Source organism: Eriocheir sinensis, chromosome 8, assembly GCF_024679095.1.
Source record: "Eriocheir sinensis breed Jianghai 21 chromosome 8, ASM2467909v1, whole genome shotgun sequence".
Classification (NCBI taxonomy): domain Eukaryota; kingdom Metazoa; phylum Arthropoda; class Malacostraca; order Decapoda; family Varunidae; genus Eriocheir; species Eriocheir sinensis.
Window position 1 is genome coordinate 1,147,996 of NC_066516.1, and position 104,131 is coordinate 1,252,126.

Here is a 104,131-nt window from a genome sequence, read left to right on the forward strand (position 1 = left end):
GCGGTCGAAGCGCAGCTCTCGGTCCAAGTCCACTCCGAGGATCCTGACGTAATCCTGGAGCGGGAGGGTGACGGGGCCAAACATCACCCTTCCTTCGACAGCTTGTGTGGCTGCCGGGGACCGAGAGATCACCATCGCCTGAGTCTTCTCAGGAGCAAAGTTCACCTGCCAGCGCTCCCCCCACTCCCGTATCAAGCGTAGTTGCTGGTTGACCTCAGCAACCGCTTGCTGGCTTTCTTGGCGAGGGTAGGAGAGGGAGAGCGTGCAGTCGTCAGCGTATGCAGAGACTGCTGGCAGACTCCTGAGAAGGTCGTCGATGTACAGATTCCGGAGGACAGGTCCCAGCACAGATCCCTGAGGGACTGAGGCACCCACTGGGAGGTCCTTGGACTGCTGGCCGCCGACGACGACGTGGAGGCTTCTTCCTTGAAGGTAGTCGCTCATCAGCATCAGCAGGTGTCCTTGGATGCCTTTGGCACGAAGCTCTCCAGCAAGCCCGCGTGCCACACCCGGTCAAAAGCACCCGCGATGTCGAGAGCGACGACAATGGTATCCAGGCCGGTGTCTAGTGAGTCCTGCCAATCCCTGGAGAGGAGCAGCAGAAGGTCTGAAGTGGAGCGGCCAGATCTGAACCCAAACTGCTGGTCAGTGATGAGGGCGTTGTTCTCGAGGTGGCGGGTGATGGCCTCCACCACTATTCTCTCGAAGATCTTTCCAACTACAGACAGGAGGGAGATAGGCCTGTAGTTGGCAGGGTCAGATCTGGCCTGCTTTTTGTGAACCGGCACCACGCGAGCCTCCTTCCATATTGAGGGCCTGGTGTTCTCCCGGACACAGGCCCCGAACACCTCCGAGAGGGGTCCTGCTAGCTCACTGGAGCAGTGACGCAGCACATGTGGGCTAACGTTGTCAGGACCAGTGGCCTTCCTGACGTCCACCGCTCTTAGAAGGCGCTCCAGTTGCTCATGGTGTACCGCAACCTCTGTCAGAGTCTGGTTGCTTTTCTGTGGCAGTTGTGGTCTCTCTCTCTCTCTCTCTCTCTCTCTCTCTCTCTCTCTCTCTATTGTAACCTTCCTGTAACCTCACCCAGGCGCCCGAAAACCCCGTCTGCGTCCCCAGGACTCACCGCTCCTTGTGGCTGGCGTCCAACGTCTGGATGGGCTACTCACGTTACTTCCGGGTTCTTGGTCCCCTGAAGTGCGACTCCCAGGCGTGTGTGCTACCCTGTGTTCTCTCCGAGAGCGACAGCGTGCGTGAAATCCAGTCTCTGGCCACCAGTGCACTTTACTGTGGAGAAAGCAAACCCCTTCCACTTCGGCGGGCTCAGAGAAACACAATCCGCCGGTTTAACGTGGTTTATTTCCTTTGTCACAGTTCTCACACTGTTCCACCGGGGTTCGGCCACTTGTTGACCGTCGAAACCCTCTACTAAAGTCCACAAACCCAAACACCGCCAATTCCCGGCACTTTCTCCAAGGGGGTCCGTGCACCGCCACGCTACGAGCCTCATGTCTCGACCGAGGTTCAGTCGTCAGATCCCACTGCCCAGTGTTGCCACTCAGTTTAAAGAAATAGTACCAGATTGCACTAGTAAAAAGTATCAAATGAGAACAAAACGTACCAGATTGAGTATATATAACATTATTTACTGGTCTACATACCTTTAAAAATGTAAATCTATCTCCTCTTGGGTTGCTGAAGGTGTTGAACACTAACGAAGTACATGGCAGCACAAATATGTTACGACTTACGACACTATTAATTTTATTTCCAAAATGCATAGAACAAAAATACTATCTCCCTAATTAGTACCAGATCTAGTGGAAGTCGTACTTTGTACACCCACAAGTACCAAATCTGGTACGTTCGTACCGAAATCGGCAACACTGCCACTGCCTGCTGGCGTCCCCCAAGGCTAAAGTGCCCAAGGCCCTCGTGCGCGCCCCAATCACAGGCCTTCCCGCTCGATGACGTCACTTCCTGGCGGGAACCTCAGGCAGCCGTAACATCATATATATATATATATATATATATATATATATATATATATATATATATATATATATATATATATATATATATATATATATATATATATATATATATATATATATATATATATATATATATATATATATATATATATATATATATATATATATATATATATATATATATATATATATATATATATATATATATATATCGTGTGTGTGTGTGTGTGTGTGTATTGGGTTGGGTTGGGTCGCTAATCCCGAGGTTCGAGGGAGAGCCTGCGGCCTTGACCTCCGTGCTGCTGTCCACCTACCAACCCCCACGCTCGTCATCAAACAAACTTTGACGTAGTGCACTGCACCTCCCACTTCCCTAGCCAGCCAATCCCACATATTTAGGTGGAGTCAGTAGGAGGATAGCAACGGACTATACACATGACACCCAACCACACCACACCATAGCACACATCATGCCCAGTCACACCACATGACACCCAGCCATACCACACCACACATCACACCCTATCACACCACACCTCACATCACCACACTTCATATCACACCCATCACATCACACCCAACCACACCATCACACCCAGCCACACCACACCACACAGCACACCCAGCCACACATCACATCACAACCAACCACACCATCCCACACATCACACCCAGCCACACTACACCACACATCACACCTAGCCATGCCACACCTCACATCACACCCACCCACACTGCACCACATATCACACCTACCCACATTACATCACACCTCACACCTCACATGGCAACCAACACATCACACCCAGCCACAACACACACCACACCTTACACGACACCCAGTCACACCACACATTACACCCAGCCATGCCACACCACACATCACACCCAGCCATATCAGAGCACACATCAGACTTAACCACACCACACCACATCACACCCAGCCGCACCATACCTCACATCACACATACCTACACAGCACCACATATCACACCTAGCCACACTACACTACACATCACACCCAGCAACACCACACCTCACATGGCAACCAATACACCACACCACACATCACACCCACCCAGGGGGTTTGGTCCCCTTTGCGAAAAACAAGAAAAGTTGATTTTTATCGCTTTATTTACATTCCATCAGCTCCCCCTAAAATATCCATTAGCCCCCGCCCCCTTTAATTATCACCACGCAATTAGCTGACCTCATTTACTCCCTGTTCGACACCGAACATGACCTAATTTCTAATTCCACCTACTCCCATTAGCTCCTCCCATTACCATTAACCCCCGCCCCCTCTAATTACCACCACGCAATTTACTGACCCAATTAACCTCCTACTCGACACCTCATATGACTTATTTCCGAATTCTAGCATCCAGATCTTCTTCCTCCTCTTGAGACCTTATACCGGAGCCATGCACGGTATCCACTGTATCGCGGAGCAAGGTCTTCTTCCTCTTCTTCTTGTGACCCATCACACAGCACCCAATCTTATGAATTGCTGTTTTCTTACCCTAAACTAGCTCGATTTCACTAGGGAAAGGTCTTATTCCTCCTCTTCTTTTGGCCTCTCAACAACACCCGAGCTTATGCGGTGCTGTTGAAAATTACGGTGTTGAAATCATGTTAGGTTTTGTTAAGGTACCATAAACTCAATAGCATTTCATAAGATGGTTTGTTGATGAGAGGCTTGAGAGGCCACAATAAGAAGAGGAAAAAGACCTTTCCCTTGAGAAATTGAGTTAGGTTAGGGTAAGGGAACAGCAATTCATAAGTTTGGGTGTTGTGTCGAAATGTATGGAAAATGTGATATTTCTGGCTTAGTTTTTACTATGAACTTTGCAAAGGGTTCCTAATCGATGCAGAAAGCGCCGACGAATCGAATGGTACCCTCAGAATTGCTCTAAGATAAAAAAATAACCGATATATTTGCATATAACTACCCGGAATCTTCGGGGATTTTTTTGATTTATAGAAAAAAAACACTTTTATTTCTTTTTTTAAGGTATCTATTTCCCAGAGGCACTTCATCTTATGTAGCAAAGGATGAGGAAGCCGTTCATGGCCTGAAATCAACGCTCCGGGCAAAATTAACGGTATTGTGGGGTAATGTGGTATGGTCTCCAATGCGAAAAACAAGAAAAGTTGATTTTTATCGCTTTACTTACATTCCATTAGCTCCCCCCAAAATTACCATTATCCCCTGCCCCATTAATTATTACCACGCAATTAACTGACCCCATTTACTCCATGTTCGACACCGAACATGACCTAATTCCTTATTCCACCTACCCCCATTAGCTCCCTCCATTACCATTAACCCCCACCCCCTCTAATTATCACCACGCAATTTACTGACCCAATTAACTCCCTACTCGACACCCCATATGACCTATTTCCGAATTCTAGCATCCAGATCTTCTTCCTCTTCTTGAGGCCTTATAACGGAGCTATGCACGGTAACCACTGCATCGCGGAGCAAGGTCTTCTTCCTCTTCTTCTTGTGACCCATCACACAACACCCAATCTTATGAATTGCTGTTTTCTTACCCTAAACTAGCTCGATTTCTCTAGGGAAAGGTCTTCTTCCTCCTCTTATTTTGATCTCTCAACAACAGCCGATCTTATGCGGTGCTGTTGAAAATTAGGGTGTTGAAATCATGTTAGGTTATGTTAAGGTATCATAAACTCATCAGCATTTCTTAAGATGGGGGTGTTGATGAAAGGCCACAAGAAGAAGAGGAAGAAGACCCTCTAGAGAAATCGATTGAGCTTAGGGTAAGGGAACAGTAATCCATAAGTTTGGATGTTGTGTCGAAATGTATGGAAAATGTGATATTTCTGGCTTAGTTTTTACTCTGAACTTTGCAAAGGGTACCTAACCGATGCAGAAAACGCAGACGAATCGATTGGTACACTCAGAATTGCTCAAAGATAAAAGCTAACCTATATATTTGCATATAACTATCAGGAATCTTCGGGGATTTTTTAGATTTACAGAAAAAACCCGCTTTTATTCCTTTTTTTTTATGTATCTATTTACCAGAGGCACTTCATCTTATGTAGTAAAGGATGAGGATGCCGTTCATTGCCTGAAATCAACGCTCCGGGCAAAATTAACGGTGTTAGGGGGTATGGTCCCCTATGCGAAAAACAAGAAAAGTTGATTTTTATCGCTTTACTTACATTCCATTAGCTCCCCCCCAATATCCATTAACCCCTGCCCCATTTAATTATCACCACGCAATTAGCTGACCCCATTTACTCCCTGTTCGACACCGAACATGACCTAATTCCTTATTCCACCTACTCCTATTAGCTCCCCCCATTACCATTAACCCCCGCCCCCTCTAACTACCACCACGCAATTTACTGACCCAACTAACCCCATACTCGACACCCCATATGACCTATTTCCGAATTCTAGCATCCAGATCTTCTTTCTCCTCTTGAGGCCTTATACCGTAGCCATGCACGGTATCCACTGCATCGCGGAGCAAGGTCTTCTTCCTCTTCTTCTTGTGACCCATCACACAACACCCAATCTTATGAATTGCTGTTTTCTTACACTAACCTTGCTCGTTTTCTCTTGGGAAAGGTCTTCTTCCTCCTCTTCTTTTGGCCTCTCAACAACACCCGATCTTATGCGGTGCTGTTGAAAATTAAGGTGTTGAAATCATGTTAGGTTATGTTAAGGTACCATAAACTCATCAGCATTTCTTAAGATGGGGTGTTGATGAAAGGCCACAAGAAGAAGAAAAAGAAGACCTTTCCCAAGAGAAGCTGAGCTAGGTTAGGGTAAGGGAACAGAAATTCATAAGTTTGGGTGTTGTGTCGAAATGATTGGAAAATGTGATATTTCTAGCTTAGTTTTTACTCTGAACTTTGTAAGGGGTACCTAATCGATGCAGAAAACGCCGACGAATGGAATGGTACTCTCAGAATTCCTCTAAGATAAAGAAATAACCGATATATTTGCATATAACTATACGGAATCTTCGGGGATTTTTTTGATTCATAGAAAAAAAAACACTTTTATTCCTTTTTTTAAGATATCTATTTCCCAGAAACACTTCATCTTATGTAGTAAAGGATGAGGAATCCGTTCATGGCCTGAAATCAACGCTCCGGGCAAAATTAACGGTGTTAGGCGATATGGTCCCCTTTGCGAAAAACAAGAAAAGTTGATTTTTATCGCTTTACTTACATTCCATTAGCTCCCCCTAAAATATCTATTAGCCCCCGCCCCCTTTAATTATCACCACGCAATTAGCTGACCCCATTTACTCCCTGTTCGACACCGAACATGACCTAATTTCACCATTAACCCCCGGCCCCTCTAATTACCACCACGCAATTTACTGACCCAATTAACCCCGTACTCGACACCGCATATGACCTATTTCCGAATTCTAGCATCCAGATCTTCTTCCTCCTCTTGAGGCCTTATAACGGAGCCATGCACGGTATCCACTGCATCGCGGAGCAAGGTCTTCTTCCTCTTCTTCTTGTGACCCATCACACAACACCCTATCTTATGAATTGCTGTTTTCTTACCCTAAACTAGTTCGATTCCTCTAGGGAAAGGTCTTCTTCCTCCTCTTCTTTTGGCCTCTCAACAACACCCGACTTTATGCGGTGCTGTTGAAAATTACGGTGTTGAAAGCATGTTAGGTTTTGTTAAGGTACCATAAACTCAATAGCATTTCATAAGATGGGGTGTTGATGAGAGGCCACAAGAAGAAGAGGAAAAAGACCTTTCCCTAGAGAAATTGAGTTAGGTTAGGGTAAGGGAACAGCAGTTCATAAGTTTGGGTGTTGTGGCGAAGTGAATGGAAAATGTGATATTTCTAGCTTAGTTTTTAATCTGAACTTTGCAAAGGGTACCTAATCGATGCAGAAAACGCCGACGAATCGAATGGTACCCTCAGAATTGCTCTAAGATAAAAAAACAACCGATATATTTGCATATAACTATCCGGAATCTTCGGGGATTTTTTTGATTTACAGAGAAATCCGCTTTTATTAATTTTTTTAGGTATCTATTTCCCTGAGGCACTTCATCTTATGTAGTAAAGGATGAGGAAGCCGTTCATGGCATGAAATCAACGCTCCGGGCAAAATTAAAGGTGTAATGGGGTATGGTCCCCTTTGCGATAAACAAGAAAAGTTGATTTTTATCGCTTTACTTACAATCCATTAGCTCTCCCTAAAATATCAATTAACCCCCGCCCCCTTTAATTATCACCACGCAATTAGCTGACCCCATTTACTCCCTGTTCGACACCGAACATGACCTAATTTCTTATTCCACCTACTCCCATTAGCTCCCCCCATTACCATTAACCCCCGCCCCCTCTAACTAACACCACGCAATTTACTGACCCAATTAACCCCCTACTCGACACCCCATATGACCTATTTCCGAATTCTAGCATCCAGATCTTCTTCCTCCTCTTGAGGCCTTATACCGGAGCCATGCACGGTATCCACTGCATCGCGGAGCAAGGTCTTCTTCCTCTTCTTGTTGTGACCCATTACACAACACCCAATCTTATGAATTGCTGTTTTCTTACCGTAAACTAGCTCGATTTCACTAGGTAAAGGTGTTCTTCCTCCTCTTTTTTTGGCCTCTCAACAACACCCGAACTTATGCGGTGCTGTTGAAAATTACGGTGTTGAAATCATGTTAGGTTTTGTTAAGGTACCATAAACTCAATAGCATTTCATAAGATGGTTTGTTGATGAGAGGCCACAATAAGAAGAGGAAAAAGACCTTTCCCTAGAGAAATTGAGTTAGGTTAGGGTAAGGGAACAGCAATTCATAAGTTTGGGTGTTGTGTCGAAATGTATGGAAAATGTGATATTTCTGGCTTAGTTTTTACTATGAACTTTGCAAAGGGTTCCTAATCGATGCAGAAAGCGCCGACGAATCGAATGGTACCCTCAGAATTGCTCTAAGATAATAATATAACCGATATATTTGCATATAACTATCCGGAATCTTCGGGGATTTTTTTGATTTATAGAAAAAAAACTTTTTTTGTTTTTTTTTAAGGTATCTATTTCCCAGAGGCACTTCATCTTATATAGCAAAGGATGAGGAAGCCGTTCATGGCTTGAAATCAACGCTTCGGGCAAAATTAACGGTATTATGGGGTATGGTCCTTTTTGCAAAAACCAAGAAAAGTTGATTTTATTCCATTAGCTCCCCCAAAAATTACCATTATCCCCTGCCCCATTTTATTATTACCACGCAATTAACTGACCCCATTTACTCCATGTTCGACACCGAAAATGACCTAATTCCTTATTCCACCTACCCCCATTAGCTCCCTCCATTACCATTAACCCCCGCCCCCTCTAAATATCACCACGCAATTTACTGACCCAATTAACTCCCTACTCGACACCCCATATGACCTATTTTCGAATTCTAGCATCCAGATCTTCTTCCTCTTCTTGAGGCCTTATAACGGAGCTATGCACGGTAACCACTGCATCGCGGAGCAAGGTCTTCTTCTTCTTCTTCTTGTGACCCATCACACAACACCCAATCTTATGAATTGCTGTTTTCTTACCCTAAACTAGCTCGAATTCTCTAGGGAAAGGTCTTCTTCCTCCTCTTATTTTGGCCTCTCAACAACACCCGATCTTATGCGGTGCTGTTGAAAATTAGGGTGTTGAAATCATGTTAGGTTATGTTAAGGTACCATAAACTCATCAGCATTTCTTAAGATGGGGGTGTTGATGAAAGGCCACAAGAAGAAGAGGAAGAAGACCCTCTAGAGAAATCGATTGAGCTTAGGGTAAGATAACAGCAATTCATAAGTTTGGATGTTGTGTCGAAATGTATGGAAAATGTGATATTTCTGGCTTAGTTTTTACTCTGAACTTTGCAAAGGGTACCTAATCGATGCAGAAAACGCCGACGAATCGAATGGTACACTCAGAATTGCTCTAAGATAAAAACTAACCTATATATTTGCATATAACTATCAGGAATCTTCGGGGATTTTTTAGATTTACAGAAAAAAACCGCTTTTATTCCTTTTTTTTAGGTATCTATTTACCAGAGGCACTTCATCTCATGTAGTAAAGGATGAGGAAGCCGTTCATGGCCTGAAATCAGCGCTCAGGGCAAAATTAACGGTGTTAGGGGGTATAGTCCCCTATGCGAAAAACAAGAAAAGTTGATTTTTATCGCTTTACTTACATTCCATTAGCTCTCCCCCCAATATCCATTAACCCCCGCCCCCTTTAATTATTACCACGCAATTAGCTGACCCCATTTACTCCCTGTTCGACACTGAACATGACCTAATTCCTTGTTCCACCTACTCCCATTAGCTCCCCCCATTACCATTAACCTCTGCCCCCTCTGAGAATAGAAAATCTCGTCATTAAACTGGTGGCATAGCAGTGGCATCCTATCCTGCGGTTCTGTTGAGTTTCCCCAAAGGGGTAACAGGTAGGATGGCCCATGCTCTCCGGGGATAAAAGAAAATGGGAGAGTTGTTTTGCAGGCAAATGAGAAAAATCCCTGCTTTTTTATCATTTATTATTACATGTACAAACAAAGAAATAGCAATAGATGTGTCAGGTGTCCCATATTCACTGGGAAAGGTGGACATGCATTACTAGGCAGCTGGTGGGGTTTGCTGGTGGGATGGAGCAAAGCAGTTCCTCGAGTCTGATAAACAAAAGGAAATCTGGCAGGTTGCATATCCACCTGAACAAGTGGATATCTCCCTTTTACTATAGCACCTGCAGGTCTGCCACATGGGGAGGTAGTGGGGCATGTGGTGGACATAGTGGTGTCCTGCCTCTCAGTGGGAGTTGGGATAGATGCCCTCTGTCCCTGTGTCGGTAGAGAGATATGTGGAGCAGGGGAGGTCCTGGTGGGCCTAGAGACTACTGCCGTGGTACCTTCAGTGAAATAAAATGAGCCACTTCGAGTCCCTTCAAATGTCCCTTTAATTTAACCCCTAAAGGACGAGTGACCAGCAGGCAGAAATTTTGGTGAGTTGCATAAAAGGATGAGTATCCCATGTGCGGACGCCTCCGTTTTCCTTTCTATCCTTTGTTTCCTCGTAACCTTCTCTATTGTTCTTCATCTGAAATACACTAATAGACAACTTTAAGCCTATATACATGCATACATTGGTCTAGAGGCTCATTCACACAGACAGTTGTGATTAATAAAGGACACTCTCTTGGATATATCTAGAGAGTTTGCTGTGTCCAGTGACAATGAATGGGATGCGGACGATCCGCAGGTCTCATCATCAGATTCTGACCTTTCTGACGATGGTACTTTGCCTGCAGGATTCACTTCAAGCCCTATGAAGCCACGAGCTCCTCGTCCAGCTGCCCCTCCCATTCATAAATTGTCTGACTCAGATGATGACGACACCCCAGTATGTAGGACTCTTCGCACCACCTCAAAATCAGGCGCTAAAAGTTGTGTAAAGTTCCAAAGCCACTGAAGTATGCATGTATGGGTGCAACCTGCCATATCGTGCCACTTCTGACCTGCCTTGATGTTGGTACAATTTGATTTTTCCATAAAAATTTACATTTTTTTTTTTTTTTGATATCTACAACTTTTGTTTAATAATAAATTTTGTCCAATGAATATGAAAAATTTTCAGTTTATCATAATTTCCAGGGTAATTACAAAAATAATCTATAAAACATTTATACCATTAGAACTGGCTTGAAATTCTGTAAAACTTTTATGAAATGAGTTTTTATGAGAAATGTCCATGAAAAACGGCTGTTTTTTGCGTTCTCCAGAGGCACCCCTTATAGATTTTTTCAAATGCCTTGAGTCCCTTTTGTCAAATGTCAGAATTCCTTTAATAATAATTATTTATTCATCATTATCCATTTAATTAATTAGTTAATTTATTTATTATTCATTTTATTTATTATAAATATATATTTATCTATTTATATTTTTTCATATTGATTTTATATTATTCAATTTTATTAATTGTAATTCATTCATTCATTCATCTTTGACACTTGCTCCTAGAAGCTCCCACCAGGGGATGGCCACGACAGAAGAGTTTCCATCTCTCTTTATTCAGACACTCCCTCCTTGCTTGCTCAAAGTTTCTCAAGGATCTTTCACCCCTCTCCCTGACATACTCCTGCACCTTATCTCTTCATTTTACTGTAGGTCGTCCTCTAACATTCCCTCACTCTATCTCACTCACATACACCATCCTGGTCATCTTACTCTCCTCCATTCGCTCCATGCGGCCAAACCACTTTAAAGTCTGTCGCTTCACTTCTTCCACCACTCCATACTTCTTCCCTTCACCCCCGTGACACATTCCAAAATGCTTGTACACACTTTCATTACTCATTCCATCCATTCTACTCACACTACATGCACTCCTCAAATAACTAATTTCCACTGCCTTCACTCTAGACCTCTGACTTTCATTCCAGGCCCACGTTTCACTTGCATATGTGAAGGTTGGTACTATTACTGTATTTCTCAAATCCCTCTTTACCTCCATGCTCACACTTCTGCCATTCATGATATGTCCCAAAGACCCTACCACCTTTCTTCCTTACAATGCCCTTTCTCTTGTCTCTCCCTCCGTACCACCATGCTTACACATAACTGATCCAAGGTGCTAAAACTCATTAACTTCCTCCATTTCTTCACCATTCAAAAATATTTTGCATTCTTTTTCACATTCAATTCCCACTCTATATGGGCATACAAAATCCACAACCTCACTTCTACTCCGCTCACAACTCATCACTTTACTTTTGTTGACATTTACTTTCAGCTTCTCCTTTTACATACACCATCAAAAACACTGACTAAAATTTGTAAGTCACTTTCATTTTCTGCAATGAGCACTGTGTCATCAGCAAATAAGATTGAATTCAGCACCCACTTCCTTCCCTCAGTAAAAATTTTTACTCCAACTTCCCCAACTTTGCCCTTCATTTCTCTCATAACACCATCCATATAAATATTGAACAACCATGGTGACATGACACACCCCTGCCTCAAGCCCACTTTTATCTCAAAATGTTCACTTGTTTCTCCACTAATTTTGACACATGCAGATGCATCCTCATAGAAAGACTTTATTGCATTAAGCAGTTTTCCTCCCACACCATATATCTTTAAAACGTCCCACAAAGCCAGCCAATCGACTCTGTCATAAGCTTTTTCTAGATCCATGAAGGCAGCGTATAGTTTTTCTCCTTTTGCTAATATTTTTCTACTACCATCTTGAAGGAAAATATCTGATCCACACATCCCCTTCCCTTTCTGAAGCCTCCTTGTTCTTCAATGATTTTCTCCTCTATAAGTCTTTGCATCCTTTCTATTATGACTTTTCCATATACCTTTCCAGGTATACTCAGCAGACTTATACCTCTATAGCTCCCACACTCCCCTCTCCTGCCCTTCCCCTTGTGAACTGGGACAGTGATGGCCTCTGTCCAGTCTGCTGGCACCCCCCCCCCCAACCCTCCAATGCCACTTCACATATCTTGACCATCCATTTAGTAACTACATCTCCTCCACACTTAACATTTCTGTTGTAATTCCATCAATTCCTGCTGCCTTTCCATTCTTTAATCTTTTTATAGCTTGATTTACTTCTTCATATGTTATACTTTCTTCTTTATATACTCCTCCTCTACCTCCACTCAAAATTACTGCTGTTACAACTGCTGGACCTCCACCTTCAAAATTCATTAAGTTTTTGAAATATTCTCTCCATCTCTCTTTCACAGCTTCCCCGTCTTTCAACATCTTTCCATTCTCATCCATAACTTCATTTATTTTACTTGGGGAGATATTTTCTGCATTTCTTTCATTCTTTACTTCTTTCCAATAAGATTTTCTGTTTCCTTTATATTTCTCACTTAGTCTTTTTCCAAAGTCTTCATCAACTCTCTTCTTACTTTATTTTATTGCTAGTTTTAATTTCATTTTGCATTCTCTATATTTCTTTTTCCTTTCCCTTTTTACTTGCTCAGCCACATTTCTTTCTTGAGTTTTCTTAAAAAGTTCCCTATTCTCTTTTACTATCCTCCTTTTCTCTTCTGTCCATCATGAATTTCCTTTTCTTTTCCCATCCCTCACCACTTTCATCCTTAATACTTTTTTTGTTGTAGTTAACATTACTTCTTTAAATGTTCCAAAACCTTTTTTAATATCTGTACTATCTTTTACACTTTCCCATTTTTCACTTATGACTTGTGACTATGGGGTATTTATTGACGAATATATTTAAAATTGGACGAGTACATTTTTTTCGCTCAGCATGGCCAGGAAAGCCTAAACTACCAGGTGGTGAGGTTTGTTTTCGTAAAATTAAGACCCCTCCCCCCCTGGAGGCTATTTTTAAATGTCCCGCGCTATTGCGTCATAGTCGCACACACGCGTCAACATATGCGGTATCATTCAATGCTTGTATATATGTAAAGGTTGGATTAGAATATTTTTTCCACCTTTTTCCACCACCACCTGCTTCGTCAGCACTTACTCCATCTCCTACATCGATCACCACCAACTGCAGAATCAGCTACATTGCCTCATGAGACATTATTGCAGCTCCGACAACAGATTATTCACAAATTTGTGAACATTGAGCCTGATTACAAGCAAAACTTTCATCACCGTGTCGCTTTCTTAGCTACAAACACTGTTCGAGAGGCAGAATTGCCCAGTACGGTTGTGGTGGAAAACCTTGACTTTCTGACACCCTCACCTTTGATTGATTAAAACTTTTCATAAAGGGGGACCAGATGCCTTATCATTCATCAGTAAGTCAACAATGTATACACAATAATGTGTGAAAGTTTCATGCCAATCAAATAAATACAAATGGCAAGACAGGGAAAAACAGAAAAAAATATTTAGGAGCCTATATCTCGAAAAGTAGTTTTTTACACTTCAAAAAAATTCACAAAATTGGTAGGTAAAATGTTTGACCGACTTTTGTTGGGTATCATTTAAAACTGCAACTAAAGGGCAAATTTTTGTTGGGAATGAATTTAAAAAAATGTCAAAAGAAAACGGGACACAGAGTGGACAAAATTATAAGTGACAAAACTTTTTATTTTTTCTCTTCAAAGACGAAACAAAAAATCAAAAATTCACTTCCAACAAAATGTAGATAGGTAAACAGTTTCTATGGTATTTCTTTCAAAGTGATTAACTGAAAAATAAAGTCTGTGAAACAAAACAAAAAAAGAAAAAACAAAAACAAAAATACGCTTTGTTTGAGTCTGTCCTAAACTTAACCCGAATTTAATGAAATTCACAGAATATCATACATTTACACCAGCAAACAACATACGAAGATTTCAAAGCTATTGGATGTACTATATGCGCAGAAGGACCCCCTTAAGGCCTCTGCCATTTCACGTTTATACTCATCTTTTATTTCTTTTTCCTGTAACTTTTCTTTCTTCAATATTTCCTTTTTTACTTCACCTTTTTTTTTAAACACCCACTTTTCCCTCAGCCTTAACCCGGTAGCAGTGACGGGCCAAATTTGTGGCTTTATCGTGTAGCAGTGACGGGCCAAATTTGTGGCTTTATCGTGTAGCAGCGACGGGCCAAATTTGTGCCATGATATAAGCCCCTTAAAATAGATGATACATAAACTGATCACAAATGCGTTGATATATACTATGAAATGGTTTGTGTGAGTTATGATTTTTTCTCATTTTTCTCGCTTAGAGGAGCCATTAAGAAACATGATCCCCGCTGCTACCGGGTTAATATTGCCAGCACTGCAAGATGATCAGAGTCATCGAACATTCCTCTTACTACCTTCGCATTACAAATATCCTTTCTAAGTCTTCCATATACTGCCACATAATCAATCAATCCTTTCTACTCTTTCCGTCTCCTCCATGTGTATCGGTGGATATTCTTGTGCTGAAAGAAAGTGTTTGCTAGGAACAGCCCCCTTTCAGCACAGATGTCCACCAGCCACTCTCCATTTTCATTCTTTCCAGGTATCCACCACATCCATCACACATTTATCACCCACTTTAGTATTCCTATCTCCCATCATAATAAGTTTCCTTTCTTTCTCAAAACTCTTCAAGCACGCATTCACTTCCTCCCAAAAATCTTCCCTTTCTCTCAGTCCTTTTTTACTTTTCACATTTACTGGTGCATAAATACACACCCATGCATACTTTACTAAACCTACTTTTCTTTTCACCCACACAATTCTTGATCCCTTCCAATCATAATCAGTCACACCATTCCACACTCTTTCAGACATCACAATAGCACATCCTTCCTTACTCCTGCCTCTATACTTCTCATCCATCCCTGTCCATACAACCCCCCCAGGCACACCCTCTACTCCCACATACACTCTCTACCATCACTCACATGTGTTTCAGTCACTCCCAACACATCCACTCTACCATTCACAAAATTTTCAATCATCACTCTCCTCTTTTCCTCACCACCTAATCCATTCACATTAATAGACACCAGTCTCATGCACTCCTTTCTCTTCTGCTGCACGCTGGCCATTGCTCCTGCCTCTAAAGCTTTTGATAAAAGTATTAGAGGCTACCAATGGGTGGCCAGTCCAATGTGGTATTATGGAGACTTGCTCCTTGTCCATGCTAAAAGGATTAAAAACAAGACAGCAGATGGTCGCTGCCCCCCTCCCTGTTGGTTCTACCCCACAGGGTATACTAATGGTGCGCACCACGTGAAGGTGAGGATGGGGTAGGCTACCCTCCCAGTCAGATGGCAGCCGTATTGCTCTCTACGCATAGGCAAAAACGCACCTCGGATAAAGCTCACTGGTTATGATACTGCCACTGCACACTGGGCACAGGTTTGTTTTGTAATTTTTAACATAGAAAGGGCACAAAATAATTTGGGCATGTTCCCAGTTTTTTTTTTTTAACAAAAAAAGGCACCTAAATAATTTGGGCATTGGTTCCCCCTTTTGTGATTTTTAACATGGAAAAATCAGACAGGACGTGAAATAGTCAAATACATGATAAATATCACATATCACTGATCATATAATACCATATAATAATCATAATTAGCATTATGTAAATGGGCAAAAGATTCCATGTGGGATGAGTGGGATACACACTTATTGTCGGCCACTAAATCACTCATTTCTTTCAAATCTATGCCGCTTTCATTCATATCAGCATGTAGTATAACTACTTAACTATGTCCTATAAGATTTTGGTAAACTTACCTTCTTGTGTTGGGTGTGAGGGCGACAAGAAGAGGAGCAACTTGATGCAAGTCCAACCACTTTTGATGCTTGGCTCAAAAGTGTGCACTATCTTCCTTTCATCCTAGTTGCTATGTGGGCTAAAGAGCTGTGACTGGCTGGAGAGTATGACAAAAGATGGTTCTATTGGCTCAGACCAGTAGATGCCATCTACATCATCGCCGAGGGGCAGGAAATGCTTGCAAATACACGTGTTTTTGTATCCCTGAATGTATAAAAAGGCATTTTGAACATGCTTTTATTAAAAAAATTCTTACAAATATAATCTTATAATTCTAAAAACAAACCACAGTTTTGAAATTTAAACTTTTAGATAAAAAATGACAAGGAAATATCAACTATAGTTTTTAGGAAAGCAGTATGATAACACATATGTAGTAATCATTGGGAGAAAAATATTGGTGCAAAGAAGTTAGACTGATGAAGTTTTCAGAAGAGGCAGAGTGAAGACCCAGAGTATGCAAGGATATGGTTAAATTATATGATAGTGATATGCTAATGAATTATTCACCATTGTCATTTACAAATAAGGAAAGTCTGCATGAACCTCAAAAAACTAGAAAGTATCTTTGTCACCTATTTCAAATTAGCAGGTGATTTGCCAAAATATGCTTAAAGAAACAAAAGCATATTTACAGTCTGAAGAGAAAGGCAATTCACTGAATTGAGACACTACTTATTCACAAAACAACTTAGTTCTTGCTGCCTCTGGCCTTGACACTAGCTATGATTACATAAAAGCCAATAGCACATCGTTAACACTAATAACATATGACATCTCACAAGTTATTAGTCAAAGGGTAGACAATGGGTTTAAAGTTAAAAAGAAGCACAACCCAGATTTTATATTGCAAATTTGTTCCATACAATCTTTGTGCCATCATACTTTCTTTCACTATATCCTGATATAGTCTAAATCTTTTCACTGCCTCTTCTGAAAAATTCTAAATATAAATTCTTTGGAGCATTAATTTCCTCCCAACACATTCAGTACATATATATTACCATAGTGTTTTCCTAACAACCTATTGTCAGTCAACTTGTATAGGGTATAGGGTAAAAGTAGGCTGAAGTAAAAATTAAATTACAAGCAGCACACTTCTCTACATACACTCTACATATACTTTAGTATCATATGATTTTGAGTAAGTTTATTGGGTCTGTACTCTGTCATAAAATTTTCCAACAAAGTCAGACAATTTTGGCCCCCTCCCTCTGTAGCTTCTCTAACTTTTGGCAGATAACATTTGCTAATAAATTCCATTACTTTAGCAAATTGCTTCATATATGTTTGTTGGAGTGTGTAACCACAAGATTGTAAGATTTTAAGTAGTAGTTCTCCTGTGATTCCTGACAAAGGCGGTTGGGAAACAATGTTGGCAAGTACCTCCCATCCAATAGCTGCTGCCTTGATGGGTGAGCCTTGTTTCTTGTTTAGTCTTGTCAACACAAATCCATACATTGTAGAGTACTTTCCCACCTGACTGTAATAAACTTCAGGCTTTTCAATATTTCCTAGGATTTCCTCATTTATCTGACTTCCTGGCATGAGCATAGGACAAGCTTTGAAGAGGTAATATAAAAATAGGTCCCACAAATCTGGATGGAAGGTAACCAGTTCTACAAGTAACCATGAATAAGCTGAGGCTCCCAGTGAGTCTTGAATTGCAACTTGCTTAACTATGTTGCTCGTTACTGAATTTTTATAACTAGCAAGTACCTCAGCTTCAGCTTTTCTTTCCCTCATTTCATTCAACAACTTTTGTAGCTTATCCCTGTTAATGCTATGGTTGTCTTTATTGAGTTGGTTGGCCAAAGATGCCTTCCGACGCACCTCCCACAGCTTGTCTTTTGATAGATTTTCATTGGCTTCTAAATAGTGCTTCACTCTCTGTTTCAAATCCAGCAATCTGGGGAAGAGTAAAAGTTTGTATTAACCATAAGTTAAACATTTTTTTTGTATTGTATTGTGTCTCGGTGCTAAAACTAGACTACTATCTCTCTTTATAATAGAGTACTGGTTGAGGCAGTCAGAATAGAAGTGACCTAATGCCAGGTATCAAGTTTTGATAAAAAAATATGCTTAAGTTTGCACATTTTCAAATGATTAGAACTTCATATTTAGTTAAGATACTGACATGATTTAAAGGGTGAAAATGTCCCTCCATGAAAGCCAATTGTTGTTAATAAGTAAACAAATCAGTAGAAAAGTAAATTATTGGTTAGGCATATAAGAACAGGGTGTGAGATCATAGAAAAAACTGTAATAGCATGTATTGTATAGAATAACAAATATCATCATTGCATGACACTCACACAAACAAATCAAAAACAGTATGATCAGCTAACTGTTCAGAAAAAAAAGTAATGATAAAAGGACACCACATGTAAGCCTCTGTTGCCAGCCAATCTTTTAGGGATGGCGATATCCAGAAAATCTTCTTAACACACCCTAATAATGGGACAAGAGGACATTAAGGGACCATCTGGTGGAATATTAAAAAAAAGAAGAAGAAATATTCCCAAAAATTATCACACGTGACGAAGTTTTACAGCAAAATTCGCAAAAATAACAAAGTTATGGCACTTTCACCTGCCCCCTCCCCAATCCAGCGACAAGTCACATTGCCATTTCTTTGGAAAAATGCTGAAATATTTCCTTATATGGTATTCACTGGCATATAGAGACATTTGGTAACCCTGTTTGCGTGTATATAAAGCCAATGAGTGACTCAGGCAGACAGCAGTCAACATACTACACAGTAAAAACTAAAGGAGAGAAAACATGGTTTGGATGGAGGTGTGAAACAGCAAAAAGAAATAGAAATAAGGCATGGAGGAATTTAAAGAAAAGACCAAATAAAAATAAGAGACATAAAAAAAGCAAGAAATGAATATGTGAAAATAAGGAGAGAGGAGGAAGCTAAATTTAATAGAAGAATAGTTTTTAAATGTAAGGAAGAACCGAAAATGTATTATAAATTCATAAACGGGAAGTTAAAAAGAAATGAAGGAGTGGAAAGGCTAAAAGAAAAAAATGTATTCTATGAAAAGGACGAAGAAACTGCAGGAATATTAAATATAATTTTTCATAAAGTGTTTACGAAAGAAACCAACTTTGACTGGGGTCTCGAAAATTGCAATGAAGGGAAACTAAATCAAGTAAAGGCTGAGAAAGGGGAACTGATACAGCTGATGAAAACCTTAGATGGAAGGATAGCTATGGGACCGGATGGAATCTCGGGTCAAGTGCTAAAAGAGTGTAGAAACAAATTATTGGAGCCACTTTATGACATAATAACATGCTCAATAAATACAGGAAAAGTGCCCTTAAAGTGGAAGAGAGCAAACATTGTGCCAATTTATAAAAGTGGAGATAAAACTGAACCACTAAATTATAGACCAGTCTCTTTGACAAGTGTAATGTGCAAGATTTGTGAAAGTATAATAAAAAAACAATGGGTTGAACATTTAGAAAAGGGAAATCGTGTCACCAACTTACTATGTTTCTACTCAAGATGTGGTGCAAGAGAGAGAAGGATGGGCTGATTGTGTATATCTCGATTTGAAAAAAGCTTTTGACAAGGTTCTGCACAAAAGGTTAATCTGGAAACTACAGCAGTGGGGAGGAATGGGCAGAAAGGTTATCGAGTGGATGAAGGATTACTTAACAGGAAGAGAAATGAGGATGGTGATTAGGGAAGAGAAATCAAACTGGGGGAGAGTAGAGAGTGGAGTTCCTCAAGGCTCAGTTCTGGCACCAATAATGTTCATAATATACATAAATGATATGCCAAAAGGTATAAAAAGTTATATGAGCCTTTTTGCAGACGATGCAAAGTTAATAAGAAGAGTGAGGATGGAGGAGGACTGTGAAGAACTGCAAAAAGACCTGGATAGAGTGCATAGATGGAGCCAGTTATGGGAGATGGAATTTAATGCAAACAAATGCCATGTTATGGAAATGGGGAAAAGTAAAAAAAGACTGAGGAAAACATACAGGATGGGAGAAGAAAACTTAAAGGTAGTACATGAAAAAAAAAGACTTGGGAGTAACAATGCAAGACACACTATCCCCAGAAAAAGCCCATAAACAAGTTATTCGGAGAAACCTACAGGATGATGCAAAATATAAGGGTATCATTCTATTTTATGGACAAAGAAATTATGAAGAGAATAATAACAACACTGTTAAGACCAAAACTTGAGTATGCTGCAGTTGTATGGTCGCCTCACAAAAAGAAGGATATCGGAAAGTTGGAAAGGATACAGAGAATTGGAACTAAAATGGTCCCAGAACTCTTGAATATGACGTATGAAGACAGATTGAAGGAGATGGACTTGACGACACTGGAACAAAGAAGGGAGAGAGGAGATCTGATCACGCTGTATAAGTTGATAAATAAGTTTGATGAGGTGGATAGAGTTGATCTCTTCTCTACTGTGAGAACACAGGGGCTGAGAGGACATGGAAAGAAACTTAATAAAGGAACCTGTTTGAGTGACTTGAAAAAGTATAGTTTTCCACATAGAAGTGTTAACACATGGAACAGCTTGCGGGAAGAGGTGGTGGAGGCGAGCAGTGTCCAACAAATGAAGGAAAGGCTGGATGAATGTAAATATGGAGACGGGACTATTAGAGCTTAGCTCGGGCCCAGTAGACTACAAATAGGTAAATATGTTCAAAACAGATCCAGACATCATACAGCCCATGGAGGTAGGAGAGGAAATGAAGCAAGTTGCTTACAAAGAAAAGAAAGCCAAGGAAAAACTCAAGTCCAGCAAGGATTATGACCCAGGAGGACATTAGAAAATCTGGTGACAATGTGGGAGGTTGTGCCTCCTGATACCCTCACCTTTGAGCAAATACCTGCAAAAAGGGGGACCAAGTTCACAAGCTAAATTCTTTAAAATGCCATGTGAATACTATATATTATTTCACAATGACTCCATTATTGAAATTGATATACATGATTGATGTTGGTTTACAGAGAAGCAAAAATCTTGCTGGAGCAGAGGGGGAAGTAGTTGACTGCATTTTCTTGCCAATATCTCGGTTTTGCCTTTTGTTCTTCTCTTTACTTTAACTGCGAAACCATTAAACTGCTTCTGATGGAGTTTTTGAATTTGAAAGAGGGATAAATGCACGGGATTTGTGTTACAAAGATTTTACGATCGAGGCAACATATCTACATAAATTAGCAATATATTTTAAACTAAAACAACTGAAAAAAAAAAAAAAAAAAATAAATAAATAAATAAATAAATAAAATAAACTGTAAAGGAAATTTGTAGAACTGTCTTACACAATCTTTTGAGAATTGTACAAAGTTTACAGTCATACCTCACTTTACAAACTTAACCCGTACAGTATCAGATACATACGACGTACATATAATTTTTTAATACCATTGAGCGTCAGATATGTCCGTTGTACGTATTTAATGTATTATTTTTTCCCGTCACTGGAGTGTGTCGAGGGTGATTTTCTGTGGTGGTGCCCTAGTAGACTAATCCTTTGGGAATACTGACCACCCAATATATTTCATTTATTGCCATAACTGGCAAGCCTGGCAGCCATTATTCTGGGTACACTTCTTTTTATTTGTGTGGATGTTGAAGGTGGTTTTGGAGATCATGATATGGAAATTGAGGTGGTTGGTGGTTGGAAAGTGGTTTGAGTGTTGTGGGTGAGGTATAGTGGGTAAACTGACGTCCAGAACCGGCAATTTTGTGCCGGCAATTTTGGTAAGGAGGGGGCCACATAAGGGGTGGGTGGTAATGAAATGGGTGTTGGATCTCTGCCAGATTACAAGGTAATTAAAACTTTTTTTTCATGTTTAATATATTGTTTTTCTGTAATTCTATTGAAACACTTACCATCTTGTGTCTGCTTCTCTGCATAGGAAATAACATACAATAACTTTTGATTTAAATAGTATACATCTTGTGAACAAAATCTGTCAGAACACCTGAGAAAAAAACAAACATAAATGACTAAATATGGGTATAAGGATAAATCTAAACTACCCCCATGAAATTAGGAGAAGTGGGCAAAAAACTCGGTGCCGGAGGGGGTGGGGGAATTCTGGGGATCATGGAGTCGGTAACGAAGGAGCTAAGGACAGTGGCCGCCTAAAAATTTATTTTCACCATAGCTGGGCGTTATCGCGATAAGTTATCGTGATACTTTATCGCTGATAACAAAATCGGGTTATCGGCCATCCGCTACTTATTTAATCATATACCGGTATCTTGGTTACTTTTGTAACCAAACTAGCAATAATCGCTACTTTTTCCGCCCCTCAGAAAAAAAAAAAACGTCTCCTCCCTACTTCGCATGCGTGGCCCGGGCGCCCGGTGTAGTTTGAAAAAACTAAGGGGTATGAAATATCTTCGGTGAAGAGATTTCATACTTAGATCATCAACATTAAAACACTAGGTTATTTTTTTATGTTTGACTCAAAAATCAATATATCAAAGAGAAAAATCATTTAACTTTGCCCCAAAAATGATTATTCATTGCCTCAAATTTGATATTCCATATTCATTTGTGAGCATGCCATGGTATTGAAGGCACACGGTGTGGTGTTATTTGGTGTCCCATCATCAAAAGCTGGCGCTTTTGTTTACAAACACTGGTCTCTCGTGAACTGTGCATGTTCAGACCAGTAAGCGTAGCCCTGTACAGTCTCACAAAGCTTTTTAACAGAGTTGCTGGAAGGCTGAATCAGACATACAGTGCCACCATCCTCGCTGTTTCTCGAACGACACTCTGTACATATAAATACAACTCGTACAGAGTGTCGTTCTAGAAACAGCGGGGATGGTGGTAGTGGTTCTGTATGTCTGATTCAGCCTTCCAGCAACTCTTAATTACGGTTAAAAAGCTTTGTGAGACTGTACAGGTCTATGCTTGCTGGTCTGAGCATGTGCAGTTCACGAGAGACCAGTGTTTGTAAACAAAAGCGCCAGCTTTTGACGGTGGGGACGCCAAATAACACAACACCAGTTCAGGCGTTGCTAGTACTACCGTCCATAGGCACGTGTCAACGTGTGATTTTCAGGTTTTGTAAGTTTCCTAAAATACAGATAATGAAAACTTGAATTCATCTATGTTTTTTTATTTGAAATATCAATATAGTATCGTTTTCGCCTATCGGACTTATCGCTAGCTAGTATCAGAATTGTGGATTTTTATCGGGTATCGGTTATTGCCTATATTTGTGCCTCCAGTTAACGAATATCGGTTATCACCGTTAAGGTTTTCCATTATCAGTTGTCACTTATCGGGAATAAGGTTTTCTGTTATCGTGCCCAGCTATGATTTTCACCGTAGCTGGCTGGTGAACTAATACATGAATTCATCATTTTAAGTAAGAAAACCATTTTGACTCAATAGTTTTTGTACAAAAATTCATTTCCCCCCTAATATAATCTTTTGAGGTGAATGTTTAGCGAATAATATTGCAATTAATTTTCGCACAATGGCATTGTAACTGCAGCCTTTTACTTATTATTGTAAATGCTAAAGTTCCAATGTTTAACTTTTTGTTTAGCTTTTTTTTATATTCTCAAGAATAAAAATTGCAATTTTTTTTTATTTAAATTTTCATCAAATTTTTTACTGAAAAAAATCTATATAAAAAAATGCAAGATATTTTCCAATATATTGCACATTGGAAAATTTTTCCTGACATTCTTCTATCCCGACATATCTTCCAAATTTTTATTGCTTGAACAGTTATGTCGATATTATCACTCAACGTGCAATAATTGTGGTGGCTAAGTGGTTAGCATACTGGTCCCCCGTTCGCTATGTCCTGGATGATGCGGGTTTGAATCCGCTACTACCACCTGGGATTTTTCAGCCACTGCCAAATGGTCTCAACTACCCACGTGATGTCCTGAAGACCACCCATCAACTCAGACTCTAGAGGATATCCAAGGGAAATCAAGAATGAGCTCCGGGCAGCAGCATTAGCCAAGAATAGATGGCACCACTATAAACACTTGCCAGCACTGTGATAGGCTTGGGTCGACCACCAGGTCCAACCAAGAAAAAAGCCTACTGGTGCCATAGGCTAGGACGTAAAAAAAAAATCTACATGCCGGGCAGGAAGGATCCCAGACTGGAGAAACTCCAGGAAGATGACCCTAAATCCGATGCCAGCATCAGATTTGGAGCTGTCTGTGAATACTGGTATAGATCTGGCATGATTAGAAAAATGTGACAGGAACAGCTGCTGAGCAGTTAGTTCCCTCTGACACAGCTGCCTGACTACCGGGAAAATGCTGGCAGACCTGTGTGTCATGAAACTCCAATGGTGCAATGGGGGGTAGCTGAACTATGGATATTAGGAAGTATGGCAGTGACAGGTCCATGTTGGTATCCCAGGCACATACACCAAAGGGGCAAGGCAGAAGAGGTTTGTTATTATATAAGGTGTCCAAGGAGATGTAAATGGCAACTGTGAAAGATGGGTTCTTGAGTTGGTGTTGAAGTCTGTATCAGTACTTTGCAAGCAGTCCATCTCAATGAGGAGTGAGAGGATTGTATTCTTATTTCATTCCTAACACTAGTCAGTTAGAGGGGTGACATGTAGTAGTCTCCCCTTCCTTAGACATACCTCTGTAAAGATAGAAGTCTCCACACTGTCCCAACCATCAGGCATAGTTATTACAGTGCACAGCTTTATTACAGCATAGACTTGGAATTGACACTTTGTGTGAACACACATACCCACACACATAGGCACAGTATGAAGCTCCTCCTCAACTCCTTTCAACTATTAGTTCTAAACTCTTCATACTGTGTCTATGAGCACTACTATTAGTTGCCTGGATTTACTTAGTTAAGCTGCACCTACTGTGCGAATGACTTTCAGCTGGATAGTTTTTACTTAAAGGAAAGAAAGAAGTGTCTCTTAATAGAGGAACATAAAATCAATTGGAGAAACTGATTTTTTTGCTAGGTTGGTTCACATCTTGAAGGTCTCTTACGGCCATACCATTAGGCAGCCTCTAAACCTTCCTCCTCCTCTTCCCTTAAACAGTGTCCCCTTTCTGCCGCATACTATAAGGTGATCTTGGTCCCTTCCTCCGCTAGAGCTTCTTCCGAGTTGGGTTGGTAGCCTCTGTAAACATCTCGACACGGAAATATTGATAATTGAAGCATTTTACATATATTAGTGTAATCATACATATTTTTCAATGCATAATCACGAAGAAAATTGTTGATTGAAAGGCAAATATAGGTATAACTGGGAACATAGTGTGAGTGATAAGGTTGGCATCCCTGCGCGGCCCGTGTTTTCACAAGGCCTACGAGAGGGGAGGCCTAGGGGATGGGGAGTGACGTCAGCACCCCTTGGTTTCCACCTCTCTCCACGCACACAGCCAAGGAGTCCACGTGTGCCCGGCGTTATCACTTCTCTGCCCCTTGCTACCATCCCGTCAAGCAAGGAGCCGTTAGAAAAGTGCTCGAGCCCCTTCGGAGCTATAGGAAAAGACTACCTAGCTCCTTGAGTTGACCAAGGAGGCGTGGTGACACAGCAACTCGGCAAGGGTTAGAAATCATGATACAACCCTAAAGTCTTAAATAAAATTTTAAATCATTTATTTAAAAAACTTTTGCAGATTAATATAAGATCAAATACATTTTATTATAATTCCTGGATCATTTATTACTATATTAATGAGAGAAATGCAGAATTGACGCATAAAATATACGAAGGGGCTCACGAAGATGAACCTATCTCGACCCCTTGCCAGATTCCAACAATTTCGCCCGTCAACACCTTTCCTTCGCTTACAGAGAGGACCCCTCGAAGATTATGGTATGAGAAAATGGCCGAAGAGCTTCTATAGTCGAGGAGGCTGCCTTATGGTACGGCTGTTAGAATATAGTCTATTATAAGACAAAAAATTGCAGCATAACATTTCATGTTTGCCATCCTTTACTGTATATATTTGTACGATCGTAGCCAGTGTTAGGGTTTGAACAAGAGTGTATGATATGATTATGGTGACAGTGGCATGAAATCAGTCAGTCATGCAATTTGGGACACAATGTGTATGAATGTGTAGTGTGGCCAGTGAATGATTTCTCCTACCATAGGTATGTGCTTTCTATTTCTTGGGGCATCTATTTCACACCCTGTAGACGTGAATGTAAAAAGCTGCTGCTGCTGCGGTTGCTGCTGCTGCTGATGATGATGATGAAATTGATGATGATGATTACTTATTATAATTGCTCTTTTTCTGATGTTCATGCAAGCCCTGCCCCATTAATGCATGCTTTATTACTTTGATACCCAAGGAAAAAAAATCACAAACCTGTCCTCATTGTTAGCTTCAGGAACAATATCCTTCTTTTCTTCACTTTCTTGCTGATTTTCTAGACTTCTTTGTCTTCTCAAAGCTTCTTGTCTCTCAACCTCTAGTGCAGCAGCTTTTGCCTTGTCTTCATTTTCTTGAATCCTTTTAGCCTCTTGGTTTGCCTTCTCCATTTTTTTTGCCTCTGTAAAAGGTTATGTGTAAAAGTTATGTATAGTTAAATAATAAAAATACTAAAAAATTACTCAGGCATGGAGTTGAAACATAAAAATCAGTTCCCTTTGCAAAAGAGAGAATATTCCAATGCTGCTTCACTATGGTAAAAGTACTTGAAAGACTTGTAGTTCTCACTTCTCATCCACACTTTCCTTTTCCTTGCCTGTCTATATAAGTTGGTGCAACTAATATTGTAAGTGGTGAAGAATAGGGAACAATAATTACTTTTATAAGTAATTAAGAGATGAGAAATTATGATCAGCAAATTTCACAGAAGATACAATTTTTCTTGTTACATATTTTGATGTGTTTATAAATCTGATAACCATTTGTTACAAATGACTATCTTATTTTACTCCTCCTCCCATTTTCTGTAAGAAAACTGATGTTTACAAGTAAAACTGCCAGCAAGCCTCAAAAAAAGTTTCAACTTTGGAGATGTAGCAAATTGATATTAACCCCTTCGTTACCAACACTCCCCCTCGCCGCCGCGCTAACCCTTTCCCTCCGAACCTACTCACTAACTGCGGAATTTGAAAATAGAGGTGTTTATAATTCAGGATTACATCATTACTTTTTGGTATATATTGCATTTTTGTATGTCACCAAATGCATATTGGCCAGAAGATGTAAATTATACTATTACAAATATTTTTATTTTATTTGGGTGGTGTAAATCCAGGGGTGGTGCACTCTGAGGAAAGTGCATTGGTGTACGCTAGGGTGCTGCTGGGTGTGCCAGGCCCAGAAGTGTTCCTCAAAACACAAACCAGGCACACCAGGGCATGAGGGGCAATAATTACTCGACCACTTCACTTTGCCCTCTCTGTGACACACTGCACTGGTTTTATAGTCTTTTCCTGGTCTCAGTAGCAGCAGACACCAGTCCATGCACTTCATCCTGTCGAGCTTTCTTCCTGCTTGCCTCTACACTTGCTGTCTTCCTGGGTGGCAGCATTGCCACTTAACCCAGTAGCAGCGGGGATCATGTTTCTTAATGGTCCCTCCAAGCGGGAAAAATGAGAAAAAATCACCTCTCACACAAACCATTTCATAATATATATCAAAGCATTTGTGATCAGATTATGTATCATCTATTTTGGGGGGTTTCAATCATGGCACAAATTTGGCCCGTCGCTGCTAAACGGTAAAGTCACAAATTTGGCCCATCGCTGCTACCGGGTTAAGGATGCATGACTGAAGTGCCAGCAGCAATAATTTTCTACATATTATATTCTATATGATAAAGATCAAAGCATGTATATAGAAAAATGATAAATGAGATATAATGACCATGCAAAATGAACGTAAGTACTTGGCATATATTTATGCCTTCTGACAGTGCCATAGAGGGTGGCATGACATCACTGCACGGATGCCATAAGCTACAATGTGAGTGCTCACCAATATATACTGAACCGACTTTTCAGAAAGGCTCCATACACTCTATTATAATTACAGTAAACCCTCTGGTATCCGGGTTAATAGAGCCACGGGGGCACCCGGATGTGGGAAAAATCCGGATACGGTGTAGGTTAAGTCTACGGACCTGAAAACCCAGCTTTCGCCTACCGCACTTAACCCTTTCCTTGCGCGTGGTGCAGACGCGACTATCCCCTCTGGCGCAGCCAGGCAGCCCAATGGGGGGTCTCTTTTAACCTCTGTATCTCAAAAACTATTCATCACAGATAAAAACCAAAAACACCATTGGAAAGAGGAGGTCCAGATCTATAGGAGTCAGTTATGTATGCCTCTCTTGCTAACGTACATGCACGTTCAGGGAGTGTTGAATGTTAACACTTACGTCGGTGCGTGCGGGATGATCAGCCATATTGAGATAACTGCGAACATCTCTCCTTGAGATTCTAGCAAGGGAGTGTTGCCAACTGCAATATTTACAACTATTTGGTCAAAGAATCAGTCAGGTGATAGGTGAAGCTATGCAAAAATGCCGCTATATTGGGCAAGACTATCCACCAGTTACTCGTCCGTAGATTTGCCGCGTTGGGCTGATATGATTTTTCACCAAATTCAGTGAAGAACCCACTCAATTGGCAACTGTGTTGTGAGAATTAGTGTTGGAACACTTTCATACGCGGGAGATTTGAGTAGGGGTGGAGCTTGCAGTGAGCGTTTAGCACCACCAGCAAATACGCCTGATGCTCGCTGCGAACGTTTAGCAATGAAAGGGTTAATATATCATTGGCACAAACAAAGCTACTTAAGATCACGCCTGTAAGCCCACGACAGCCTTCCACGCCAGCGCATATATATATATATATATATATATATATATATATATATATATATATATATATATATATATATATATATATATATATATATATATATATGAAACGAATGCAGGAACGATATGTTATAGCCGTAAAAAAAAAATTATGTTACGGGTTAGACTGCATTTCAGCTGCGTCACCGCCACCCCGCCCCTCTTGCCCTGAGAATATATATCCTTATTATCTCACAAACGTCCGTATGCCCACGTCACCCCTTTATGCCTGTGCACACGTGGATATATGAAATGAATGCAGGAAGGATGTAGTATTGCCGTAAAAATGAAAAAAATGTTACGGGTTACGTCAAACTGCCCGCCTTGCCCCGCCACCCCGATTTACCTTGTTTTCTGCAATATTACATTATATACACTAACGCCAGTGCAGGCAAGCCTTTTCCCATCCACAGAGAATGCGTGGGCGTTGTGGCGTCTCTTGCAAACGATAATTAGTGACTTAACCTAAGAAAAATTGTCGGGGCGTTGCGGGGGTGGTCAGCACCCGCCATGGCCCCAAGGACGTGGGTGTTCTGTTAAGATTTGCTCCTAACAGGGTAATTAACGCTTGTACATCCTGCTGATATATATATATATATATATATATATATATATATATATATATATATATATATATATATATATATATATATATATATATATATATATATATATATATATATATATATACAGTAGAGCCCCACTTAGTGCGAGATCAATTAGCGTGAACCACAATTAGTGCGAGCCACCATCTACCAAGAAAAAAATTAATTAGCGCGAAAGCCTCAGTTAGCGCGAGCAGCCACCACAACTGAATTTTGAAAATTGCGCCAAGCCACCATGATGCGCGGTGGCTTGCCGCCTGCCTCACACCACAACACAGCCCTCCGCCACCACTTCCCACACGGTCCCAGTCTCCCATGCTCTCTAACGTCGTTCTGCCCTCCTTAGCCCCCCTCGGAGGTTGCCCGCCTCACCTGCCGCCTCCTGCTGGGGGCGGTGCACAGCTTGCTGCCCGTGTGGCGCTGCAGCAGCCACTGCCACTGTCCCGGCCCTGCCGCCGCCTCCGCCACCATTCTTGGGGCGTCGCCACGGGCGTGAGCTTCGCTGCGTCAGCCCCGCGGGGCGTCACTATTACCTGCCGTGGCGGGGCAGATGAGGCAAGGCGTCACTATTCATTGAGTGGCCACTGTCACCGTAACATGCTCGATAATAACGAGTGTGATGTCAGCCTGGCCGGGCACGACGCCCACACACGCCCACACCCTGCCCATTGAACCTTTGTTGGGGCCAAACTCTTGTCACACCCACTTGCTGCCGCCGCAGACACCTTGGGCCGCAAGAGTCACCATCACGGCTCGATAACTGATGACTGCGTATTTTGAGTAATTATCAAACCCAAAAGTCAGAGCCACGTGTGCACCAAATAACTTTTTCATATTGGTTACTATATTCAATTAGCGTGAATTCAGTTAGCGCGACCGCGTTCATCCTCCACCTAATTCTCTCGCTAAATGGGGCTGTACTGTATGTATGTTTATATATATATATATATATATATATATATATATATATATATATATATATATATATATATATATATATATATATATATATATATATATATATATATATATATATATATATATATATATATATATATATATATATATATATATATATATATATATATATATATATATATATATATATATATATATATATATATATATATATATCTGAAAGGGTTAGGGACTGAAAAACCTTTCGTTTATCGATTTTTCATATGTAACCATTTCCCCATAGGATTGTTAATAAATAGGGGTTAGGGACCAGCGCCAGAAAAAAAAAAAAAAAAAAAAAAGTTAAATATAACTATGCTTAAAAGCAATTTACTACTCACAATACAATGAAGCATAAGGCTCATAAATAATTAAAACAATTACCATTTCCTGTTCCTTTACTGTTATAGAAATGCATTACATATGTTAGGACAATCCCTCTAACTCGTCACTACAACTCATCACTTAACATTGCCAATGTTTACTTCCCAAGCTGTGAAAGGCCAGTTTCGACTCTCGTGCCCGAAACGTGCCAAACAGTACACCGCACCACTCCAAGCCCCCCAACCCCTCCATCACCCTCACGTTTCCTCACGCTGGCTGGGATGTGTTGGATTCGAGTCAAGCAAGGGGTTCACAAACTGGCAACGCTAAGTGATGGCGTTGAAGTGGAGGGGACTGGACATTGCTGCTGCTAATCTCTGCGAGTATGCGAGATTGAGGCCTGACGGCAGCGACTTGCTGCCTAATCTTTCTCTGGTGTGCGGAGGGCTATGACCATGTGCAGACGATATAGACATCGAATGCGAAACAGTGGGCGTGAAACTGTCGTACTTTTCGTATCTGAAGCATGTCTTTCGTGAACGAAAATTGTCCTATATTTTCACTTTCGTATATCCGAATTTTCGTACATCGAGCTTTCAGTATATCGGGATTTCCTGTATATATATATATATATATATATATATATATATATATATATATATATATATATATATATATATATATATATATATATATATATATATATATATATATATATCGGTGCCATGGTAAGTGCCACAAACACCACACACAGGCAAAGCAATGCCTGGAGAAGGTAGGGCACACACGTAAAAGAAATTAACTGGGTCATGGTGAACGTAAACAGTGGCGTGCCGGGCGTTTGTTGTGTTGTGGTGCACAAGGTAAAGAGAATCTCTTTACCTTGGTGGTGTGGTACGCTGCCCGGGCAGAGCTTAGAGGCATCGTGCGAGAAATATGAATGACTTTTGGCTGCGCGTGACAATTTTTTGTAATTTTTTTGAAAAAAATCACATTTTTTAAAACTCCTGGATATGGGCGAGGTCGGATACTGTGCACCCGGATAACTGAGGGTTTACGAGTGCCTTACTTTACGAGTGTTTTGATTTACGAGCAAAATAATCTCACAAAAAATGCCTTGGTTTACGAGCAGTGACTTGGTATACAAGCATCCTGTTTGTTCCATATCTTAATTTTTTTATTTGTTGCCACCCACCAGGTGGGGACATAGACTATATGAAGGCCGTCTGGGTCAAGCACGTACATCCCTTCGAGGAGGGACCACAAACCCTTGCTGGGTGACGGCTCATGAAGGGGAGGGGAGGATGCCGATAGACCGGCTCTATCGGCTTACGTCAGCCTCATCGAACAAGTCGGTCTTTCAACAAGGACTGGCGTGTCTCTTTGTACAAGTTGAAGACCTTAGCGTGGGTTCCCTTTGTTCGCTGCAAGACGAGTGCTCAAAGCAGAAAACAATGGGAATAGTCTCAGTTAGGGCTGCCACCTTGATAAAAAAAATAAGGAACACAACATCCCATTCTCCAATACAGAACGGCTCCATATCTTAAGGAGCGGATAGCAACCCTAAAATTTTTCTGGCCTGCCATGACTGATAGCCGCTGCCCGCTGCTGGTGAAGGCAAGAGGAAGGGGGAGAGATGTTGCGACGTGTATTTTACACGTATTTCAGGATGACTCTTGACAAACATAATTTTATGGAATGGTTTTCTGGTTCACCGTAAAATGTGCTCACTACAGTTTTAAAATACTGAATTTTATCTGTTTAACAATTCAGACAGGCAAATACGGAGCAAATGAAGTTCCGTATTTCAAGGAAAGAGTGGCAAGTTTGCAATCCTAAAGCATCATCTTGTGATATCTGGCCTTCTTGAACGACCTCCCGTTCTTGAGACTGTTTTCCACCTCCCTCCCGTAATCTGCCAGTGCACTCTATCATGTCCATATGACTGGATGAACCAATGCTATTTTCCATTTTGTCACTCATCAAGGACAACACGCGTTAATTTAGTCACAATTACAGGATCTACAGTTCATTAGGAGTATTTAAGTAGCTACTAAGCATTATTGCATGCAATAGAGTTTCATAAAATGTCCTTTTTCTATACAAAATATTGACAAATGGCATCGTTTCATTTTCTTGTTTCTAACGATGATGATGATGTCATACCGGGAAGTTTGTACTTATCAAACAGTAATGCTTTAATATGGCCTGTGGTGCAACAGTAACACAACAGTAACCTCGTGAACTCAATATCCACCCCTACCTGGCAAGGTTACCCATATGAAGCTCAGGAATTGGTCATCACCATAATCCTATGGAGGTGCGGCCAGCAAGACAGTGGCCGTACCCAGCCCCGCCATGGCTTGCGCAGGACCCCCGATTCTTGCCAATTGGGGAAATTCTTTAAAATCTGATGTGCCAGAACAAGAAACACAAGAATTTTGCAAGATTTGTGGTTAATTCTTGCTCGGTCTAGGGTAATTCTTGACTGCCAGATGACAGCTCTAGTCTCAGTCCGTATTGTAAAACTCAAAGAAATAGCATCCATGCACTCGTGTCATGTTTTCAGCACTACATGCAGTGTGAGTTCTTTGTGCTTTAACAATGTCCCCAAGAAAGATGGTTAAAAGGGATGGTGGTACAAAGAAAACAGGAACAGTGGATATGATGCATGCAACAGGAACGGGGGGCAAGCCTCTGCAACTAGTATGCCCTCCTGGATGTGACTGAGTCCCATTCTCCCTCCATCTAGGATGATATGTTGGGTTAGCTTCATGTTGGTGGCTGAACATAGTTCCGGTGCCTCGAGAATAGGGAAACTGCGGCTGCTAAACCCCGGGGTGAAGCCTACACCTCGAGTGTAGTTAGTGGTTGTCGGAGTCTCCGTAACAACAGTAACACATTGATTTGTGTTTCATATTATTTATCGTTGCTATTTGTTAGTAAAATTTGTAGGAGTAGGTAGGAAGACACCTACCAAATGGGTGTAAGCTACTCCCGGTGAGGATATATGGGAAGTGAGGAGGGTGCTGAAGCCCTTCAAAGACCCTTCCCATGTCTTCACTAACTGTTTCCCTTTTGTCTCATCAACACCAGAGTAGTACAGCATGCTCTCTAAAGACAAATCCTCTCTCTTTCTACACCACACAACATACACACTCGAGAGGTGTTTTGATAACTCCTCGTGCCTCTTATCAATTTCTGCAACATTCGCGGTCTTCATTGTAATTTTCATTCTGTGGAACAATCTCTCCTCCTCTAAACTTCACCTTCTCTTCCTCACTGAAACACAGGTTTCTGAGGCTACTGACAGCAATCTCTACTCTGTTCCCTCATACTATCTCTATCCTAAATTTCAATCCAAAGCTGGATGTTGCGTCTGCGAACGCAACGACATCACTTGCTCTCGTGCCCACGACCTTGACTCTTCTGAATTTTTCACCATCTGGCTAAGACTTCATTGTCATTCTATAACTAAGTACATCTGTGCTGTTTATCTCTCACCTAACTCTACTAATTTTGTAAAATTCTTTGACTACTTGAACTCTAAAGTGGAGCACATTTTGACCCACTCTCCCTTTGCTGAAATCTCCATCTTGGGAGATTTCAATGTTCACCACCAGCTTTGGTTTTCATTCTCTTTCACTGACCAGCCTGGTGAACAAGCCTACAACTTTGCTCTCCTCAATGACCTAGAGCAGTTGGTTCAGCACCCTACTCGTATTCCCGACCGTCTTGGAGACAGGTCCTACAAACTAGACCTCTTCCTTACCTCTAACCCTTCTGCTTACTCTGTCAAACTGTTCTCTCCGTTGGGCTCCTCCGATCACAACCTTATTTCTGTATCCTGTCCTATTGCTCCTGTACATCCTCTGGACCCACCGAAGAGGTGATGCTTCTGGCATTTTGCATCAGCTCGGTGGGACGACCTGAGGATGTACTTTTCCGATTTCCCGTGGAATGATTACTGCTTCCAGGAGAGAAACCCATCTGTGTGTGCCCAGCGCGTCACAGAGGTGATTGTCTCTGGAATGGAGGCATACATTCCACGTTCTTTCTCTACTCTTCATGCTAAAAAGCCTTGGTTTAATCATGCTTGTTCTCGTGCTATTAAAGATAGAGAGGCAGCTCACAAAAGGTACCAGAGCCTTCGCACTCCTGCTAACCATGATCTTTACATTTCTGCCCGGAACTGTGCCAAATCTATTCTTCAACTTACTAAAAGCTCTTTCATAAATAGAAAATGTCAAAACATTGCTTTTTTAATTCTTCCCGTGACATCTGGCACCTAGCCAAAAATATCTTCTCCAATTTCACTTCTTCCTCTTTCCCTCCTCTCCTTAACCCTGATGGCAGTACCGCCGCCTCATCTATCTCTAAGGCTGAACTCTTCGCTCAAACTTTCTGTAAGAACTCCACCATGGATGATTCTCGGTATATTCCTCCTACTCATCCCCACTCTGACTCCTTTATGCCTGTTATTAAGATTCTTAAGAATGATGTTTTCTATGCCCTCTCTGGCCTCAACTCTCAGAAGGCTTATGGACCTGATGGAGTGCCTCCTATTGTCCTTAAAAACTGTGCTTCTGTGCTGACACCCTGCCTGATCAAACTCTTTCGTCTCTGCCTATCAACATCTACCTTTCCTTCCGGCTGGAAGTATGCCTTCATACAGCCTGTGCCTAAGAAGGGTGACCATTCCAATCCCTCAAACTACTGCCCTATAGCTTTACTTTCCTGTCTATCTAAGGCTTTTGAATCAATCCTTAACCGGAAGATACAAAAGCACCTTTCCACTTCTAACCTTCTATCTGATCGCCAGTATGGGTTCCGCAAGGGGCATTCTACTGGCGATCTTCTTGCTCTCTTAACTGACTCTTGGTCATCCTCTCTTAGCTATTTCGGTGAAACTTTCTCTGTTGCGCTAGCCATATCGAAAGCCTTCGATAGAGTCTGGCACCAGTCTTTGCTTTCTAAACTGCCCTCTTTCGGATTCTATCCCTCTCTCTGTTCCTTTATCTTCAGTTTCCTTTCCGGCCGTTCTATCTCTGCGGTGGTAGACGGTCACTGTTCTTCCCCTAAACCTATCAACAGTGGTGTTCCACAGGGCTCTGTCCTATCACCCACTCTCTTCCTGTTATTCATCAATGATCTTTTTTCCATAACAAACTGTCCTGTCCACTCATACGCCGACAATTCCACTCTGCATTATTCAACTTCTTTCAATAGAAGACCATCCCAACAGGAAGTACATGACTCCAGACTGGAGGCTGCAGAACGCTTAACCTCAGACTTTGCTATCATTTCCGATTGGGGTAGAAGGAACCTTATGTCCTTCAATGCCTCAAAAACTCAAATTCTCCACCTATCAACTTGACACAATCTTCCAAACACCTATCCCCTATACTTCGACAACACTCAGCTGTCACCTTCTTCAACACTAAATATCCTTGGTCTATCCTTAACTCAAAATCTTAACTGGAAACTTCACATCTCCTCTCTCACTAAATCAGCTTCCTCGAGGCTGGGCGATCTGTATCGTCTCCACCAGTTCTTCTCCCCAGCACAGTTGCTATCCATATAGAGGGGCCTTGTCCGCCCTCGTATGGAGTATGCCTCTCACGTGTGGGGGGGGCTCCACTCACACAGCTCTATCGGACAGAGTGGAGTCTAAGGCTCTTCGTCTCATCAGCTCTCATCCTCTTACTGATAGTCTTTTACCTCTTAAATTCTGTTGTGATGTTGCCTCTCTTTCTATCTTCTATCGATATTTTCACGCTGACTGCTCTTCTGAACTTGCTAACTGCATGCCTCCCCCCCTCCCGCAGCCTCGCCTCACACGACTTTCTAATGAAACTCACCCCTATACTGTCCAAACCCCTTATGCAAAAGTTAACCAGCATCTTCACTCTTTCATCCCTCACGCTGGTAAACTCTGGAATAATCTTCCTTCATCTGTATTTCCTCCTGCCTACGACCTGAACTCTTTCAAGAGGAGGGTATCTGGACACCTCTCCTCCCGAAACTAAACTCTCTTTTGGTTTATGAGTGTTTTGGTGTGCGAGCAAAATTCCGGAACGAATTGAACTCGTAAACCAAGGCTTGACTGTACGTGTAGGGTGCTGAACCAACTGCTCTAGATCATTGAGGAGAGCAAAGTTGTAGGCTTGTTCACCAGGCTGGTCAGTGAAGGAGGATGAAAGCCAAAGCTGGTGGTGAACATTGAAATCTCCTAAGATGAAGATTTCAGTGAAGGGAGAGTGGGTCATGATGTGCTCCACTTTAGAGTTCAAGTTGTCAAAGAATTTTACATAGTTAGTAGAGTTAGGTGAAAGGTAAACAGCACAGATGTTTTGGTGATAGAATGACAATGAAGTCTTAGCCAGAAGGTGGAAAACTCTGAAGAGTCAAGGTCGTGGGCACGAGAGCAAGTGATGACGTTGCATACGAAGACGCTTCATCCAGTTTTGGAATGAAATTTAGGATAGAGATAGTAAGAGAGAACAGAGTAGAGATTGCTGTCAGTAGCCTCAAAAGCTTGTGTTTCGGTGAGGAAGAGAAGGTGGGGTTTAGAGGAGGAGAGATGGTGTTCCACAGAATGAAAATTAGAGTGAAGACCGCAAATGTTGCAGAAGTTAATAAAGAGAAAGTGTGAAGAGGTATCAAGACACCTCTTAGGTCAAAGGCCGAAAGTGGAGTCTGCTCTGGGGGCAAATTGTAGAGTTACCATTTTTAATTTAAAAAAATTGTCAGGAAGTGGTGTGTGTGTAGCGTGTATGTAGTATGGTGTAGAGAGTAAGAGAGTCTGTCTTTAGAGAGCATGCTGAACTACTCTGGTGTAGATGAGACAATAGGGAAATGAAAAGTGAGGACATGGGGAGGGTCTTTGGGGGGCTTGCAGCACCCTCCTCACCTCCCGTATATACTTCACTGGGAGTGGCTTGCGCCCATTTCCATAGGTGTCTCCCTACCTACTAAATCAATAACGATTTCCCAAAAAATGTTTTTTGACAATAATGGTAAGTATAATGGTGATAAAAAATAATGGCAACCTGCAAGGCATCATCATTGTGGATTATGAACAAATACTACCATGCACAATGTTATTTCAGTTAGTTTAGTTTGAGTAAGTGATGCGTATCACAAACACCAGGCATCTCAGGATTATGGTAATAAACATAATAAAGGTCAGAATATTTGAATTTTGTGGTGATTTTCAATGAAATATCCTTGTGTGCAGATACATACACAAAAACAACATGAATGCAGATAATACTTTTATATAAAAAAAAAGATGAAATCAGGTTGCCTTAAAGATAGCTTACCAAGCTTCTGAATGATGGATTCCACAATTGTGAGTCCCTGTTGGAGAACCTTTTGAACTTCGTCTATTTGTATTCTTGTTGGTGGTCTTTGATGAGAAATATTTAGGATGCCTTCCACTTGAGACTTTGTCTGGTGCAGGTGAGCCTCCATATTCTTATTAATTGTTTCACTGCCTTCAAGTTCACTGTAAAATACAAAAATCATCATCATTATCAGCTATTATTAGTCCACTGCAGGACAGAGGCCTTTCCCAACATTTTTCACTTCTTTTTGAGTGATGTCAAGTGTTCTTCATCCAGTTTCAGCAATATTTCTAATTTAATTTTTCCTCCACTTGGTTTTCTGTCTGCTCTGACATCTACAATCCCTGGGTTAATTCTCTTTGCTTTGATCATCTGTTGTCAGTTTTACCCACGATAAGATTGTCCAGCCCCATTCCTATTCTTTATAATCATTAAGCTACTTTCAACCTTTGTCTCTTCCCTGATTCATGATGCTTGTTTCCTATCTCTAAGTTTTACCCAGTGTTTTCTCCATTTCTCTTTGTGCAATGGTTAGCCTCTCTAGATGTTTTACATTGCACCAAGTTTTTGAGATATAGGTAAGGCTTGGCAGGATACACTGATCATACACTTTTTTCTTCATGGAGAGTGGTAGCCTGATATTCATGATATTACTGTGTTTACTAAAAGTGATCCATTTTATTCATATTCCCTTTCTGATATCTTCTTCATGGGGTGAGTTTGCATTGATCATAATAATGTCCCAGAGAGATTAATTCTTCTGCTCCCTCAAGTGTTTTTGTTGCTGATTATTATTTGTTGCACTACCCATGGCCTAGTTCAGTTGTGTAAATATATTCAATTACATTTCTGCAAGGTGTAAGGCAAGACAATGCTACTAAAAAAAAAAAAAAAAAAAAAAAAAAAAATCTAGAATACCCATTTGAAAAGACATGTCTTTTAGTTTTCATATCAAAAGAATAAATGCCTTATAATGCTAGGCTTCCCTTGAGAGTAATATTAATGCAAGTATATTTTCAATATCTCGTTATATCCCTTTGCTTCAAAAGTTCTATAAGTTGAGCTAAATAATATATTAAATGCACACTAAAGACTATACCAAGACAGAGAAGATGGTCTAGAAGCATTGCATTTAAATGCAATAAAACTAATGATGATATTGAGGGGAGGCGACAGCTATTACTTAGTAAGTGACATTCATTCTTTTCAGATTCTCATGAATTTTGGTATGTATACATCTTTGTACCTTAACCCTTAGATTATGGCAATCGTATGTATAAGTGCGCTACCACATGCCCCACCCGTATGGAGATCATATATATAATCATCACACTTTACGCTCCCTATGTTTCAAATATACTGCCAGTTCTTGACTCAGAAGAATGGTGGAGGCATCTGACTGCTATGATAGTGACATTGAGAGAGGAGAGAGAGAGAGAGAGAGAGAGAGAGAGAGAGAGAGAGAGAGAGAGAGAGAGAGAGAGAGAGAGAGAGAGAGAGAGAGAGAGAGAGAGAGAGAGAGAGAGAGAGAGAGAGAGAGAGAGAGAGAGAGAGAGAGAGAGAGAGAGAGAGAGAGAGAGAGAGAGAGAGAGAGAGAGAGAGAGAGAGAGAGAGAGAGAGAGAGAGAGAGAGAGAGAGAGAGAGAGAGAGAGCAAGTGGGGTGCTTCCACGCGACGCATCACGGCCACGAGAAAATGCGCAATATTTTCGGCTGTCATAACTTTTTAATTACTATTAGGAGAGAAGTTTTATTACACCACCATATATACTAGATGAATATACAAACATTGGAAAGAAGAAAGACACCATTTCCACCTCTTTTAAATGCCTAAATTTTCCCCGTGCACAGCATCCAGAGAAATATATCACCACCTGTACTCTAAGGGTTAAGTATAAGATCCCCAAGTTTCATTGAGATGCGATTTATTTATTTATTTATCTTTTTTTTTTTTTTCAGGCTTTCTTGAGGGGCCTGGTGGTCGGCCCAAGCCCGTCTTGGTGCAGGCAAGTGTTTACAGTGGCACCATCTTTTCTTGGCTCATGCTGTCCCCCGGAGCTCATTCTTCAATGACTTGGATGGTTCTTCTAGAGTTCAGGTTGATGGGTGGTCTTCAGGACAGCATGTGGGTAGCCTTAGGCCACTCGGTGGTGACTGAAAAATCTCAAGTGGTAGCAGCGGATTTGAACCCGCGTCGTCCAGAATGCAGTGAATGTGGGGCCCACACGCTAACCACTCAGCCACTGCCTCCACGTATCAGCGAGAAAAAAAAACATAATACACACCGAACATGACCCCCCAAAAATGACATTAACATTCTTCACAAAATCTCAATTATTTTTCAACTGACTATTTTGAAATTAAGACTGGAGATGATGGATACATATAGCTTTTTTTCATCTTGGCAGATTTCCATTACTGGATTTCATATACAAAAAATAATAAGAAAAATCTACTGAGATCTGGTTTAATCATTTTAACCCGGTAGCTGCGGGGATCACGTTTCTTAACCCCTAAAGGACCGGAGACGGCTATAGCCACTTTACCGGGCAAGGACCGGAGGCGGTTATAACAGCCTTGCAATTTTTATGCCAAAGTTAGCTATTTTTCGCTAATTTTTGTAATTCACTCATTGGGAACTCTGTCCAAGAGTTAGTTCGGCTACTCTGGCTCTGCTCTTACCATGGCCGCAGGTAGTGACACTGACTACGACGAGTCTGATTTCCTGTTCGCACCCTCTCGCCCTCAGACCTCAACGCCACGCATATTACCCGCCGGCTAACCACACACAATAGGGGCTGTATTGCATGGAGGGAGGTTATATTATGGTCTAGCTTGTGTAAATAGAGCTTGGGGCACCCGTTTTTATTACGACCTAGCCATGGCCAAGCAGCCAAAACGGTTGCATGGAAGGCAAGAGGCCGTTCCCACCAAAATTCTCTCCTTTTCAACTCGCTGTCTCTCCATAACCACGCCATGTAGAGACTTTTGGATGGCATCATTAGAAAGAGGAAGACTTAATAGAGAGTACAAAGTCTGTTTCATTTGCTTGTCCATTGTAGGTTAAGAGTAAGGAGTGTGTGAATACAGGCTATTTTCAGTGTTTAGTGGTGGAGGGCCGGCCCTGGCAGCAACAAGATTACCACTTCTGCCGGTCATGGAGGGGTGAAAGGCTCCTCTAAGTGAATTAATGAGAAAAAATCATCACTCATGCATATCATTATATAATATATATCAATGCATTTGTGATCAGTTTATGCATCCTCTATTTTGGGGTGCTTGTCAAACGAAAAATCTGGTCCGTCGCTGGTATGGGGTAAAGCCACAAATTTGGCCTGTTGCTGCTACCAGGTTAAAAATGTCTCATGATAAAAAGTTTTCCCTTTCTTTCTTCTTTCCAATGATATCTTTATATCTACAGACACTTCAAAACAACAGAGAAATTGCACTCCAAATATCATAACTTTGGTTTTGAGATATGAGCAGTTTCATGTTGAAGAGTGTCTATCATGATATTTTAAGCTTAATGCAGCATAATTTTACATATTTTGGGGTAAGAATGACTAACAAAGGAAAACCAGTGTTTATTACATATAATAGTCAGGCCTATTTGGTACCTGATCCCCTCTTATGGGGGTAGTCAGGAAGGAGCATCCGATGGCTGTGCATGTTTAATGACGAGATTTTCTATTCTCTTTTTTCTATTACTCTCTCGGTCCCACACGTCCTCTGCGTGTATCGAAACACACTAGAAATTAATCACAACAAGGAGAGGGTATTCCCCGGCTGCCTGGGATTGAACCCGCGACCAGCGTGACGGGAGAGCCACTCCTTACCGAGTCGGCCAAAGAGGTACCCCACTGGCTAAGTGGGTTATGGGAGGCTCGTTCATCAGGCCGTCGCCGCACTACACATGTAGGTGGTGGGTTTCTGTCTTGTCTCTCCCTTTTACTCTTGTTTATCATTTCCATTCTTTCTCTCTGCCTCGTCTTCAACTTCAATTGAAGACCCATGACTTTTCTCAAGAACAGGAGGAAAGTAAAACAAGTGAGAAAGGTGTTCAGCAGCTGAACAAAGCGTTAACGCTCCCTCCTCTCAAGGCACCTGAGGAGACACGAGTGTATCACTCACTGCCACGCCTCATTCACCACCCAGAGCTGCTTGATATTGACATATGGTGGTCCATATTATAAAATACTATTGGAACATAAAAAAATAAAAAAATAAAAAAATAAAAAAATAAAACATAAAATAATGCTTCAAAATCCTTCAGAGTCATGAACAACAACAAAACACGTGGCGTGGCATGTGGCGGGGCTCTTTAAATGAACGTAAACAAAGCCAAATTAAAGATAGAAGGAACTGAATTATCAACGCACTATTTTCACAGAAAATTGGGAACATTTCAAGGGTACGAAAACTGTTAAAACCCAAATTTCATTGTCGAAAATATTATTGTTTTACCGTCGCCTACCCTTTAGGCACAAATGCAGGCTTTTCAAATTACTCAAGCCTGGTGCTCCTTGATTCACTTCTATAGTGATAATCCTGAAGAAAGATGAAAATTCAGATTGGAGAAATGTCACATGTGAAGTGCCACAGGGATCAGTGTTAGTGCCAATAAAGTTTTTAATATACATAAATGATATGCCAGAAAAAGTAGAGTTACATGAGTATATTTGCAGATGACACCAAACTGCTTAGAAAAATAAGGGATGTGATGATTGTAATAAGCTGCAGGAAGATTTAAATGAGATACATGAATGGAGTAAAAAATGGGAAATGAAGTTGAACGAAAAGAAAAGTCACACAATGAAAATGGGAAAAAGTAAAAGTAGACCATGTGGAGTGTATACACAAAGGAACACAAAGGAAGAACAAACAACAGCAGACCTGCTGGTCCTTACGAGGCTATTTGTGACAAGCTACACTAACTATCTAATCAAAGGTGGAAGATGAAAGGACAGCAAAGGCGAAGGCTCCTCTCCACCCCCCCATCCCTCCAGCCAAAGCTGGCAGGAAAGGAAAAAGAACCATGCAGCATGGAAAAACGGCATGGAAATTATGTAGGAAAGAGGAAAGAACTACCATTACTGCTACCACTAACCGGGCAATAAAAGCCGACAAGGACACCAGTATTCGAAAGAACTTAACGTTATTACGACAATGAGTAATATCTTAGTTGCTGGTTGGATTCAAGATACTTGTCTAATCTATTCTTGAAGGCCATAACTGTATCAATGACATCACAGGGTAGAGAGTTCCAAACATTAACAACTTGATTGAAGAAGAAGTGTTTAGCTTCGTGCGACGAGAATCTTTTACCACTTATCTTCAAATTGTGATTTCTTCTTGTTCTATTTGATCGATCATTTGTAAAGTAATCTTCCGCATTAATATCACTGAATCCTTTAAAGCTTTTAAATACTTCTATTAGATCGCCTCGCATTCTTCATTTTGATAGGCTGAATAAATCTACTTCTTTAAGCCTTTGTTCATATGATAAGTTTCTCAACCTAGGAATCATCTTTGTTACTCTTCGTTGAACCCGTTCCAACTTTTCTATGTCTTTTCTGTAATAGGGAGACCAAAACTGTACACAGTACTCCAGATGGGGTCAAACCAATGAATTATACAGTTTTAATATTACAGTGAAGACTCAATACTCGAATGTCTTGGAAGTTGAACTTTTCGATACTCAAACGCAAAAGTTCGACTTGGTACTCGAAAAAATATCTGGTGCTCGAACGTCCGCACACGTGGTTGTAAACAAAGGCTCCTGGCCTCTCCCTCCCCGCCACCGCCAGTTTTGGAAGAATCACTTCAATATCCTCCACTGCCTAAGGCTTATAGATAAAGCCTGGGGTCAAGTTTCTGTGAGGTCCTTGCAGTCTGCCCGGAAAAATCTGTGGCCAACCTGTGTGACAGCCAAGGATTTTGAAGGATTCGAGCCTTCAGTCCAGGAGTCTGCTGTGGTGGAGGACATTGTGTCTCTGGGGAGGCCATAGGCACTGAGGTGGACAGTGATGATGTGGAGGAGCTGGTACAAGCACACTCTGAAGACCTCACCACTGACGAGCTGCGTCAACTTCACCAGGAACAGCTGCAGGAGGTAACTGAGGAGCTGTCTTCAGGGGAGGAGGAGGGGAACAACAAGGAAAGAGTCTCCACTGCAGAGATCAAGAAATATTTGCAGCAGTGGACAGAGTTGGGAAACTTTTTGGAGAGGTGCCACCCTGATATTGCTGCCATACACAGAAACATAAACCAGTTTGATGAAAATTTGATGCAGCATTTCAGACATTTTGAAAAAAAGGCAAAGGCAGATCACATTAGACAGATTCTTGTTGAAAAAGGAATCTAGTGAGAGTGCAAGTGTTAGTGAGCCACAGCCCTCCACTAGTGGGTTCACAGGAATCACACCAGGAGACGAGTTACCAGACGGTGACTCGTCCTCCGACGAATAACCTCCCTCCTCTTCTACGTTATCCATCACCAGCCTTCACTTACGGTAAATACAAATCAAAATTATAAAAAAATTTACATTGAAATTGTTGTAAACTTAAGGTTTTGTTAAGGTTAGAACGAATTACCTGATTTATAGGTATCGGTAGTCAAACTTTTTGATACTTGAACAGCCATTTGGAACGAATTAAGTTCGAGTATTGAGTCTCCACTGTACTTTTTCCGATTTATTATTAAAGACTTGTCTGATGAAGCCAACCAATTTGTTTGCAGTTTTAACTACCTCTGAACAATGCTGACTGGGCTTTAAATTGCTTGATATAGTGATTTCAAGATCTTTTTCTTTACTTACTGCAGAAAGTTGTTGGCCATTCATTACGTACCGAACGCGATTGTTATTTTTTCCGACGTGCAACACTTTACATTTGTCAACATTAAATTTCATTTGCCATTGATTGGCCCAATGTGCAAGTCGATCTAGATCTGATTGTAGAGCTTCTTCGTCGAGTGTCACAGTTACTTTACTGGCAATTTTTGTGTCATCAGCAAATTTTGATACTTTGCAAGTGAGCCCATCATCAATATCATTAACTATGTTTAGAAACCACACATCACAAGACTGTGTTAACGAATATTTCTCCAAAACCACAGCACATAGAAACGTTTAAAGTAATTTGTTATTGCATTGTAGTTCAGCAGAATCAGAATATGTTTGGTGCTGAGGTGCTGGTCCTGTGGATGTTGTAGATGACCACCCAGGCCGGCCCTTTAGGGGTTAACATAAATTAAGAAGAGCATGGGGCCAAGCACTGATCCTTGAAGTATGCCACTTCTGACACTGAGCCAGTTAGATGTAACACCGTCTAGAACTACTCTCTGTTTCCGCTCAGAGAGCCAGTCCACAAGCCAATTGTGAATGTTACCTGAGATACCGTGCGCCAATAGTTTGCTGAACAATCGTTGGTGGGGGACCTTATCAAATGCCTTTTGAAAATCCAGATATATGATATCTACTGATCTGCTTTCATCGAACACCTCAAAAATATAATGAAAAAAATCAAGTAAGTTAGTTAAACACGAACGTTTACTACGGAAGCCATGTTGTGAATTATTTATTATATTATTTTCTTCGAAGAATTTCACCATATTGTCGTGAATGATAGTCTCCATTAACTTACAAACAATCGATGTCAGGCTAATTGGTCGATAGTTTCCTGGATGAGACTTGTCCCCCTTTTTGAAAATTGGTGTGACATTTGCAAGTTTCCAATCTGACAGAACTTTTCCAGCTGTTAAAGATTTATAGAATAAGATGGAGAGCGGTTTACAAATTTGATGTTTGATTTCTTTGAAGACCCTAGGGGTAATTTTGTCTGGACCAGGAGCTTTGCTTACTTTAATCTTTTTAATCGTGCGTAAAATGCCACTTCCTATGATGAGCACGCCACTTAACATCTTTTTGGTCCTTCTAACCTCCGGCGGTTGAGGTAATAAACAATCTTCGTCGGTAAATATGGATGCGAAAAAGTTATTTAGGATTATAGTCATTTCATTTCCATCGTTCGTGTGGTTACCACTATTTTGAATTTCGTTATTCCACCATTTGGGTTTCTTCTTAAAAGCTGAACGTCTGTTTCGATAGGGTACGCATATGCTTATGGCATTGTTCAATATTGTGGTGAAGGCCCCCCAAGATTTATCAATATCTGTTTCCGTCGAGATTTCAGTCCAGTCAGAATTATTTGGAATTGATCGGAGTCTTACGAAATTCGCTCTCTGATAATCAGGCACCTTTTCTTTGCTAGGAGTTACTTTACCTTCTTTCATATTGATGCTGAATGTGATTGTTCGGTGATCGCTAGAACTAAAAATTGGACCAACATTTACTTCGTTAACTAGATCAGCTGTCATTGAAAAGATAAGGTCAAGTATATTATTTTCCCGAGTTGGTTCTTGAACGTGTTAATGTAAATCACTTTCTAGTAAATTTGTGCACAGGTCGAGCCCTGTATGACAGTTCAACGGTTCACCCCATCTTTTCACTTGCAAGTTAAAGTCCCCAACAATTACTGCCTCACAACTGCTACTTGTTTCTAATAATAATTCACTTAATGCGTGGTCGATATCAAGAGTCTGCCTTGGCGGTCTGTAGATAAGTCCAAATACTATTTTATGAGATTTATTTTTAATTTCAATGAAGACCGTGTCTACATTGGTTATAATATCTGTTTTCACAGATACTGGATGGAGAGAGTTGTGGATATAAAAGATAATGCCTCCACCCTGTCTGTTCTCTCTTTCATGACTAAAGATGGTATAACCCAGTAATCTATATTCCGCAATGAAATCTCTATTTGAAGTGTCTATCCAAGATTCTGTGACTTCGATGATGTGATAATGATTTGTAGCTGTGAGAACTTCTAAGTCTTCAAATTTGTTACGAAGGCTACAAGCGTTTACATAGCAAGCTTTAATGTGATTTGAGTCGGGGGTTTCGCAGGTTGAGTGCTCCCTTACGGTGGAGCTGCTGGTGTTATCGCCTCCGCGTTTTTTGGCTTTCGAAGAGCCACTTGGTCACAGAGCAGCCTCCCAAAACGGGCTGCTCCAACAGGGTTTAAGTGGATGCCATCAGCAAGGAACAAGTCTGAATCGTAGTAAAAACTGTTCCACAAGTTAACGAACTGGACGTTTTCTTGTGAGCAAAAGGACTGAAGTCTGTTGTTTGTGCTGAAGGCCTTACTGTAAAAGCTAGATTCGGCACCGACCCTCGGGAGGATTCCTGAGATTATGATGTTACTGGCATCCGTTTTACGTTTATACTGCTTGATCATGCGGCGGTATTTCTCAAGCAGTTCCTCAGAAAGGGTTGTCTTTACGTCATTCGTCCCCGAGTGAATGACAAAGAGGGTGTTTCGGTTGGCATTTCTCGTGACATCATTGCACGCTGCGGTGATGTCTTCCAGTCTGGCACCTGGATAGCAGTAACGTTTTCTGCGGCCGTTTGATGAACGACCACAGAACTCAACCAGCTGGCCACGCACCATGGAGTCCCCAACTAGGCGAGTCTCAAACTCATCCTCCATGGTGTCTGCCAGCACCTGGAACCTATTGAAGGTAGTGGGGGTCAGTAAATCCTTGGTTGCCTGCTTCGGTTTGGCTCCATTCCTTACAGGTTGGAACCCGACATCCTGTGAAGCAGGAAGAGAAGCGTTAAGTGGGGCAGGCTGGAAGTTGTCCTGTGAGGCAGGCTGGGAGTTAGCCTGTGAAACAGGCTGGGGGTTACCCTGTGAGGTAGGCTGGGGGTCAGCCTGTGAGGCAGGCTGGCGGTTGTCCTGTGAGGCAGGCTGGGGGTTAGCCTGTGAGGCAGGCTGGGGATTAGCCTGTGAGGCAGGCTGGGGGTTAGCCTGTGAGGCAGGCTGGGAGTCAACCTGTGAGGCAGGTAACACGTCCTCCCATGAAGCAGGAGATTTGTCTGGAGAGGGCACAGTCTTGGTGGAGGGCCTCTCCACCATCAATAGTGGAGTCACTGCCACATTGCTTGCAACAAATTCCTGAAGGGCTTCAAATTTCTTTTCAAGATCATTATGTTTGACTTTCCATTCAGTCACAGCCTTCTGAAGTTGTAATCTTTGAACACAGAGGCAGCAAGTTTTACTCAGCTGGAAGAACTGAGCTGCAAATCGTCCGGGACAGACGTCACACTTAAGGTTCGAAGGCATTGTTAGAAATTTAAGCGAGTTAACAGTTTGGGCAAATATTAAAAGTGCTTTCGAAATAACTTAAAGTGTGACCATAAATTGAATTGGATAAAAATTTTGCATGGAAATTAGGTACTGCTGTGTTAGATGCCTCCAACACTGGGAGTTTGCTCCCACAGGGTCTTGAAAACGCCTCAAAGTCCAATCGCTTGTCCTGAGCCTCGGTCACGAGAGAGACTTTCACAACCCGACGCTTTTCAGTTATTGTCCTCGAAGTTTTGTCCCATAGAACGGGGCCGGCGTAATCACACAGAGCAGAGCTGGCAAGGGAGGAGAGGAACCAGCAATTCGTTCCCACTTTCCGAAACGTCTAACCCAACTCTGCGACCCTTTCGAGGCCTGGCCAGTGGCACCTGTCACCAGGTGTTCTCCACCAACTCTAGAGAGTATCAGATGCCCTTCCTGAGAGACCAAAAAGCTGAAATATTCCTTGAGTTTAAGAAAAACCCTCAGAAACTCCACCTAGAAGCCGGGAGGTACAACCTCAAATGGCCCATGGAAGACATCTCTTTCAGGAGAAAACAAGAACCAGCTGTTATGCAGAATAGGGATGGGAGTACCGTCGATAGAGGGGAGGGACGGGGAGCTCACACCGACAACTGGTTTCCAGTGAGGCTTTTTAGTGTATAGTTCGCCACACTCCTCTGCACCGCAGGCCTAAATAATTAGGCACGGTCCAGCTGACTAGGACCCTGGAACTCCAGCCATTGTCTCATAAAGAGATCCTCTGCCTGCAGTCCAATCCACCACTGCTGCTGCCCAGAGGCTTCACCGTGACCCTGGCACGGGAGACAGATCAGGTATTACACCTTGTCCAACGGTGACCTGAGACAATGCAGGGCAGGGACGTCTAGTTCCGAGGTGAAAACACTTCACCCGCACAATCCTCGACACAGAGAATGAAGAAAAAGACTTAGTAATCATAATGCAAGATACACTGACGCCTGAGAAGCACATAAGATATTCGGAGAAACATGTAGTTTGCTTCAAACTGTTAGAGTGACATTGGGACATGATGAAGAAAGATGAGCTCCAAGGAGAAGCATGAGCCAAGCAAGATGGCACCATTGTAAACACTTGTCTGCACCATGATGGGCTGGGGCCAACCATCAGGCCCCACCAAGAAAGCCTACAGGTGCAATAGGCCAAAATGTAAAAATATAAATAAAATAAAATAAAATTAAATTAAAAAGTAAATTTGGACACAAATTTTGACTTATGTAAGAGCTCTGGAATAAAATCATTATGTATGTAGGGGACTGCCTGTAACTGGACAGGATTGATGCTTACAAAAAAAGTTAAAATTCAATGGCTTCCTTTAAATTATAAGTATATGCATAACAAATATGACAGCCTATGCCTAAGAAGGGTGACTCTTCCAATCCCTCAAACTACCGAACGATAGCTTTGCTTTCCTGTCTTTCTAAAGCTTTTGAATCAATCCTTAACCGAAAGATTCATCAGCATCTATCCACTTCTGATTTTCTATCTGACCGCCAGTGTAGGTTCTGCAAAGAGCGATCTACTGGCAATCTCCTCGCTTTCTCAACTGACTCCTGGTCATCCTCTCTTAGCTGTTTCGATGAAACTTTCTCAGTTACGATAGACATACCGAAAGCGTTCGACAGAGTCTGGCACAACTCCTTGCTTTCTAAACTACCCTCCTACGGATTCTCTCTCTCTCTCTGTACCTTTATCTCCAGTTTCCTTTCTGGCTGTGGCAGACGGTCACTGTTCTTACCCTAAACCAATCAACAGTGGTGTCCCACAGGGCTCTGTCCTATCACCCACTCTCTTCCTGTTATTCATCAATGATCCTCTTTCCATAACAAACTGTCCTATCCACTGATAAGCTGATGACTATACTCTGCATTATTCAACTTCTTTCAACAGAAGACCCTCACAACAGGAATTACAAGATTCCAGACAGGAGGCTGCAGAACGCTTAACCTCAGACTTTGCTATCATTTCTGACTGGGGTAAGAGGAACCTCGTGTCCTTCAACACCTCAAAAACTCAATTTCCACACCTATCAACTTGACATCATCTTCCAAACTCCTATCCCCTATTCTTTGATAACACTCAGCTGTCACCTTCTTCTACACTAAACATCCTCGGTCTATCCTTAACTCAAAATCTTAACTGGAAACCTCACGTCTCTTCTCTCACTAAATCAGCTTCCTCGAGGTTGGGCATTCTGTATTGTCTCCACCAGTTTTCCTCCCCCGCACAGATGCTGTCCATATATAGGGGCCTTGTCTGCCCTTGGATGGAGTATGCATCTCATGTTTGGGGGGAGGGGTTCCACACATACAGCTCTTTTGGACAGGGTAGAGTCAAAGGGCCGTATTACAAGTCAAATCCGAGACGTTTCGGGTCCCTACAAAGGTTGGTTCAGGGGCCGCACTACAAGTTCAATCCGAGAAGTTTCAGGTTCCTAGAGTTTGGGATGAAAAACTCTGTAGGGACCCGAAACTTCTCGGATTGGACTTGTAATACGGCCCTAAGGCTTTTCGTCTCACCAACTCCCCTTCTCTCATTGACAGCCTTCTACCTCTTAAATTCCGCCGCAAAGTTGCCTCTCTATGTCTTCTACCGATGTTTTCATGCTGACTGCTCTTCTGAACTTGCTAACTGCATGCCTCCCCCCATCCTGCGGCCCCGTTGCACACGACTTTCTACTCTTGCTCACCCCTATACTGTCCAAATCCCTTATGCATGAGTTAACCAGCATCTTCATTCTTTTATCCCTTTTGCTGGTAAACTCTGGAACAGCCTTTCTTTATCTGTATTTCCTCCTGCCTATGCCTTGACCTCTTTCAAGAGAGGAGTATCAAGACGCCTCTTCTCCCGAAATTGATCACCCTTTTGGCCTCTTGTTCTATTGTTCTTTTGTTAGAGCAGCGCTTGGCAGGCTTTTTTTCATTACCAATTTGTTTTAGTGCCCTTGAGCTGTCTCCCTTGCTGAAAAAAAAAAATAAATAAATAAAAAATCACTTACTTGATAATTTGATACATGATGTCCATCTTGTTGACAAAGTCTGCATTCACTGTCTGCAACTGAGCAAGAAGAGACTGTACTAAGTTTGCTTGCTCAGCTTCTTGGCGTTTTGCAGACTCTACAGCTTCCAGAAGTTGTGAGGAGTGTTTTGACACTTGGATGGTATATTCTTTTCTGTTGAAAGAAGAGTAATTGCCATACAGATGTGATGCATAATGGTGCTGAAACATTAAATGAAAATATAATTGAAAAAGTATCTCATTGTCCTTTTCAGCAAGTATACTCTTTACTGTAGACAGGAAATAGGCAGCCAAACACCTATTGCAGTGGTTGTAAGTCACTCCCGGTGAGATATTTACTGCCCAGGCTGATTCGTAGTTAGGCATGCTAACCAGTACACCATGGATATAGTTGTAAGTACCCTTTGGAAAACTTGCTTTCGTTATATACTGTTTCACCAAGAATACTGCCAGAACAGTAATATCCCACTTTACAACATTTTAACATATATCAAATTCAACTTGAAATCACTGTTCAAGAGTAATGTTTTGTTCAGTAAGAGCCATTATGTCCAACTTTACACAACTCAGCAACATAACCTTCGCCAAAAATAAAAATGATGTAAGGCTGGTCAGCCAAACGAGAAAAAAAAAAAAAAAAAAAAAAAAAAAAAAAAAAAAAATTTTGGAAGGCTACAGACAAGTATGCATCAGGCTTGAGACTGACATACACCTGAACCCTTATTAGCATAGGGCATGAGGAATCTGGCCTCTCACTAGTTAATTTTATTTTTTGATTGCACAGACACACATTTTGCACGGAAAGTTACCCTCACGCAGCTGTCTTGTCTTTCTACGGAGTGCAAGCCCTGAACCAGCTATGAGCAATCAGTTTTCAGCTGGCCACCACCACAATCAGGTTGGTCTGCTACTCACTGTCTTGCAATATCTCATGTTATACAAACTTGTCTGTTGTTTCTTATAGTGAATTTATTTGTTCACAACACACTTGTAAGGCCAGTATCACACCCCCAACTCACCTGTGAGGTTACCAGATTGTTCCTCCCAAAAAAGTACCCCTGGGCCCAGGGAACGAGCTTCTAGGATACTTATGGGTTTGGGGTTTTCAGAACAAGTTGGTCTGAAGTGGGTCGGCTGAGGTGTGCCGGCCTTATTTTGCAGATGGCCCGTTGCTCACTTGCGTTTACTGCTGCCACTGAGTATGCACTGAGGTGTTATCACAGCTGGGGCTTACAGCTGACTGATGCATGCGTGGCGGTCCAGAGCCCTTGTGAGCTGGACGTCTGTTATGGAACATTCTAAAACCTTCTTGGTTCGAGGAGAATTCGAATAGCAACTGCTAATTTTGGATGATCTGCTTTGTTCCCGGATAACCTTCACCTTCTGGGCAACCCTTAATTCCTAACACACTCCCCACAGAAGATTGCAATTCTAAAACTGCAATGAACAATTTGAGGAATATGAATTATTTAAAGTTAGGGGCATACGCTGTAGCAGCACGTGGCCTTGGTGCTCATCTCTGTAACATTGGTCCTTGAGCTTGCGGTGGGAGGGAACCCATTACCCCAGGACACAGGGCCAGTGTGACATCCAGGTTACCACAATTTACCTTCCCCAGGTTTCCCCAGTTACCCATTTATTGACCAGACCTAGAGGGAGGATGAACAGCTGGGTGAGCTGCACGCCGACTGCCCGGGCCGAGATTCGAACCTGGGCCCGCCCGCGGAGTAGAAGCCGAGCACGCTGACCACTAGACCACGGAGGCCTATTTAAAGAGTTGTTCTAAATCCGAGATGTAAGGTAGGACTAATTAATTTTTTCTAATGATACCAGACTCACTTTTATTGTAGTGTAAGGCACCATCCCCCAAATCATTTTATGGAGTTGCATTTAAATTAGTCCTCACCTTATATTTTAAAGGAAAGTGAAGCATTTTATTTAGCTAATCCAGACCTTTTAATTTAAAGGAAGGTGAAGCATTTTATTCAGTTAATCCTCACCTTTTATTTTAAAGGAAGGTGTAGCTTTTTATTCTTAGATCCTCACTCTGACAGTAATAGGTCAGGAGTGTAGCATTTATAAGGTAAGTCCTCACTCTGACTTTATTTTGTCAAAAGTGTAGCATGTAGACTTAACCTAGACATCCTCACTCTGAATATAGTATACAAAGAGTGTAGCATTTTAAAGTAAAGAAGACTCATTTAGGAGTAGAAAAAGGACAGAAGCAACTCGGGGGGGTTGAGGACGCTGCCTTCCTCTTCCAGACAGATCAGCCCCTATCCTTAATAGTTGGAGTTAGTGCCATTGAAGTATTCATGAGGCGAGCAACTTTATAAATCATCAAGATTATCCAAAGTATCTCTTGGAATCTTTCTGTAGCCTTCCTTTTAGGCCTTACAGATTGACCAGATTCCTGTTTACTATTACCGTTGGCCTCTGCAACCCTGTTTTCTATGCCCCTTATAGGATGTCACTGAAAGTTCGAACAGGTAGAGATTGCAAATAGAATGGTATTGAATAGACCCATTACCTTGCTTGACTTTGACAGTTCTTATTTTGCCATCATAACCAGCAATTAATTATAAAACCTTGTCCATCATCCAAAAGGGTCTAGGTTTGTTAAGGGCCTTAATTAATACTATGTCTCGTACTTTAATTCTATTTTCCCATCCACTCTGATATAAATTTCTACTATGCTCTCTAAGGCTTAGCAAATAGTTCTCATACCACACTTCTTAAAATTTCCTGTTATTTCTTCCTGTGTTTTTAAGGTCTTTTCTAGTGATGGTTGGCTTTCATCGTCAGTCCTGACATCACTAGCATCTTCTCTTAGTATTAGCAAGGAATTGCCATGTAATTTTAAGTAGGTATTAAGTGTAATGAACTCTAAACTACCAGGGCTAGATCTATAAGTCAAACGCCTTGAATTTCATCATCATCATCATTTCATCGACGCCTGCTCCTAGGAGCTCCCACCAGGGGATGGCCACGGCAGAAGAGTTTCCAACTTTCTCTATCCAGACACTCCCTCCTTGCCTGCTCAAAGTTTCTCAAAGATCTTTCCCCCTCTCTCCCAAACGTACTCTTGCACCCTATCCCTCCATTTCACTGGAGGTCGTCCTCTAGCATTCCCTCCCTCTATCTCACTCACATACACCATCCTGGTCATCTTACTCTCCTCCATTCGCTCCATGCGGCCAAACCACTTTAAAGTCTGTCGCTTCACTTCTTCCACCACTCCACACTTCTTCCCCTCACCCCCGTGACACATTCCAAAACGCTCGTACACACTTTCATTGCTCATTCCATCCATTCTACTCACACCACAAGCACTCCTCAAATAACTCATTTCCACTGCCTGCACTCTAGACCTCTGACTTTCATTCCAGGCCCACGTTTCACTTGCATATGTGAGGGTTGGTACTATTATTGTATTTCTCAAATCCCTCTTTACCTCCATGCTCACACTTCTGCCATTCATGATTCATCCCAAAGACCCTATCACCATTTTTCTTTGCAATGCCCTTTCTCTTATCTCTTCCTCCGTACCACCATGCTTACACATAACTGATCCAAGGTACTTAAACTCATTGACCTCCTCCATTTCTTCACCATTCAAAATTATTTTGCATTATTTTTCACATTCAATTCCCACTCTATATGGGCATACAAAATCTACAACCTCACTTCTACTTCGCTCACAAACCATCAATTTAATTTTGTTGACATTTACTCTCAGCTCTCTCCTTTTACAGACACTATCAAAAACACTGACCAAATTTTGTAGGTCACTTTCATTTTCTGCAATGAGCACTGTGTCATCAGCAAACAGTATCGAATTCAGTACTTGAATTTATTGCAAGTTGAATACAGGTAACTCTCAATTTACGTGAGTTTGGTTTACGCGTTTTTGAAATAACGCAGGGTCCAAAATCCAAAAAAATGTTTAATTTACACGTTTTTTCACTTATATGCGATATCTTATGGAGTGGCCACCAGATGTCTCACGCAACTGGACTCACACGGCACCGCGGCCACACAGCTGAGCTCAGTTCTTCCCGCGCGCCACTTGAACAACAATCCAGTACCCACGCTGCCACGCTACTCAACAATGGGGGTGGGCAGGTACCGGTACCAGTACCAGTACTAACGGTACCAGCTATATGGTACGGTACCGGTACCAATACTAGCCAGTCGCTCATGGTGTCCCTCATTTCTTCCTCACACGAGTGAGGCTGAGAGTGAGTGCCTGAGTGGATATCTTGGTGATATGGATATTCTCTCTCTCTCTCTCTCTCTCTCTCTCTCTCTCTCTCTCTCTCTTACGGTCAGCCGTAAGGCAACTACTGTAGATCTCTTGATGATGGGGTGGTGGCAGGGCAGTATTGCTAACTGCAAAATTTACAACTATTTGGTCAAAATATCAGTCTTGTGATAGGTGAAGCTATGCAAAAATGTCGCTATATTGGTCAACAACATCCACCAGTTGCTCATCTGTGATTTTACGTGCTGGGCTGATATGATTTTCCACCAAATTTAGTGGAGAACCCACTCAGTTGGCAATCCTGTGTTGTGAGAAATATTGTTGGAACACTCTCATACATGGGAGATTTGAGTGCGGCTGGAGCTCGCAGCGAGCGTTTAGCACCACCAGCAAATACGCCTAACGCTCACTGCGAGCGTTTAGCAATGAAAGGGTTAAGACAACCTGGGCATCAACAATGATGTTTATAAATTGGAATTGAAAATTGTTGTAGGCTTCCAATATTACTGGTAAACATTTAAAGGCTAATATTACACCCATCAGTTCTAGAGTAGGTATACTGTGCTCATTTCTTTTATTTAGATGAGCTATTTTATCTTTAAAAAAAGAGGTATGAGGCCTTACTAGTTTCACTCAGAGCATATGCTACAAAGCCAAAGGGCTTTACTGAGCTATCACAAAAGATATGCAGTCCATAAGAATTTTGCTCATCGAGTGTTTGTCTGGGGAAGGAAAGTTCTGATAGGATTTTTAAGTCTCTGCTGAGACTTTTCACTTAATCACTTATTTCTTTGGGTAGTTTTCCATCCCAACCAACATCTAGCTTCCATATTTTTCTCATCAGGATTCTACCCCTTATTGTTACAGGAAGTACTATATTTAATGGATCAAATACTTTGGAAGTCTGAGACAGAATTTTCCATTTAATATCTGCCTCCGAGTCTATTTTACATGGGGCAAGACTCACTGTATCCTTTTTTCACATTGTATTTGTATTCGAGTACTTTGTTCTCTTCACAAGTATGCTCCACTAGTCTACCATCGGAAGCCATTTGGTCTCTTAATTCAGTTTAAGACCTCAATATAAATCCTCCTTGGCTCATTCTTTCAAATGCTAGCTGATACATGTTTTTCATTTCAGTTTGATCATTGCCAGTTATCAGTAAATTATCCACATAAAAATTGTTTGTTAGTATTTGCTTGCATTTATCTTCAGGAAATGTTTCTGCATGATGTTTCATGACATGGTTTAAAATGAGAGGAGATGAAGTATAGCCAAAAACTACACTTTTATAACGATAAGTTACTAATTTGTTTCCTCTTTTCCAGAAGAAGCAAAACCTATTTTGGTCAGCTTCATTCTTTAATTTGACCATCTGGAATACTTGCTTTATGTCACTTAGCATTACAGTTTTATTTGTTCTAAAGTAAAAAAGCAATTTTAAGATAGAACCCATTAAGTCTATTCCAGGATAAGCCGCCTCGTTAAGCGAGAGTAATTCTTTGTTGGTTTTCAAAGAACAATTAAAGACAGGTCTTATTTTAGTTATTACCTGTTCCTCCATCTTAACCCGTAAACTGCGCCAGACATCTCAAGATGCTATAAGTTAGGCTGCGCCAGACATCTTAAGATGACACATGTTCCAAGGTGAACATTTATACTTCCCGCGATGCCAAAGTATATTCCAATGAACCTCGTGTGGCAACATCATCCCTCTTTCACGCCATGTAGTCACCATCGTCATATTAGTTGCTCCTTAGCAGCCATGGAGAGTAGAATTATGTCATCTACTGATGCCAACCAGTCTCATATAGCTCCTGCAGTTGTGACCGAGGGGGAGGCATGGGAGGGGGTAAAAAGAAAGTATTGGTAAAGAGAAAGATTGTAGTAGACAAATTGGAAAGAGACAGTGATTCAGATTGTATTTAACCATCAGATTCAGCTGGTCTGAGGAAGCATGGCAAGCATGAGCATGCTTCTGGCGCTCAAGGTCACAGACACGTTGCCTCTCCAACAGTGCGGAAAGTTGCTAGCTAGCCTAGTCACTCACTGACACCATCATCACTGTCCGATGATTCAGAGTGGCAGAAAGGTGAGGAAAATGACAGTGGGGGTATAAGAGAAGACTCGGCTAATGAACTGAGTGAGGGAGGGGTGTCAGCTGGGATGGGAGAGGAGGGGGAGGCAGTGGGAGAACAGTAGCCTCAGAGACGTGAGACAACGCGTACTCCATTCGTCTGGTCTGATGGATGACTAATGACTGGCCTCTTGATAATGATGCGCAAGAGGTTGATTATCGAAATTGACAAAGTGATGTTTCCTGTGATATATTTTGTTTGTTGTAACTGGAATGAATAATTAGTGGCAAGAGAATGTTCAGACGTGACTGTGCCGTGTGTCATCTTCCCTCTGCCACCGTCCTATCTACCCTGTCACTGCCAGCGCTCCCAAGGTCGCCTCATATCCACAACCTTTATCCCGCCATCATTGCCACATTAAGTGAATTATTATTTTTTTTTTTTGCACTATTTGGTGCTCAACATGTCTCTCTTGGGTGTTGTAATACTAAAAATTGTTTTCCAGCAGGTTATTGTTTTGCCATTTATTGCGCACCCAGGAGCTATTCCTGAATCTTAATTGCACAGTTTATGGGTTAATGACTGGCCTATGAGGAATTCATGTATATTTATCATAATCAGAAGGTTTTACTTTAATTTCTTCTATTATTCTGTCCTCTAACTGTTTATCAAACACCTCTTGGTATTTATTGATGAGCCTTTTTCTTTTTAGATGATCCACAGTCCAGTCAAATACCTTAAGAGCAACAAATTGATTTGAAGGGACTGAATTTATTTTATCAGGGTACCAGGGCAGTTCTACATTATAGTATCCATCTTTGAAACTTATACCTTTTTTAAATTTATCAATTTGGTCTTTATCAAAGGACACTGATTCTCGGTCGTCCTTCTTTATACATGGATTCTAACAAAAGAATGTTCGCTATCCTCCAAAATATGCTCTAATGGGTTAAAGTATGATTTGAGAGGATCCATTACTAGGTTGATCATTGTCTTAGTTTGAGAGCTGAGAGTCTTCATTGCTCTTTTTCAAGGATTTTATTAAAGATTTACTCTGGTTGTTATTCAAAAAGTTAAATGCTGTTCCCATAGGGGCAGCTTTGTTATTTAAGGCTAAACAGGAGCCACCTTCTACTTCCTTCCAGGTTACTTAAGACATGTACTGAAAAATATCAATTCCCAGCAACATTTCCCCTTTTATTGATTCATGGTTTCCTTTTTCATAGAAAGTCTCATCTAAAGGGCCAATGTTCTTAAGCTTGAAATTATTAATGACTTCATTCATTCCTGGGATTTCATAGGTTATATTCAAAGTTCTATCTACTAACAAAGGACAAAAACTAATCTCTTATTTAGTTTTATCACTGTGGACATTTGCTTGAACTCTTTTGTCTTTTGGCCTAGGTAAGTGCCTACTTTGCATTCCAAGGCCATCCTGGCATAGATCTTTAGCAGCTGTTTCAGAAATGTAAGACCTTTGGTTTCCTGAGTCTATTAAACATCTTACTTTCCTACATTTCTTTCCATTTTTTAAATTCAATGTCATAGTAGGAAGCAATATAGATGAATCAAGGCTTCTCTGAGCCAGACACAAACTTATACTGGTCTTTGGTTTGGGGTCTGAATTAATTTGCAAAGGACACAAAGGAGTTATATGTTCTTTCCTTTTGCACAGCTGACGTGCAAACTCCAACTTATTTTGTTTGCCGTAACAAGCAGATTCATCATGTCCTGAATCGGCGCACCTTATACAAAAGGACAAGTCTCTGAGTCTTTCTACTTTATCTTCATAGCTGTTGAACTTAGAGCATTTACCCAGAGAATGCCCTGTAGTATCACACAACTTGCAAGTTGATATTTTAGCCTTATTGAATGATTTAAAATTTTGCATTGTGCTCTTATTTTCTTTATCATCTCTATTTTTACCAGATGAACTTACTGATGATTATATTTATTTGAAGGCTTATTGATGGTTTTGTCAAATGTCTTTTTCTTAACCGGTGCAGGATTAAATAAGGTCTATATTGCTTCATTATAGTTAGCAAAGATGTCAGTTAAGGTTGGGTAATTGTCAGACAACCCATGTACTAACTCTCTTTTTAAAGCCACTGGTAGCTTGTTAAAAACTACGTGACTGATTAACCCATAATCTGCGCAATTAAGATTCAGGAATAGCTCCTGGGTGCGCAATAAATGGCAAAACAATAACCTGCTGGAAAACAATTTTTAGTATTACAACACCCAAGAGAGACATGTTGAGTACCAAATAGTGCAAAAAAAATAATAATAATTCACCTAATGTGGCAATGATGGCGGGATAAAGGTTGCGGATATGAGGCGACCTTGGGAGCGCTGGTAGTGACGGGGTAGATAGGACGGTGGCAAAGGGAAGATGACACACAGCACAGTCACGTCTGAACATTCTCTTGCCACTAATTATTCATTCCAGTTACAACAAACAAAATATATCACAGGAAACATCACTTTGTCAATTTCAATAATCAACCTCTTGTGCATCATTATCAAGAGGCCAGTCATTAGTCACACCAGCAATATTCTTGTCAAAGTTATGAATGTCTGGCACAAAATCTGATCCATCAGACCAGACGAATGGAGTACGCGTTGTCTCACGTCTCTGAGGCTCCTGTTCTCCCACTGCCTCCCCCTCCTCTCCCATCTCAGCTGACACCCCTCCATCACTCAGTTCATTAGCTGAGTCTTCTCTTATACCCCCACTGTCGTTTTCCTCACCTTTCTGCCACTCTGAATCATCGGACAGTGATGATGGTGTCAGTGAGTGACTAGGCTAGCTAGCAACTTTCCGCACTGTTGGAGAGGCAGCGTGTCTGTGACCTTGAGCGCCAGAAGCATGCTCATGCTTGCCATGCTTCCTCAGACCAGCTGAATCTGATGGTTGAATACAATCTGAATCACTGTCTCTTTCAAATTTGTCTACTACAATCTTTCTCTTTACCAATACTTTCTTGTTACCCCCTCCCATGCCTCCCCCTCGGTCACGACTGCAGGAGCTATATGAGACTGGTTGGCATCAGCAGATGACATAATTCTACTCTCCATGGCTGCTAAGGAGCAACTAATATGATGATGGTGACTACATGGTGCGAAAGAGGGATGATGTTGCCACACAAGGTTCATTGGAATATACTTTGGCATCGCGGGAAATATAAATGTTCACCTTGGAACATGTGTCATCTTAAGATGTCTGGCGCAGTTTATGGGTTAAGGAATGTTCAGCTGTTTCTTCTTCTTGAACAGTGGTTCTTAACCTTTTCGGAGGCGCCGAAGTCTAACGAAAACCTCTGCACAGTAGCCGAACCCCTCAATTATGGGAAAAAAAAAAAAAAAAAAAAAAAAAAAAAAAAAAAAACCATACAAGTGGGAGAAAAATTGCTACAGCGTTCAAGAGTACAGAAGCCCCCCGCCGTTCATGGGTATTTGGTTCCACGAGATTCCCGTGATCCGTGAATCCGCGATCGACGAGACTATAATCAAATAGGGAAAATAGGGTTTCGTTCTACCATCTTGATCGAAAAAAAAGAAGAAAAAAAAAAGGGATTTCTGAGGCATTTCTAAGCATTGTTATATAGTTTTACACATCTGAAGACGTTGAGGAACGCTTGGAGGCTATGATAAACTAAAAAAGGCTGTATAAACTCCACTGTAAAGCACTGCCGCCTTCACTCGCACGTGGTAAATAAACAAACTGTCTTCTTCTTCTTCTTGTAACCTGTTCTGCTTTGTATCGCTTTTAGGATGTTCACTTCTTTCTTCTATCACTTCCTGTTTGGTAAGTTTCAACAATTGTTCTGTCTGTGTTTTTCTTACCCCGACCTTTTCTTTCAGCTGACGTCTCTCTTCCAGCTTCGAAGGTAAACACTAAATGCACAACGTTTGAGCTGGGCGCTACAGACCGCGTACACGAGTTTTCATCCGCGTTCGGCAGGGGGTATCGCAATTACCCTACCCGCGTATAAGCGAATCCATACGGCGGGGGGCGTCTGTATATTAATTTTGGATAATACAAAGAATGGATTCCATTTTAATTCATAAAAATCTGAAAGAAAATTTGCTTAGAATTCAATTGCAAAATTGCATTGTTTTTCGGGAGGGTCTTCACCGAACCCGAGACTGGCTCGCTGAACCCCTGGGCTTTGGTTGAACCACTGTTTTAGAAGATCAACATCATGAGCCTTTAACTCATGCAGATAAGACCTCATTTCATGCCCCACATTTTGAGTGCCTGTCAGGTAGAGCCACCTCAGTGTTGCGTCTGCTCGTCTAGCAATCAAAACTGTGTTCGATGCTCGTGCGTAAGACGAGGCCAACCCTGTGTGAACTGTAAGAGAGGTGGAAACTGTTGAAACCCAAACCCTTGAGAGCAGAATGTGGAAAATGGTGAGCAACCACAAGTGGTGCTGGGTGGGCAGGCCAATGAAGGCGTCGGAGATGATCAGGTGGAGGGGGTGCAGGTGACGAGAGACAAGGGCAGGGTGACCAAGGTGAGGACGCCTCACGCGAGCTTCGCTTCTGGCTCGAGGAGACAGAGGAGTGGGAGCGAGACGTTTACAATCAGGTAGTAACATTTTCTCACGGTAGCATATTTGAGGTCCCGAGATGTAACGGCACCAAAACGCTAATAGAGTAGAAAACCTTCCTCATTAGAGCGTATAACAACTCAACGTAAATCGCTCCCTACGCCCTAAAGATTATGGCCATACTGCTGAACCTCTTATGCCAACGGACTCACAAAAAGTCAAAATTATCTGAGGACGCGAAGGCGGTACAAAGAATAATGGAGCTGCGGAGGAAAGGGGACGTCCGAAAGCTACTTGACGAGGCTAAAACACTGCAGGAGAGACTACGCAGAGGTAACATTTACAAGAATGACAGTAACGACAGGGCTAGAAACTTTGCTGACAAGACAAGACAAGGCAAAGTGGCCATGGCAACTAGGTCACTGGCACTAGAAGATGAGGCAGCGGGGGCCCTGTCCATGACAGAAGAGACACGCCAGATCCTTAAGGACAAGCATCCAGATGCTAGACCTGCACGCCCAGAAATGAGGTTTCTAGGAAACTACACCCCCAGCATCAAGTTGTCTTTGACCATAGCAGCGGTGAGGTGATCTGGAGGCATGCCCTTCACATTCAAGGAGCAGCTGGACCATCAGGCTTGGATGCCAAGAGGTGGAAACACCTCCTCAGTAAGAACATCTTTGGTAATCCATCTGTGGATCTCTGCGATGCAATAGCCGCCCTAGCAAGAAAATTGGTGTCAGAAAATTGCCAATACCTCGAGCCTTTGACGGCCTGCCAGCTCATCCCGCAGGATAAAAAACCAGGCTGTCGCCCCATTGGGATAGGGGAAGTGCTCAGGAGGATCATAGGCAAGGCTGTCATGGAGGTGATGAAGGACGATATGAGGAAGGCTGGGTGTGAAGCTGCCATCCACGCCGGCAGGAAAATGTTTGAAGACCCAGAATCAAGGCGGTGCTGATGATGGACACTGCTAATGCATTCAACATTATCAGTAGGGAAACAGCACTGCGCAACATCAAAATCAAGTGCCCTATCTTTGCCCAGTATATTGAAAATACATACAAGGAACCTGCCAGACTGTTCATCAGCAGTCATAATGACCAACGACTTGGAGACCCGGAGGTCATACAATCCTCAGAGGGCACCACCCAGAGCGACCCAGTGGCTATGGCAATGTATGCCTTGGGAATGATGAGGCTGCAGGACATCATCCGCCATGAAAACACCAACGCAAACAGGTGGCGTATGCAGATGACCTCACCGGGGTAAGAAAATCTGCAGACCTCACGAAATGGTGGGACCTCATCAATGAACATGGCCCTAAAATAGGGTACCGCCCCAATGCCACTAAGTCTGTGGTGATGGTGAAACCAAAGGCATACAATCAGGCCAAAACCACATTCCAGGGCAGTAACGTGAAGCTGTCAGTGACCGGTGAAAGACACCTCAAGGCAGTCACTGGAAAAGCTGAATACAGAATCAAGCATGTGAAAACAGCTGTAAAACATTGGGAGTCCGAATTGCAGAGGCTGAGCGAGATCACCAAAACAGAACCGCAGGCAGCCTACACAGCATTTACGTACGGTGTCAAGCAGAAATGGAACTACCTCATGAGGACAGTTCCTGATGTTGCTCTGTTATTGAAACCTCTGGAAGATACCATCAGAAACACCTTCATACCTGCGATAGCAAATGGTAGATGCCTCAGCGACCAGAAGAGGTTACTGGAGTTGCCGCCAAGAAGGGGTGGGCTCGGCATCACAATCCCGCAAAATCTGGCAGAGTCTAAATTCGAGAACTCACTCCGAATTACAGCCTCTTTGACCACATACATTATCAACCAAAACGAAAGGGGAGAAGACAACTTTTAGGAAATTAGGTCAATAAGGAATGAAATCTCCATGAACCGAGAAGGAGAACAGAGAGACACTCTGAGTGACCTAATGAAAGAACTCCCGGAAGACACAAAAAGAAGGACGGATACAGCACAGGAAGTGGGCGCAACGAAATGGCTAACTACACTACCTATCAGGGCAAAAGGCTTCAACTTAAACAAGAAAGAGTTCACAGATGCCATTGCCCTGAGGTATGGCTGGCCAATGGATGGGCTCCCAAACATGTGTGCCTGTGGCTCACCCTTCAACCAAGTGCAAATGCAAGACAGGAGGCTTCATCTGCATGAGACATGAAGTGAGAGACGCGACAGCTCAGATGCTGAAAGAAGTCTGTCACGGCGTGACCGTGGAGCCCATGCTGCATCCTCTGCAAGGCGAACACCTCACCAGACCCACCACAAATGGTTCAAACAAGGCACGAGTGGATGTTAGTGCCAGAGGGTTTTGGACTCGTGGACAGAGGGCGTACTTTGGCATAAGGATTTTTGATCCCATGGCCCACTGCCATAGAGACCTGACCCTCAATGCAGCCCACAGAAGAAATGAGCAAGAGAAAAACAGAGCGTACAAGGAAAGAATACAGAATATGGACCAGGACTCCTTCACCCCACTAGTATTCACGGAGTTGGGAGGGATGGGACCAAGGGTGCAGAGCTTCTGCGCAAGGCTCGCGAGAACGTGTATACAGTAGTGCATGATGAAACAAAGCTAGTGCAGGTTCACCATGCCAAGTAGAGACCACTGAATGTGGTTTCAACTCGGCAAAAGATGACGATGCATAAATATTTTTCCAAAATTTTCCCATTATGTTAGAATTCCAAACTGATTTTTTTAATGAATATTTCTTTGCCTTGCCAAGCTGTATCAAATTTCAAGTAATAGATTGCTGAGTTTTAAGGATTTTACTGCATGTATAAATGAATGTAGCACTAATGAAGTTATGGCTGCTGCTGCCACATGGGGAAAAAAAAAAAAAAAAAAAAAAAAAAAAAAAAAAAAAAAAAAAACCAAACAGTATATGGTCTTATGTTGTCCATTTCTATTTGCAGATGCTCACATTATGAGATTTGCTCATATCATATAAAGCAAACACATGAAGTATATAAGAATACCAACTTGCAGTGCTGTATTGCCCTAAGTGCTTCTTCTTGCTGTTGCCTTAAAAGATTTTCTTCATCCTTCAATTTTTCCTTCTGAATTTGATAATATTTTACAGCCTCCTCCTCATGCTGAATATGGATCTTGTTCAGGTGCTGCAAATATGTCTCCTGCTTTTCCAATGTTTTTCTCTGTAAGAAAAAAAATATATATATATAAAACAAAAAAATATATAGAATTCTTTATTCACCTATCATCCATATATCTATATAATATTATCTCTCTCTCTCTCTCTCTCTCTCTCTCTCTCTCTCTCTCTCTCTCTCTCTCTCTCTCTCTCTCTCTCTCTCTCTCTCTCTCTCTATATATATATATATAAATAAAACTATCTATTTATCTATCTATATCTATCTATCTATCTATCTATCTATCTATCTATATCTATATCTATATCTATATATATATATATATATATATATATATATATATATATATATATTGTCCCTCAAATAGTACGGTTTCGGTTTTATACGGATTGTCATGGAAGAACTTTTTTAGGACTTTTAAATTTCCTGCTCGTTGCACCGTAGGCGTGGCGTGAGTGGCAACACTGTTTTACCAAAACACCTGCTTAAAGCACCCCAAAGCATTCGCAAAAGGTGTTCACCTTGCAGAAGAATTCAGATTTAGAAGAAGTTACGTTTTGGGATGAGTTACGTTGCGGTAGGGAGAGCATACCACGTGAATGAGAGCAGTGTTTGCTTTATCTATCATAGTGTAAAAGAAATTCTTGCCGTAGTAACTGCCAGTGCTCCAGGAGTGCTGCAAGAGTACAGATAAAGGCCATCCTTTTACTAAGCCTCGTTGTTGCTATGGTAACAGCGTCTCACTCACAGCAAAATGGGGTACGCTGATCTTCCTGATGCAATGGAAGCACTTAAGTGTTTGTTTGGGCCGCCATATTTGCTGATGATGTCATAACAGCACAGAGGCGTTCCACCTTTCAAAGCCGGGAGCGGAGCGGACGTGCCGAGTTTGCAACTTGTGCTGCCGTGTCACGCGTCTGAGAGCACTCGGGACGTACTGAGAGTCCCTATTGCCTCTCTCAAACGCAGCCCAGGAGTGTTTCTACGAGGGGCACTAATTTTATACTGATTTTTGAATAGTACGGGGGTCCTGAGTCCCTAACTCCCGTGCTATTTGAGGGACGACTGTATATATATATATATATATATATATATATATATATATATATATATATATATATATATATATATATATATATATATATATATATATATATATATATATATATATATGTAAATAGTCTGAGCTTTCTTCATTTGTGTGTTCAACCTTTTTCAATATTGCATATGATGTAAATTTTTGTACCACATAGCGGGGCAGTGTACATAAAATGATCCTTGCAAAAATCATTTTTTTACCAGAGGTCACGGGTTACTATATTGGACACTTCATTTATCCTCATTTTCAAACTTATAATGAAAATTTTCGAAAAATGTTCATCAGTAAAAATGTCTTAGAAGCAGATCTAGTTTCATGGTCTATGATCAAAAACTTGAATTTTTAAGTATTTCTATGAGTGCCCTGTAAAGGGTTAATTTCGATTTATATCAAGATTTTTTTTTACTGATTTAAATCATGATTTTTTTATACTCTGACTTAAATCAATTTAAATCACATAATCAACCCCTTCCTGGCAGCAGGGCAGATGTATGTACTACCCCCCAAAAAATCGTCTCTGTATAGACGCTGTCGACTTTCATCCATACGTGTATATATAGATTCCCCGCAAGTGGGCATTCCAGGTTGACGTCTATATATAGACTCTGCCGCAAAACTGAACAAACATTTGAATCTATATATAGATGTTATTTAAGTTTGATTGGTTATATGTATATTGATATATTTATATGAAGGTCTAGATTCTGTATCAGTGTAATCACTGGCAGTAGATGAGTCAGAATCATCAAAAACATCCAAAAAATCAGCATCTATATCCTCAGCTGCCAAAGAAGTCATTTCTTCCGTCTTAAGAGGTCTCTTTCTCCTTGACATGATACTAATAATAAAATAAAATAGGAAAAAAATGCATAAATTCCCAGTGTTAGCTGATGTGCATAGCACATCCACCACCGACAAAGCACAAGCGGTGACTGTCCTTGAGAGGCAATGTCGGTAAGTGTCTGGGGGTTTGAGATGCCAAATAACGATTTATTTTGTTAATTTTGTCAGTAGTAAGGAATCATCTATATAATAGACCATGCTACAATCTAGTGTGGGCAAATGAGAGCAAACGTCTATATATAGACACGCCGACAAAAAAGTTCCAATTTCGAAACGTCTATATATAGATCCTCCACCGGGAAGGGGTTAAAATCAAAACAACCCTGCCTATAGCTCAAAAGTTTTCACACTTTGTGGTTGAAACTGCAGCGTGTGTGTGTGCTGTTATGGTATTTTTGCCTCTACAACCAATAGTTGTAAAGGTTGGATTTGACAGGTATGATGATGTGTAAATGGATGTGGGTGAGTCAGGTGTAATTTACTAGAGGGGGGGTGGGACAGTCGGGGGGAGGCGGTGGTTGAGTGGTTAGCGTGCCAGCGCCGCATCCGGGAGCTCCAGGAGGGACGCGGGTTCGAATCCTGGCCGCCGCACGGCTGTGATTTTTCAGTCACCGTCGAGTGGCCTAAGACTACCCACATGCTGCCCCGAAGACCACCTATCAACCCGTACTCTAGATATCCTCTCCAAAGAGAGGCTCAAAGATAAGCTCCGGGAGGTAGCATGAGCCAAAACAGGATAGCGCCACTATAAACACTCGCCTGTGCCAGAACGGGCTGGGCCGACCATCAGGCCCACCAGGGAAAAGCCTAACTGCAATAGGCTACGACACACACACACACAAAAAAAAAAAATCACTGCTGTGCCACAGTAACATCCAAATGAAGACCTCAGAACAATGATCACATGCATCTTCCTAACTACTTTGAGGTGAGCATTAAAATAATTTTCTTGATCCTATAATGATTTATATTACTTCAGCTAAAAAAAGATAAGTGATATGAGGGGTTTAAATGGGAGAAGTGGGTTAAAGTCCTGAAGTAGCACTGCCAATAATCCCTTTTATGCATGGCTGTGACAAGGATGCAAGTTTAATCAAAATATCATAAAGAAGGCAGCAAACAAATGCAATCCAAGTTGCACTCTCCCACAAAAAAGAATCCAAATATTATTCTATAAACTAAGTATCTATCTTAATTTGCTGTTACTGTCAAAAACATTATCTTGGAAATGATTATTAGCAAGATCCAATTATACAAAAATAAAATAGTCCTACCTAAAGTAGCTATTGATGATGACACACACACTTCAATACACAATAAATACCTACCTGTACTTCTTGTTTATATTCTTTCTCCAGGGATAACCTCTTCAACAGATGATGAAGTTTAAATTGTTCGTGAGCCTTGCGAGCAATCTCTAGGGCACTGGGTCTGTCTGAATAAAGGTGTCCTTGCTCACTTGTTGCTTCCACATTATAAAAGCTGTAAATATAAGTTTTATGAATATGCAAGTTGGCATATATATATATATATATATATATATATATATATATATATATATATATATATATATATATATATATATATATATATATATATATATATATATATAAAGAATGATGAGAATGATCTGAGAAAGAACAAAAAAGTAAAAGATGGCCAAGTTTAGCATTCTTCACAGTAATTCCTTACATTTATCACACACCACTATATGTAGTTCTTCCTGTTATGGAAATTTATGGTATTCCTTTCAGATATGAATATTGAAATTACACTCTCAGTTTTTAGTAACAATGACTATCACACCTTTGAATTCTGATTTCAACTGTCAGAAGCAGGTTCAGTGAAAAAACAGCCTTGAGCCTTCAGGTCTTTCTTCATGTCCCTTAGCTACCTAAGAACTCAAAGATTATTTTTTTGTTTTTAGTCTGGACCTTGGTAGACCACTCCATGTGCACTGTCAAATAAGATAGGAGTTTGTATATACAAGTTGAGAATCCATTATCCAAAATCTGAACGTGTTGCGGATTTCTGATTTTGTCGGATTTTGGAAAATGCAGGCCCTTTTGACATTTTCAACAATATCTTTACACCACAGAGCACACAACACGCGGTAATCACAATGAGTAACGAGCGAAGGTGTTAATGTGACAACTGCTGACAACAAACTAACACATAACAGCACCAGAGTTGCCTGGTTGTGGACTGTGTTCCTGCCCAATCCCATCCCAAAAGCTGCCCAAAACCTGCGGTGGTGGTGGGCAGATGTTTTTACGCCTACCGTGTCAATGCAGCAGTAGGTTTTTCCGCCCAATTGGGCAGAAAAACGCGGACCTAGCAACCCTGAGCAGCACACAACAGCTGTATGTGGTGGAACCTTCCCATCACTTTGTAGAATTTTCCATTTGAGACACCTCATGTCAGCATTCAAAAACTTTCGGATTTTGGAAGTTTTCAATTTTTGGAATTTCGGATAAAGGATTCTCAACTTGTATTAGGGACTGCTTTTTTTCCTCAATAGAACAGTGTATCATGCAAACTTTTTGATCAACAAATGAGTGATTTTGATTAAAAGCACCCCCAGTGTTAAGTCCCCAAGTGTTTTATTAGAGCCCAAGGGCCTGAAGCTCTGTGACCTCTGTGGGAAAAAAAAAAAAAAAAAAAAAAAAAAAAAAAAAAAAAAAACAGGAGAGGTCCTTAAAGTGGTCATGCAGTGAGTGAGTGAATCTTGAACCTTAACCTTCCCAATATAGTGACCCTTCAAAATACCATCAGCAATGTGAACAAGGTTTGCTTTACAATTCAAACATCAAAAAATACCTGAACTCAAAATTAGATAATTGTAACCTTTAATTACCAAATACAAAGACATTCAATCCTTTGATGACTCCCAATACAGAAAATAACCATATCCTATAATCTGATAGGATGTCATGCACTTTACATGATTGTGAAACCACTCATCACATTGATCAATACTTAACCCTTTCATTGCTAAACGCTCACAGTGAGTGTTAGGGTGGTTTGCTGGTGGGTGCTGACAAGCTGCTACAGCAAGAGCTCCAGCCGGTATCTCCAGCATGTGAGTGTTTTTTTTCACAACACAGGATTACCATTTGGGTGGTTCTGGGTTCTCAAATTGGAATAAAATCAGCAAAATTTGAGCTGATAATCATAAAGTAGAGTAACCAGTTGTGATGTGTATATGTCCAATATTTCGACATTTTGCATATTTTCACCAGCTTCACCTGACTGAAATTTTTCTTTTGTAAATAATATTGCATTTATTAATTCTTGCCAGAAACCCCCCAGCACAAGGAGAGGAGAGATGTCGATTTTTCAAAAAAAGCTGATCATCCCTCATCCCTAGCGTAAGTGTTAACATTCAACCATAACTTATAGATCTGGGCCTCCTTGGGCCTTCTTTTGTTTTTTTTTTTAGCTGTGATGAATAGTTTTTTGAGATACAGAGGTTAAAAGAGATCCCCTTCCCCCGCTGGGATGCAAAAATTGTGTAGTGAAAGAACAGACAGGTGGGTAATCAGATCAATAGATGGTACTGGCTATACATGTGTGTTCACAAAAAGTCCACACAAAATTCAATAATGTTTTATTCTAGCCTTGTGACTATCTCTTTTTACATACCACAAATTGAGCTGTGAGTTTTGATTATGGTTGTTTTTATTGTTTACTTCATTTAATATATTTTTGTTTTTTATTTTATAGCACTAAGCACTAAATTATGGTATATGGTATGAGATGCTAAAGTATTAAAAAACTTTTGTGGACACTACCGCCATGTGCATCCTTTGTTGACATGTATGTAATGTATCACAGTCTTTGAATGTTTCAGTTAATCTTTTAAATGTAATGTTTTTGAATTGCTGGACAAGTTTGGTCCAGTCAATGTCTTTTTCCCTTTACTGTTGGTGTGCATGTTGCCTTTGTGTGTTTTTGTCTGTGTTCCCTCTTTCCTGTCTATGTGTGTGTGATGGGTGTAGTCTCTTTCTTCCTGTTTCTTTCTTTTACGCATAAACTTCTTTGAGTTTTTTGATTTTTGACTTGAAGAGTTGAGTTTGTGTTGAGTCAACACAGTCTGCCAGTCAATAGTCAATCCCAATTCAATTAATTATTCATTTGAATTCAATTAATTATTACTACTTGAGAGAGAACAGGAGAGACACAGTAGGTATTATTGTATTCGGTCTCATTCACGTCCTGTCTTTCTCTTTCTTCATTTCTCATCTTCAGCAGACTCAGTAAAGTGCATCCCATGTATACCACATATATAAAATTATTATTATCTATAATGATTTTTGAAAGTTAGTGGTGGTTGGTGTGGGGCGGGCGCGTTGCTGATTGTGTTGTTGTGTCAGGCATAGTATTTACGGTTTCTGATGCCTACTTTTGCCATGAAACATCAGAAATCTACTCTTTTAGCGATAACTAAAAATTTAGGGTAGGATGTGAAAATATAATCATGGAATACGACAATCTGGCAACGTTGGCCTCAGGGCACAATGGGGGGGGCTGGGAGGGAGAGCATAACACCCAGGGGGTCGAATTCAAATCAGGCCAAAAATTACCAGAAAAAAGTAGTTTTGTCCGGAATAGAGAGACAGGTGAAAGACTGAAAATTTACCATATTATGTGTGTGGAAGAACAATAATTTAACCCAGGAGGCGGTGGCTGAACGGAGAGCGAGACAGCCCTGTGTTCGGGAGGATGTGAGTTCAATCCCCGACCGGTGCCACCAAGTTGGGATTTTTCAGCCGCCGCCGAGTGGCTTAAAACTACCCACATGCTGTCCAGAAGACCACCTATCAACCCGGACTCTAGATTCTAGGATTAAAGATGAGCTCCGGGAGGGCAGCATGAGCCAATGCAAGATGGCGCCACTATAAACACTCGCCTGCGCCAGAACAGGCTGGGCCGACCATCGGGACCCACCGGGAAGAAGCCTTGGACCAAGCATCAGGAGAACCACTGAGAAGAAGCCTACCGGTGCAATAGGCCAAGACTAAAAAAAAAAAAAAAAAAAAAAAAAAAAAAAGGTCAAGCCAGTATGATCTTAACCCCTTAATGATGATGATGCCACTGGTGTCATATATGTAGTTCTATCAGACGTGGGCAACTAACATGATGCCAGCACTGGAGACCGAGAAGCTATCCGGAATTTGCAGGGCGCTCTTAACTACTATCCATATCAAAACCTATGACATACCGTTTTTCGCAAATATCTTTCAAACGAAGACTCGGATCAGCATGGTGCTTTGGCACAGATTGTTTCACACACTCCGCTAATTTTTGACACTATTGTCCATTGCCAGATACGGTTAATTATGGCGTTTACTCTTGGCTGTGATGGCAAAACCTGCGTGAGCAACTTACACATTTGAACAGGTGAGGTGTGACGTATTTGTGACGTGTATCCACCAATTACCTCCACCCCTGGCTTTCTCTCTCTCTCTCTCTCTCTCTCCCTCTCTCCCTCTCTCTCTCTCTCTCTCTCTCTCTCTCTCTCTCTCTCTCTCTCTCTCTCTCTCTCTCTCTCTCTGTACATGAGATGTGAAGCTATGCACAAATATGACTTGTCTATAATGGTGGATAACTCAAAAGTGTATTCTAAGTATGGTAGGATGTTTTATGCACACGACCCTAATTCCTGTTCTAGCATAACTGGATGTTACTTAAGTGCTGTATGAGGTTTGTTTAGCAATTATACACCCATGGAAAGTTGTACAAGTATATGACCCTCCTTCCCACAGGTTACATTGAACGTATGATGGGATGAAGTACATAGCTGACGCTTGATCATTTATAGGAAACTGCATAAGAGAGGGAAAGGAATAAGGGTGGAATTGAAGCGGGAATTCATTGCAGAGTAAAAGCATGAAACGAAATTGAAGAAATATATGAATAATTTATTCTGATGTTAGGAAAAGACTGCCATACGATATGGATTCATGTAGATATGTTAAAAAGTCATAGCATACAAAAATAGACAGTGAGTATAAGATGGGTGGATTAATAATGTAAATAACTGACCACATGTTACTTTAATATTCATCACCATCGACAAACAGGTCATCCTCGTCATCACTGTTGGTGCTGATGCAGACGGCATATAATTTCTATTTATCTGCCATTAATTCAAGTCACACGTGTGCATGGATTCATATCTTGTGTACAGCGCAAGTGTGTGTGTGTGTGTGTGTGTGTGTGTGTGTGTGGGGGGAGAGAGAGAGAGAGAGAGAGAGAGAGAGAGAGAGAGAGAGAGAGAGAGAGAGAGAGAGAGGATGTATGAGAGAGTATGGGGGAGAAAGAGGGCAGGGGGGGAGAAGGAGGAGGGTAGAAGGGAGGGATGGGAGTAGGGGAAGCCAGGGGTGGAGGTAGTTGGTGGATACACGTCACAAATACGTCACGCCTCACCTGTTCAAATGTGTAAGTGGCTCATGCAGGTTTTGCCATCACAGTCAAGAGTAAACGCCATAATTAACCGCATCTGGCGCTGGACAATAGCATCAAAAATTAGCGGAGTGTGTGAAACAATCTGTGCCAAAGCACCATGCTGATCTGAGTCTTCATTTGAAAGATATTTGCGAAAAACTGTATATAATAGGGGCTGATATGGATAGTAGGTCTCTGTCGATGCTAGGTGACTAACTGGCTTCTGTCCCTTACCACCACTCGGTGCTAAAAAGTCTATAATTCCTGCCTACGCATCATGGTGTCTGCAGAGCGATTATGTTCCCTCAGCCGTCCTGTTTCGGCAGTCTTCCTGTAGTTTCTGCTCGTTGTGTGCGTGCTGAGTGTAGTCGTGACACCTCCAATGATATACGTGATGTTCTAGATGAGCTAATACCTTGTTCACAGGAGTGCTCAAAGGAATGGGAAGCGGGAATTGGATTTTTGGGGGGAATCGTGGAATTCCAGCTGAACGGTCTGTCCAAATCATAATCTGACTTCACAGTTGAGTTATACGGATGATCTTCTACAACTTTTATTCAATGAGATTCATTCCAGAATGAAAAAATAACAAAAATTTACAAAAAATATTTTTTTGAGTTTCACTGCAACTTTGCATCTCTGTAGGCAGTAAATTTCCATGTAAAAGATTATAAACTATATTTTTCACACTCCATCATGATAAAATGAGCAACTTTTCTTCAAGAAATTTTCCTGTATGTCGAACCAGTAAAAAGTTGGAATTTTTGGGAAACATGGAATTCCAGGCAAACAGTGAGTTCAAATCATAATCTGATTTCACTGTTGAGTTATACGGATGATTTTCTACAACTTTTATTCAATGAGATTCATTCCAGAATGAAAAAACTACAAAAATTTACATAAATTATATTTCGAGTTTCTCTGAAACTTTGGCTCTCTGTAGGCAGTAAATTTCCGGGTCAAAGATTATAAACTATATTTCACAGACTCTATTGTGATGAAATGAGCAACTTTTTTTCAATAAATTTTCCCGTATGTCGCACCAATAAAAAGTTGGAATTTTGGGGGAATCATGGAAATCCAGCCAAACAGTCAGTCCAAATAAAAATCTGATTTTGCAGTAGAGTTATAAGGATGCTTTCCTACTACTTTTATTCAATGAGATTCATTCAAGAATGAAAAAAATGCAAAAAATTTACAATTTTTTTTTTTGAGATTCACTGCAACTTTGGCTCTCTGTAGGCAGTAAATATCCAGGTCAAAGATTATAAACTATATTTCACTTACTTCATTGTGATAAAATGAGCAACTTTTGTTCAATAATTTTTTTCTGTACGACGCACCAGTAAAAAGTTGGAATTTTTTGGGAATCATGGAATTCCCGCCAAATGCGACAACCTACATAGAAAGAAACGGATTTCACAGCAGGGTGCATCAGAAAATTTTCTATAAACCAATCTTTTATGACTTTCTCAGTTTCAAAGTTCATTTTCCGCTGACATTTGCGTTCAAGAGGGACCTCCCGAAAAAAACTTTTGCGGTCAAAGGGAGTTAAGTAGTATAATTTATTATTTACAACATAAATAGTGCACCCATTGCAGGTTTATCTCCCAGCCCTCAGATGACAGGTAGAGAAGGGCACGCTGGATGGCATGAAGGAGCTGGTAGCAGACAATGTAAACACAGCTGGGAAGCGGCAGCCTTGTGATTGGCCCAGCTCGCAATAAAACTCTGTGATTGGTTGTTGACTCTGATGACGTCATTGCAAGTCCCCTGCCAATCAGTTGCCTTTCCATCATAGCAAGATATCAACAACCTTGCTGTGCCTCATTTCTACATCCCGAGTTTAGCAAGGGGAGGCGGTGGCTGAACGGATAGAGAGACGGCTCCGCGTTCAGGAGGACATGAGTTCAATCCCTGACCGGTGCCACCAAGCTGGGATTTTTCAGCCGCCGTCGAGTGGCTTAAAACTACCCACATGCTGTCCAGAAGACCACCTATCAACCCGGACTCTAGATTCTAGGATCAAAGATGAGCTCCGGGAGGGCAGCATGAGCCAATGCAAGATGGCGCCACTATAAACACTCGCCTGTGCCAGAACGGGCTGGGCCGACCATTAGGATCCACCGGGAAGAAGCCTACCGGCGCAATCGGCCAAGACGTAAAAAAAAAAAAAAAAAAAAAAAAAAGAGTTGTGGAGTAACAACATTGTTAGTAATAGCAAGTTTTTTTGAGCAATGTTTTCTCTGCATCTCTAGACAAGGCAGGAATATGGTGATCACTGGACTGAGCATTGTAAACATCTGTGAATGGCCGTTTCTCCAGACAAGGGAAATTTCCATTTTCTGGACTTTTGTGGTTTCCGAACAAGTAGTCATCCCTATTTTTTTTTTTCTACATCAGATACAGCTCAAGGGCAACAAAAAGGGGGAAAAAAAGATAAAAAAGAAAAGAAAACGCTACTTGCCGCTCCCACAAAAGTAAAAAGTAATGAGTAGCCAAAAGAGAGGTCAATTTTGGGTGGAGAGGTGTCTTGATACACTCTTCTTGAAAGAGGTCAAGTCATAGGCAGGAGGAAATACAGACGAAGGAAGGCTGTTCCAGAGTTTACCAGTGAAGGGGATGAAAGAATGGAGATGCTGGTTAACTCTTGCATAAGGGGTTGGATAGTATAAGGATGAGCATGAGTAGAAAGAGCAGTCAGCATGAAAATATTGATAGAAGATAGAGTGGGAATTGAATGTGAAAAAGAATGCAAAATAATTTTGAATGGTGAAGAAATGGAGGAGGTCAATGAGTTTAAGTACCTTGGATCAGTTATGTGTAAGCATGGTGGTATGGAGGGAGAGATAAGAGAAAGGGCATTGCAAGGAAGAAGGGTGGTAGGGTCTTTGGGACGAATCATGAATGGCAGAAGTGTGAGCATGGAGGTAAAGAGGGTTTTGAGAAATACAATAATAGTACCAACCCTCACATATGCAAGTGAAACGTGGGTCTGGAATGAAAGTCAGAGGTCTAGAGTGCAGCCAGTGGAAATAAGTTATTTGAGGAGTGCTTGTGGTGTGAGTAGAATGGATGGAATGAGTTATGAAAGTGTGTACGAGCATTTTGGTGATGATGATGATGAGAAGATAGAAAGAGAGGCAACATGGTGTAATTTAAGAGGTAGGAGGCTGTCAGTAAGAGGAGGATAGCTGATGAGACAAAGAGCCTTAGACTCCACTCTGTCCAAGAGAGCTGTGTGAGTGGAGCCCCCCCTCACGTGAGATGCATACTCCATACGAGGGCAGACAGGGCCCCTATATATGGAAAGCATTTGTGCGGGGGAGAAGAATTGGCGGAGACGATACAGAACGCCCAACCTCGAGGAAGCTGATTTAGTAAGAGAGGAGATGTGAAGTTTCCAGTTGAGCTTTTGAGCTAAGTATAAACCAAGAATATTTAGTATTGAAGAAGGTGACAGCGGAGTGTTGTCGAAGAATAGGGGAGAGGTGTTTGGAAGATTGTGTCGAGTTGATAGGTGGAGAAATTGGGTTTTTGAGGCATTGAAGGACACAAGGTTCCTTTTACCCCAATCGGAGATGATAGCAAGGTCTGAGGTTAAGCATTTTGCAGCCTCCAGTCTGTAGTCTTGTAATTCCTGTTGAGAGGGTCTTCTGTTGAAAGAGGTTGAATAATGCACAGTGGAGTCATCAGCATATGAGTGGAAAGGACAGTTTGTTATGGAAAGAAGATCATTGATGAATAACAGGAAGAGAGTGGGTGATGGGACAGAGCCCTGTGGAACACCACTGTTGATAGGTTTAGGGGAAGAACAGTGACCGTCTACCACAGCAAAGATAGAAAGGCCGGAAAGGAAACTGGAGATAAAGGAACATAATTACACAGAATTACATAGATAACCAGACCACACAGGCTGTAAAGACCAAACTAGGTGGTCTGTCCTAAACCTAAGTGATAATTGTTATGCGGCCACCATGACGTTGAAACTGACCTAGTGAACATATAGATGGAGGAGATAGCGGTCAAGATTATTCTTAAACGATGCAATCGAGTTACACTGCACCACTGATGGTGGTAATCTGTTCCAATCTCTAACGACAGCATTAGTGAAGAAGAATTTTGTGCAATCTGTCTACATTTGAGTTTAGCGCCATTATTTCTTGTTCGCGTCGAATCATCCATCACAAACAGCTTGGTCGGATCCACGTTGGTAAAACCGTTAAGTATTTTAAAGCACTCGATCAGATTTCCTGTTAGGCAGCGTTTTTCAAGAGAAAATAGGTTTAGATCTGACAGGCTTTCCTTGTAGGGTTTGTTTCGTAATGAAGGAATCATCTTGATTGCTCTACGCTGAACACCTTCTAATTTAGCAATGTCTTTCGCTTGGTGGGGAGACCAAAACTGCACAGCATACTCCAAATGAGGTCTAACGAAACTATTATACAGAGGTAGTATAACATCTTTATTCTTGAATGAAAAATTTATCTTATTCAAACCCATAACCCTGTTTGCTTTTTTAACGGACTCGTTGCACTGCTGGGAAAACTTGAGGTTAGACACGACTGTGACGCCAAGATCTTTGACCGAGTGAACGCTTTTAATTTTAACGCCACACATTTCATAGTTCTTCTTTATATTTCTAGATCCAACCTGCAGAATCTGACTCTTGTTTATATTAAAAGGCATTTCCCATTTTACTGACCAATCTGATATTTTACGCAAATCGTCTTGTAGACTTCGCCTGTCACATTTTGTAAGTACCGCACTGCCGATTTTCATGTCGTCCGCAAATTTACTAATCAAGTTATTGAGACCAAGGTCAATGTTGTTGATGTAAATGATGAAGAGAACGGGTCCCAGGACACAGCCTTGGGGGACACCACTGGTGACTAGCATCCATTCAGAGGTCACTCCATTTATTACAACTCTTTGCTTTCTATTGCTTAGCCAGTGCTTGATCCATTCGTGAAGCTTACCCCCGATGCCTATTTCCTTGATTTTATGAAGCAACTTGTAGTGTGGAATTTTATCAGAAAGAGGGATAGAATCCGAAAGAAGGCAGTTTAGAAAGCAAAGACTTGTGCCAGACTCTACTGAAAGCTTTCGATATGTCTAGCGCAACAGAGAAAGTTTCACCGAAACAGCTAAGAGAGGATGACCAGGAGTCAGTTAACCCTTTCATGGCTAAACGCTCGCAGCGAGCATTAGGTGCATTTGCTGGTGGTGCTAAACACTCGCTGCGAGCTCCAGCCACATTCAAATCTCCCATGTATGAGAGTGTTCCAACAATATTTCTCACAACACAGCATTGCCAATTGAGTGGGTTCTCCACTAAATTTGGTGGAAAATCATGTCAGCCCAGCGCGGAAAATCTACGGACGAGCAATTGGTGGATGTTGTTGTCCAATTAATATAGCGACATTTTGCATAGTTTCACCTATCACAAGACTGATATTTTGACCAAATAGTTGTAAATTTTGCAGTTGGCAGTACTGCCCTGCCAGCACCCCATCATCAAGAGATCTACAGTAGTTGCCATACGGCTGACCGTCGCACACATATAAATGTACGTCTTCACAGGCAACACCCCCTGAATGAGCCTGTACTTTCGCAGGTGAGGCTTACATTACCGAATCATATAGATCTTGGCCTCCTCTTTACAATAGTGTTTTTGTTTTTAGCTGTGATGAATAGTTTTTGAGATACAGAGGTTAAAAGAGCGAGCACTAGCGTCACTTGCTGGTGGTGGGTGCTAAAAGCTTGCTGCGAGTGCCAGTCGCACTCACAGCAAAAAACACCCCCTGAACGTGCCTGTATGTTCGCAGGAGAGGCTTACATAACCGAATCTTATAGATTTTGGCCTCCTCTTTCCAATGGTGTTTTTATTTTGTAGCTGTAATGAATACTTTTTGAGATACAGCGGTTAAAAGAGATCCCCTTCCCCTGCTGGGGTGCCCGAGCGCGCCTGAGGGGATAGTCTCGTTGCGAGTGCTTAGCAATGAAAGGGTCAAGAGAGCGAAAAGATCACCCGCAGAATGCCCCTTGCGGAACCCATACTGGCGATCAGATAGAAGGTCAGAAGTGGATAGGTGCTTTTAAGTCTTACGGTTAAGGATTGATTCAAAAGCTTTAGATAGGCAGGAAAGTAAAGCTATAGGGCGGTAGTTTGAGGGATTGGAGTGGTCACTCTTCTTAGGCACAGGCTGTATGAAGGCATACTTTCAGCAGGAAGGAAAGGTAGATGTTGACAGGCAGAGGCGAAAGAGTTTGACCAGGCAGGGTGTTAGCACGGAGGCACAGTTTTTAAGTACAATAGGAGGCATTCCATCAGGTCCATAAGCCTTCTGAGAGTTGAGGCCAGAGAGGGCATAGAAAGCATCACTCTTAAAAATCTTAATAACAGGCATAAGGGAGTCAGAGTGGGGATGAGTAGAAGGAATATGCCCAGAATCACCCATAGTGGAGTTGTTACAGAAAGTTTGAGCGAAGAGTTCAGCCTTAGAGATAAATGAGACGGCGGTGCTGCCGTCAGGGTTAAGGAGAGGAGGGAAAGAGGAAGATTTGAAATTGGAGGATATTTTGGGCTAGGTACCAGAAGTCATGGGAAGAATTAGAAAAAGCAAGGTTTTGACATTTTCTATTTATGAAAGATGTTTTGGTAAGTCGAAGAATAGAATTGGCACGATTCTGGGCTGAAATATAAAGATCATGGTCAGCAGGAGTGCGAAGGCTCTTGTACCGTTTGTGAGCTGCCTATCTATCTTTGACAGGACGAGAGCAAGCATGATTAAACCAAGGCTTTTTAGCATGAGGAGTAGAGAAAGTACATGGAATGTATGCCTCCATTCCAGAGACAATCACCTCTGTAATGCGCTAGGCGCATACCATCTCTATCCAAGAAGCAGAAGTCATTCCACGGGAAATCGGAAAAGGACATCCTCAGGTTGTCCCACGGAGCTGAAGCAAAATGCCAGAAGCATCGCCTCTTCGGTGGGTCCAGAGGATGTACAGGAGCGATAGGACAGGATACAGAAATAAAGTTGTGATCAGAGGAGCCCAAAGGAGACAACAGATTGACAGAGTAAGCAGAAGGGTTAGAGGTAAGGAAGAGGTCTAGTATGTTGGGCCTGTCTCCAAGACGGTCGGGAATACGTGTAAGGTGCTGAACCAACTGCTCTAGGTCGTTGAAGAGAGCAAAGTTGTAGGCTTGTTCACCAGGATGGTCAGTGAAAGAGGATGAAAACCAAAGCTGGTGGTGAACATTGAAATCTCCCAAAATGGAGATTTCAGCAAAAGGAGAGTGGGTCAAGATGTGCTCCACTTTAGAGTTCAAGTAGTCAAAGAATTTTACATAGTTAGTTGAGTTAGGTGAGAGATAAACAGCACAGATGTATTTAGTTAGAGTGACAATGAAGTCTTAGCCAGATGGTGGAAAATTCTGAAGAGTCAAGGTCGTGGGCACGAGAGCAAGTGAAGTCGTCGCGCACATAGGCGCAACATCCAGCTTTGGATTGAAATTTAGGACAGAGATATTAGGAGGGAACAGAGTAGAGATTGCTGTCAATAGCCTGGGAAGTCTAGTATATATCATTGCTGAGTGCTGAATGAATGTGAGCCTATATCTACCTATTGAACAGTCCCATACTGAACTTGAACTTGACCTTAAAGATAGGAGTCACCATTGGCTGTATTTTGCTTTCTATGATCTCTTGTCTAATTTGAAATGATATTAGATGGGTATTATTTTTGAAGGTGTGATTATTTTTAAATCTGGTCTTAAAGTAAGTCCTTTACACACATGATGCTGAAATAGGCAAAACTGAAACTGCAAAAAGTTACTAAACAAAGAGTAAAGTGTCCCAGTTGCTAATTGATAGCCAATATGTTCTATTTGTCAATGTAATTTAAAAAAAAAAAGAAAACAGTGAAAGGGTTGAACAGTCAGTCTTGCAAAGAATTATTTTCAACAATGTGCAACTGCAATTCATTTACCTTTGCTGAAGAAAATCTGTTGACTCAGTGTCTTTGCGACCACTTGGTTGGCACTCTTCATTGATTTCAGTTTCAGACACAAAAGAGTACTGCTGTGAAAAGTCTACTTTACTCAGGTCTCCCACATCTTTTAAGCCATTTCTGTTATAGTCTGAATCCTGAAATAAATAAGTTTCATTAGATTATTACACAGGAGGGTGTCAACAAAATATAAAGAGTAGCTACTAAAAGAATCTTATGTCATACACTTAAACCACCCTAAAAGAATCAGCCACAGTAATGATCTGACTCCTTTCATGGTAATGTGTGTGTACAAAACAATAAGATAAGCAGAAGTAACATATGGATACTGTATAATATTGGGGTGAAATACAGTCAAACCTCAACATCTGCAGGGTTTAAATAACAGAGACAGCTGCTGATGTTGAAAATCAGCAGATATCTGCTGGCCCCTTCAAAAGCTTTTTCCAATGTTTCATGGCTTGACACACACACATCTCATGTCATACAATGAAAAGGGAGGAAGAAAAACAATGAAAAATAAAAGGTTGAAAAATGTAAGGATGAACCAAAATTGTTCTATAAATACATTAAGAGTACATAAAATAAGAGTGAATAATTTTTTTTAGGCATTCAATAATGAGTCTGAATTTGAACCCATGGCGATAAGAGAAAGAACACTTAAAAATTTGGAAAACAAAGCTGTGGAGAGAAATGACTCATTAAACCTCAAGAAGTCACTGGATGGCAGAAAGGCAATGGGACCAGATGATATATTGGGCCAAGTATGAAAGGAATGTAGTGAAGAACTGATAGAACCAATTTATGACAAAAAAATTCCTCGATTAGGACTGGTGCAGTACAGGGTTGCTAACTTTTTTTTTAAATCATTTTTTTTATTTAAACTATATTTTTTTAAATAATTTTTTTTATTAGTGAATATAATTAAATATATGTAAACCTCTATTCTCTACATTAGTTTAAAATACATGGAGTATTCTTTTATCATATTCTATTATCATGGTTGGTTGTTTGACTGACCAGCCAGACAGCCACTGGACAGCACCACTTCACAACTGTCTAGTCTCTTAACATTCTAACCAGATCATGTCATGTTTTGGACATGTACTGACTGAAATTGCACAAAGAAAAATGAATGCAGCTTCAAATGGAAGTATCATAAAAGGTTGTGGATGATTCATGTGTGTATGTGTGGTGATTCTTTAAAACATAGAGGTGTATATATTTCAAATATTTCATTTACTGGCACTTCCTAATTTTGGTGCTTTTTGTTCCTATTAATAACTTTTACTGATTGTCGATCAACCTGGACCAGGGTTGGAAAAAAATCATGAAAAAAAAAAAAAAAGATTTAATTCAATTTTTTTTATTTAAATAAAAAAAAAATTCATTTAATTTTTTTATTTTTTTATGGCATTAATCCTTGCTCGTTTCCACTGATTATTTGTTTCAGTCTTATGAGGCCATTTTCTTGTATTAAACTTGGCCAATGTTAAATAAAACCATAGTTTAATATACATTACCCAAGATGAGTTTTTCACATAAAAATCACAAGTAAAACTAATAATTTATTTTTTTATGCTTTTTAATATTTTTCTTGTAAGAGATGGCAATGATTCACCGGTGCCTGACTTGCTGCAGGACCAGTACAGGATCAGTACAGGACAAGAAGACTTGATACTTTTCCTGTACAACTGCCTCATATGTTCTTCCTTCTTCCTTAAATATATATATATATATATATATATATATATATATATATATATATATATATATATATATATATATATATATATATATATACAGGTAACTCGATTTACGCGAGTATTGCGTTCTTGGAGAGGTCGCGAAAATCAAAAACAATGTAAATCACACAAGAGGTAGGTTTCTGTCGAAAAATAAATACCGTATTTTTCAGCGTATAGCGTACACCTTTTTCTCAAAAAAATGCCTGAAAGTTTAGCCCTGCGCCTTGTACTCCGAGTGTACAAATTTTTAATGATTTTTTTCTTCTTTGGGGCGTTTTTAAAGGTCTGTTTTTTGTCTTATCCAATAACAACGGCAAACTTTCCTTTATCATTGTATATAGTCCTTCATAGTCCGTAGCTGTCTTATAATATGTTACCATAGAATACAGGGCGATCTAATAACTACTATACAAAATTGAAATCGATGGAAGATTGCCCATGCCTTGCTGTTATTCCGTTTTTCCGTCGGGCGCCATTTGTATGATCTTGATCTTGATGTCACAGGTGGCTTGATTGTATAACTAAGGAGCAGTACAAGCTACATAAAAAATCATATTGGAAAAAAATATCCATGTGTTCATTATTAATTATTAATATTAGTGAGAATAATGGGGTAAATATGATATCAGAAACTGTACATCACGAGTCTTGTACGAGGAGATATTTCGCGCAATACCAGCCAGGCCGCCATTTGCATTGTTTACAAACCACACAACCACACCCATACAACAAACAGCTGCATGGCGCGTGTCACCAGAAACGTGTGAATTGTGTCTTGCCTAGTTCTCTGTCATAACCTACGAGTGATGGTGGGAATAATATGCTTATTCACTTCATTCAGTGGAGAGAGAGAGAGAGAGAGAGAGAGAGAGAGAGAGAGAGAATATCCACATCACCGAGATACGTATCCACTCAGGCACTCAGTCTCAGCCTCACTCGTGTGAGGAAGAAATGAGGGACACCATGAGTGGCTAGCTAGTATTGGTACCGGTACCGAGCAGTCTGGTACCGGTACTGTACCATATAGCTAGTACCGTTAGTACCGGTAACTGCTCACCCCTATTGTTGAGCAGCGTGGCAGCGTGGGTACTGTATTGTTCTTCAAGTGGCGCGCGGGAAGAACTGAGCTCTGCTGTGTGGCCGCGGCGCTACGTGAGTCCAGTTGCGTGAGACATCTGGTGGCCACTCCATAAAATATCGCGTATAAGTGGAAAAAACGTGTAAATAATTTTTTTTTTTTGGATTTTGGACCCCGCGTTATTTAAAAAACGCGTAAACCAAACTCGCGTAAATCGAGAGTTACCTGTACCCCTAAAAAGCTAGAGAGCTGGGGAGCGAAGCCAGCCGCCGCTAGATAGCTCTGGACACTGTCCTCCAAACTTTAAAAAATTCCTCCTCTATAAGTTCCTTGGGCTTTACTATGCGGAGGTGGACGGGATGCTCAGGCAAGATTTAAATTTTTTTGGTGTCTGATGTAATTTTTCACTCCTGCAGGGCCAGGGTACAACGGCCCTGTATTATGATCACCCTTGCTGCTTACATATCGAAATAAAAGTTTAGTTTTCTTCGAATGCTCATATGGTGATGATTTCTACCTGTTCAGATCTGCCTTTTCCCTGGTCGGATGTACAATTTGAATTGTTTCTTGTTATTGCTTGCCAGCTTAAATATTGATTGCACTTCATAAATATATATATATATATATATATATATATATATATATATATATATATATATATATATATATATATATATATATATATATACACACACACAGGAAAAATTTACTTGTCACATATACATTGATTGCTCGGGAGCTGCGGATTTTAAGCAAAGAACCGCCATCACTATCCATTGGTCTTCACTGTTTTGAGGCTGTCGCTAACTTATGAAATTTTACCATCGGGCCCACCCCAAAATTGATTTTTTGGATCCACCCCTGTGTGCAGGCACCCATTTACAGAGCTGATGACAGTCAACGCTTTTGTGAGAGCAGAGGACTATGCAAAACAAGTCCCCTTATTGCTTGTCATCATGTCCGGTAGAAAAGTGATTACCGAAAAGTCTTCCAGGAACTTTTAGCCAGTCTATCAAATGAGCCTTCTGTTCAACACGTAACAGCTGACTATGGGAAAGCAATTTGGAAAGTCTTGCCTGATGGTTTACCTAACGCCAAGGTCAAGGGATGCGTTTTCCATTGGACACAGGCTATATGGAGAAAAGATAGTAAATTCAATTGCCTACAGACTTTTTATATATTCCTGACAAACAGCAGTTTTAAAACAAATTAATCTAATATGTAACGACTTTACCACTTTTGTACAGTACAGGGTCTAATTTCCTTGTCTTATTATAGGTTCAAGAGGTTGGTCTCCAGCATGCCTACACACATGATGATGGGATGTACAAATACCTGCGTAAAGTGATGGCCCTTCCATTTCTGCCTGAGGCAGATATAGTTCCTATGTTTGAACGTCTCTCTCGCCAAGCCACCACAGCCACACCACAAGAAATGAACTGAAGGTGTCATACACCAATGTGAATGGGTTAATATTGGTGCAGATGGAGTTAAATAACTATTGAGGATAGAATCATGACGGGAGTGAGGCCCCATTTTAGGCTTGATTATGTGAATTAGATTACAACACATTATGTTTAGGAAACTTTCCCAAAAATTCGGGAGGTAGGGAAATTTCCCTAATTTAGGGAAATCTGGGGGTTACCCCCATCCAAATACCCCAGATCCCCTTGTTTATATGGCATGGGAAAGGAAATTGAATAAAAAAAAATGGATGAAGCAGTTATTCTTCAGTTACCTTATTTTCACTCTAAGATGGTTTGTTTGCAATTCTGAGATATGTTCACTCTGGTGCAACTATATAGTATAGCTGTTTTGCAGGTGAATTTTTTTTTTTATGTGATAGAATATCATGTTTTACAAGGATATGAATAGTCAGTCACAAAATTAGACCACATGAGTTCCCTAAATTTTTACCAAAATTAATCAACTAACCTAACCTAACATTAGCCCTAACATGCAGGGAGGAGGGGCAACCATTCCCCCCCTGAAAATGTTGACATAAACCAGAATGTGAACACGTTTCATAATATATATGACCCATATGAAACTATGAAACTGAGATGAGGCACCCTTTACGAGCACTGAATCCCATACCTCCTAAAGTTTAGGACCTAAACTTTCACTTAAGGTGATAAAGGTCCAGTATAACTCCAGCACCTTAATTTTGGTCTATTTTCTTCCAAACTTTCACAAAACCCTTCGTATACATATAATACATTAGTAAAAAGTGGCGGACACCTAAAAGGCTAAAACACTCCGGAAAATAAGTAGGGCTGCGTGTTTAGAAAAAAAAAATAATAATAACCCAGTGTGGTGAACCTGGTCTTACATGTGTGGGCCGGGGTATACCTGGCCCTCAGCACGGCAACCATTGGGCTGTGTGTTCTAAAAAAAAAATATATAACCACGCGTGGTGGACCTGGTCTCACATGCGTGGGCTAATCGCTAACCAAGCATTCCATCCTAACCAAGCGTACCATCGCTAACCAAGCGTACCATCACTAACCACCCTAAAACAGCCCCAAGCCATGACTCAAGGTCATCCGGGGCCCCGGCCCTTTCAGCCTGAGCCCCGGATGACCTTGAATCATGGCTCGGGGCTGTTTTAGGGTGGTTAGCGATGGTACGTTTGGTTAGCGATTAGCCCATGCATGTGAGACCAGGTTCACCACGCGTGGTTATTTATTTATTTTTTTTTTTTTAGAACACGCAGCCCATGCCGTGCTGAGGGCCAGGTATACCCTGGCCCACGCATGTGAGACCAGGTTCACCACGCATGTTCATTATTATTTTTTTTTAGAACGTGCAGCCCAACCTATTTGCCGGAGTGTTTTAGGTGTCTGCCACTTTTTACTAATGTATTCTATGTATACAAAGTTTTGTGAAGGTTTGGAAAAAAATAGACCAAAATTAAGGCGCCGGAGTTATACTGGACCTTTACCCTAAGGGAAACATTACTAAAGGTAAAAGTAAGCACTTGCTACATAGGGCTTCACCCTTAACTGCCCGTTCTATCGGCCTTTCTAACACTCCTGAGGAGCCTTAGGTAGAACACCGTGATTACGCAAAAAGTCCTGATTCTTGAAGACTGCCTATTCCTGCTTGGTTCGGTAATCTTCAGCCAATCCCACGCACTGAAATGTTTTTACCTCTGGATTATCAGGTCCATAGTCTAAAGGTGGCTTGTCCCAGTATTTCTTGCTGTTTTTGAGTACATTAAGAACATTGTAATATTCCTCCATTTCCGTCAGCCCTCTTCATCAGTGCCCTCAGGGACTGGCAGTCTTTGGATAATTCCTCCAACGTTGAACTCCGCAATCCGCTGCTTCGTAAACACTGTGTCCGATTCCCTCGCCGGCGTGACGCGGCCGCGGACACAGGCGGCTCTCCCGTCGAGCAGCGCGCCAACTTTGAAATGAGGAGGAACATAATTTTTCATATTTTGGAAAGGGACACGGTTGCTTTTTAGTGTAGCAATGCCTTGCTGTCTATCCTTCGGGTGTAGCAACCACAGACTTACATAGTAGACTGCTCGTCCCCTATCTCCCTGTACTGTGCAGAATGGAGCCGGTGTAGCCGTTTCAAATAACTCCCTGTTTCAGATGACTCCCCCAGTCAGATGAAACTAGATTCAGTCGACTCCCCGTCACTTGAAACTAGTTTCAGGTAACTCCTCACCCGTTTGAAATTACTCCACCATCAAACAGTCAAATGAACCTAGTTTGAAATTAATCCACATTCGAATAAACCAACTTTGAAGTGAATCTGAAATAAAGATAATAAGGCTTGTACTGACTTGTTATTTGTCAGTGTCTACAGAGCCACCATGGAGTTCGCTAGTGAAATGGACGAGGTGGAAGAATATTTGCGGTCAAAAAAATACCCAGTGCGTGTTGGAAACGATAAGGGGAATAAGGCGAATTTTCGAAGGAAGTGTCGGGCATTTGTTATCCAAGACGACTGTCTAAAATTTGTCCATAAACCAAACAGGAAAGATATAACTGGTAAGTAGTATAAGTAGTATATTTGAGACACCGACGTAATTAGGAAAAAAAAATATCCAAGCATCTGCTTTAACTAATGGGGGTACTTTATTTAGAAAATTACCGGTGAGGCTCATCCAAATATTCACACTAAGCATTATGAGAAATAATTGAGAAATAATTGAGTGATTAGGACAAGCTTAGACTTTACCTAACCTTATAAGAGTAAATTCAAAAGCAATAACCTTAACCAATATTTATTGAAAGGGTTGCCTATAATTGGTATATATGGTTGCAGAAGTTAGATTTCTTCGGGTGGTTAAGGATCGCCAATGCCAGCTAGACATTGTGCTGGCCTGTCATCAAAGAGTTGGTGACAGCGACGAAGCTGTTGGTTTGGGAGGTCATGTTGGCAGGGATAAAGTCATCGATTGCGTAATGCAGAGGTATTGGTGGCGTAACGATACAACAGATGTGTCGGAAACCATAAAAACCTGCCTACGGTGCCAGAAAGCCAGCACTGTGTTCAAGAAAGTTGACCCGAAACTCCACAATGTCCCAATTAAGCCTCAAAACATGTACCAAATTGGCGTAGACCTATGTTCATTGCCAACGTGAGTTTTAAGTTTATAAAATCTGTATATAAGTGCAATATTACTATTATTTTATAATACTGACAATTACGTTTCTAATGATAAACATGTTTTGCTTTAATTTGATATTACTGAACTTTAAAATCCCGTACTAAGCATTACAATGCCAAAAATGCCAAAATGCCAAAGATTGTTTGCGACCTTTGTTTTTGGTCTGGTAAGGTTCGGTAGGGTGCTTTACACTACTTTTTTTCAGATCATCCAACGGTAATGTCGCCATTGTGATGGCCGTTTGCTATTTTTCGAAGTGGATTGAGGCTTGACCTTTAAAATCAAAACAAGCTGTAGAGGTCGCACGCTTCTTCTATGAGGACATCATCTGTCGGCATGGATGTGTTGCCATACAAATCAATGACCAGGGCAGAGAATTTGTGAACTCTGTTTCATCAGAGCTTCATACGCTCACAGGAACAACGCAAAGAATTACATCCGTGTATCATCCTCAAGTAAGTAATCATCATATACAATAAGGTTCGGTAAGGTCTATGTTACCTGTCTATTAAGTTATTTATTGTTTGTCTGTCTGTTTACTTATTTATGTGTATTTATTTATCTGGATTTGTGTGTCTATTAATTTATCTGTTTATGTCTATTTATTTATCTGTATATTTCTTATGGGGCGTTAGTTTGGTGCCGTGGTCTGGGCGGCATGTTGCGCTGTCTCGAGAGACCTCCTTCCTCCTCTTCCTCCTGTTGCGGGGGGAGCCCGAGAGATGGGTGGGGGGGGGTTGAGGGAAGGCAAAGCCCTCCCCCCGGTTAAGAAGGTGGGGGGGTCGAGGCGGGGCGAAGCCCCCTCTTTTAGCTTAGGTCTTGTTGGTTTCCCGAAAAGGAACTGACGGTGCCGCCACTAGAGGGTGGTAACACTGCAGCAGAAAATGCATAACTGACAACTGGGGCAGGCCACTCGGTTACTGGAGTGAGTGGAATCCCACTATTGCAGCCCACATCACATTGTCATGGCGTCGTGTAACAAGTCCCGCCAAGCAAATAAAGCAAATGTGCGCCTGCGCGTTCACGCGTTACCTTACCAGAATTGAATATATCAACGATCAATAATTATCGCTTAATTTTATAAATAAAGACGCTTATTGAAGTAACTATTTAGCAACGTGTATAAAAATAATTGTATGAAGTCCGCAGTCACTTGTTGCCATGACAAGGTTGACCACTTTCTTTTCTGTGATCGGTGATCGGAAGTTAGTTTGTGAAGCTCCGATCTCCACAGTCCGATTACCTTTTACAAAGATGATCCAATCTTTGCATTCCGGTCGCCAATTGCTGTTCCGATCAGACTGGAAGAGCGGACGATCGGACTGATGATCGGAAGTGCCCAGCTCTGATATATATATATATCTCTATATATATATATATATATATATATATATATATATATATATATATATATATATATATATATATATATATATATATATATATATATTTGCCACCTCATTAAACAGCAGATAAATTGTTTAAAAAAAAAACAGGACACCGCCCCCCCCCCTCTCTCTCTCTCTCTCTCTCTTACAACTGTTTTTGTAGCATGCAACTGGAAAATTAGAAGAGGTCTTTCATGTTTTACTACTCTTTAACATTGCAATTAAAAAGCATGTTAGAGAAGCTGCATTTTGTCTCTTTTACAGATTGTATGAAGATCAAATGAATATTTTGCTAAATCCATCTCTAAATCTATCTATAATTCCTTTTCAAACTCATATATGTATAAACGGATAGAATTACTGGAATAAACATACTGAAAAGCAGAGAAAAAAAAATGTGGCTTAAACCAAAAAAAACATGGTTTAAGCCAAAAAAACCTGGTTTAAACAACAACAACAACAAAAAAACTGGTTTAAACTAAAAAAAAACATGGTTTTTGTTTAAAAAAAAAACATTGGTTTTTGCCAACCCTGATTTTAAAACATTCGATCAGTTTTCCTCGGAGGCGACGTTTCTCAAGAGTGAACATGTTAAGGGTTGAAAGCCTTTCTTCGTAAGATTTGTTGCGCAAGGAAGGGATCATTTTTGTTGCCCGACGCTGAACACCTTCTAATTTAGCAATGTCCTTTGCATGGTGGGGAAACCAAAACTGTACCGCATATTCCAAGTGGGGTCTGACTAAACTATTGTTGAGTGGAAGTATTACATCTTTATTCTTGAATAAAAAGTTTCTTTTCATGAAGCCCAACATTCTGTTCGCTTTATTTGCTGCATCGATGCATTGATGTGAGAATTTGAGGTTTGATGCGATTTTGACCCCCAAGTCCTTAACGCATTGAACACTTTTGAGTTTAACGCCGCGCATTTCGTAATCGAACTTCTTATTCCTTGTTCCAACTTGAAGGACCTGGCACTTGTCTACGTTAAAAGGTATCTCCCATCTATCCGACCAAGCTGAAATTTTGTGCAAATCCTCTTGGAGGCTTTGCCTGTCTTCGTCAGTATGAACCGAGTTACCAATCTTTGTGTCGTCTGCAAATTTACTAATGCGATTATTGAGTCCGACATCCACATCGTTGATGTAAATAATGAAGAGCACTGGGCCAAGAACCGAGCCCTGAGGGACGCCACTAGTGACCGGCGCCCACTCTGAGTTAAATCCGTCAATCACCACTCTTTATTGTCTGTTGCCCAACCAATTCGCGATCAATTGGTGTACTTGACCGTCAATACCTATTTGCTTTAATTTGTAAAGTGATTTATGATGTGGAACTTTATCAAACGCTTTCTGGAAATCAAGATAGACTACGTCCAGTGATTTGGTTACGTCATAAACCGTGAAGAGGTCGTTATAAAAGGTTAATAGGTTTGATAGGCAGGATCTTTTGTTACGGAAGCCGTGTTGTGAGTCCCCAATTAATGAGTGGCTTTCAAGGTAACTCACAATTTTTGTCTCTAATTATGCTCTCATGTAGCTTACCTACAACCGAAGTTAGACAAATGGGCCTGCAATTACCTGGTAATTTTTTGTCTCCTTTCTTAAAAATCGGTGTCACGTTAGCCTTTTTCCAATCCGAAGGGACGATGCCTTGTCGTAAGGACATATTGAATACGGTTGTGAGGGGGGAGACTATTTCGCTCTTTGTTTCTTTGAGCAGAGTAGGATATACTTTGTCAGGTCCAGGACTTTTATTTGTTTTAAGTGATTGGAGGGCTTTCAAGACTTCATCGGTTGTTATTTCAAAGTTAGGCAATGCATGCTCGGGATTTACATTGGTACTGGTGTTGTTGGTAGTGGTGGGAGGACTGTTAGTATTAAACACCGAGGAAAAGTAATTGTTTAATAGGTTTGCAACGTGTTGGCTGTCAGTAACTAGTGCACCGTCGCTGTTTGTTAAGGGTCCAATTCCACTTCTGATCGCCTTTCTGTTGTTTATGTAACTGAAGAAGGATTTCGGAGTATTTTTACAGTTGGCCGCAATAGTTTCTTCATATCTACGCTTTGCCTGACATACTAATCTTTTTACTCGTCGCCTGGCATCATGGTAAAGTCTAATGTTTTCGGGCGTGCTTTGCTTTTTCTTTAGCCTGTAAAACAATTTTCTCTCCTTGACTGAGTGTTTAATTTCGCTGTTAAACCAAGGTGGGCTTTTATTAGTGTTACCTCGCTTCTCACACAAAGGGACGAATGTGTTCTGCTGAGTGAGTAAATGATTTTTAAAGCTTAGCCAGACGTTCTCTACCTTACCGTAGAGAGAGAGAGAGAGAGAGAGAATTTACATAGAATTTACATAGAAAATCAGAACACACAGACCCCATGGTCCAGACTTGGTGGTCTGTCCTTAAACCTAAGTGATTTTACATTAATCAGAAGACTCCAAAACTTTGCATTTCTACTCTAGTTGATATTAAGTTGAAGGAAGTGACGGTCGAGCTTATTTTTGAAGGAGTCAATCGTGTTACACTGGACCACTGATGGTGGAAGCTTATTCCATTCTCGCACTACAACGTTGGTGAAGAAAAATTTGGTGCAGTCTGAATTTACTTGTCTACATCTGAGTTTTACGCCATTGTTCCTCGTGCGCAAAGTGTCATCGATCATAAACAATGTTGATCTGTCTACATTCGTGAAACCATTAAGTATTTTAAAACATTCGATCAGTTTTCCTCGGAGGCGACGTTTCTCAAGAGAGAACATGTTAAGGGTAGAAAGCCTTTCTTCGTAGGATTTGTTGCGCAAGGAAGGGATCATTTTCGTTGCCCGACGCTGAACACCTTCTAATTTAGCAATATCCTTTTCATGGTGGGGAGACCAAAACTGTACCGCATATTCCAAGTGGGGTCTGACTAAACTGTTGTAGAGAGGGAGTATTACATCTTTATTCTTGAATACAAAGTTTCTTTTAATGAAGCCCAACATTCTGTTCGCTTTATTTGCTGCATCGATGCATTGCTGTGAGAATTTGAGGTTTGACGCGATTTTGACCCCCAAGTCTTTGGCGCATTGAACGCTTTTGAGTTTAACGCCGCGCATTTCATATTCGAACTTCTTATTCCTCGTTCCAACTTGAAGGACCTGGCACTTGTCTACGTTAAAGGGCATCTCCCATCTATCCGACCAAGCTGAAATTTTGTGCAAATCCTCTTGGAGGCTTTGCCTGTCTTCGTCAGTGAGAACCGAGTTACCAATCTTTGTGTCGTCTGCAAATTTACTAATGCGGTTATTGAGTCCAACATCCACGTCGTTGATGTAAATAATGAAGAGCACTGGGCCAAGGACCGAGCCCTGAGGGACGCCACTAGTGACAGGCGCCCACTCTGAGTTAAATCCGTCAATCACTACTCTTTGTTGTCTGTTGCTCAACCAATTCGCGATCCATTGGTTTACTTGACCGTCAATACCTATTTGCTTTAATTTGTAAAGTAATTTATGATGCGGGACTTTATCAAACGCTTTCTGGAAATCAAGATAGACAACGTCCAGTGATTTGGTTACGTCATAAACAGTGAAGAGGTCGTTATAAAAGGTTAATAGGTTTGATAGGCAGGATCTTTTGTTTCGGAAGCCATGTTGTGAGTCCCCAATCAATGAGTGGCTTTCAAGGTAACTCACAATTTTGTCTCTAATTATGCCCTCAAGTAGCTTACCTACAACCGAAGTTAGACTAATGGGCCTGTAATTACCTGGTACTTTTTTGTCTCCTTTCTTGAAAATCGGTGTCACGTTAGCCTTTTTCCAATCTGAAGGGACGATGCCTTGTCGCAAGGACATATTGAATACGGTTGTGAGGGAGGAGAGTATTTCGCTCTTTGTTTCTTTCAGCAGAGTTGGATATACTTTGTCAGGTCCAGGACTTTTATTTGTTTTAAGTGAATGGAGAGCTTTAAGGACTTCATCGGTTGTTATTTCAAAATTAGGCAATGCATGCTCGAGATTTACAATAGTACTGGTGTTGGTGGTAGCGAGAGGAAGACTGTTTAAGAGGTTTGCAATGTGTTGGCTGTCAGTCACTAGTGCACCGTCGCTGTTTGTTAAAGGTCCAATACCACTTTTGATCGCCTTTCTGTTGTTTATGTAACTGAAGAAAGATTTCGGATTATTTTTACAGTTGGCTGCAATATTTTCTTCGTATCTACGCTTTGCCTGACCTACTAGTCTTTTTACTCATCGCCTGGCATCATTATAAAGTCTAATGTTTTCGGGCGTGCTTTGTTCTTTCTTTAACCTGTAAAACAATTTTCTCTCATTGACTGATTGTTTAATTTCGCTATTAAACCACGGTGGGCTTTTATTAGTGTTAATTCGAGAGAGAGAGAGAGAGAGAGAGAGAGAGAGAGAGAGAGAGAGAGAGAGAGAGAGAGAGAGAGAGAGAGAGAGAGAGAGAGAGAGAGAGAGAGAGAGAGAGAGAGAGAGAGAGAGAGAGAGAGAGAGAAAGTTTGGTGAAAGACGGGGCAAATATGGCGTCCAAATCTTAGGTTGTCGGTACTCTATCAGGGACTCTAGGCCACCGGTGTCCGGCGTTGAATAGCGGGATTAAGTATTTAATTATTTTTTTCTAGTAGTGAAGAAGGTAGGTAAAAGACGAAATAGAGAGGTAAACTAAAAGCGCTTTAAAACACTGCTCCCGCAAACCTATGTAGCAGGTAGACAAACACCTGCCGCAACGGCCGTAATACAACTGTCGATAAATAGGGGCACCCAACAATAACCTACGATGGTTACAAACTTGGCAGAGGGACTGGTTTTTGTGTCTCAGGCGACGATAGTAGTCGTGAAAAGTATATCTTAATTTTTTTATTTTTTTTATTTATATATGGCTAAGGAAACATTCCAGGATTGAATCCAAGTATGCGTTTATATTTGTAAATTTTCATAGACTACATCATGGTAATATTTCTATGGCTTCTGATTTACACAGTAAATAGTTATATAATTACCAGCTAGTTGGACAAAAAAGATCCCTTTATTGTTGCACTTGACCTGACACCGTTTGAACACACTTGAAATAGAGCACAGTGATCGTCTAAAAAAAAAAAAAAAAAAAAAAATAGCGTTCAGCCTGAGATTGTTAGCTTTGGTTGAGTCCACCGGAACCGGCAATGCATCTCAGCCTGATTCTGCGTCTTCAAATTCTCCACTTCACAACTATAATCTGAGTCCTTTCTTCCTGCATGTCTCTAGAACTGTTGCCACTTCTCTTTTGTATGCGCGAGAGGGGCACTTGAATTACACTAACTGTGCCAGGCAGGGATTGATTGGTATAGTCTGTTCGGAGCATGAAGTCGGTTCAAGGTGTGGCAGATTCCAGAATTCCCATGAGTACAGCGCTGCCAGTTCGACCGCCAATTATCAGATTAGCACTCTCTCCCGGCCTACCCACCCACAACCCACCTGTTTATATCTCTCTCTCTCCCTCTCGACCCGGGGGAGGGACCTAGGGGGATACACCGACCACCACCACCACCACCACTACCAACACCACAACGTGGCAACATGGGAAAAAATCGCTGCCACATGTCATAGAATTTATACAAATCCTTGTTATAATCCTAAATATTGACACTCATTGTACTATGTAGCTTCCTTTACTATATACAGAATATATAAGATATCGCTTTCAAATAGCACATGGATGGGAAATAAGAGAGAGACGAATGTACGAAGGCTGATTTGGCAGCATGGGTAGAGGTAAACGACGATACCAGCTCCACCCTGAACGGACTTCATGCTCTGAACAGACTATAGTATTGACAACTTTTCGGCATGTTGTTTGGAACCGCAATGAATGAGGAAATAGAAAACTTAGGTTATAGGTATAATCAGCTATTATTATTATTATTATTATTATTATTATTATTATTATTATTATTATTATTATCATTATTATAAATTATTATCACTATCATTATAATTATCACTATAATTATTATTATCACTCATTATTATCATCACTATCACCGTTATTATCACCATCACTATTACTATCATTATCACTACTATATTTATTATTATTATTATTATTATTATTATTATTATTATTATTATTATTATTATTATTATTATTATTATTATTATTGTTATTATTATTATTATTATTATTATTATTATTATTATTATTATTATTATTATTATTATTATTATTATTATTATTATTATTATTATTATTATTATTATTATTATTTTTATTATTATCATTATTATTATTATTATTATTATTATCATTATCATTATCATCATCATCATCATCATCACTATTATTATTATGTTGGTCCCCATGGTACGTACTGGTACCGGGAACATCAACAGCTCTCCCCCCTCCTGCATTTTGCAAGATCCAGGAGGTTGAGAATTGCGGGTTCTTGGTACAAGAGACCAGAGCTACTAGGCTGGACTTGGTATAGCGATGCCGGAGGGGTAACTAAGGAGATTAACCACATTCTCGTAAGTACTCGTTGGAGGATCCTTCAGAACCGCAGGGTTTACCGGAGTGCTAAGTTCTTTGCAACTGACGATAGGTTTGCTGCTGCGACACTCAAGCTTCATGTCAGGTCAAGAAGAATCTCGAGATGCAACAATACTGTGTTCCATCTCGAGAGGCTGAAGGACCTGGCATGTGCTCAGGAGTATGCAGTGACAGTCTCAAATCGGTTCGGTGTGCTCGGCACACTTAAGGACCCTGTAGAACTGTGAGATACCTTCAAAAGCAAGACTTCGAGCTGCCAAGGAGTGGATTGGAGAGCGCCCGTGCATCTAGGAGTGGATATTGAGGAGAGTCGCGGCAAAAACAATGCCACTGACCCTGGTATTGCCGACAGGTGCTTCGCAATGACTCTGGTCTACAACTCTGCCTAGTACCCAGTCCATATAAGTGTTGAAAAGCCATTTTTGAAGGCCACAGCCCTGCCTCACTCCTGCGTTCACGGTAAAAAAGGTGGACAAGCCCCACCTCCCACACACATCACAGCACTCAGTCCGAGAATACAGGCCATTCAAGAAACCAATAGTCCTTGCAGATATCCCTCGGAGTGGCAGGAAATCTCAGAGTGCCTCGCGATGCACTGCATCAAACGTCTTCTTGAGATCGACATTGGCTGCTATCATCCCTTCTCGAAACTCACGTCGGCACTCCAACAGTACGCGGAGCGCTAGGATACGGTCAGCTGTCGACTTACCAGGAGTGAACCCAGACTACTCGGGTCTCTCTGCAGCTTCAACAACTGGCTGCGAATCCGCATCAGCAACAGGTGAGCAAGCATCTTACCTGGCACATTGAGCAGTGTAATACCACGGTAGTTGTTGCATTCCTGAATGTCCCCTTTCCCTCTCCAGATAAGGACGACCAACCCCCTCTTCCAGTCAGGAGGAATGGTACCAGATTATCATACGGCACCATGGGCGTAGATCCTGGGGGGGATAGGAGGGATTAATCCCCCCCTACATTTGGGTTGGGGGGGATGCCCTATGTAATCATCCCCCCCGTAATTCAGTCAGGAATTAGGTCATTTTTCTCCACTACAGCTACTATTATATTTGAAAGTAATCATAGATTATGATTTTTTATTATAACGGACAAAGCACCAATGACTAAAAACAAATATAAATAGTTACCCTACTCTTTATGGTTTTCTTTAGCTTGGCGGTAGATATTGTTACGATCATATAATTATGTATTTGCATGAATGTCACAATGTGTATGTGCGCTTGGAATGCGTCGGATGTGAGGGGAGAGGGGAGGGGTCCAATGGGAGGAGCGTGAGTCAGGGAGAGATCAGCTGAGCGTGGGCTACTGGCGTCTTTCGAGGTATGAGTCATTATGATTGGTAATTCTCCTTCTGTTCACTCCTCTAGGTCTCCTCCCTGTGTTAAGTGACCATATAGTGTTAATACATGGTATAGTCCACCTGCGGCATACCAGAGGCTACTGTGACAAAGTAAATGCGAGTAATTGTGGTAGATGTGTGATGAGAGAACTTGTGTGTGACACCTGCTACTCGTATAATACGTGTTTTCGTGTGACTGTGACTAACTCTATGATATAGTTAAAGTGTGGATGAAAGACTATTTTGGTCATAATCTTATTACTGAAATATATGAATTTTAGTTAAACATAGGCCTCAGAATACACTTAAATGTGACTAATTATACACACACAAAAAAAAAAACAAAAAAAAAAAAAACAGCTGCTTGTGCTCGCTTCGCTCGCCACATTATCGTGAACAGTCATCCTCCCCCCCCCCCCCCTCCCCCCCGGTCATAATAAGAAATCTACGCCACTGTACGGCAGCCAATGCTTCATGCAACCCGCGGATCGTTGACTTACCTCACAGTCAGAGTAATGAAAATACCAATTATATTAATGTTTATGCTTATTACTATTAATTAATAAGCGTTCTGTAATGAGCAGGAAAAAAAATGCTCCAATAAAATTTCAGTATCGATAGATTTTTGCCGTAAAGTGAATCTGCAAAACAATTTACTGATGTACAAATATCAGAAAAAAGAAAGATTATTGCCTCCCCGTAAGTGAAACAATATGGTTTAAGAACTCTTACCTACAGATTCAACTTCAACCGCCCCATTTTGAGAAGGTAATTATTAAGAAATATAAAGCATACTCACCATGCTTTTATTTACAGCACATACACATAGGACTTTGCACGGTTATTGATGTGGATGCTCGTTACACTCATGTACACGCCCTAAGTTATACGAAATCGGTGCTGAAGAGGGTGTGCTTCATATTACAAAAAATATTTGTATTCAACACTGAAGAAAAAAGCACAGGAGACACCATTACCCGAGTCATGTAAGGAGGGGCGCTTAAGGGGATTTTTCCAGTCCCCAGGCGACCTTATAGGTATGACGTGCATCTAGTGCTGTTCTTAGGCAGAGAGAGCAACTCTCAGTAACGGCAAGCAGAAAAAAAAGAAACCAAAGGCATAAATTTGACCCTTCCTATTCCACTTGTTGAAGGTTATACACGCTTTGTGTTTACTTTTTATTTGCTGACCCCAACTTTTTTTTTCCTGTGAAATCTTTCTAATTTAATTAAGGTTAGTCGACACCATCAAACTCTGTTCGCAAACAATGTTTGGAAACTGTTTCTGAACAGTATGCAAACTTTGTTTTTAAATGTTTGCAAAAATTTGCAAACTGCTAACAAAGTCTAGACCTCGATGTTTTCAGAATGTCTGTGAGTGAGGAGATGGCTAAATATCCTCTGTATTTTACAGAATAATGCACTCGGTGAAAAGCAAAGTAAAAGTAAGCTGCTTTTGGGTGAGAAAGTTTTCCAAAGAAAAAACATTTCATGGTGACTTGCTTCTGGCAAAAGTGAAAATAGATGGAATACATTTAAGTGGTTCTGTTAGAATGTCCACAATTGATTTCTACAGATGTTAGTACCCAAAATATCATGAGAGATACAACATAAACAGGCTATTTTAGCTGCCGTTAGACTGGCTATCATAATTAAATTTTTGATAATCAAATACATTTTCTAGCCTCATATACACTTTCAAAATTCTCAGACAAATGTAGTTCCTGAGGTTCAATATTTGCTTCCCATCCTAGTTATGACACAAAATCCCGTTGTATTTGTTTGGAAACAGTTTGCAAACTATTTAGAAACAGTTTGCAAAGATTGTTTGGAAATAATTTGATGTTTGCAATAATTTGACAAGCATCGTTTGCAAACAAAGTTTGCTGGTGTGGACTAACAATAAGCATACTGATATTGTTGCAACACAAAAAAATATTGGCAACTTTATGAACGATAGTAGAGAATGGACGAACACCATAGACAATAGACGCTGGTAACTAGTGTCTAAGTGACATATGTTTTAGACAGTTTTCATATTATTACATGTTAAGGAGTAAGATTTACTTTCTTGACAGACTTTACATATGGAGTACCCTTCGCTTGAGAGTTTTAAGTTTGGAATTCGTGTGTAACCATTTCCCTTCACACGATTTACTTAGGAGGCTGCGATTCTCCTGAACAATGCATGTATGCGATGTGTGAAAAAAAGAAATCTAATATAAATATGTAAGGGAAGATGATTAGTAATGAGGAGAGGATAAGCTAGGGAAGGGATAGTTTCATGAAGCTAGAGAAGAAAGAATGAGGATATTTTGGGTTAGGTCAGAAATAATAATGAAAAGGCGTAATGTGAAAAGAAGGGAATAGAACGAGAAGGAAGTACTATAAAGTAGGTGAAGGCCTAGTAAGTGAACGAGAGGGGGTGAGAAAAGGATAAAGAAGTGGCGGTGAAGGAAGCAAAAGATACTGAGTTAAAGAGAAGGGGAAGGGAGGTGTGATGAGGAAAGCATAAATAATAAACTCATTACCAGGAAAAATATATTGGACGACATTTGGGCAGCTATTGGTGATACTTCTGTCGTTGTCTTATCTCCCTTTTCCTAATAGAGAATAAGCAGCTAACTAGTTTGATGAAAAGTGTGTGTGTGTGTGTGTGTGTGTGTGTGTGTGTGTGTAATTCCCCACCACTGTCTGATCATGAGTTGGACTCGCAATCGCCAGTAAATATTCTGCCGACAAGGACAAGCTCATTATAGTCGATCTCTGTGTACTACCGGAACCTTCACACACAACACATACCATCCCTCATACGGGACAGTAATTACTCCTTGTCAGCGGAAAAATCTCGGCCTGAGCGGGTCTCGAACCTCCGCCTGCCAGGCCGCGAAACCTGGCAGCGTAGGGCTTTAACCACCGAGCTACAGAGTGGTGTAGCTCTATATGTGTGTGTGTGTGTGTGTGTGTGTGTGTGTGTGTGTGTGTGTGTGTTCAATGCTCGTACTGTCCCTTCTCTGTATATACTATTATCAAACTTGGCCTTGAATTGATGAATCGTCTTCGCATGGACTACATCCTTTTCCAGGGCACAGGCCTCCACTCTTCTTTGTGGAAAGCTGTTCTTCTTAGTATCTCTTTACAGGTATCCTTTATTTATCTTCCTTCCATGGCCTCTTAGTCTCTTGTATCCCATGTTGTTAGATCTTCCTTGTCCACTTTTTCCATCCCATTCAGCACCCTTTATATCACAATCTGATCTCTCTCCTCCCTCTCTTCCACTGTCGGTAAATTCAAACGCCTCAATCTCTCTTCGCATGTGAAATCTCTTGGTTTGGGAAACAACTTAGTTACTACCCTTGGAATCCTTTCTAATTTCCTTATACAGTCGAGTCGCGTATGGCGCGGTTAATTGGTTCTGAGCAACGGCCGCGCCATAGGAAACCGCGTCATAGGAATAACTAAACCTATGGAGAAAATACAATTTGGTTCTGGCCCTTGCCATTTTGCCCCACCCACACTTTTTTTTTCGTTCGTTCTAGCCCGAGTGCACCGGTAGGCATTATCTGCCTTTTGATGTTGTTCAGTCCGACCCCACGCTCACCACCTTATCCACTCAGCCACCGCCAACACCCACTTTTTCACTCAGTAGCTATGTATGGGGAAAATACAATTTGGTACTGGCTAGCCGCCACTTTATCCCACCTGCGCTCACATATGGGGAAAATTCATTGTTTCCCGCCTATCACTCTCTCAATCCTCCTGATGACGTCGTTTCTGCTCGTACGTCAGTGGGCGAATCTTGCCCGTGGGTTTCCTAGCAGGCTTGCAAGCCATTGCGTGTGCAGGACGTGCATGGTAAGCGAGTCGACTCCTTGCCGTGCGTGGGCCGGGGGGTTAACTAGGGTTCACAGTCATTGTGTTTATTTTGATCGTTACCAATGGCGGCGATCGCCGCTATAGTATTTCCACGTAAAACTGGCCGATGGGGTAGTGGCGGCTGCATGCGGGGTTAGCCTAGCCCCACACCTTGGCACACACTCTGATCACCTCTCGCTTCCTCTGCAGCCACCACTACCCCATAGGCCAGTTTCACGTGGAAAACTATAGCGTCGATCGCCGCCATTGGTAACGATCAAAACAAAGTGACTGTGAAAGCGTCCCCTAGACGTGTACTCGTCAGGTCGGGACCCGCCGCGCCGCCCCCACATTCCACCCCAAAACTGCCCAATTCCGTTTAACCATTTACTTTCCTTGCCAACCCGAAATCGACAAAAATATTATTTGGCACGCATAATAATGCAATAATTAGTGGTGACCAACCAGTTTCAAAGATCTCTCTCTCTCTCTCTCTCTCTCTCTCTCTCTCTCTCTCTCTCTCTCTCTCTCTCTCTCTCTCTCTCTCTCTCTTTAGTTTCTTTGTACACCGTGTCTCTGATTTCTTCCCTTTCGGAATGTGCAGCGAGAAAGACGAAAGAAAGGATCGAAAGGCTCTGGGAACACCGGCCAATTTAGATTTTTAGAAGCCAGTTTGCCAGCAGGCTGATGTGCAGAAGCGGCCTGCTGTAGATTTTAGTAGGCTAGTTAGCCAGATCACTTCGTTTTTGCCTGCCAGAATACACAGTTGGCCAGGTCAACTTTACCTGAAAAAAGGAGCGAAGGAGGGGGAAAAGATTGACGGGAAGAGATGCAGAGTGGTCGGGGAGCAGCTAAACGTACCAGCTAAACGGTACGGTACCGGTACCAGATTGCTCGGTACCGGTACAGGTAACTCGATTTACGAGAGTTTGGTTTACGCGTTTTTGAAATAACGCGGGGTCCAAAATCCAAATAAATGTTTAATTTAGGCGTTTTTTTCACTTATACGCGATATTTTATGGAGTGGCCACCAGATGTCTCACGCAACTGGACTCACACGGCCACACAGCTGAGCTCAGTTCTTCCCGCGCGCCACTTGAACAACAATACAGTACCCACGCTGCCACGCTACTCAACAATAGGGGTGGGCAGGTACCGGTACCAGTACCAGTACTAACGGTACCAGCAATACGGTACGGTACCGGTACCAGACTGCTCGGTACCGGTACCAATACTAGCCAGCCCCTCATGGTGTCCCTCATTTCTTCCTCACACGAGAGAGGCTGAAAATGAGTGCCCGAGTGGATATCTCGGTTCTGGTGACACGCGGCATGCAGCTGTTTGTTGTGTGGGTGTGGTTGTGTGGTTTGTAAACAATGCAAATGGCGGCCGGGCTGCGATTGCGTTTCTGATATCATATTCACCCCATTATTCTCACTAATAATACACTAATAATGAACATATGGACATTTTTTTCCAATATGATTTTTTATGTAGCT

General features: G+C 41.2%; 1 protein-coding gene across 3 annotated transcripts; it reads right to left on the reverse strand.

Annotated features, from left to right (window-relative positions):
- Positions 1-16,483: 16,483 nt before the first annotated feature.
- On the reverse strand, positions 16,484-88,245 carry LOC126995365 (trichohyalin-like). 3 transcript variants are annotated; one of them, XM_050854856.1, is made up of 8 exons: positions 87,946-87,990; positions 82,032-82,189; positions 68,915-69,068; positions 65,517-65,689; positions 51,584-51,757; positions 38,338-38,522; positions 26,624-26,807; positions 16,484-18,195 (listed from the first exon to the last, which is right to left on the reverse strand). In XM_050854856.1, exons 5-8 carry the CDS (start codon positions 51,607-51,609, stop codon positions 17,400-17,402), a joined length of 1,191 nt encoding a protein of 396 aa, XP_050710813.1. In that variant the 5' UTR covers positions 51,610-51,757; positions 65,517-65,689; positions 68,915-69,068; positions 82,032-82,189; positions 87,946-87,990; the 3' UTR covers positions 16,484-17,399. The 3 variants fall into 3 exon arrangements, with proteins under 3 accessions (XP_050710813.1, XP_050710812.1, XP_050710811.1); XM_050854855.1 differs by lacking the exon at positions 87,946-87,990 and adding an exon at positions 84,858-84,925; XM_050854854.1 differs by lacking the exon at positions 87,946-87,990 and adding an exon at positions 88,031-88,245 and having other exon boundaries at positions 16,494-18,195.
- Positions 88,246-104,131: the final 15,886 nt, after the last annotated feature.

What these genes read in the sequence shown, in the direction of transcription:
- LOC126995365 (XM_050854854.1), bottom strand. Translation starts at nt 88,123, where the DNA reads ATGGAGGAATATTACAATGTTCTTAATGTACTCAAAAACAGCAAGAAA. An exon ending in ACAGATTTTCTTCAGCAAAG is followed by an intron (nt 69,069 to 82,031) that starts GTAAATGAATTG and finishes TTATATTTACAG; the next exon opens with CTTTTATAATGTGGAAGCAA. An exon ending in AATATAAACAAGAAGTACAG is followed by an intron (nt 65,690 to 68,914) that starts GTAGGTATTTAT and finishes TTTTTCTTACAG; the next exon opens with AGAAAAACATTGGAAAAGCA.